Genomic DNA, 117117 nt, shown 5'->3' on the forward strand with positions numbered 1-117117 from the left:
AGCGCTCCAGGTGTGGCCTGACAAGCGCTGAGTAGAGTGGGATGATGACTTCTTTCTCTCTGCTGGCAATGTCCTTTTTGATGCAACCCAGCATCCTGCTGGCCTTCTTGGCCGCAGCAGACACTGTTCGCTCATGTTGCGCTTCCTGCCCACCAGGATCCCCAGGTCCCTTTCCACAGAGCTGCTCTCCAGCCAGGTGGATCCCAGTCTGTGCTGCACTCCCGGATTATGTTTTCCCAGGTGCACGACCTTACAATTCTCCTTGCTGAACTTCGTAAGGTTCTTGATGGCCCACTCCTCCAGCCTATCCAGGTCTCCCTGCAGAGCAGCTCTCCCTTCTGGAGTATCTACTTCCCCACTCAGTTTGGTGCCATGAGCAAACTTCATCAGGCTACACTTGATGCCGTTGTCCAGATCACTTATAAAGATGTTGAATAACACTGGGCCCAATATTGATCCCTGGGGGACTCCACTAGTGACAGGTTGCCAGTTTGAGAAAGAGCTATTTACCACCACCCTTTGGGTGCAGCCTGTCAGCCAGTTCCCCACCCATAATAAATGACAACATTTAATCAGTTGTTATAATTTTTACATAAATTAATGCTTACACTTGCCACCCAGCCCTCAGGCATTCCTGCACTAGGCCCTTCATAACAATTTCACCAGCTGCTTACAAAGAGATGGGCATGCAACAACTCAGGCTGAGCATTCAAAAGGGGGCATAGGAGAAGGTTACAAATTCTTTTACATGGTAATGATTTTTACTTTTCTGAGGCATTACAACTAAATGTCTTCATCCTGATAACATTATCTTAACAAACAACCCATATTTGCTTTTGTCTTCATGATACTGTTCTCTTAAACCTCCCTCATGTGCATACAGACACACACACACCTACAGCAAAACTGATCCTAACCACCTAAAAAAAAAGCACGCGACTCATCAGGCAACATCTGATCCTTCTCCCAAACGTGCCACCCAATGTCACTGTCCAAGTCCCAGAGCAAGCGTTACGAAGCCGCCTCCACCAGAGCTCTAGGGAGAGCAGCGCTCTAGCACAGGCCCCACATCAGCATGGACTCAAGTGCACCAGCTCAAGCGGCCAGACAGACAAAACAAGCCATGAGCTAGCTGGCTGTAAAATATACTGAATTCCTAAGTGTGGTATGGATGCTTCGAGCCTGAGTTACAGACAAGTAACATGGATGGGAAGATCATTAGTCATTCTGACTAGCACACCTAGATGGGTCCTAGGCAAGAAGCTTCAAAGAAAAAAGTGTGCTACAGGTGGGAGATGCTGGGCCTTTTAAGTGCTTGTACTTTGAAATAATATTACTCTTTCTTGCCCAAAGAGAAAATTACTTATTGCAATTTTAGATCTACTACCAGGCAGGCTGCAGTAGGCAGCGCACAGCTGGCCATGCGGTTGATGACTGGGAGTAGGGTGGCAACTTCACAGTCGGGTTGGGCTGTCAGTCTTACCGAGAGTCACGTGGTTTGAGCGCTTACACAAAACCTCTGATGCAATGCTTTGCAGTGCCTGACTGCACAGGAACATAGCCACCGATTATTAGAAAGTTACGTCCTCTGGATGAATAGTATATTGGAGAACAGAGTCAAGCATTTACCAAAAACTGGAAAAGCAATAGATGTTATTAAATTAAATTTGCAAGAGAATGTCTAGATATTTAATTAACATCTGAAAAAAGTGCTTAAGCAAGGAAGTTACAGCTTTTCAAAATATCAGTTTGTATTTTAGTAATAAATTGTTATCTTATTATCTTGCTTTAGTAGTTTTGTTAAACGCCACTTAAGAGGAGATTGGCATCTTTATAACCAGGATAACAGCGGCAGCTCATTTGGAGAAAGAGCAGCCTACATCTACACCCACGTTTAACAGCCAGTCATTTCTTTAGCCGTAGTACACCCGCTGCTGCAACTACAGTCACAACTTACCTTTTTTCAGACTGAATTCTTTAATCCACGAACCTTTCCTCCTCCCGCATACAGAGGCAGAAGATACTACTTAGATGAAATCAGGTTTCAGGTACTTGGATAGTACTTGCTGCTTCTGTGATCCCTAATGTTTCTTGAATTCTCAGTGCAGACAAAGGCAGGACAAGGCGTGCCTGAGAGCTTGGGTTATGCCCTCTGCCTGTAATTACTTTAAGTCTTTAACAGAGTGCTCAGTTAACTGACAGTTGTTAAACTGACTAGCCTAAAGTTGAATACCCTCATCATCATTCCATTAAATACACTTATAGCCTGAGCGCTCTCAGACTAACATGTACAAACATCCGAGGTAGAAAGGTGAGGTAAAAGCTCAAAAGGAAAATTGAGAACTTGAGCCTAAACTCCTCTTTCCTTTGTAATAACTCCCCTTCTAGAGCTTCCAGCATTCTCTTTTTCTGTGTGAATTTCACAGTATTCCTCAATGTTCTCTGGTTTATCAATGAACCCAGAGGTGTACGTACAGTAACTTCAACTCCTACCCGATTTGTGCACAGAGCACGTACAGTTGGATCTCCAGCTATATTTTTCAGGAAACAAACCTGGAGGAAATAAAAGAAAATACGTGCATCTTTGGACATGGATGGGTAAAACCATCTTCAGGGACACATCAACCAGTGTCAGTTTGGTGATACCACAATTCCTTTGTTCCTTTAAAGTGTAGCAAAAGTATAAGCAAGGGAATGAAAATAGACAGTTTCAAAGACATTTGAGGTGGCTTCTTCAGATCACTGCAGATACGGCCATTGCTGTCCCACAGCCTTGAAAAAAGAAATATTTATGGCACTAGTTAAGAATAAGTAGATCTTGGGACGAGATTTTTTAGCTACATCACAAATTCCAGCACAAAAGCGAACTAGACCTTAAAAATTAAGAGCAGTCTAGAATAACTTCGCAGTTCCTAAACTGTGTTTGCTTTCCCTGTTATCGGCGCTGACTGTGTCTTTCTGCTGTATCTCCATTTAACGAGAGGACTGTGGAGGAGGAGGTTAGTTTTGCCTGGGGTGAGGGGTGAGGAGGACTGAGAAAAGTATCAAAAACATCATTTCCTCACTAACAAAGCCACAGGTTTGATTCTCTCTTCACTGCGGTTAGACGTACGGTCTTGCACAATGTGAGAGAGGAGGTGGTGTCATTTACACATTTGCAGAACGTTGCTTTGGAAATTAAAAAGCTGGCAATTCTTTGACTGAAAAACAGACCCAAACGTGAGCACTGAATATAGAATAACATCACTCCCTTGTCTCATTTGCTTCCAACTAAGCGATTTAGTTTAGACTGCAGACATGGTTAGCAGGCATACTAATTATGAAGAGACTGAATGCAACGACACTACCTTGCTGAATGAAAATCCTGAACCAAGAGAAAAGTGCCTCAAGGATGGCAGTGCAGTGAATTTCTTACAGGGCCCAGCAATCAAACAGCAGTAGACAAACCCAACGGCTTGGTGAAGAAAATAAAAACAGAGAAGAGAGAACATATGGAGTGATTAAGATCCACCTGCTAATTACAGCACCCTATTTATTTATCTGCTTTAAGTAGGTTGCCTTTTACTTTCCCTATTTAATTTTTCTTGCAGTACGGAAAAGAAAGAGAAAGATGGAAGAGTGCAAACCGCTGTTTCCAAACCACATGCTTTATCTTCCATACCTTTTCCTTTTTTGCTTTTCTCCTTTGTTCCTTAGGTTCAATCCCCTTCATTCCCTGTATAGCTTTAAACACTCTGCTCTGGTCTGTATCTCCTCTACATCTTTATCTCCTGTATATCCTGCAAGGACTAAGAATCACTATCTGCCAGCTGTGCTAAGTAACTTCTCCGCAGCCTTTACCTTTCTTTGTCCTCAGGCCCATCTAGCACACTGAGAGCCAGACCAACCTCAAGAGCATCCAGGTTTCTTCTAGCTTCAAGAGCTTCCATAGGAATTTGACAAATTGCTCAAGCAGTGTTGGTTTGTCACGAGCTCACTCTCAAGCACCTATGCTCTAACTCATCATAGGGTTGCTAGACACAGCCCTGAAGGACACCTGTCTAGCACCGACACCTATGAAACAGAACCCATGGTCAGTTCGCCTGTTACCAACACCCTGGGCCACATCCTGAGACTCCATTCTCCACACCTAACATATGTGATCCTGCTCCAGGAGAACACACTTCAGTTCTTTGGGAGAAATAGCTATGAGCAGGTAGCCAGAGGAGCTTCACAAAGAACTTCTACTCCTCCATCTTTTATTAAAAAAATATATATATAAAAAGCACCACACATGCCTTTGATGATAACAATTCCTGAATGTAAAGCCCTTTCCTCTGGTCCTCCAAGCCCTTGGCAATTCACAGACCATTTGTATTCAGAAAGACAGGTTTGAAATTCCTCGAGTAGCTCACCTTGAGCTGATGGAAGTCACTGAGAAGTGCGAGGGATTGACCTCCTGCTCCCCCATCATCGCTGCAGCTCTCCCATCACGTGCTGCCCATCCCTCTCCTCACACCGCAGGCCCTGCCGGGTGACCTTGTTGCCAAGGTAACCTCTTCCCCACAGCACAGCTCTCCTCCATAGGAGCTGGGTTTTTGTCACAGATGTTTGTACTAAAATAGAAGGCCATCTGCATTTATTGTCCTCCAGTTATTAGGGCTTTGTTCTCATTTTGTCTCAACACAGAAGTGAACAGGCACTGAAGAAGGTAAAAGGTCACACATCTAAACTAAAGTCAGCAGTTTAGCAGGGTTGGATACAGCTCGTTGGGAAGAATGTGTCAATTCTTCATGCATCAGAGACCTTCACATTGTCAGAGGACCGCTTTGCTAAATGGAAGGGAGCAATAAACCCTTTCCCAAGATATGCCACGCTGTAAACTGATTAAGTGGCATAGAACTAATTACAGCATATTATGCTTCGTAGGACTTTCAGAGAAGGGACATCTAAAGGAGTAACATTCACTAATTAACAATTGTTTCAGGCTACCAGGTTTAAAAGAATCTGGAGCAATATAAAGATAAGGGTCTACAACTGTGTTCTATGGCCATTAGCTTTAAGGTATCCATAACAGCATCTTCCTTCCCTTCCTACGCCACCAGCTCCATACACATCCAGCTATGTTATGGGAATTCCTCTGAGTACAATCATCCCAAAAGGTCTGAGAATTAAGTTGCTCCTGTTTTAGTCCACCTCTGCAGCCAATGAAGAGACAGCAACCCCAGAGAAATGCAACAAACTGCCTCCTAAAGGCATCTATTTCTTTCTGATAAAAGGACACAAAGGCTGCAAGACAGACTTTAACAGGAGACTTCAAAGTTTCAGATGTGAAACTGCAGTGGGATCACACTTCAATCATTAGAAAACAAATTCACACAGCTCCAGGACAGATTTCACCTGGAGGAGAGACGACCATGGGGAAACAAGACAAAAGGTAACTGCCAAGATGAAGGAAGTAAATTGTTTTCACAGACCACCACGCACAGAACAGGAAATATTCCAATGTTGCGAGACACACAGATTAGATATCAAGGCAAAACCATTGTGATCTTAGTGACAGACAAGTCACCAGACAGATTGTCTGGTGACATTACAGCATCCACACCCTTTGAGGGTTTTTTGTATCCGTTGGATATAATGGACCCTACATTGCTGCAGAGGGATATCTTCAGTGAGGCTTCACCTTGCAGCAATTTTATGACAATCTTATTTTTTCCCCCTGAAAACATTGCTCATGTGAATGCGTACACCAAGAGCTTGTTCATATGGGTCAGTGTGCCTAACTGAAGCACAGTATTTGAATGGGCAAGCGACCTTCTGATGATTTGCCGGCCTGAGAATAGATGCTTCGCAAACAAAAGGTGTAATGCCACTCTGCTTTCTGCTGAGCAGAGCTCCGTACGTATTGTTACGAGTAATCCCCGAAAGTCTTTGCTACAATACCTACCTGCCATACAGAAACATGCAGGCCCAAGAGAATGAAGGTGCAATAAACCCTACAGCATTAAAGAAACCAAAATGCCTTTATTAAATTTAATAACTTCTGGGTATTGGCAACTGAAAACCTAACAGAAAAACAGTGTCATTTCAACTGATTGTTGAAACATTTTTTTGTATTGATATTTAAAAATACATACAGCTTGTGGTTTATTAGTATATTTGGTCAGTTGTCATCCGCTGAAATGAAGACATACAGACAGTCCTAAACCACACTACCTTGACCTTTAGAAAATTTTCAAATTGCAGTTGTTGGCCATTCCTTTTATTTCCTCTGCCTGTAACCTTAATACTCTGTGAGCAACAGAGAGAGGGAATGGTTGCCTACTCCAAGCAAATATACTGTAAAGGTTACAGTAGCGTAAAAGATCGCCGCTCTTCTTTTGCTGTCATTTGCAAACTCTACTGGAAGCCGTGACTGCAAGGTGCTGCTCAGGTGAGAATGAGAGCGGGACTAAGGAGTGGCAGAACTTCAATTCCTTTTCATAATAATGAGCTTTACAAACATAAATTGAAGTCTGCTCTCAGGAACCTATTAACACACATGATAGCTTGAGCAGCCCAGTTGATGCTAGTACTGTGCTTTAATAACTTCTAAGACTGTAACAGTACTAAAGTTACTTTACTTAGAAAAAATATTGCTCACAGTATTTCTTTCTTACAATAAATAAGAACAAATGGGATATCGGCTTTAATTTTTCGATCTAAATGGAAAGGACCTATAAACAAAATGTTCCTTTTTCAGTTCAGAAGTACACGACAACAGGGCAGAGTGACCTTTCAAGTACAGACTAGCTATTCCGCATACCTTTGGAAGGGCTGCAAAAGTTAGTCACAAATACTAAGCTTCACTGAGTGCAAGTCAGGAACTACTTTTCTCAGTATGGTGTCACATACCTCTTGTGATTCACTACACTCAGAACCATGCAACAGGCAACGCATCATTTAAGCGGAGCCAAGAACATACAGGTACTTCAATAGCGTTTGGACTACTGGACTGGTAAAATTACAGTCTCATTACAGAAATCTTACTAACCTCATTGCCAGTATGAATATTAAGAATTCTCATTACTAATACAGATAATTTAGTCAAAAAACTTCCTGGCATCTACCCTGCTCTCTGGCACTGCACTCCTCTCTACATCCCCAGGGTTAAAGACTTTACAGCCTCAGGCCTCCACAGGCAGATCTAGCGGGGAACATCTCCTCCTGCTCAGTCTGGGCCACATTTTCATATCTTGCTCTGCTTCCTACGACCCTGCTCTGCCAGGACAACGCAGGGGCAAAAGTCCTGTCGTTTACCCCTTTTTAGTCCTATTGTCAAATGATATTGGCAAAAGTCCTATTCAGTGGATGAAGTTGCAACTTCCCTTCCCCCTCCACAGATCCTCACTTGGTAGATAAGTGTTTACTGACTAAGCCAGAGGAAGGCTGCTTTAATTCATTATTTTATGCAGGTACACAAACTAACTTTAACATAAATATTTAATTTGGCATAATGTCAAGCTCTAGTAATGCACTGTTTACCTCCAAAATTTAAGCTAAACCCAGCAGAAATCCTTCAAAGAATAAATATTCAAGTGGTATAATTTTGCTCAGTGTTGTAGAATTTTTCCTTGATTGAATACATCCTAAGGGTGAATACCTTGACCCCAAAATAACAACTAACAGGGGCTTTCAGGATTGCTTTGTATTGTTAGTAGAATTAACGACACTTGCAGCTAACTGGAACCTACTATGCCCTGTCCCATGCAAAGTATTAAGCAAACTGTTTCCATGACCCTTCAGATAGGCTGGAAAGCTGAGGAGCAGCTGGAAAGTTGATGAGCCTTGAAACTACTACCATATTTTCCCCTGTAGACCTTTCCATCTAAGAAATATACGTAAATTAAGAAAGGCTTGGCTGTAGTTGTTGGCAAACAGAAGATGACTGGGATGAGAAGTAACATGGGGACTTCCTCATGGGTTCAAGCTCATGTGAGAGTTTGGCTCCTAAATCTCTTCTGCAGTTTAAAAATTTTGCCCCTTTTGCAATTTCTAGGCTCCTCTAGATTATTTTGAGCTGTTTCAAGTTGCACTATCAGACAGCCCACCCTGGAAGTCAAGGTGACTGGAAACACCACACAGACTAGAGAAGCTGCTGCTGCTGCAGCTTATATGCTCTATTCGAGTCAACTGCTTCTGCCAGCTGAACTCCCGATAGCTGTCTCATCATGACAGCTCGAACCACAGACTAAGCGTCCAAATATTTTGTCAGGGTCACGCATTCTGTGGAGAACCCTCAGTGCTGTGACTAACTTATTATCAATCTAGTTAAACGAAATGTGACTTAGATATCTATAAAGGAGCTGCGATCACTGTTGTCAGCTGAAGGCAGGAATACCCTGCATGAGTTTTTTCAGCTTTTCCAGCTTAGTTGCATGCATTAAGAGCATTTATTACCGCTAACACCTAGTAAGACTTACATAACTGCCTGAGGGACTTGAAATCATTGCTATCATCTGGAGGTTCAGGCACTAGCAAACATATCCATATCCAAGAAAGTCATGTATTTGCAGCACATACAGCGTTTGTTTGAAAGCTCAGATATATTATACAGTCAGAAACTTAAAACAAGACACACATGCTGAAATTTACCATCAACATTGAATGTCAAATAACATTTGATTACAGCATTTAGTAAAAGTTACTTATTTCCAAAAACTAAATAAGAGTGGAAACCTCTGCCCGTCAGTTGTTCAACCACCTTAATATCACAGAATCGCACTGTGGCCGAGGGTGGAAGGAGCCTCTGGAGGTCATCTGGTCCAGCCACCCTGCCCAAGCAGAGTCACCTACAGCAGGTTGTCCACGACTATGTCCGGACAGCTTTCAAGTATCTCCAAGGACTGAGACTGCAAACTCTTGGGCAGCCTGCTCAAATGCTCAGTCACCCTCACAGTGAAAAGAAGCATTTCCTGACGTTCACATGGAACCTACCATGTTTCAGGTTGTGCCCGCTGCCCCTGGTCCTGTCACTGGGCACCACTGACAAGAGCCTGGCTCCACCTTCTTTACACCCTCCCTTCAGGTATTTATACACATCAGCAACATCCCCCCCGTGCCTTCTCTTCTCTAGGCTCAGTCCCAGCTCTAATCAACCCTTCTTTATATCTGAGGTGCTCCAGTCCCTTAATCATCTTTGCGGCCCTTTGCTGGACTCTACAGTATGTCCTTACCTCTTGTACTGAGCAGCCTGGAGCTGGACACAGTGCTCCAGGTGTGGCCTCACCAGTGCTGAGTAGAGGGGAAGGATCACTTCTGGCCAGCTGGCAAAGCTTTGCCTAACAGCCCAGGATACCATTCACCTTCTTCACAGCAAGCGCACAGTGCTGGCTCATGGTCAGCCTGGCGCCTGCCAGGACCCCGGGTCCTTTTCTGCCAGGCTGCTTCCCAGCGGGGTGGCCCCAGCATGTACAGGTGCCTGGGGTTGTTCCTTCCCACGGGCAGGACTTTGCACTTCTTGTTCAACATCATGAGGTTCCTGTCAGCCCATTCTTCCAGCCTGCATGTATGCACACAGGAGAGGTACCAAATCTCATTCACATCTTTTTCTTAGATACTGATAAAAAAAAGTTGTTTTTATGCTCATCTTTAGTTAGATAAAGCTATGGAACTAGTGAAGGAGGACTGACATGCACTGTCCCAACTTAAAATATAAAGAAAATATAAACAGTAACATAACGAACAGCAGGAGGTCTGCTACTCACTTGGGAGTAGGAACACTGCCACCCCAAAGATTTTCAAATCAAAGGAACATAGAGCATGTACTGAAGTGCACCCAGTAAATCAGAATATGCTTATTTGTTTTCTGCTCTATTTCTTTTAGTTAACAAGCCCAATAGAAATCTTGGCTTCACAAACCAATTTGTACAATTTACTCATACATGAAACGAACAAGAGCTTTCCACTGCAGAAAGCCCTGCTTGGATCCATATTTTGCCACCACGACAGAGCTCTGCCCTCCTCATTTGCAGACCTCACAGGGGACTTTCTAGAACACTATGCAATTACTACACAACGCTCTCACAGCATTGGTGTCAGCTCTCCTACAGTATTTTTTAATTTAGAGTTACAGAGTGAATGTACCAAGATGATGTAGGGAGTAGGAGCACACGACATGGATTGTGCTGCTGTTATCCGCTCAAATACAGTTACAGGATTCACAATCTTTGAGGCAAAATAAAAACATCACTGGAGATCGCTTACAAATAAAGCTAGATTTCACTTCTGAAGCAGTGATTTTCAAGTAAAAAAAAAAATATCAGTGGCTTAGCAACTGTGCTACGCATCTGCGCATCTGCCAGGACCTATTCTGTACTGAGATTTGAGAGGCCAGAAGCAAAACAGCAACCAGAGAGGGTTATTGCACAATGACTATTCACAGAAATGTATTTTGGCCATTCTTTAGGTCTATGGGTAATTCTTGCTAACAAACATCACTCCCCAACTTCCCGTTTCTTTGCAAGACAGTACGTGTTAGCTACCATCAAAGTGAGTTCTCATCTGCTTTTTGAATGAGGAGGTATGACTCTTTTGCTGCTCTCTGACAGTAAATGGTGTGTTTGATAACAACTTACTCCAAAGTGCGTTGCTATGTTGGTGGTGAACTTCTCATGAGGAACAGACGAGCAGAGCATTATTTGAGTATGGCTGATGCTTCCATTTTACTTCCATTCACAGGTTCACATATAGGAACTTGTACATGGGCTGCACAGGTTAGGCATGAACACAGAACACCCCTCAGGTGTCAGACTTGCACAGGTGAAGATAAATCAGCTTCACAGACATTTTGCAGGTGAATACTTCCTGGAAACATACTCACACCTGGAGTGGGCTCTGCACAAAACCAGTAGATCAACATTTCTTGCAAGGGTTATACTGCATGAACAGATGTGTGCACTAAATCAGCACACTCAGTAACGAATGCTTTCCAAGAGGCACTCTTTTCACTGCTGTGTGCTCTGTGTAGAGCTGTTCTGCACATGTACACATAGGTAAAGCAAAACTGAGGTGCCATGGTGCCTACCAGCCCACCTGGGCTTCCTGCTCAAAGCTAGAAGGGGCCTGTTCTGCAAAGGAATCAGACCTTAGTTTAAAGGATCTATCCGTGCAAGGCAAAATCACATTTCAAGGCTGCGGTTCATTTTGTAATTTCCTGTCACAGCAGCTCACTCAAAATTCTTCTGCCAATACTTAAAAACACACAGATATTTTCAACGTTTCAATAGATAGGAAAAGAATAGTTTGTGCGTCTGTCTTTAAATACTCTTATACACTAGCAGTATCTGTTTCACAGCAGGATGTATAAAGTGCTTAAAATCAGACTTGGATTGAAAAGCTAAAAAGGCAGTTCTTTGTTATTACCCTTAGTATTTGTCACCCTGTCTTTCATCCTTTTGTATTCTGATAAGCCAAATCTTTAAATCCTTCAAGAACTCATTTGGGTTTTGGGGTTAAGAAAGATTTGGTTCAACAGAAATGCTAACATTCCTCCCTCAAATCTATGCCTTCATGATTATACATTAAATAAAAAAATTTGAACATATGTTTAATGAATGAACAGTTCAGCATTATGTAAAAATATTTCACAATAAAGCCTGAAAAGACAAGGTAGGACTGTTACTCCTTTGATAACTCTTAGCTTTCATTAGAATCTATTTGAAAGAAAGTTAAACTATATCAAGTTTGTTTCACAAAACAAAAAGGAGAAACATGGAAGAATCACCTCTATTAGAACCTAGAAAATAATTAGGTGATTCATCTGATGAAATAATGCAGTTCAACTACTGGTCGTGGTCCAAAGGGCTGGATATGTTCAAACAGGGTACATACATTGCGAGCAGCCTGGCATTAGTTAAACAAGACAGCTCTGTTGAGTTTTAGCAGAATTTGGTTTAAGTCTGTTTATTTCTTCAGCATTCTGCAATTAAAAAGGAGTTTCTAAAGGCAATAAAAGACTTATGATGGGTAAAAGGGAACAACATTAAAAGGGAGTTAAAATTTATTGTTAGTCATATTATTAAATAAAAAAAACCTCATTGCTTACACAGGTAAAAGTGTTACACAAAGGCATCCTGGTATGTCCACCTGACTCTACAGTCCAATTGCCTCAGGCAGGGAAATACCTCTTCCTGCTCAGTCATGGCCACTGGGGCTTATCTTCACACATTTTCTGATCACACGCTGCTTCCTCCGTCCGGATCCCAGCCAGAGCCAGGCAGGTGCCCACTCGCCTCCTCCAGCCGCAGCCAACACCAGGCTGTGGGCTGTCACGTACCGACCCCCAGGGCTGTGACGCCAGCCCCAAGGAGGCCACAGGAAAACAAGCCCCAACCAGCTCCAACCAACACAAGCCCAGACAGCTCCCAGGGCCTCGCACTACAGGATCACTGTGCCTGGCTTTTTACTGGCAACAGGGAAAACACCTAAAAAACTCCAAATATTTAGCAGCCCATACCACACACTGCTGTGGCAACGTGTCTTCAGTCTCATGTACAGAGCTAGGAATCAGTTTCTCTGAACTTTTAATCCTTGGGCTCTAAGCAGCAGCCGTCAGCAGCAACGCCAAGCAGCCTTCAACTGCAAAAACAAAAAAATTAGAAAAACAGTTATTAACACAGTCTCTACTGCACATAAAGTGCTCTGGTATCACAAGTCTAATTAATCAATACTTTGAAATGAGAAAGCTCAGAAATTGGGAAGATCTGCAGGAAATCTAGCCCAGATACATGTAATTTCAGCTCCTGAATGGACACAGCAGAGTAAAGGGAGCATCTAGGAAGGCTTGTGTTTAATTATGGAAACTTGCTTCACTAAGACACCTGCCAAGAATTTAACTAGCTTCTCCAAAGGCACGCTGGGCACATTGAGACCACTAGTGGTATCTGGGCACTTAGATATCTTTTGTGAATCTGAAAGACCCTGCATAATATTGAAAGCTATAGCATCCTGGTCTCTATGTTCATGCAACAGTCATAACAGTGCTGTGGAGAACTAGTGCAAACCTACTTGTGTATCTGTGCAGCAGCAGACCCCAAAACCCAGCCCTTCGTTTTGGAGTTGTAAGAAGCCTGCAAGATAAACATTTTACAAGAGATCCTCAAAACACCTGGGGAAAAAATTCAAGGCTTCAAAATGAAATTTAATACAGAAGATTGGGTTTGGGTTTTTTTAGTAAAAATAAAAAGTCAATAGCAAAATGACAACAGAGCTATCAGCATGTAGGCAATAACTCTGCTGCTGATTAAAATTGAAACAGGTCAAGAAAGACTAAAGAATAAGTGCAATGAATAAGCCTGACTCATATCTGGATAAAACGAAGTATTACTTAGCACGGCTGGGAATAGATTTTGATGTAAGACTACAAGAAGTGCGAGGAGAGGTTAAAGCTTTCTAAGTCACCCTGCAGTTAGTAGTAAGAGGGTGAAACGAGAGTCATCTACATGGGTTTCTACCCCACTGCAGAACAGGCACTACCAATTCATTATTTCCTTGAAAAGTCATACTTAAACCAATGCAAACTCACATTCTTAATGATAAGGGAATCACAGATTTAAATTCTTCATCTTAATTTTTCAGTTAATTATAAAACAACACATCCCTTTGAGGCAAAACAAGAAAATCCACTTTCTTTTTTTCATCAAGCCAATGAAAAGCAATGCTACTGCATAGCAAAACTCAAAGAGGGCATTATGATGCAACATCACCCTGCAACAGATAGGACACCTCCACTATTTTAAACTCCTGTGCAAAGCAACTGTATCAGGAGGGGATGCCTCTATTTCTTCCAGCCACCACCTAGACGCAGCATAATGCAATTACCATTTCACTACAAGACACCTTCCGGCACAGCATTTGGGAAGCCAACGCCTCCCTAGCATACAAACCTCTTCAGCGCCCAGCTCTAGCTTTTCTGCAGGTGTATTAGGTAAGAGCTGTGCACCTCTCCACTGTCTTTCTCTTATCTGTTTCTGGAGCACAGTAACTTAGTGTCACACCTTAAACTTGACTCTTCCAAAAGCACGGTCACATCCCAGCATGAGCTGGGGCCTATAGCCAATGCACCAGCCTCTTACTTGGAAGGTAAATTGAGGAAGAGCATTACTAACCAGTGAAATACCAAGTTTGATAGAAGTGGCATCTTTCAACTCTTACTATTTTTTAAGATTCACTATGTATCTTTAAATCCTGAAGATAGTAGATGACAGATCAATGATTATGAGTCACAGAGAATATGTCAGAAAATGGTAAAAATTTGTGTCTCACCAAGCATGGCGAATACATGAGCCCAGAGCCTTGATCAAGAGTAACTTCATGTCTCGCTTTTTGCATAATGTCTTTAACTAGCAGCTTTCCAGAAGTGAAGATACCTTCAGTTTGTAGCACCTGGGAGATTTCAAGGTGTGCACATGCTGAACATAAATGATTTCTGCAACTTGAACTCTTTAATTGGCATAATGACAATAATACAGGTGTGTTTGCATGAGTAAGAAGTTGCAACATTTCAGTCAATGTTCACATGCGTGCCCAGCCAGCCACAGCAGATGCCTGGTAACCTGTGTTAGGATTAACTGTTTGTGAAAAGTTCACCTTGTCTGTGGGATTGTCAGAGACACATCACTTAAATTCCGCAACACTGAAACTCATAGCCCTGAATATACTGCTATCATTATAATATGACTTGGAGGAGAGGCGGGGCGAGGTGCAGTGTCCTGTAACAGCTGATCCCAGACTCCACCCCAAAAAGAGGGATCTTTTTACTTTCATACCAACAGAGCAAAATGTTCTAACTCCAAAGCATCACAGTGGCTGCAGATTAGCTACAGATGATCATAGGCATTACTACCAGCCTGATTTCCCAGAACTACCCAGTTAGACTCCCCATGATCCTGGAAATGAAAGTCACTTGACCTATCAGCTTTATTTCCTGCCCCTTTTAGGCCCTTTTATTAGTAATGGCATGTAGCTGCTCACGACACACTGGCTCCCAGAAAACCCAGTCCTGCTTCCTTTGTCACCATGAGTTAAGAACTGAAATTCCCAGGTCCTATAAACACAGTTGGTTTCCGCTTACAATTCCAAGTTCACAGCTCTGTCACAGTAAAGGCAACATTTTATTCCAAAAGCACTAATAAGACACTTTTCTAGGGGATTGTCTAGCAGACTTCAGAGTTTGCCACAGAGACGCATTTATTCTCTCCTGCATTATTGCTGTTACAGAGTAAGCCTCAGTGGAGGATTTAAATTTAAAGATATGTTTTGCTTATTGAAACCTAACTGTACAAAACCTCTTACTGATATGTATTTGAAGGAAAAGATATGGAACAGGATCCAGCTGCAGGATAGACACCGAAGTACCTCTGGGGAGCTGAGACATAGTCAACAAGCATTAGACAGGAACAAGATTAGCCTTGAACTCGGGTATGAAGAGGCCAGGTAGCAACACACTTGGGACTGAAGGGCAAAGGTGCCAAGGAAGGAAAAGCCCTGCTTCTGATGGGAAACTAGTAGAACCTACAAAGGAAAACTTATCCAGAAGGTGTACAAGACATTTCAATGGATCATCATAGCCTGCTAGCATATTACCTACACACAATGGATTCCTGACTGCTTTTTCCTCTCTTTGCTTCCATGAGTCTACAACATATGCCTCCACTCTGTCAAACATCATGCGATATCTTTTAGCTTACACCCACCATCTGATCTTTCCTACTGCCATCTCCTTTCGGCCAGCAGAACAACATGGTTTCATCATGTCTCTTGGAACCCATTAATGCCACTTTCTCATTTCCCAGAGAGTGTTTCTACAGAACGACAGCAAGGTATTCCTCCCCTTCAAATGCTGTGCACATTTGCCTATGGTCTGCTCAAAGCTGCCCGCTTTCTGCACTGCAAATCAGACACCAAATTCAAGAACTGCACACAGTATTTTAGCACAGAGCAGAGAAAAAGCCTAGCCTAAGCATTACCTATGTTGATTTGATTCAGACTGAACCTTGACAGATTTTCAGTCTGGATAAAATTCTGATAAGAAAGTCTGAAAATAGTTAAGGCAGTTTTCTTAAGTACAGTTACACTGGATGCTACAACCCCTCTATTTAAATTTACCAAGTTAAGAATATTCAGCTAATTAAGCAGTCTGATTAGCCAAGAATTAAGTGCTTTATAGCAGCACTGAAGATCAAACTGACAAAGCTGACAGTACCCTGTTGCACCGGATACAGCAGGATGCAAAAATATACTAAATGAAAAGATAAATATATTACACAGAACTATGCTCGGACAGCAGCAAGATTGCAAACTGACTCAAAACTTGGCAAGTACCAGAATCAGGGCTGCCTGTATACCTAGAAAATAGGAAACATGTTTGAGGCAACTTCACAAAAAGCTAATCACAAGCTGTTTGACCTGTATCCTGGGCAAGGGCACTCTAACTGCAAAGGCAGGCTTGGAAGTTAAAGGCAGTCTTAATTTACATTCAGGACTGGCCAGCTATCTAAAGGTTAGCAAGTACAGTGCAGATATATGGACTGATAGGTCTGACAACTGCAGGCTGGTAAGTTGGACGCCAACAGTATTCACGGTTTCTGAAAACATGTTGAAACAATGTGGCATAAGCAAGTCAGTATTACCTTGAACATGCATATCTGGAACTAGTTTGTGACCCAATGTTATCTGAAAGATTCTCCTACCTATGCTATACCACAGCATATTTAGACAGTCTTTAATCTCCTTTGAGAGGACCAAAGTCCTTTAAAGATTTCTGAATTAGCATTGTTTATGAAGTAGAGTGTCATCACCTTTAGATCAATAGAAACATGCCAAGTTACCTTATAGCATCAGTTATTTGAACATTTAATTAGGTTTGTTCTATATTATAGATTGTTACATGGAATTCAGTATCAATGTTATCTTCCACGAAGCATAGCCTGTGAAGTTAAACATTCTGAGACAAGGAAGCAACAGAATTGGCTAAATGAAGACATAGAAGAAAAAACCTCTCACTGAATTTGTGGCATACTTGTAAGTAAAGTTAATTATGTGCAGAAGTGTGGCCATTCTGGACCTTTACGGTTAAACATACAAGTTTATATTCTACCCCTGAACTTGATTTTTTTTCTTTTTAGGCACAATTACCTTCCAGGATGAAGAAATCTGATTTGGCGTACAGAATCTGTAATAAAGTGTTTGTAGTTATGGAGCCACATGGGTATTTTAAAACACTATACCAGTGTTAACTAGTAAGGAACAATAGCAGCTATTTAACAGTCTTGAGATTTGGTCCAACTCCCTTTAAAAACAGCAGCAATACTTCCCCATGTAAGCAGGCCTTTAGCAACAGGCAAGGTTTTTGGTTGAGCAAGAAACTTATTATAAAGTTCTGTATGAATATTCACAAGTCTGCTGTGGACATGCTCATGCTCTGCAACTTCATGCCTTTGTGTCACTGACCTTAAAGGCATGAAGAACAGACGTATTTATGAAATGGGCACACTCACAGAAAAATTTGGTTGCATAGTTGCATTCTCGCAGAGGAAAAAGATGACATTTCTTCCAGAAGCAATTATACTAATGCCATAGTTGCATTCTCACAGAGGAAAAAGATGACATTTCTTCCAGAAGCAAATACATTAATGCTGACTGTTAGAATTATGCCACTCCAAAGAGTAGAAATCCTACCTGAAATACAGCGGCACACACAAAAAAGCCATTCTAACCAAGATTTCATTATGCAAACTTTCACCATCTTTCTGAAACCAAGGCAAAAAGGAATCAACATATAAAAGGTGTCCATCAGCTGCCATTACAGGATTATTGAGGCTTTTAAACATGATGTTGTGGGAAATGCGTCATACATTCAGAAAGGCAGAGGGAAGAGAAGGCAGATAGAGAAGGGCACTGATAACTAAGCCAGCTATTAGCTGGATTATCTGACAGGTTCTTACCCAGCTGGGTGTTATTTAGTCCTGACTCAGTGATCCTGAAATGCTTTAGAGGCACCTCAGGGAGTCAAGCTCCCTGGTGTTAAAGTGACAGTGACTCAGTAAATGGGTTCCTTATGTACATGCCAGCATACTCTGCACTTGCCTGCATGATTACACCACAACTGTCAAAAAAATTAGAAGAGCTCCTATTAGAACAGAAAAGAATCATCTGCAATTCTTACCCCTGAGTTCCTTTATAACTATTGAGGCCCCATCTTAAAAATATTACTTAAATCAAGATCCTTTTATTACAGAGGTGTCAGGCTTAAAAGCTTTTATGTTTATATCCGTATAATAAGTGAAAGATATAAATAATCCAAGTAACCAAAACCACTCATCGCTAATCAGCTTAACCAGTTTCACCAGTGGCCAAAAAGCATGCTGGAATCTTTCACAGTACTAAAAAAAACACAACCCACAGCAACACAATGAAGAATGACGACTGAATGTTATGCAGAAGTCTCTGTGAAAGGTAACAAAGCGCGTAACTCTGATCTATAATGCGATTTTCCAGGTAGATTCAGGGTCTTCACATACTGCACCCATAGCGGGGAGGAGAGCAAATCATAGCTACAGAAATAATATCTGCTTATAATTCAAATTAAAGAACATTACGTAGTTTCAAGGCAATATGACATTACCCTCCTCAATAATAGACAAGTTCACATTTATCACTCCACCTTCAGTCCATATTGAAGGAAACAAACGAAAAAAACTGAGTTCCTCAAAATTATGGCAGACTTAAATCTAAAACTGATGTTGACTTCATGAGTAATTGTTCCCCTTTAATTTCTTATACAATTTAAAGTGATATTTTAAGATATATGCCTCCCACATGAAACTCATGCCAGCAAACATTCCCCATCACTTCCACAAAAAGTAGGTGGGGTGGGGAAGAGCGGGATTAAGAGATTAAGAGACCTCTGATTCCTCTGATGGATGCTGGAACCCAGGCCTACAGCATCCAACGAACAGGCTACCTGGAAGCTTGGCCATTTGGTGTATCACCTCCCTTTGCATACTTCAAACACCTCAGCTAACCCACAGACCAAAGCTGGCATCAGTTTTAATTGTCACAGATTTAATCTCTCAGAGGAAAGAAAAGTATAATATAAATAAAGCCTCACATATTGGCAAAGATACTACAGACATAAGCAAGGCTGTACACTATAGGTTTCATTTACAGAACAAACTGGGGGAAAACACTTGACAAAGCAACACAATTAAGTGGGTCCCTAAGTAACAGCAAATCGGGCAAGAGATCGGAGCAAGTCTCATTGTTTAAGGTATGAATATCAACTATTTTAACAACATGAAAAAATTTTAAATCACATTGTGGTTATAATTAATTTTTTGAAGTTTACCCATTCAGAGAAGTGACGTTTACTTAAGTTATTCTGTTTACCTGAAGATTCACGTGCATGCTGGTCTGTAAAGCCAGGCCAGACTCTGGAGCTATTTAATTTCTAAACAGGGCATCTATTTTTACTGCTTTGCAAATGACTATTAAGCAGGATGCCTGGAAAAGAATTTGTTTTTCATTTTGAGAGCAAGCTTCAGCAAACACATACGTAAAACTGACAGTCAGCTGACGACTTCCTTGACTCTTGTAATTTCTAGGTTTGAGTCCAAGTCAGACTTCGCAGTGAACATAAAAAACTGTAAGAAAATACTAGTAGGGAAAAGTTTAAGTAATCTACATCTGTCTGCAGCAAGCTATCTATCAGAGCCAGCTTTAAGAGATAAACAGTGATGCATAGACAGTATTAAAACTAGTGAAACACAGGATCCTGAAGAAAGTGACTGGTAAAAAAAGGGAAACCCCTCTATTTTTGTATGCTTTAAATTAATTTTCTACACAAAAGTCAGGTAATGTAAAGCGCTACAAAGCTTGTCCACATAAGGAGATTAGAAAGTTTAGAGAGGTCTTTGAAACACGTGGTTCTTAAAGAACAGAACAGTAGAAACAATGTTCTTACAATATTTCAAGGAATATTGCATGGAAGTTTCCCGTGGATGGCTTACTTTCTCCCCGAGACACGGTACTGCAGCATCATTTCTGATTGTACAAATAGAACACAAATACAACAATTAGCCAAATTCTCAGCTGAAGTAAGTTGCTGTACTTCCACTGAAATTAAGAGTTTTAAATATATTTAAAAGAAGTGACTGCTCTTTCATAACCATCAGAATTGCTTTTGCAAGCAATATTTTCACCTTGGCAGCTGTGAAGTTAACTGAGGCCCACCGTAGATTAACACCCAAGAGCAGTAACAAGCAACTAGTCATTAAAGACCGCGGGAACAAAATATAACAGCAGTTCTTACTGTTGTGCAGCAGCGACAAATTCAACAGGGCAGGCGACAGCCTTTAAGTAGCAGACTAGTTAACTAACCAAGAAACGTGGGTCAAATTCCCCTTTACTCGTGCCGGTGCAAATTAGTAGGAATTTCACTGCAGTCGGTGGCGACACACTGACATACTGGCAGGGCTGTCAGTCTTTGGCCAATGCCTGTGTGCAATTACAGTCTACAGCAGGATGCAGTGGCAGTCTACTTGCACTTTCTTCACACCCCTGAATAAAACACAGAATTATCTATCCCATCACAGTTATGTAGCTTAATTCCCAAATTCCACTTTCTTTACATCTTAAACATGCTTGAGTATTATTACAACCTTGAATTGTCTAGTATAATTCAATTGATTAGGACAGGGCAATGTGAGCTATACTACTTCTGTAGAATTGACCTTCGGTCTAGGTAATAAAATTTTTGCTGTCAAAAATTCACTAGCTAACCATTGACCAAGTCAGAGTAACACGGTCTTTGACCTAAAATTAAGAATCCTCAACAATGAAAAAATACTGATAATACAGCACAAGTGGGATTAAAAATCTCACCGTATAATTGTATCTGTCCAGCTTAAGACGCAGCACGAAACAAGGAATGCACAATTAATAAGATGACTGAGGGTAGTCACAAAGCTAGACACAGAGTGGTCTCTAAATACTCCTGCCAGAGGGTAACAAACTAACACAGTGTCACATACATGACTGCAACAAATGATGCAGAATTCCCTGACAGTGATTTCCACATTATTTATTACCATCTCAACTGTTAAGTCACCCACCAGTGATGTGTTTATGTCACTTATTCACAGCATACAAAAGCATTCTTTGTAAAAACACTTCTACAGGCAAAACTTGTCTCTAATGACACACTCCATGAGGATTATCTCTACAGAGTGACATTAGGTTAGTAATGTCCCTGTGTTGACTGACCGCTGGTTGTCACCTAACCAGAAATTATATCAATGTCATCTGTCTTAACAGGAGTCTTTGAAGATATACCACAGAATTTTCCAGTATGAGGAATAACAAAGTATAAGAGAAAATTCCATGGATATTGCGAGATAAATTTAACATTATACTTTTAAAATGTAGTATGCTTTAACAGTATACAATATGGTACTTTTGTGGCCACCGATTTGAAAAGCTACAGTAGTTACTCCTGGGGGTGGGGGTTGCACAGGGAAAGGGGGAAGCAGGAAGAAGAGATCTATCCATTAAAATTTTCCTGCAATAGCATTGGACAGACCTTCTAAATGGCACAGGTTTTCTCTGCAGGAAAGGCAAGAAGAGTTAACCTTGCAGAGCATAAGGCAGCTTAAGATATATATGCACACGCACTTTTGGCTTGGTGTCACACAAACATTTTACCTTGTGTTACTTGCCACTGCTTCTCACTTAATATCCACCGAGAGGAGAATAACCACCCCTAGTGTGTTTAAAAACCAAGAGAAATTGACAGTGAAAACCACTCTTCCATTCCCAAACTAGTCCTCAGCTTAAAAAGGACATTTTGCAAGGAATCTGTATTTTGCCAGTTACATATTTTTGCAAATAATGCTTAAAGTGCCAGGCATATGTTTCAGCCAGTAGACAAATGGGGATCTTGTCCATTGTGCCTGTGAAAAGCCTCACATGGTCAAGGTGTGCTGATTTTGGCTGGGATAGAGAGAATTTCCTCCACACCAGCTAGGATGGGGCTGTGGTTTGGATTTGTGCTGGGAACAGCACTGATAACCCAGGGGTGGTTTCACTCCTGCTGAGCAGGGCTTGCACAGAGCCAAGGCCTTTCCTGCCCCTCACCCCACCAGCGAGGGGCTGGGGGGAACAAGGGGTTGGGGGTACATGGGCAGGACAGTGACCCCCACTGCCCTCAGGGCTCTCCCACACTACATGGCATCACGCTCAGCACATGGAGCTGGGGGAGAAGGAGGAAGGGGGGACGTTGGCAGGGATGCCATTTGCCTTCCCCAGGCACCATTAGGCATGATGGAGCCCTGCTGCCCTGGGGATGGCTGACCACGCCTGCCCGTCGGGGGGAGGGGATGGATTCCTTGGTTTGCTCTGCTTGTGTGCGCAGCTTTTGCGTTCCCTGTTACACTGTCTTTGTCTCAACCCATAAGGTTTCTCACTTTTCCTCTTCTGATTCTCTTCCCCATCCCACCAGGGGGAAGTGAGCAAGTGGCTAGGTGGAGCTTAGCTGCCAGCTGGGGTTAAGCCACAGACGTGTTAGAAGAATTGAATCGTAAAAGAAAATGTGAATATTCTTAGAAAACTCACTCTCTTGGCAGCAATAACACTTCTAATTTGAAATGCTGAGTAAATAAGCAACTTTTGATCATGAGCTGACCCCCCTTTCTCTTACAGACAGCAATCTGAGCTGTTGATTTTCCACTGTAGCACAAATTATGAAAAGCTGACCAAAATAATTATAAAAAACCCGTGCAATATATGGGATGTGGGGGGCACTGGTGAAAGGAGTTTTTGAGGAAAGAGCACCACTGTTTCCAACATGAAAAGGTTTTCTGTGCTGTTGATGACTTCATCTAATTCCAAAGACAAAATAAAGTAATCTACATACCACTGCTGCAGGATGCCTGGCAATGCTGCTCAGTGACCAAAGAGTAATTACTCGAGAAACAGTGCTGCTTCCCCTGGCTGTTAGAATTCTCACATTCTTGAATAATTCTGTCTGACCTACATTTCTGTCCTTGACTAGTTCTGTCACCTGTCCCTAGCCAACGATTTTAGCTGTACTTCCATCCCAGAGAGTACAAAACTGCCATCCGGACCTGTTCTGTCCTAGTACATCTCTCTCCAAGCTTCCCGCATCTCTCAACTCTGCTCCTGCCTTTTGGGTGTTCTTGCTTGTTAGTTATGAGCTTTAATTCCTCACTTGGTCTAATTCTTTGTAACTATGTCAAGTGCTGAAAATACCAGAATTATTGTATTAAGTTATTTTTCTATCTCAATTATTTTCAACCTTCACATCTTAAGACCAACAACGACAAAGTTACTTCATTCTCATGTTTTAGAAATGCCTAACAAGACAGCTAAGACTCCCTGTTTCCAATAAATGCCTATTTGCATTCACTATGATTTTTTTTCCATTTTAAACATGAGCACCCTTTCTAGTGCTGTTGTCTTCCCAGCAGTGATGTTTCTATTATTCATCACATTGAATGATACTTCTGTTAAAAACCTCCACTGTGACATTTTACTATGAACTTTTTCAGCAGCAGAAAACAGAGTGTGGTCCCACACAGTTCACCCCTTATGAGAGGAAGTCTCAGAGTCAGTGGTGAAGTCAGATAAAACTAGAAAGCCAAAGCTCAAGTGTCAGAGTGGTAGAACCAAAGATTTATGTCAGCATAAAAGACTACCAACAGTAGCAATGCTGGCATTTTTACTTCCACGGGCAAAGGCTATGCATCCATGGCCTTCCACATATCCAGTGTGGAATATAGACAGCCCTAGCACAGCAATAACTGCTCCATTATTTGCAGAGCCCAAAGGAAGAAGCTGAGAGTCAAAGCAACTTCTGAAGCCCAGGCACTGAAGATGGATCATAAGCAGCTTCTGCTTGCCTTTTATCAGCAAGCACTAACCTTCTATCAAGAGTATCTTGCCAAAGGAGAAGCTGATGGTGGGTGGGTGGGGGATTTTTTTGGCTGTTTTTTTGTGGGGAGCTGGTTTTGCACGGTTTGTTGCTTTTTTGTTGGCGGTGGGGGCTGTGGTTTGTTGGTTGTGGTGGGTGCTTGGGGTTTGTTTTGGCGGTTGTTTTTTTTTGAGACAAAACGAGTTTGCAAGTATGTTGAAGAGGAGGTAGATTTTACAGGGAAAGCCACTTCCCCAATATGGGGGAGAAGAATCATTTTAAGACCATCAGTGTGCAACCATTCTGGAGACCTAGAATAGGAATTTGGTTAGAAGGAAGATTAAAATTGTCCTCTCAAAGGGCAAGTTCCCCATTATGAGACATTCCTATAACCACAGTGAATTCACATTACAGGTTATACCTCTGTACCACGTATCAGAATCTGTGGTTTAGATTGAAGTAATGCATAACTGTTCCTGAAACCAAAAAAACTGGCATCAACTGTAAAAAAAAAAAAACACAAACAACCACAATTCAATCACTATTGGAGAAAACAGGCCATGAACATTGACTGTCTGAATGCATAGGCTTCTACCAAATTTTTTAAGTGTTTGCCGAAAAGAATGGTAAAGCCTTTTGTAAAAAGTTGAATGGTTACACCAGTAAAAAGGCTCCTTCCCTTAATTTTCATACAGAGTTCATTGTAATCCATAAGGAACAAAGTTCACCATCATACCAAAGAAATATCCATGTATTTAGAGCAATGACACAGGCCAAGAGAGCTGAAATTCTTTAAGCACTAGATGAATACTTTAAACCACACTCTTCATGAAAAAAGGCATCAGTTCTCAAACCAAGAGAATCGATTTTTTGCTGAATTCCACACTAGCACTAAGGCTTTTCTTTAAACTATTGTTTTCATAGATTATGATTAAATCGTGCTTTGTGCCAGGTAAATAAGAGACTAGTCCCTATGAGGTTCTCACCATGAAACATCCTAGATGTGCTCCATTTGCATAGATTCTTAACAGAAACAGAAGCAGGCAAAGAAGGATTTGGGGAGAAGTAAAACATGAACTTAAGTAATGCAAAAGCAAAACTAAGCAACTTCAGTTAAGTAAATAAGTGAAGCAACTTCTTGAGATCCTGCTACTCAGGTATTTAAAAACCACTCTGCAAAATGTATTTAATCTCAAGAGAAGTGTTGGGGAACTAAACCAGCCTCCAATGCTAAGCTAAAGGAACTTCAAGGAGTAAACAATGCTTTATGAACATGTCAGGCAAACTGTCTGAGAAGAAGTATTTCACCTCCAGGAATTTTAGCTTTGCTCTTCTGGAACATCCTTGTAGAAAACTTATTCCTCTGCAGCTCCACATCTGCAGTTATCATTATCTGTCCTCAGGAAGCCCTTGCATTCTGCTAAGAACACACATATTTGAGTGTCCCGATTCCAATCTCTCACAATTGCTTGCTCAGCCTGAAATGGCTGATTGCTGCCTCTTATTATTGCCTTTATGTCTGTAGAACCAATATTGCTCAGAGCTAGCTTCTTGGTGTGTGTGTCTGCACGTGTGAGCTCTAGAATTATTTTTCCTAAATCCCTGTTAATTACATCAATGCTTTTTTGTTAAAGAGAACAGACTGATAAGAAGGGACTGAGACCAGAAGACAACGTAGCTCCACAGTTAACCAGGGACATGATGATTATTGATAATAATTAATAAAAACAAAATAAGATGGATTGACTTTTTTGTGCTGAAGTTACTGTAAATAACCTGGAAGCTACAAACTAAAAATATGCCTTAATTTTAAACTGAGTACATTGTGTGTAGAAGTTACTGAGAATTGGGCAGAGTCAATTTCCAAAGTTCAAGAGCACTTTAAAAAATGTGCATTCAGTCTTAATGAGATTAAAACAAATTTTAGGTTAATCTATACTACCTTTCAGGTTCCGCTTTGCATGCTAGTCTTGTCTTAGGCTAAAATACAGCTCCCAAATTATTATTTTTTGAATATAAATAGCAATAGATATATATACACACACATGCATTACCCAGATTTAAATTTACTTATCTTAAATTACCGGAAAACAAAATTAAATAAAACCCACCAAACCCCAACCATCCATAGTGCAGAAGGGGAGGCTCAGAAGATTAGCCTCTGAAATGTTCGGTCTGGAGCCCAGTTCACCACCAGGGTAATACTAAAGCAAACAGAAAACAGACCAAAGGTCCTCAGAGCTGCATCCTCCACTGTAGTAAACAGGCTGTGCTAAATTACTTCGTTCACGGAGCTGGTCTGTATTGTGGCACATTGCTATCTGTTACCAAACCACTGCACCGAACTTCAGCATGGTGTAACGGACAATAGGCAACAAATAAGAAAAGAATTTAAGAGCTCTTATGAAGAATCTTATATGAGCTAGTTCTTCTCTCACTTTTAAAACCAGTTCACCCATCCTTAGCAAGAGATCTCTCAAATGACAAAAGTCATAGCAAAACCTTGCCAGGCACTAACTAGCTATGTCTTTGATTGCACTGTTTACAAATCCGTAAGAGCATTTCTTCCATCTGTTCTGCAGTTTCCATCTATACGCTGAATTTACAAAATGAAATAAACTGCCTAAAAATTTGTCTTCCAGCATGTTGGCTATTGTGGACAACAGTCTAAACTTTGGACAAAAATATTAAAGTGAAGTAGAGAGTTTGTGTGGGGGAAGAAGAAAAGGCTCTTGAGAAAAACTGATAGGGTTCTCAGGGGAAAATTTTAAAGAAATACGTATCAATTACTACTCAGGCATTGACTGTCTCTCCAACATAACATACGAGTAGTTAGCAGAGCCATTTTGTTTCAAACACCAATGTCAAAAACTAGCCAGTTTTCAAAAGCAAAGTGGAAATTCCGCACATTATCTCCGACAATTCTGTGGTAAAATGATAGACACTTCCTGAAACTAAAGCAAAAAAGTTCCCTGTTACTCTAGGCAGGACACTGCAAAATTGATCTGAGGCCGCCCAGATCCTCCTTTGGAGGAGCTCTGAATTCTCTCTGCTCCACACAGGTGATGAGTCTTGCCTTGCTCAACATCCCCCAGGTGTGAGCAGACGTTGCAATGATAGCCACCAGGAAAAACTTTCATAGCTAAAGCCTGAATTACATGTGAAGAGGTTAGATTTTGTCTCAACAAATGTCTATCACAGAACTACAACTCTCTTTTTCTGATGTAAAAACGTGATATCAATCAAGTTGCTTTAGAAAAAAGCTAACATTGGTACTGAAACAAATGGCATTCCTCACAACAAATAACATTTAATGTTTGCTCACTGGGTGGCTAGTTACGTGTTGCCCTGTTCATTTAGCCAAGCACTCACAATGGCACCAGACTGAAATTATTTTCATGGCAAGTCTTCTACTAAAACTCTTTTTTGTGTTGTGTATGTGCTTCTCTAGTTGTTCGAAAGCTATGTAAAGCAGCCGTAGATTTCATTTCTTTTCTGTTATAATAAACTACTACCTTTGCTGTTATTGTTGTTATTGCTCAAGTGTGCCACTTGTTCCCACAGTTATATCTAAAACACCACCAACTTTGTCATGCGTTACTACTATTACTACTAAGCAAGGGTCTAACACTTCAAAGGGCTCAGTCACTGAGCAAATACTCCAGACGTTGCTGGAATTAAATAACATGGCACTTACGAATATAGCTCATGTTTCCTTCTTCATTTACAAGGCAGAGCGAGCCAGAAAAGTAGCACCCGAGTATGATTCAAAAGAAATGCTTTCTGACAGCCTGCTCTGCAGTGACTAGTGAACATTGAGTCACCACCACCACCCCGGCGCAGCATCATTTCTCCTTGATATTTGCCATTCTATAATTAGAACAAACAACATACTCGGGACACAGCAAAACGTTTTAAGTTAGCTTTCTGCTTAAGCCCATTTCCAGAGTCTTTACTGTTCCTGCCTCAAAAGCTAAGGTACACAATCATGATCTGTGCTGCCTCCATTTTTGAGACAGCCATATTATTATCAAAGTAAATGCCACCCACTTGCTAACTGTGGAGACTAATTAACTCTGCAATTGCTGCTTAGTGAAGAGGGTAAAAATCACACTGCCTGTTCCAGCAGCTATCCTAGAAAATCAAGAGGATTAGATAATACTATGTCTTCACTGCCCCCCCAATCCCTTTCCTTTCCCTTCCTTACCTTTGGTGGTTTCCATTTTCCTTCCCTTCTTTACCTTGGTTGGTTTCCATTTTCCTTCCCTTCTTCTTTACCTTGGTTGGTTTCCATTTTCCTTCCCTTCTTCTTTACCTTGGTTGGTTTCCATTTTCCTTCCCTTCTTCTTTACCTTGGTTGGTTTCCATTTTCCTTCCCTTCTTCTTTACCTTGGTTGGTTTCCATTTTCCTTCCCTTCTTCTTTACCTTGGTTGGTTTCCATTTTCCTTCCCTTCTTCTTTACCTTGGTTGGTTTCCATTTTCCTTCCCTTCTTCTTTACCTTGGTTGGTTTCCATTTTCCTTCCCTTCTTCTTTACCTTGGTTGGTTTTCATTTTCCTTCCCTTCTTCTTTACCTTGGTTGGTTTTCATTTTCTTTCCCTTCTTCTTTACCTTGGTTGGTTTTCATTTTCTTTCCCTTCTTCTTTACCTTGGTTGGTTTTCATTTTCTTTCCCTTCTTCTTTACCTTGGTTGGTTTTCATTTTCTTTCCCTTCTTCTTTACCTTGGTTGGTTTTCATTTTCTTTCCCTTCTTCTTTACCTTTTCCTTCCATTTTCTTTCCCTTCTTCTTTACCTTTTCCTTCCATTTTCTTTCCCTTCTTCTTTACCTTTTCCTTCCATTTTCTTTCCCTTCTTCTTTACCTTTTCCTTCCATTTTCTTTCTCCTCTTCTTTACCTTTTCCTTCCATTTTCTTTCTCCTCTTCTTTACCTTTTCCTTCCATTTTCTTTCTCCTCTTCTTTACCTTTTCCTTCCATTTTCTTTCTCCTCTTCTTTACCTTTTCCTTCCATTTTCTTTCTCCTCTTCTTTACCTTTTCCTTCCATTTTCTTTCTCCTCTTCTTTACCTTTTCCTTCCATTTTCTTTCTCCTCTTCTTTACCTTTTCCTTCCATTTTCTTTCTCCTCTTCTTTACCTTTTCCTTCCATTTTCTTTCTCCTCTTCTTTACCTTTTCCTTCCATTTTCTTTCCCTTCTTCTTTACCTTTTCCTTCCATTTTCTTTCCCTTCTTCTTTACCTTTTCCTTCCATTTTCTTTCCCTTCTTCTTTACCTTTTCCTTCCATTTTCTTTCCCTTCTTCTTTACCTTTTCCTTCCATTTTCTTTCCCTTCTTCTTTACCTTTTCCTTCCATTTTCTTTCCCTTCTTCTTTACCTTTTCCTTCCATTTTCTTTCCCTTCTTCTTTACCTTTTCCTTCCATTTTCTTTCCCTTCTTCTTTACCTTTTCCTTCCATTTTCTTTCCCTTCTTCTTTACCTTTTCCTTCCATTTTCTTTCCCTTCTTCTTTACCTTTTCCTTCCATTTTCTTTCCCTTCTTCTTTACCTTTTCCTTTCATTTTCTTTCCCTTCTTCTTTACCTTTTCCTTTCATTTTCTTTCCCTTCTTCTTTACCTTTTCCTTTCATTTTCTTTCCCTTCTTCTTTACCTTTTCCTTTCATTTTCTTTCCCTTCTTCTTTACCTTTTCCTTTCTTTCATTTTCTTTCCCTTCTTCTTTACCTTTTCCTTTCTTTCATTTTCTTTCCCTTCTTCTTTACCTTTTCCTTTCTTTCATTTTCTTTCCCTTCTTCTTTACCTTTTCCTTTCTTTCATTTTCTTTCCCTTCTTCTTTACCTTTTCCTTTCTTTCATTTTCTTTCCCTTCTTCTTTACCTTTTCCTTTCTTTCATTTTCTTTCCCTTCTTCTTTACCTTTTCCTTTCTTTCATTTTCTTTCCCTTCTTCTTTACCTTTTCCTTTCTTTCATTTTCTTTCCCTTCTTCTTTACCTTTTCCTTTCTTTCATTTTCTTTCCCTTCTTCTTTACCTTTTCCTTTCTTTCATTTTCTTTCCCTTCTTCTTTACCTTTTCCTTTCTTTCATTTTCTTTCCCTTCTTCTTTACCTTTTCCTTTCTTTCATTTTCTTTCCCTTCTTCTTTACCTTTTCCTTTCTTTCATTTTCTTTCCCTTCTTCTTTACCTTTTCCTTTCTTTCATTTTCTTTCCCTTCTTCTTTACCTTTTCCTTTCTTTCATTTTCTTTCCCTTCTTCTTTACCTTTTCCTTTCTTTCATTTTCTTTCCCTTCTTCTTTACCTTTTCCTTTCTTTCATTTTCTTTCCCTTCTTCTTTACCTTTTCCTTTCATTTTCTTTCCCTTCTTCTTTACCTTTTCCTTTCATTTTCTTTCCCTTCTTCTTTACCTTTTCCTTTCATTTTCTTTCCCTTCTTCTTTACCTTTTCCTTTCATTTTCTTTCCCTTCTTCTTTACCTTTTCCTTTCATTTTCTTTCCCTTCTTCTTTACCTTTTCCTTTCATTTTCTTTCCCTTCTTCTTTACCTTTTCCTTTCATTTTCTTTCCCTTCTTCTTTACCTTTTCCTTTCATTTTCTTTCCCTTCTTCTTTACCTTTTCCTTCCTTTCATTTTCTTTCCCTTCTTCTTTACCTTTTCCTTTCATTTTCTTTCCCTTCTTCTTTACCTTTTCCTTTCATTTTCTTTCCCTTCTTCTTTACCTTTTCCTTCCTTTCATTTTCTTTCCCTTCTTCTTTACCTTTTTCTTCCTTTCATTTTCTTTCCCTTCTTCTTTACCTTTTTCTTCCTTTCATTTTCTTTCCCTTCTTCTTTACCTTTTTCTTCCTTTCATTTTCTTTCCCTTCTTCTTTACCTTTTCTTTCATTTTCTTTCATTTTCTTTCTCTTCTTCTTTACCTTTTTCTTTCTTTCATTTTCTTTCTCTTCTTCTTTACCTTTTTCTTTCTTTCATTTTCTTTCTCTTCTTCTTTACCTTTTTCTTTCATTTTCTTTCTCTTCTTCTTTACCTTTTTCTTTCATTTTCTTTCTCTTCTTCTTTACCTTTTTCTTTCATTTTCTTTCTCTTCTTCTTTACCTTTTTCTTTCATTTTCTTTCTCTTCTTCTTTACCTTTTTCTTTCATTTTCTTTCTCTTCTTCTTTACCTTTTTCTTTCATTTTCTTTCTCTTCTTCTTTACCTTTTTCTTTCATTTTCTTTCTCTTCTTCTTTACCTTTTTCTTTCATTTTCTTTCTCTTCTTCTTTACCTTTTTCTTTCATTTTCTTTCTCTTCTTCTTTACCTTTTTCTTTCATTTTCTTTCTCTTCTTCTTTACCTTTTTCTTTCATTTTCTTTCTCTTCTTCTTTACCTTTTTCTTTCATTTTCTTTCTCTTCTTCTTTACCTTTTTCTTTCATTTTCTTTCTCTTCTTCTTTACCTTTTTCTTTCATTTTCTTTCTCTTCTTCTTTACCTTTTTCTTTCATTTTCTTTCTCTTCTTCTTTACCTTTTTCTTTCATTTTCTTTCTCTTCTTCTTTACCTTTTTCTTTCATTTTCTTTCTCTTCTTCTTTACCTTTTTCTTTCATTTTCTTTCTCTTCTTCTTTACCTTTTTCTTTCATTTTCTTTCTCTTCTTCTTTACCTTTTTCTTTCATTTTCTTTCTCTTCTTCTTTACCTTTTTCTTTCATTTTCTTTCTCTTCTTCTTTACCTTTTTCTTTCATTTTCTTTCTCTTCTTCTTTACCTTTTTCTTTCATTTTCTTTCTCTTCTTCTTTACCTTTTTCTTTCATTTTCTTTCTCTTCTTCTTTACCTTTTTCTTTCATTTTCTTTCTCTTCTTCTTTACCTTTTTCTTTCATTTTCTTTCTCTTCTTCTTTACCTTTTTCTTTCATTTTCTTTCTCTTCTTCTTTACCTTTTTCTTTCATTTTCTTTCTCTTCTTCTTTACCTTTTTCTTTCATTTTCTTTCTCTTCTTCTTTACCTTTTTCTTTCATTTTCTTTCTCTTCTTCTTTACCTTTTTCTTTCATTTTCTTTCTCTTCTTCTTTACCTTTTTCTTTCATTTTCTTTCTCTTCTTCTTTACCTTTTTCTTTCATTTTCTTTCTCTTCTTCTTTACCTTTTTCTTTCATTTTCTTTCTCTTCTTCTTTACCTTTTTCTTTCATTTTCTTTCTCTTCTTCTTTACCTTTTTCTTTCATTTTCTTTCTCTTCTTCTTTACCTTTTTCTTTCATTTTCTTTCTCTTCTTCTTTACCTTTTTCTTTCATTTTCTTTCTCTTCTTCTTTACCTTTTTCTTTCATTTTCTTTCTCTTCTTCTTTACCTTTTTCTTTCATTTTCTTTCTCTTCTTCTTTACCTTTTTCTTTCATTTTCTTTCTCTTCTTCTTTACCTTTTTCTTTCATTTTCTTTCTCTTCTTCTTTACCTTTTTCTTTCATTTTCTTTCTCTTCTTCTTTACCTTTTTCTTTCATTTTCTTTCTCTTCTTCTTTACCTTTTCTTTCATTTTCTTTCTCTTCTTCTTTACCTTTTTCTTTCATTTTCTTTCTCTTCTTCTTTACCTTTTTCTTTCATTTTCTTTCTCTTCTTTACCTTTTCTTTCATTTTCTTTCTCTTCTTTACCTTTTCTTTCATTTTCTTTCTCTTCTTTACCTTTTCTTTCATTTTCTTTCTCTTCTTTACCTTTTCTTTCATTTTCTTTCTCTTCTTTACCTTTTTCTTTCATTTTCTTTCTCTTCTTTACCTTTTTCTTTCATTTTCTTTCTCTTCTTTACCTTTTTCTTTCATTTTCTTTCTCTTCTTTACCTTTTTCTTTCATTTTCTTTCTCTTCTTTACCTTTTTTCATTTTCTTTCTCTTCTTTACCTTTTTTTCATTTTCTTTCTCTTCTTCTTTACCTTTTTCTTTCATTTTCTTTCTCTTCTTCTTTACCTTTTTCTTTCATTTTCTTTCTCTTCTTCTTTACCTTTTTCTTTCATTTTCTTTCTCTTCTTTACCTTTTTTTCATTTTCTTTCTCTTCTTTACCTTTTTTTTCATTTTCTTTCTCTTCTTTAACTTTTTTTCATTTTCTTTCTCTTCTTTACCTTTTTCATTTTCTTTCTCTTCTTTACCTTTTTTTTCATTTTCTTTCTCTTTGCCTTTTTTCATTTTCTTTCTCTTCTTTACCTTTTTTTCATTTTCTTTCTCTTCTTTACCTTTTTTTTTCATTTTCTTTCTCTTTACCTTTTTTCATTTTCTTTCTCTTCTTTACCTTTTTTTCATTTTCTTTCTCTTCTTTACCTTTTTCTTTCATTTTCTTTCTCTTCTTTACCTTTTTTCATTTTCTTTCTCTTCTTTACCTTTTTTCATTTTCTTTCTCTTCTTTACCTTTTTTTCATTTTTTTCTCTTCTTTACCTTTTTTTATTTTCTTTCTCTTCTTTAACTTTTTTTCATTTTCTTTCTCTTTAACTTTTTATTTTCTTTCTCTTCTTTAACTTTTTTTTTCATTTTTTTCTCTTCTTTAACTTTTTTTTCATTTTCTTTCTCTTCTTTATCTTTTTTTTCATTTTCTTTCTCTTTAACTTTTTTTTTTCATTTTTAATTTCAGCTTGTTTTGCTTGTAACTTTTATATAAGAACTGCTTTTGTAGAAGCGTAAAAGGTCTCTGTGGTACCTCGGGTCATTAATCCATTTGCTAAAATAATGTTTTTGAAATCCTTTTTGTTCATCATCCAAATCCATTTTTGAAGTTTTGTTTTTTAAAGAGCAAGTTTTTGTAAGCAGGTCAGCTAGTGAGCTGTGATTTCAATAGCCATACTGAAAATTGACAGCTATATAGATTCATTAACCATATGGTACTGACAGGGAATCTCTGCATCACAATTATTTAGGCCCAAATTTTTATTTTTTTTTTTAAAAAAAAAAGCTCAGTGTAACTTGCACTTCACCATCTGTATGTCTAGCTAAATGCAAACATGCTCACAGTGTGAGCAAAAAAATCCCAAAAGGTGTTAAATAAATACACGAGTCATCCCGTGGAATAAGACCAAGAAAAGCAATGGCCAAGGCTCACAACACCAAGATGTGCATACCCAGAGGGGAAAATATTACTTAAAACAGCATCAATAGGAATTCTGCAGGTCAGTTAATTGGCATCAGAATTAAGAGCATAAACAAGATGCAAAAAATATCTAATCTGGTGGGAATTCAGGAATGGTTGGTGGGACTTCTTACTTTACATGTACTACTTTCTGTGTCCAGCAAATACCAGGCAAATTAGCTTCTCTTGATTCTGGTAAACAACCAGCAGCAGGAAGGGCACGAATACTAACATTTTAGAAGTTCAGTTCCTTGAGCACTTTTAGAGAGAACCTCTTTTCTAGGTATCTTACTGACCAATTTTTTCATGTCTAATATTGAAAGCTTTTGAAAAACAGGAAAGGGTTCGGTTCTATACAGGACAGCGTTGCTCAGAAATGGACCCTAGTCACTGCTGGCCTCAGTGACCCAGTGGCACACACTCCCGTTACTGGCTGATCTGGCGGCTGGCTGTAAAGAAATCAAATCTTTTTTGTCGTGGCTGGGGGGTGGTGATGGTGGTGTTGCTGGTGTTCTGTCTCAGCTCTATAATCCATAAAGGAACAGAGATTTTAAGGTGTATCATATTACTGGTTTGATAGGACTTGCATGCTAGAGAAGAGTTGCTCAAGTGACTTGCTACTTTTACAATCTCTTGCTAGAAGGAGCAAGAGGGAACAGGGAAGGGTGTAGAGGAGAACTGGAGCAGCCCAGCTGGTGTGTGCTGCCAGCATCGCCCTCGTACAGCCGTCTCGCCAGCAAAACGCAGGAGGAACAGAGCAGCTTATGGCCACTGCACAAAGCAGCTGCAGCGCAGAAAGGGGAATTTAACTGCGAGGCTGTGAGGCACAGCACGCGTGGTAGCCGAAGCCTCGCGGGAATCACGCGGAGATGTCAAGCTCTCTAAAGGACCCTGAGATATGAACAGGAAGAACTTAGCAATTGTTGACCTGGTATTTCTTAAAACCAGAAGCAGCTGAAGGCTTCCTCTTTATTTGCTTCTAGTCCAGTCGCTGGGCAGAGAGGCCAGACCTTGCAGCAGGGCATACCTGCTGGAGAGAAACTGCTAAAACCACCTCTTGGTTGCTGCTCCCACCAGTCTGTCACGATCCACTGTTGGGCTGAACAATTTGGCAGAGGTTAAACCCCCTTGCTTTCCAACTGACCTCAGGTAGTTCTGGGAGGTTGGGGGCGGCTGGGCTTAACTTCTGACTGACTCCAATGTGTTAGCGTGACCAGTCTCCTTTTACATTCTTGGGAACAGAATTAAGACTCAAAACGGAATCAAAGTGCCAAGTCACTTCATTTGGCCAACAAGAAATACACGAGAGAAAAGCAGAGAAAGAGAGAAAAAAAGAGAGAAAAAAAGAGAGAAAAAAAGAAAGAAAAAGCGAGCAAGCGAGCACGAGAGCGCTGCAATAGCTACCACCACGGACCTGGGGCGGTCCGTCCCTCCGCGCGGTCCGTCCCTCCTGGCGGTCCGTCCCTCCTGGCGGTCCGCCCCCCTGCGCGGTCCGCCCCCCCGCGCGGTCCGCCCGATGTATCTCCAAATCCAGCAGCAGAGGGACATCCCAGAACACTCCTCATGGTCGCCGCTGGTTTCCCCTTTTTACAGCGTTGCCCTCTTGCAGAGTCAGTGACTGGTTCCCCTCCCCCGCCTCCCGCCCGGCGGTGCCGCGCATGCCCAGTACCGCCACCAGAGGGCGCGGGAAAGTTCTAGAGGGTCCGGGCCGCGGTCAGGCGGCGCTGGGCCCGGCGCACGCGCGGAGGGCGCGCACTCCAGAGGCCGCGGGACACGCGTGCTGCCGCTGGGCAGGGCTCGCCGGGCGGCTGCGGGGGCCTGCCCGTCCCGCTTGGTTGCCGCGGTGATTGAGCTGTGGTGGTGAAACTTGTCCTACCGGCCCTCTCGGGACAGGTTTCTAGTCCCTTACACACTCTTTCGCAAACACATGTGAAAGTCCAGCATCTGGCACAGACCGCGCCTGTCCCGTCCTTGCAGGGGCCGCCTCAGTGCATCCGGAGGGTCAGTGCCGCCCAGCTGGAACTAACCGATAAGCCCCACCAGAAAGGTCAACCCACCATGCCGTCCTTTGATACAAAAATCGAAGTGGAATCATACGTGTATGTCCCACAGCGGTAAATCATGTTGCTTATTGGTACATTATTTCATATGGATTATGGGTCTGGGTTTGATGTCCTTCCATGGATTATGTAAATCAGCATATACGTACACAAATGGCAACATTAACCGTAGCGGCATTAAAACATTTGCCTTTCAAGTAGTAAAAGAATTTCTGTTACACAAGATACTAAAAATCAAAAGTATTCCATACTACAGAAGTAAACAAAATTGCAATGGAAAGGAAAACAACAAGAGGTGTGAAACATGGGGCGGGGTCTAGGGAATGAACCACCAAAACAAACCACATGCAACGGCAGCTGCTCACAACCCTTCCCAAGCCGCAACTGCCCCCCTTCATATACTGTTCATGGGTCACATGGTATGGAATGAACATGCCATTGGCCAGTTGGGGTCAGCTGCCCCGGCCGTGGCCCCGCCCCTCCCAGCCCCCCACCACACAGCAGAGCGCCGGAAGCTGGAAAGGTCCCTGACCACCACAGGCACTACAGTGAAAAGAATTAACCCCTACTCAGCCAAAACCAGCACAGTGCATAGTGGCAGAGGAGTGACAAAAAGTGTTTTCCACTGTCTAACCAAAAACACCAAAAAGTCATTGACTAGTACAAGCACTACCCAGCAACAACCAAAACATCAGAGCGTTATCAACATTATTTTCATACTAACTCCAAAGCACAGCACTGCACCAGCTACAGTGAAGAAAATTAACTCTCTCCCAGCTAAAACCATGACGTACCTTTACAACCAGGTTCTCTACCCGGGCAGCAATATCTTGCCACAATGTGGCAGCCCAGATGGGTTTGCCTCTACGCTGCCAGTTGCTTTGCTTCCACTGCTGTAGCCAGCCCCACAGGGCACTTGCCATCATCCAGGAGTCAGTATAAAGATAGAGCACTGGCCACTTTTCCCATTCAGCGATGTCTAAGGCCACCTGGATGGCCTTCACCTCTGCAGACTGGCTTGATTCACCTTCTCCTTCAGCAGTTTCTGCTAATTATCGTGTAGGACTCCATACAGCAGCCTTCCATCTCTGGTGCTCCCCACAAGGCGACAGGACCCATCAGTGAACAGGGCATATTGCTTCTCATCTTCTGGCAGTTTGTTATAGAGTGGGGCTTCTTCAGCACGTGTCACCCCCTCCTCTGGTGATAATCCAAAGTCTTTGCCTTCTGGCCAGTCCATAAACAATTCCAAGATTCCTGGGCCAGTGGGGTTTCCTACTTGAGCCCGCTGCGTGATCAATGCAACCCATTTACTCCATGTAGCATCACTTTGTGCTAATCCCACCTGGCACTGCTTGTGGTTCTCCCGAGTGCGAGGGGCTTTGAAGAGCTCTTGGCGCACAACAGGCACCCAGCCTCTGTTCGCACCATATCCGATCGTCACTCACGGGCTCTTCCCTGAGCCCGTCTGACCGTACGCCAGCAGAGTGGCGTTATAACCTTGCCAGGCGCTCTCCAGCACTCCTGACCATGATCACCAAAGTCCTCTCTCTAACAAATGATCAAGTGCCTCCTCTTCATAAGCGAGCAAGCAAATGCACACACAAGCACTGCTGTCTGGCAGGAGAGCCCTCACTAGCAGTTTAAATTAGCAATCAAGACTTGCAAGCACACTTGACAGTAACATTCAGTTCCAGGAGGACAGAAATGTAGATAAAATCTAGCCAATGCTTCAGACCAGGAAAGTGATAAATGCCGGTCTTTTGCATTACGCTGATCTGAATGTTAATAACAGGAGATAAAGGAACTGACCGGTCTCCAGCTGCGTATTAGTGACAACTGCTTCCAGCTGGTTCTTTGACTCAAGGCTTACCTGGCCCACAGAACTGCTGGATCCTGCGGAGATGAGCATGCCGTTCTCGTCCTTTAGGAAGCTACTGTGAGACCAATAGGCTGGATCAGAAGCAAAGGCTTTGCTGTGCCCTGGATTCCTAGGGTCACACACGCTTGTGCTGTCGATGTTCACAGAAGTCACACACCTGTTTCCTGCATCCTTCTCTCTGTCTATTAACATTACAATTGTAGTATCAAACTACCAGCAATCAGGCTTTCACTAATAATTCATGGTTTACTCTGGGTTTAAACCAAGTTCAAGAGCAAGGCACACCACACCAATGGCTGCTGTGGAATAAGCCTGCTCTTGAACCACACCGGGTGATGCACAGCCCAGAAGTGAGTGACCTGAACCAACAGGCACATCAGGAACCGCCACTTGCATTTTTCCCTCTGCCTCACGTATGGGTCACCCACACAGCACAGTGCATTGGGAAACGCTTTTTATTTGAGGAACAGATGTAATTCAAAAGGAACCGCAGAACATTTCTCTCCGAGCATCTCAAAGGCACTCATTATCTTGACTGCTTTGGTGAAAACAGCATTCCTGCGATTGAAACCTGGAAGTTTTGCACAGAAGACAAAAGTACCAACAAAATAAGAAGCAAATGCAATCTTACTATGTGAAATTCTATTATTTCATAGTATTTTCCAATTGGCCTAGACTGAGAGGTTACAAGCATTGCCTAAAAACTCACAAGAGACTATGGGTTGGCTTCTGCCTGGAGCTTGTTTCTTCCCCACCAGAAGCTAGTTATGGTTGTTTACATGGGAAGGGATGAAATTGCAGCAAATAAACTGAATGCGCTGACAACCCTGAGCGTAATCGTCCATGAGAAGTTCTGATGGGGGATTAAACTTCTTAGTTATCTGTGGCCCTATTTGCACGGTGGGCATGTTCTTGTAATACAATCTGTCCAAGGTCTTGGTCTTCTGTCATAACAAAAGGACAGCAGAGAAGGACAGTAACTGACATTCATTGCCCTCAAGTCCAAATATACCAGAATTGAGGTTGATTTGGCCCTACCGCCTGTAGGAAAATCGTCTGACAACTACTGGCCTCTTTTCTGCTCTCTATCATTCTGCCTGTTTTTAAGTAAAAGAGGCAGAAACATGTCAGCAAGTAGGAAGAGATTATTATTTGATCACACAATCAAGTCTATCAAGATCCGTACACCAATAGCTTGATGGTAATCATTGTTTTAGTTTCAGCTATCTTAAATTCTCTAATCACATTTACCATAATATATGTATTTTGCATAAAAAACATTATCATAACAGAAAAACTCTCTCTCAACTGGGTTTCTGCTCATTTCCTACCCATAACTCTCTAATTTTGGCCAATACACGACTGCTGAAACGTGCCCTTGGATGCACGTTTCCTGCATTAGCTTGTTCTATTACTGTCGAGAATGGCTTTGGTCTTGCATCTGTAAAGCAAGAGGGGAAAAGCAATCAGCCTTGTGTAATGAAAGTGATGGTTAGTTGTGCGTTATATTGCCCTCCTAAAAATTACCTGCTCTTGGTCCGGATGAAGGCAGATGGTAAGGCTTGGCTCTCTCTACAGCCAGCTGCCTCTGACCTCTAGGAAGGGTCTTGCCACGTTGGCCTGAGAGAGAATTTCTGGCAACTGCTCTCTGTCTCCAGTGAGGATCACAATCATTCTGATGAACGAAAAGCGTAAAGCAAGAAGTTAACTAATTACAAGAAGTTCATTGCACGGAACTCTCAGTGCTATTTCAAGTTAGCGAATACGTTTCCTCTACAGGTGCAGTAAAATACACCCCCTGCACAGAACAGCAGCAAGTTCTGCCCATCAACGCACACCAGCTTCACCCGGAATTTTTAGCCAAGTGGATTGAAGACTAGAATAATAACAGAACCTACAACTTTAAGCTAAAACCATGGCAGCACTCTGCAGAACCTCATTCTGACACACTTGTCAGCACCCACAAGTTTCACGTGGCTGACAAAACAGCAGCCTTGCCCTTGTTTTTCCTGAAATGCCACTGTCCCAGGTGACTGAATCTCCAGGGCAACGGCGGGTTACGTTGGACAAAAGGAAGTGAGGATTAAAATGAGGAAGAGAAAGCTACCTACACACCCCTTCCCCCTGGATTAAAGCTTTCAAATGCAGGCCCTAACCTTCCATAACCACCCCATAACTTTGCTTCCCTGGAAAACTATGGTTCTGGAAAACAGCAAATGTATCACAAAACCACAACAGAAGTTCACATAACACAAAATTTGACCTGGCTATTTTGAGATACAGAAGTTAGGTAAGAATTTCTGTCCTAAAAGTGGTAAAATGAAAGTTGTGGAATTGCAGACCTCATGCTATAACTTGAGGAAATAATAAAAAGAACAACCCATGATGCAAATTTTGCCTGTGGATTGGCACCCAGAGCTGCGTGCAAGATACAAGAGATGACATACAACACACTCTTCATTCCACAGTGACCCAAACAACTTCCAATCATCTGAACCCTACGTAACGTATGTCTCTGAATATCTGAATGATAAGAGTGGCTGACAGGAAAGACACTTATTTAATCCTCAGACACAAACAAACTATTTGAAGTGGAGTCAACAACAGCCTGTGACATTGAATTTCCAACTTCAGAGGGTAGCTTTGGAGTAGTGACATCTTTTGTTCAACTTTTAGGTTCAGCTGTAACGTAAGGTATAGAGGCTTATTCCAAGTATTTCAAAGAATGGTGTGATAAAGAAAGCAGGATTCTTACTGAGTACTGTTGAACTGGTTAGTAACACCTGAGAAACTGGCACACTTGGCAGAACTTTTACGCTTACCATGAGATGAACCTTCATCGCCTGGTTCAGCTGTAGTGCTGCCATACAGTTGGCACGCTGCAGATGCTGGACTAAAAGAATTTAATGATTCTGTAAAAATTTCTCCAAACACTTCTAGGAGAAATAACACATTTTAAAACATATATGATGATCCTGCTTCTTCTCTTGGCAAAGAGGGGAATAAGATTTTTTTTCTTGCCCACACTTACTTGTTCGGCATCTGTGAAAGGCAGCTTCAGGAAGTCTTCCACTAGTCCCATCTCCCGACAGATGTCATACATGTCTTTTAATAGCTCTTCCACGTTTATCTTAGTGGTGTGTTGCTGCAGCAGAGCCCAAGCCTCCGTCATGCACCTGTAATTAATTTTTTGAGACGTAAAGGCATATTAATAGTATCACCAAAAAGATGCCCCACAAATATTGTATTCAAATTTTAAAGGAAATTTAGGGGATTGTGATTTCTAGTGTTTGTTCTCCACCTTTCACAGTATTTGAGTACCAAATTGGTGGCAGATATTTCTTTACCTATTGAACAACAGCACAGTGAGGAAAAGCTGCACTTCGCTACAGCTGGAGACTGATAGCTTCATAACCTGTGTTCGCCTATGCTCTCCTTGGCACACGAGGGACTGAAGAATTCGCACGTCTTGCCACGACACAGGTTTGATTGCAGCTGGTTCAACGAGCAGGGCCAGGGAATTCTGCAGAAGTTAGATATCAGGTTTATTAAGATATATAGACACACATGCACACAAAAGTGTCTTCAGTAAGGGTGAATAAACTTAGATGATGACTAATGAAGGATTTTATATAGGACAGGTAAATATAAATTCTGAAGTATCTGCAGAAAAAAAAATCAGTGAGCCATACAGAACAAAGGGAGTCTTTTGAAAGGAGTGATTCACACATGGCCAGGATAACCAAATCTCTGTATGCAAACATCACCTTTTATAAATACAAGTTATTCTCCCAGGCAAACAGGTTATATTGACATTGTGACAGGCAACGAACAACCTTTAGCATCAGAAGGAATATGAATTAGATTGAAAAGTCACTTTTGCGGTCTTCTGTCTCAAATTTTGCTGCCAGGATGGTAGTTTAATATTTAAAGTACCCAAACCACTGCTTTTGAGAAAGTGCTCAACTGCTCTGCTGAAAACAACCTGAACAGATTGCTTTGGCAATTCACATGTCAAGCATTATTAACGCTGACTTCTTGATTGTCTTAATCCATTTCCTGTCAACGTAATTAAAACAAAATTTCAAATCATCACGTATTGCTGAAGGTGCTGCTGAAGCAGTATTATAAAAAAAGCTTCCCATGTTTTATCACCTGTTGTTAGCTAAGCACCAATTTTCTGAAGTCATTTTATAGATCAAAGCATTGTACTGCAAGGTATGCCTAACTAAATTGGAACCTACTTACTTCGTAGTCCTTGTGGTTTAGAAGCCAAAAACCTTGAATAAGCTTAACAAGGCTCCAAGGGATGGCAAAGGCAGCTGTGAAGGAGTCGACTGAAGTTTCTGTTTTATTTGGAAAGGAATGCATGATGTCTAGCAGCAAGTAAATTGTCTGATATCAAGCATCTAATTAAGGCTAATAAATTTTCAAGATGAACAATTTATCACATGAAACAATATTATTACTATTATAATATAATATTAATAAATAATAAAGTGAATTAAGAATATAATAGTGGTAGTGCACAGAAAATACTCATGTATTAGTCTTGCCATTTTATGCTGTTGCAACCTGAAGATAGTCAGGTCCTAACAACAAAATTGCATTCTGAATAAATACCCCGAAAGAAAGACTCTTTGATTTCTCTAAGGCGTTCAGAAAGGTTGCCTTTCAATATTTAAATAGTTCCGTTGGAAACTCAGGCTCCCTCTTTAGTCAGTGGAGCAACCAGTTGGACATTCAAAACATGTGAACAGCCAATGCTTGATTATTAAAGCAAACAAATTCTACAGTTGTTTTTTCCCTCCTTTCCAGCGTATATAAAACAATTGAAATTAGGGTGTCCTTACAGCGTAGCTTAGCTCTGAATGATTAAAACTGGATTTAAACCAGTGTCTGGATCACTCATCGGCAGTGTCACCTTCTCTTTCTGACAGCTGGTTTTGGGGAATGTATGCTAATCAGAGAGCTCCGGGGTGCAACAGCTTTTAAACCCCCTGCTCTCTAGGCTCCCCTCTCGGGTCGGGCAGCAAACAACCAAAGCAACACAGGGTAGTTTGGCAGCTTAAAAATTAAGTTTCTGCCCAATGACTTTTCTCTTCTCTCTGTTTATTATTCTGTGTGCCTGCACTTTTAAGAGAACAAATGCAAGCCCTCTTAGCTGTGCTGCAAAATGGATGATTTCAGCAAAATCAAGTACTGGTAAACCACTATTAGAGATCCTTTTGCTCTGAAGCAGCACATTTTAGTGCATTGCTCTAGGAAGCAGCCATTTGCTACAGGTATGGGTGCTTCAAAAATGAAAACAGTTTACATTTTGAGAAAATCTAAGGGAGCTTTCTACCTTTAACATTGCTTAGTAAACCTGTTTTCTCATATCAGAAAAGACTTTGCAACAAAAACATTTTTTAAATTCCTAAACAATCCACAGTACAAAGAAATAAAACAATGCTTCCTTCTATGACGTCATTCTAAATGAGATGTTTTCACTTGCATTGTGTTTGAAGCATAAATTAGAAAATGTATGGAACACGTAGGTGACAAACATTTCAGAACACTGATGCGCGTATACTGAAGGTGTCATGGAAATAACTCCAAGGGATACAATTGCATGTTTGTAGATTTCTTCAACGCCTTCTAGCAAATAGAGCTCCAGCAGTGCCTGGAATGGAAAGGTTAAAGTTTTTTAAAAACTCCTCTCTTTGAGAAATCATTGGCTTTGGGGGAGGGCTGGGCTGGTGCTCGGGTTTGTTGTGGTGGTTGTTGCCTTCAGTGAACACAACACTCACACATAAACTAGGAGGTGGATATTTCCCAGTTCCTCCTTCCTCTCTCCGCCACCACTCCTCAACTTGGTCTCCTAACTGGGAAACCATCCCATCGACCATCAGGCAGTCAGAATCCCATTTTCCTCTGGAACAAAACGTAGCAAGGATTTGGACAGAGGAAAACACTAATTCCATTCTCTCAGTGTCACAGATTTCCTCCAGCCAAAACAAAACAAAACAAAGGGCTCACAAGTCCAAGAAAGTAACAAACATACAAAGGCATGATCATGACTTGAAGTACACTTGAAATAAATTTTTGAGTCAGATGAAAGGTGTTCATTAGATCATTATGAATTACTAAAGGAGTTCTTGTGCTTGGCGGTTGCCAGATGTAGTTTTTGCGTGTTTTAAGAGACCAGCCTACAGCAAGAATTTGATCTCCTAAAACAGATGTTTTTGTACCTGCTATTACAAATATTATTACCCTTTGTATTAATTACCTGATTTAGCAAGTTTTGGGTGTGGGAATGGCAGTTACAGTTCCATGCTGAAAAAAAACCAACCCTGTTTGTGATTTTTTCATTTGCTTGGCTTCTCTGTGAGGTGTCTTCTTTCCTACTTCTCAGGCATCGAGCAAAATGCCTGGGAAGCGTGGAACATTACGTACACAAGTGTGCCATGTTGGCCATAATTCTTAATATCGTAATATTCTTCTGGGTATTGAATCGTTTTGATGTGCAGGAATTTGCATGCATAACTCCTTACACATGATGTTGATAATATACCTCTAAATTTTAGTGACAGATGGCTCAGATTGATCCAATTTGCATGATGATGATGTGCTAATTTGAATAAAATGACAGGTGTACTTCATGCATGATGCAGAAAGGGTATGTTATATTTGTTGCTAGAGAGGAAACAATCACATGGATGGTATCTCAAATACATTTCTTATACAGGAGTATACTTTGTGAGGTGAAAATCTGCAGGAATGACAACACCTTGGTATGTAAGAGTTGTGTTAATAACCCTTTCACAGTCTTTATGTGTATCTTGGATGGGTAAACCCTTTGCCTCAGTTTCTTTATTTGCAAAAAAAATATCTAATTATTCAGTTAGACTTAATAACATACTGCAAATGCAAACCAACGTTAAATACCTTGCAATTAAACAAAATGCAGCGTATTGGGTTTTGATACCAATAAAATGGATAAATCACGTCATCCAAAGTTTAGTATATTTCTAGCTGAATTTATTTAATTTCTGGATAGATTTTTGGAGCTTCTTGTAACTAGGGAAGCGCACCACTGGCATGAAGATTTACTGCATCGCTTAACTCTTAAATGTCTGGCAGCACAGTAAAGTCCACAGAGGGGAAAGAAGCGTAGCCAGCCCATTGGGAGGAGCTGAGGTGCCCACCCGGTGCGTGGGAGACCCGCGCGCTGTGACTTTTGCCATTCCCCTGAGTCCCCGACGAGCACCCTGCCCACGCCCCACTGATACCCTTGGAGCTCTCCTACGTCCCAGGTTAACCCCAGTCTCCCAGGTGGCACGCGGCTGTCTCAACCACCACTCCATTTTATTTCATTCTAAGGAGAGAAAAGCAAAATCTCCATTCTCTGCACAAGTGGGGAAGGTGCTGCAGGTCCGTACAGAAAATTTGTTGTAACGCTCTGATTCCTTGGACAGGATTAGAGCTGACTCCTTTTGTCATGACTGGTGCTTGTGATCCGGGAACAAAAGCTCTTTTGTACTTAGGCTGTGTTAGAAGTTTGTTGGGCCACAGTTGCAAACATGTAGGTCAGGGAATAAAGCTAACCGTGCAATAGCTGTGCACCCATCAGAAGCGCCTGTTAACAGCACCTGGAACAGTAATGAAGTGTAAAATTGAGGATGTGGATGTTTGTAAATTGAGAGGTCACGGAAGTTTTTGTAGTGACAGCTTTTATTCTCCTGTCCTTCTCTTGCAGGTGACAAGGGAGCAGTAAAATATGTTTAAGCAATAAGAGTGAAGATAAATAAATAATAAACATGAAGTGGAAATAATTTTATAAAAATACTGAAATAGAAATACAAGTAGAAGCTGGGACATGTCTACCTTAGATGACTTATAAGTGGTGATCTAGAAGAAGCAACCTTTTTGAATCCTAACACATTATACAGGCTTAGGTTTCTCCTCTTTTAATTTCAACTAAAGCTTGTTTTAATCTGAAAGATCTTAACATTGTGCTTTAATGTTACATCAAAGATATAGTAACACTGTACATTTCACTAATGTGCCTTCTCAAATAGGAGTTGTATTTTGTCATATGATGTTTTCTGTCAGGAAATAGTAGGTTTCAACAGATGAACAAAATGTTTTAAAATGTTTGCTTAAAAGAAATCCCAACAGAGGTAAAAAAATATACACGTAAGGAGCCCATTTCAAGTTACTGAAATGCAGACAGAAGGGAAAAAAATCCTATGGGAAATCTACTTTTCAGGTGTTCATGAATAGTATCTCAGCTTCTGAAATGGTTGGTACATCAGTTTCCCATTGCAAAGATGTGAATCACAATCCTGTTTCTGTTGACAAACGGAAATTATATGCTGATTTTATCAGCCTTTCTTTCCTTTGCTCAGCCATGGAAATCAGATCTGTCATACCTGCCGGTATGGACAAGAGATTACAGCACAAGTGTGGGATATGGTGTATTTTCTGAGCTGTAGGGAATATTGTGCCACTTCTTACGGTCTAGTGTTTCCTAACTTTGCTGATCACAGGGGAAATATTTGTTCATAGGGGAAAAAAATGAAAAGCCATTCATCTTCAACTGACTTGGCATAGTGAAGTTGGCAGGATCAGACATTTTTGCCTCACCAAGGAAGATGCTTTAGGCTAAACTGGAAAGAGCGAAGGTTAATGGTTGGAAACAAAAGGAAATGCAGCAGCGGATTTGGTTTGATCTTCATTTGTGTAACATGTTTATTTGGTCCTCAGAAGTTGTTCTCTTCAGATTGAGTGATTTTGTGCTGAAATAGAAAGGCTATTTCATACACGGGCTTGACGGGTCCAGAAGGAGGAGAAAGGAGTAATGTTTTCTGAGAGTGTATTTCCCAGTGGAAGAGCACTTCTGGACCTGCTTAAATCCATGAGACTTGACTTGGTGTGGCAGGAATCATGTTCTTGAGTTGTACGGGCTGCCCAGTGCACTTAGTCTGCCTTTCACCACGTTGGAGAGAAGGAGCTCCATTTAGTAATACCTGCAGCAGGCAAAGGTATAATTTTAATTCTGATTTCCTTGAGAATAAACAGCTAATTTCAAAAAATTAATAAGATCCTATGATCATTCTTCCAACCTTTGAAAATCTTGGGACTAAATGAAAGATAGTCCGCATGTTAACATCTGTTTTCTGGAAGCCAGTATTATCACTTACTGAGCAAATTGGTTTGGTCAGGATGTGTAACCTATGTAAAGAGACACAAAATAAGGAAAATAAATATATTTGAACTGGTGATACTCTTAACCTAAATAATTCATGTGTCAGTTTTGAGTAACTGCAGTGGGAAGTGTCAGTAAAACCAAGCATCTCTGTAGAACCCAGCAGATATTCATACCAAACACATGACTTTTCCTAGGATTGTTTTATTTCCCTTTTGTTTAAGTATTAGACCTACTGTTTGGTATGTTGTACAATTAAGATAAAAAGGAAGACAAATATTCAATATTCAGGTAACATATGAACATTGTCCTCTATTCTAGTGAGTAGAGAATGAATTTTATATTAGTAATATGCATGTCTCCATTCTCAGAATCCGGTATGACACTTCTCTAAGTAGCCTGATCTAAACCAGAAAAAACTAGCCTAGCCTACCTCCTGAAGTAATTTCACATTATTCTCAAATTATCCGTAACCTTATAATCCCTGCTTTATCACTGCTGTGCACAATTACTGGTGTAGCTGTGAAGTCTGTTTTCTTCCTTCATTTCAATTCAACAATGAAAAAATTTAAATTGTATGATTAATCAAGATACATTAGTCCTTCTATTTTGTTGTTATGTCCTGCTTTACTGGCAGCTTAACGAGTGTTGTTAAGCATTTGATTAAGTTATCCGATCGGAGCGTCTCTTGTTAGGTTTTCAGCATCATTGCTGTGCCAATATCTGGTCAAGCATTAATGCTTTGCTGTTTGAACTAACAACAGAACTGCAACAGATGTTTATTTTCCTTTAACTGCCAAGTGCATGGAGAAGGGCTGAACTTATTAACTAAATGGCTTAAGTAGAAGTTAACTCACCTACAAAGCGGTTTGGGTTCTTCTCAGGTCTTTCAGATTTGAATGCAAACAGGATTTTCTCTTGCACTTGAAAGGCAGGCTGACGGGTAGATATGGCATGGTCAGATGCCTGAAGGAACAGGAATTATCCCCCTAGTATTGTATTGCGTTGCACAGGCTGTTTTCTATCACGACAGAAGAAAACAAAATCTGTTCTCATTGTATTTTCATCACTACAATTTAAAACGCTCATCTCATGCGCTTCTCCACATAAAACCATCAAGCATTTTAAAATGTTAATCTTTAAAGGGATAATTTGATATAGGCTTTCTGTGGTTTCTTTGAAAATTAACTATTGTTCGGTTCTGTAGATCGCTTGTATTGTTTGCTTTGGCAAGTGCCTTATACCAAGCATACAGCTAATAATACCACTTTATTTCTTCATCCTATTACAAGGAGTTTTTCTGATATTGACCTAAATCTGCATCCTTGCCAGGTGGTGAAAATTGCCTTCTGCTCGCTGTTTGTCTCCCTCACTACAGACCTGAGATTTTGAGTTTGGTAAATTTGCACATTGCTCTTCTATTCCTTTGATATGTGATGGCTTGATCACCTTTTGGATAGAGGAGGAATATGCAAATTCTATGAAAGTATTTGCTATTCTACTAGGTAGGCCCTTACGAACACCCAATCTTCTGTGCTTTCCCCACCAGGGCATGATTCTAAGCAAGCACGTGGGGTACTCTGTCTGTGTTCTCTGTGCTAAAATAGACCTGTGGTTTCTATCAAGGAAAATACTATACATTGATGCTCTTATGTATCTGAACATCAAACTCTCATCGGCTGTCTCTTCTGTTGCAAAATGTTTTTCAAGGAAAGGAGAAAAGATACTGCAAATCGTGCTAAAAAGGGTTTCCATTTTCTTTCTGCTGTTATGTCTCTGTCAGAGTGTTTCTGCTGTCCGCTTTGTATACATGCTTTTGGGCATATCCTGTCACATGAAATGTTAACATTTGGTAGAGTCTTGTAAATTTAATCTGGTTTTCACATGAGATGTGGAAATTAATAGGGAAATATATCTGTGTTTACCTAAAATGTTTTAGCATCAAATAACAAAGGTCTACTGATAGGGGAAATGCAGGGCAAATTCAATAAGAAATGCAGAAGGGTAGCATAAGGATTTGAAAACATTCTCATGTTGCACAATGCTGTGTTAAATCATATTTCATAATGAGAGAGTAATGCAATGATAGCTGTAGTTGATGTCCCACAAGGTAGGCAATTTAGGAGCAAGTACTAGCAAGGCTGTCTTGTCAATTCTATTTCATCCTACTGCCAGTTCTGAGGAGAAAATATAAGCCAGGTCAGGGTGTATGTATGATTGTTATTTGGCAAAAGAATATTTTTCTGGTTTTAACTGGGATAGAGTTAATTTTCTTCCCTGCAGCTGGTGCAGTGCTGTGCTTTGGACTTCGTATGAAAACAATGCTGATAACAGACCGATGTTTTAGTTGTCGCTGGGCAGTGCTTGTACTAGTCAAGGGCTTTTCCAGCTTCCCATGCTCTGCTGGGAGCACCAGCAGCTCGGAGGGGAGGGGCACAGCTAAGAGAGCAGATTCAAACTGGCCAAAGGGATCTTCTAGATCACGTAACGTCATGCCCAGTATGTTACCTGGGAGGATCTGGCCGGGGGAGGGAAGGGACAATCACAGCTCAGGGACCAGCAGCATCGGTCGGCGGGTGGCGAGTGGTTGTGTCGTTCGTGTTTCTGGGTTTTTTTTCCCCTTATTATTATAATTATTATCTTATTTTAATTATTAAACTGTTCTTATCTCAACCCACAAGTTTTTTTCCTTTTTCTTTTGCTCTTCCGATTCTCTCTCCCATCACACAGCGGTGGGGGGAGTGAGCGAGTGGCTGCGTGGTGTTTAGTTGCCGACTGGGGCTGAACTACAACACAGGTATAACTCTTCTTCTGTTACTTGCTGCCAAGCTTACAGTCGTTTCGTTTCTGGATTTGATAGAACTGCTGTAGGAAATAACAGATCGGCTATGATGTTATATTCCAATTTTACGCTTCGTTTTCTCTGTCCATTACAGTGACAGCAGTTGTTGTTTATGGGCATCCTAAGGATGCATAGGTAGGAAAGGTGAAGATACAACAGGGACAAATGAGAACTTAACGCCATCACATGCTGTTTTTCTGATTTAAACAGAAAAATAAAAAAAGAAGTGCAAGCAATATCATTTTAATTACTTCAATTGTTCTTCCCCTGTAAAACATCTTTATCCCTTTTCTTCTCCCAGCCAGTTCCATTTCTTTACTGAGGATCAGATTTGAGCTTTGCGAACGCCTAAATCTTCCTTCTTGAGTCTTCAAATGTTTTCTTGTAGCTGTAAGTGTCTGTTCAGATACACACTCAGGCAGAGAGCGTTATGAAACTGAAACTCCTTCATAAAGTGAAATTAAACTGTTTTGTGAAAATGCTTGGAATTATCATGGTCCACTTGGATCCAAGCTGGGAACAAAACTCCAAATTATTGGCAGTGCTCTCTTGCTCTTTTTATTTGCCTTGTTTGATTTAGTCTTTTGTTCCATTTATTTGTGTTTGGTTATACTGAACTGTGCCATAGAAGAGAAAATGAGTTTCAGTATTGAGCAGCTATGTTTCTAGCAGTCAGTACTACAGCAACAGTAATGAGAAGCTCATATATTATGTAATACCTTTGATTTCACATGTTCCCCCAGTGCTTTTGTAACTTAAACTTTAGAATAGGGTTAGTTCGGCTCCTCCTGGATAAAGCTTCCACTAGGATTGAATAAATAATATCCTTACAGGTTTAAGACAAAAAAGGAAAGCATATCTTATTCAGATGGGAACTTACCAGGGAATTTGGAGAAGAAAGGGAATTTCCTTATTTAAAATTCAAGTAAGATGTTGCTCTCAGCGCACACACTCTGAAAATGCCACAGACAGTTTTTAACGATCATGGAGGCGCACATTTTCATGGGATGTCTTTTCCAACAACTGCGCAGAGCACCCATCCCAGCCGTGGGGCACCCAGCTGCTTGGCACCAGGGAGCAGGGAGGACTGCAGCCTGGCTACCTTGTGCTTCTGTTCAGTCTTTTAAAAAAGTGATAAAAAAACCTAGTTGAGCATCAGCTTCAAAATAGAGCTGTGCACGCTGATACGGGTTGGGCTGAGAAGCATAATAGCCACAAAAAGGCAATGTATTACAGAAAGTGCTAATACTTAAGTATACAGAGGAGATGCCAACCTAAAATTAGGCTGAATTATAAAAGAATATCAAGCCTTTCTAAAGCTTTACATAGATTATTTTTCAATTTCTGACTCTTTCAGACCTGTACAACAGCCAGATCTCCAGCTTGACCTGCTATTATTTCCTTAAGAGCATTCTATTTGAACACAGCATCCTTCAACCATTCAACGGAAGACCTTGAACTCTGCTCCTTCTCATAGCAGGGGTTATGCTGAGAACACTTTTAATAACACCCCTTTTCATCTAGGGATGCTTCTGGAATATATATGCTACTAGTTTCCTTGGAGACTGACATGCAGTCAGCACAATGGCTCTATAGCACCTGTAAATCAAACTTCAAAAGAAGGGACCGTCCTTGTTAGTGGAAATGGCATGCATGGTGGTGAAAGAAGAGTGTTTTGCTTTCTACTTGTCTTCCAGAGGATGAGATGGCAGTGGTCCCATATAGAGGTGGAGGCCTAGGGACTGCGAGATGGCGTCAGATGGTGAAGGCTGGGCAGACTGTCTGTGTATCAGAGTTCAGACTGCCTGGAGATTTTATCAAAACATAGCACAGGGCCTCATTCAATTTGTGGACTACAGGGCCTTGTTTTGCAAATGGTTTTGTGGATGCCGTAGTGTAGGGGAATAGACAGGGATCGGCGACCAGAAGATCACGGGATGTGACGGAAAGATAGACTCCTCCCCATAGGAGTGGCAGGAACAGGAAGTGCAAGAGCTGTATAAGCGTGTGACGCAGTTAAATAAACGGACATTTTGTATCCATCATATTGATGTCTGTGCATCGCTGTCCCCAGGGTGGGTAGAGCCCTGTGTCCCGGAGATATGTGGCCCAAGATAAGTTCTCCCGTAGAAGCGTACAGCTACAAGTGGTGACCCCGACGTGATCGGCGGGGCAGCATGGCAAGTTCGCCGGGGGGAAAAGATAGCTTGAGGCACGCAGGGGCGGGATGGGGAGCCGCAGGTCGGCGGGTGCGCCATGGAATCAGTCGTAAATGTACTGAAGGGATTGGGGAAGGAATATGGAACTTCCATTTCAAAGGCGCCTACCTCAAAGGCCATCCAATGGATGATTATGCAGGGGCTCACACGGAGTCCCGCAGACATATTTAATAAAGATAATTGGGTGAGAATTAAAGAGGAGTTAGCCGAAAGGGCTATGATGGGAAAACCCCAGTACATACAGCTCTGAGGAAAGATACACCGGTTACTATTGAAAGCTCGGGATGATCAGGAGACGTGGCGGCAGGCACGGCTGTGCCTGCACGGTGCTACAGGCGACAGTAGCCCGGAAATAGACCCAGGATGGGCAGTGGGGACGCAGACAGGGGCAAGCATCGCAGGAGATGGGGAAGAAGCGGAGAGTTCGGACGGAGTAGCCTGGCCAGCGACTCAGTCTGAGGCTCCCAAAGAGGTGGATCGGGAAGCAGCGGTGTTCCCTGTTGAGCCAGCAGGACCCTTGGAATGCCCCCCCGCCCCGCATACCCCTGGGATGATTTGGCACAGGTGCGGGTGCCTGCGCGCGGGGAGGGGGGCGTGGCAGCGGACGCAGCGGGAGTGACGGAGCGGAAGGAGAAAGATGACCAGCGCCGGAAGCAGCGCCGGCAGCGGCACCGCCCTCTGCCCGGCCCTCGAGACTGGCTCCCGGGGCAACCCTTGAGATGGGAGTCGGACGAGGAGGGGGATTGGGGTGCCTGGAGGGGAGGACAGGGTGGGTATAGATCAACCTCGAGTAGCAGCGAATCAGAAGTTGGGGGAGAAACCGATGCCCACATGTGGGAAGAGGGGGCAGCTTGCCTGCAGCGCGCAAAAAAGAGGCATAAGGCAGCAGGGACTCGGAGGACCAGTCAGAAGGAGGGAGGAGAGGGACCGCCAAAAGGGGAGGTCCGGAGCGCTGCAGCTCCGGAGGGGTCCGCGGAGGACGTGCTGCGGCAGCTGCAGTAGGTTATGCGCGCACTAGGGGAAGTAACTCGGCGGCAGACAGGACTCTTAACGAAGGGGGCGCCCCAGCGACAGTCAGTCGAGTTACCTAACTGGCGGCTGATAGCCAGAGATTGTAGCCTCGATGGAGTAAGGATAGAGATGCCCGGGATATTCCCTGTCCAGATAGCTCCTGGAGGAGGGGCAGGGAGCTGCAAGCGGTAACGGAGAGTTCCCACAGAGCGTATAGCAAAGTGGGCAGGTATGAAAAAAAAGTGGAACCTTGGCAAAAGATAGAGCAAGGACTAGCAGAGCCATTTACAACGTTTTGTGACAGGCTGCAGAAGGCTATTATAGAATCAGAATTGCCACAAGCAGCCAAGGAGGCAGTCCTTATGGATTGCCTCCGAAATCAAGCAAATCCGCAAACACAAGATGTCCTCCGCACCCTGGTGGTGGGGGCATCATTGGGTCAAACCATCAGGCATGTCTTGCGCCAGGAGGCGTTGAATCAGCATGGCGGTGTGGGAGCGCACATCTGCCAGAACTCTGACTGTGGAAGTGAAGAAAGGGTGATGGTGCAAGCGGCCGGGGTGGGGCCGAGATGTCACTTGTGTGGATGGCAAGGGCACTTTAAAGCTGGGTGCCCGCTAGCGGAAAGGGGAGGACGTAATGGAGGAGGAGCGTGCCCAGTAGGGAGGTGCTGGGTGTGTGGGAAGCCAGGACACCTGGCAAGAGATTGTCCAACCACAAAGCCGGGAAACGGCTAAAGGAGGGCGAAGCGAGGGGGATTCGCACCTCCTGTGAGTCAAATGGCCCCCATCATGGTGCCAGTGCCAGGAGCTTGGCCCACCGTAGCGGGCCAAGGGGGAGTGAAACTTCGGGCAGGGGAGCAGAACCAGCAAGATTTGCAGGTTACGGCCCCCACGTGGCCTTGGTCATAGGCTGTAACGAGAGACCCATGGCGGCGGTGATGATTACCCCGCAAGAGCCGAGTTGCCCGGCACGGATATGCCTGGGAATGTTAGTGGATACCGGGGCAGATGTCACAGTGATGCCACTCGAACGGTGGCCACCAACTTGGCCCCTTGCCATGGGAAAACGTATAATAGGGGTAGGAGGAGAGCAACAGACGAGGACTAGTACTTGCCCTGTGAAACTCGAAGTCATGGACGAGGAGGCAGGGAAGCTCCTCACGGCCGTAGTGACCATACTAGTAGCAGATGGGGTAGCAAGCCCCTTGTTAGGGCGGGACGCCCTTGCCCAGATGGGGATCGGGTTGAAAAATTTAGCATAAGGGCCACTGCCTCAGAGGGGCTTCGTCAGCACAAGTTGGTGTGGAAAACCAAACAGCCCGTCTGGGTGGAGCAGTGGCCCCTGACAACAGAGAAAACAGAGGCTGTAAGAGCTATAGTAAAACGAGAGCACGAAGCAGGACACCTAGAGCCCTCGATGAGCCCGTGGAACACCCCTATATTTGCTATAAAAAAGAAAGATAAAAACCAATGGAGGATGCTGCATGACCTTAGAGCAGTAAATCAGCAAATGGAGGACATGGGGCCTCTCCAACCTGGCCTACCAGATCTGAGTGCTGTCCCGAAAGGATGGCGAGTCATTGTGTTAGATCTCAAAGACTTCTTCAGTATTCCGCTACATCCAGATGATAGAAAGAGATTTGCCTTTACTCTGCCCACGGTGAACCGCGCAGAACCAGGTAGTAGATGGCAGTGGACAGGACTTTCGCAGGGGATGAAAATTTCTCCAGCGATCTGCCAGAGGTATGTGGCTTCTGCATTGCAGCAAGTAAGGCAACAGTATCAGGAGAGAGTCTCCATGATCCACTACATGGATGACGTCCTCATAGCTGCGCCCACCGAGGCGTTGTGTGAACAAGTCTTTTCAGACACCCAAAGGGGCCTTGCGGGACAGGGCCTCAAGGTAGCTGAGGCAAAGGTACAGCGAGGACCAGTGTGTGGATTTCTGGGTGCTAGAATACAAGGGGATTCCATACAAGCTCAGCCTATTAAACTTACACCTAAGGTTAAAAATTTACACGATGTACAGAAGCTGGTAGGAGCACTGCAGTGGTTGAGGACATTCGTGCGTGTCACCAGTGAGGAGATGCAACCTTTCTATGCGTTGCTGAAAGGGACCGACCCGTGGGAGCCCAGGAGTTTAGACGCTGAGGCAGTCCAGCAGTTGCAGATGATAGAACGTCGAATGCAAAAGGAAGGAGTATGGCGGTGGGACCCTCAAGAGGAATTAATTGCAGGTTGGATTCTGACCGCCAGTGGAGGATTAGGATTGCTATATCAAATACGGGCGGGGGAAGAAAAGCCACTGCGATGGGTATATCAGAAGGTTCCCAAGGATGCATTCTCCACAAAAGTCAAGGTAGCCGGGGGAATGATTTGGCGTCTGTGACGGGAAAGCAAGGGAATCTTTGGGAAGGAGCCAGATAAGGTCACAGTGCCGTGGAATGGGGAGAAATGGCAGAAGGTGGTAGAGAGTGAAGAGGATATACAATTGGCAGTATACTCGTACCCAGGGAAAATCGTCACAGGCACGGTACAGAGGTGGGCCGAGACAGCCAAAGTGGTGGATTTGAGTGTGGATAGTAGAGTTTTGGATACCCCTCACCCAGGACCAACATATTTCACAGACGCTTCCTCGAAGACGAACAGAGCGGCGGTAGTGTGGAAAGAAGAGAATAGTTGGATGCACCAGACGTATGAGGAGCAGGGTAAAAGTGTGCAGTGGCTGGAGGCGAAAGCGCTAGAGATGGCCCTGCGAAAGGATATAGATCGGCATATAAATGTGTGCACGGACTCTTTATATGTGTACAAATTAGTCACGTCCATGAAACAAGGAGGGTGCACCACACACGGAAATTGCCTTGATGCTAGAGGTTGCTTTATCGCAGCGAGGAGCAACTGTGACAGTAATTCACATTCGCAGTCATCAGACGGGGCCTGGACCACTGATTGAGGGGAATCGCATGGCTGATGAGGCAGCCGCGGGAGTCTGGACGTTGACGGAGGCAAAGAAACTGCATGAACAACTGCACCTGGGTGCTAAAGCCTTGGCAAAGGAGTGTGGCATCTCAATAAGAGCAGCAAGAGAAGTAGTAGCCACCTGTCCTTACTGTCAGCACTCGCCATTGTGGGAGGCAGGAGTCAACCCTCAAGGACTGGAAGCAAATGCTATCTGGCAGACTGACTTTACTGAATGTCCACAGTTGGCCCCCAGACAGCACCTGGCAATTACAATTGATACATATAGTGGAGTCATCATGGCTACTCAGCATCGGAAGCAGACCGCAACGCACTTGACTGCGCATTGGACCACGGTAATGGCGTGGCTTGGAAAGCCTACCGAGATAAAAACAGATAATGGACCATGCTTTCGGGCTCAAAGTACCGAAGAATGGTGTAAAGCTTGGAATATTGTATTAAAACATGGCATTGCTTACAATAGCACGGGGCAGGCAATAGTTGAACGCGCTCATCGCACCTTGAAAGCAAAAATAATACAGCTTGGGGAGGGGGAGGGGTATAAGGGAGCTATACCCATAGCAGCTCAGCAAACTATTTTAATGCCTGCATTATATTCGCTTAATCATTTTATACGCGGGCAGGAGCAAGTTACAGCAGCGGAGAAGCACTCTGGCAAAGCTCAAGCAGGGGAGCGCTATCCGCAGGTACGAGTAAGGTTCCCAGGCAGTGAGCAATGGGAGAGTGGATGGAAACTGAGATGCCTGGGGAGGGGCTACGCTGCGGCTGAGAACGAAGGGCACACAGAATGGGTGCCTGCAAAGTGTGTGAAAGCAGAACTGTGCAAGGATGTGCAACGAATAATCCCTTTCTGAGTTGTCTCTTTGCAGGGTCTGCTGACATGGATCCTCATGCTAGCCGTACCACTGGGAAAAGAAATGAGCTCCTTGACAAGATCGCAAGCACTATTGCAACGAGAGCGACACTGGGAAAGGGCGGCAAAAGAGAGATATGAACTGGAACTGGATAGTAATAATTGGGGGGATCTTGTTGTGTGTAGTAACCATGGTTACTTGTGGGCTGCCATTGTTATGCTGTGTTATAAGACAAATCAAAGAGCGCCTGCGAGAGTTACATGAATATAGACCTGACCGCAATATGTATCCGCTTACGCAAGTAGCTTTGTAGAATTTTAGTAGCATGGGGAGGGGGAGATGTAGGGGAATAGACAGGGATCGGCGACCGGAAGATCACGGGATGTGACGGAAAGATAGACTTCTCCCCATAGGAGTGGCAGGAACAGGAAGCGCAAGAGCTATATAAGCGTGTGACGCAGCTAAATAAACGGAGATTTTGTATCCATCATATTGATGTCTGTGCATCACTGTCCCCAGGGTGGGTAGAGCCCTGTGTCCCGGAGATATGCGGCCCAAGATAAGTTCTCCCATAGAAGCGTACAGCAACACCGTAGTTACAGAGTAACTACTGTCTAGATATGAAAAGATATTTTAGTAATTCTAATCAGCTCGAGCATCCCTTTAGCAACTTCTTCCATGCTATCACAGATCTTGCAGTCTTCAGATATCCCTTCTATCTAGCCTTCCCGCGTGAAGAGATAAGGCCCATTCACTGTGAGGAGATGAGTTTGGATCTGTTTTCTGCAACCCAAATGCTTTCCAGCATGGTTAAGGGGTATGTCCTGATGGTTTCCTATTCCTTTCCCTTATGTCGATGTTTTAAAATGTTATGAGTTTTGGCAGTTAGAAATTTGGTCAACATTTAGCTTCCCAGATTTGCTCTCACACAGAAACAAAATTAAAGTATATATTTGCTTTTAGATGAGCTACAGATTCCAAGAGGGCTAAAAATAAATAATTGGAGCCTCAACTGGGGAAGAGATGAGGTACTACAGGTGAGGGGAAAAGGCTTCCCATTGGAACAGACACATGGGAATTCAGTCTAACAACACTTGGTCAAATAACAATAATATATATAATCCTTATTATTCCCGCTTTAGAACCAGTGCTGTTCCTGCCAATGACAACGTGCAAATTTCCTGTAACTTCACTCTGACAGACAAGTTCTCTAGAGCAAATCCACAGCTGAAAATTGCCAGCTGTAGATACAACAATTTAACAAACATAGCAAATGCCCTTCACAGTCTGTACAGATTCTGTGACTATGGTACTCAAATGTTTGATTAGGTAGTGCTGGGGCTGCTCGTTGGCTGAGCCTGCTGACCGAGGAGGAGGTCCTTTTGACTGCTTACCCCTTGCTTTGTGAGGGAGGTGGGCAAGGGAACCCACAGTGAGAGCAAATGGTTATTCCGTTTTATCATGGCCTTTCCAAGTGAAAACAGAGGGACGCAGTCACCTACTGTGTGATTTTGTAATCCGTAGCTTCCGAACCTGGTACATTACCACCTACAACAATGAGCAAAGCTACAGTTGGATGAGATTTGATCAGATCTGATGTGTAGCCATAGGGCAGTCCTAATTCTTGTGTTGTTCCCTGCAGCCTTCCATGCTGTTAGGACACAGCCATCTTTTCTGCTCTGCTCTCCTACCTCCATCAGCCACTGCCGAAAGGCTTCTAAGATTTATGCAGAAGGAATTCGTTTCATCCAGTAAGAGGCTTTATCAAGCCTGTGTGATAATCACTCAGGGAGGCTCTTCCAGGAAAGCTGCTGCTCCAATTTCCAGTGAGCAGGTCCCCAGACAGAGGAGCAGAAGTGCTGATTTTATTTCTAAGCATAATAGAGGGACTCTTGATTCACATTTACAGGAAGTGAGTTGTGACTGCCATGATCAGGACTAGAGGGGCCCTGCCTCCAGCCGGGTGGAAGAAAGGGATAACCAGGCTTACTTGTCTGTGTGGATCCAATGGCCTGGCACGTCCGACCCACGGGAGTATACAGCTTTAGTGGACACCGGCGCACAGTGCACCTTAATGCCATCAAACTGTATAGAGGCAGAGCCCATCAGCATTGCTGGAGTGACAGGGGGATCCCAAGAGCTAACTGTATTGGAGGCCGAAGTGAGCCTAACCAGAAATGAGTGGCAAAAGCACCCCATGGTGACTGGCCCAGAGGCTCCATGCGTCCTGGGCATAGACTGCCTCAGCAAAGAGTACTTCAAGGACCCAAAAGGGTACAAGGGGGCTTTTGGTGTAGCTGCCTTGGAGATGGAGAGAATTAAACAGCTGTCTCCCGTGCCTGGCCTCTCGAAGGACCCTTCTGTTGTGGGGTTGCTGAGGGTCAAAGAACAACAGGTGCCCATCGCCACCACAACAGTGCACCGGCGGCAATATCGCACCAACTGAGACTCTCTGATTCCCATCCATGAGCTCATTCACCGACTGAAGAGCCAAGGAGTCATCAGTAAGACCCACTCACCCTTTAACAGTCCCATATGGCCAGTGCAGAAGTCTAATGGAGAGTGGAGGCTAACAGTAGACTTATCGTGGCCTGAATGAAGTCACTCCACCATTGAGTGCTGCTGTGCCAGACATGCTAGAACTTCAATACGAACTGGAGTCAAAGACAGCCAAGTGGTATGCCACAACTGATATCGCTAATGCATTCTTCTCAGTCCCTCTGGCAGCAGAGTGCAGGCCATAGTTTGCTTTCACTTGGAGGGGTGTCCAGTACACCTGGAATAGACTGCCCCGGGGGTGGAAACACAGTCCTACCATTTGCCATGGACTGATTCAGACTGTACTGGAACAGGGAGAAGCTCCAGAACACCTTCAATACATTGATGACATCATCGTGTAGGGCAACACAGTGGAAGAAGCTTTTGAGAAAGGAGAGAAAATAGTCCAAATCCTTCTGAAAGCTGGTTTTGCCATAAAACAAAGTTAAGGGACCCACACAAGAGATCCAGTTCTTAGGAATCAAATGGCAAGATGGTCGTCGTCAGATCCCAATGGATGTGATCAACAAAATAGCAGCCATGTCTCCACCAACTAGCAAAAAGGAAACACAAGCTTTCTTGGGCGTTGTGGGTTTTTGGAGAATGCATATTCCAAATTACAGTATGATCGTAAGCCCTCTCTATCAAGTGACCCGGAAGGAGAATGATTTCAAATGGGGCCCTGAGCAACGACAAGCCTTTGAACAGATTAAACAGGAGCTAGTTCATGCAGTAGCCCTTGGGCCAGTCTGGGCAGGGCAAGATGCAAAGAACATGCTCTACACCGCTGCTGGGGAGAATGACCCTACCTGGAGCCTCTGGCAGAAAGTGCCTGGGGAGACCCGAGGTCGACCCCTAGGGTTTTGGAGTCGGGGATACAGAGGGTCCGAAGCCCACTATACTCCAACTGAAAAAGAGATATTGGCAGCATATGAAGGGGTTCGAGCTGCTTCAGAAGTGGTTGGTACTGAGGCACAGTTGCTCCTGGCACCCCGACTGCCAGTGCTGGGCTGGATGTTCAAAGGAAACATCCCCTCTACACACCATGCAACTGATGCTACATGGAGTAAATGGGTTGCACTGATCACCCAGCGGGCTCGAGTAGGAAACCCCAGTCGCCCAGGAATCTTGGAATTGATTATGGACTGGCCAGAAGGCAAAGATTTTGGATTATCACCAGAGGAGGGGGCGACATGTGCTGAAGAAGCCCCACTCTATAACAAACTGCCAGAAAACGAGAAGCAATACGCCCTGTTCACTGATGGGTCCTGTCGCCTTGTGGGAAAGCACCGGAGATGGAAGGCTGCTGTATGGAGTCCTACACGATAATTAGCAGAAACTGCTGAAGGAGAAGGTGAATCGAGCCAGTTTGCAGAGGTAAAGGCCATCCAGCTGGCCTTAGACATTGCTGAATGGGAAAAGAGAATTGAGTCAGACAACGGGACTCACTTCCAAAATAACCTCATAGGCACCTGGGCCAAAGAGCACGGCATTGAGTGGGTGTATCACATCCCCTATCACGCACCAGCCTCTGGAAAAATCCAGCGGTACGATGGACTGTTAAAAACTACACTGAGAGCAATGGGGGGGGGGGGGTGGAACATTCAAGCACTGGGATGCACATTTAGCAAAGGCCACCTGGTTAGTCAACAGGAGGGGATCTGCCAGGTGAGCTGGCCCTGCCCAGTCAGAAATCCTACATACTGCGGAAGGGGACAGAGTCCCTGTAATGCACATAAAAAGTACACTGGGCAACACAGTCTGGGCTCTTCCTGCCTCAGGCAAAGGCAAAGCCATTCGTGGGGTTGCTTTTGTTCGAGGACCTGTGTGCACTTGGTGGGTGATGCAGGAGGATGGAGAAATCCAATGTGTGCCTCAAGGGGGTTTGATTTTGGGCGAAAACAGCCAATGAACCGAATGGCACAATGCGAACTGCTATACAATATTGTGTGTCACCTATGTGTTGTATCAATGATATCAGAGTACGAGCCTCCCAACCCATGGAAGAGAAACTGTGAAACAAGTGAAGTGCAGCAGTGACGGAACGATGACTGACTCGGTATGCAGCAACCCAACGCCACACACACCACCTCTCCCACCCTGAAAGCCTGATACAGCAGATGGAGCCCAGAGTCATGGACTGGGTGAACTCAATGGACATTTTAATGGACATTTTACAGGGAAGGTCCATGATCTAAGGGAACGATGTCTGTGTATGATGTTAAAGGATGGGAAGGGGAGGGGTGGTGGTTGGTACGGTTGCATTGCATCGTATGGGACCTGGGCATGGTGTAAATGGTATGGAATAAGGGGTGGAGAATGTGCTGGTTTTGGCTGAGAAGGGGTTAATCCTCCTCACCATGGGGGGTCAGCTACCTTTCCAGCTTCCCGCGCTCTGCCGCGTGGCGGGGGGGGGGCTGGGAGGGGCAGGGCCATGGTGGGGGCGGCTGACCCCGACTGGCCAATGGCAGGTTCATTCCATACCATGTGACACCATGACCAGTATATTGAGGGGGGGCAGTGGCAGCGCGGGGGCGGCGCGGCGTCGGGTCGGCGGGCGGCTGCGGCGCGTGCGGTTTGTTTCGGCGGTTCGTTCCCCTCTCCCCTCCCTTCCCCCCCCCAGGGCTTTGCGCCTCTCGTTCTCCTTTACATTGCATTTCTGTTGTTGTTTCTTTTAATTTTAATTATTAAACTGTTCTTATCCCAACCCACGAGCGTTACCCTTCTGATTCTCTCCCCATCTACCGGTGGGGGAGTGAGCGAGCGGCTGTGTGGGGCTGAGCTGCCGGCTAAACCACAACACGTAGGAAGGGAATGGAGTCTGGAAGCATGAAGTCAAGATTCTCTACAGCTCACCACAAACAGTGGAGCTGCACACAGTCATAATGGCCTTTCGATTCTGGTCTACTGCCCCTCTTAATATCATTTCTGACTCCAAATACATAGTGGGCATGGTTCAACGAATAGAAAGAGTTCATCTTAAACATATAACAAAGCAAACCCAGTTTTTTAAATTTAAAGAACTTTTCTTAATTGAACAGCAGAAACACCCCTATTGTATAATTCATATTCGAAGTCACACACAGTTACTGGGTTTTCTTACACGTGGTAATGCCCGTGCTGACATTTTAACTAATGTAACCCTTGCTGCTCCCATATCAAATGTACTGGAGCAAGCACGACTCTCACGATTTTTTCCACCAATCAGCAAAAGCTTTAGTGAAACAATTCTGTATCACCATTGCTGACGTGAAGTTAATCGTGCAAACTTGCCCAGACTGTCAGGCCTGTGTATCTACCCCCCCTTAGCAGTGAACCCTCGAGGTCTACATTCCCTCCACCTGTGGCAAACAGATGTCATTCACATTCCTGAGTTTGGACGACTTAAATATGTTCACGTATCAGTTGATACGGTCTCTCACGCAATATGGGCAACGGCCGCCGCTAGCAAAACTAGCAGACATGTACAAGCCCATTTCCGAGCTGCTTTTGCTGCACTCAGAATCCCAAGTGAAATTAAAACCAACAACGGCCCAGCCTACAGCAGTAGCTGACTTAAAACCCTTTTTCACAAATGGGGTATTTGCCATGTTACTGGCATTCCCCACTCCCCTACCGGTCAAGCTATAATAGAACGAACACACCGCACAGTCAAACAACTGCTCCAAAAACAGAAAGGGGGAGATAGCCAAGAAACCCCGCACAACCGATTAGCAAAAATATTATATGTGATGAACCATTTGTCACTACTATTTGAAAACTATGACACCCCACCTATAGTAAAACACTATAAATCCATGAGCAAGCCCTAACATCAATTGAACATTCAGAACAGCCCTTAGTAACAATAAAAGATCTAAACATGGGCCTGTGGGAAGGCTCTCATCCGCTAATAACTTGGGGGAGAGGGTATGCTTGTGTCTCCACAGGTTGCGGTCCCCGATGGATTCCGGCAAAAGGAGTGAAACCATGGCTTTAGGCCTCATCACCTTCCTTGCCATCATCAGCCTCTGCCATTTGTGCGTCTCCATCCAACCACGAAGAAATGTCTGGGTTACCCTTGCAAGCTTAATGGGACAGGAGTCGATATGCCTGTCCTCAGTCAGTGCGGGTAATCCCTTTACAACACGTCTTGTGGGGACTCATGGTTGACTGGATGGGGAATCACAGGATGGTTCAAGGAAATAGTAAAAACTGCTATAGTATTTTTAATAATATTCCTAATTTTGCTTTTAATTTTGCCATTCTTTAGTCAGTGCTTGCAGCGATTAATAGAGAGAATAGTAAAAAATGTCTGTCTAATACAAAATAAAAACGGGGAGATGTGGGGGATGAATTTGCAAGTAACTTAGCGCTGTTTGACATGTCCTTGAGCTGAAGCAGCGCAGCAGTAAAAAACAGAGACAGGAGCATGGGAATGTCAAGAAAGAATTAAGTAAGCTAAAACAAATGAGGTAACGCAAATAGAACAGCCTATTAGAATGTAAGGCTCGTGCTCAGAGCTAGCTGACAAATAACAAATTGTGCACGTGATCACATGGAGAATGCGTCGAAGAGATATATAAAGCAGTGAAAAGCTGACAATAAAGGTTTTCTGCAGGACATCTGTCAGGAGTCTGTGACATTCATCCCTGCAAATGGTGACCACGACGTGGGAGAGCAACGCTGATGAGCAGCGTCCGCAGGGACCCCAGCCAGACAAATCAAGCTGACGGCGGGACCGCAGCTTTAATGCCAGGACATCACCTTAATATTACAGGTGAGTGGCTGGGGCAGTAAGCACAGGAGCTAATCTCTCTGCCGAAGAAGAGGCAATTGTTACGTTACTGATTCAGTTATCAAGCAAGCAAGGCATTAAATACAATACTTTTAAAATTATTACTGAAATTCCTGCAAAAGCATGGGGCTCCATCAACAGTCTCAGAAGTGTTCAATGTTAAAACATGGGAAGGAGCAGGACAAATGGTGGAGAGATGGTCCAGAGCCCCATCCCAAGAGCGGCGATAATCCCGGTGCAGAGGAAGCGGCGCCGGGGGCTCTAACACCCGCGCCACCCCGTGAGGAACCGGGGCTGGTGCTGGTACCAGGGAGGGGTGGAGCAGAGGCCGCTGTCAGCAGGGCGCCATTCGCAGGCGGCAGATCAGCAACCAGAAACCAACGCCGGAGCCGTGCATCTGCGGCGGCGCCGACCCAGGACCCGCGCCCGCCCGACCCTGCCACCAGCACCCACACCAAGAGAATATGAAACAGGAGCCAAAACAACATCCCGATTTGGAAAGACCTGCCGCCGGAAAGGGGGAAATGGCGGTTCCAAGTTTGAAGAAGTGTTTTCCAACAAATGAACACACCGCACAGTCAAACAACTACTCCAAAAACAAAAAGGGGGAGATAGCCAAGAAACCCCGCACAACCAATTAGCAAAAATACTATACATGATGAACCATTTGTCGCTACCATTCCAAAATGACGATACCCCACCTATAGTAAAACACTATAAAGCCATGGGCAAAGCCATGTTGGAACAGGTTTGCTTCTGGAGGGACTGCAGCCAGCCACGGGCAAGGGGAGGAGTTCATTGCAATGTTAAAACCTATAACCTGGCCCAAAGGGACCAGGGGTGGAGATTGTCATGGATATACCTTTAAGTTGTTGTAACCTGTGATTTGAGTTGCATGTTATAGGAATTACTACAGCAGGAACCACCTGAACCAATGGAGGACAAGCCTTTCAAGGAGCAGTGCGAGTGCAGCAGTGACCCGACCTGAGCTGGCTTTGGTGCCCAGTAACTCCACGCAACACACCACCTCTCCTGCCCTGAGTGACCACAAGAACAGATGGAGACCAAAGCCATGGACTAAACGATATCGGTGTATTTTATCAAAGGATGGGAAGGAGGGGGTGGAGGTTAATGAGGTTGTATTGGATATTGTGGAACCTCAGCATGATGTAAATGGTATGGAATAAGGGGTGGATACTGTCCTGGGTTCAGCTAGGATAGAGTTAAATTTCTTTGTAGTAGCTAGTATGAGATTATGCATTTAACAATATTGGTGGCAAATATTCGATAAGTAGTTTACATCTCTTAGGCTGTCTTTTTGTATGTGAACAGCAATGCATAACTCACCTTCCTAGAACTGCAGAACATTCATTAAATGGAAAAATTAAAATTATTTGGGTGCTTAAAGCTACTGGCTGTTCAAATAGGTGTGAAATTAGGGCTTTTCCTTAAAGCTGATATTTCTGGCTGTGATCTAATACTAGACCAGAATACTAGAATAACCCTATTTACATGTCTTTGGCAAAATAATAAGACACCCCAGAAGTGAGACATGCTTTTATTTTTGATAGAAACTAAATCCCACTTTTTTCTTAATCTTCTGTTGGTGGTGAGTTAGAAGGTTTTTTACTCCTAGACTACTCTGAGGTTTTGAGCAGAGAATTACTTTAAATATACACAGCTGACTATGCAGCAAAGGGTCAATCTAAAATACAAAAATAAATGGGTTTTATATTGATACCCTTCTGGAAGGGAGGAGGAGAGGAGATAGAGCTCTTCCACGTAGCACTGGTGATGTCTATACCATGCATGCCATAAGGCAGCTTTTATTTCAGGGATTGAAATCACTTGAGACATTGATTTGAAAAAAAAAAAGAAATCTTGTCTATGTAGATGGTTGAGAACTGCTGATGGACAGAGTCAAATTTTATCATTGTGATTTCATGGTAATATTTCACAAGTTCTAAGGAATATCTTGCATGCCCCTTTGAAGTGCACCTTGAGTTTACTTCTGAAATAGAATTGTTACAGAATAAACTTCTGAAAGTCTTCAAAATATTTACGTGGCCATAACTAGTAAATTTAGGGAAGAATGTGAAGCAGTTTATAAAGCTGCACAAGCTGTTGCAGGAGGATCACTTCAGACTGAAAGAGCATGATTCCTACCAAACTAATCCTTGTTTAGGTATAAATGATGAAGGAAAGACACAGCCAGGGCAGCTGACCCAAACTGACCAACAGGATATCCCATGAATGTCCGTGACATTCATCCCTGCACACTGCCTCAAAATATCAGGGGGAAAAAAGCCCCCCAAAACATTCAGTCAGCTCTCATTAAATATTTACAACAAATACCTAACTGCTTAAATACACCTAATATATCGTACTCTACATCTGCTTAGCAGTTACAGCTGAAACAACGCAAGTCAGTCTGTAAATCAGACAATGTTAGCTTTTTTTAAGGTTTCATTTATGATAGAAAAAAAATCAGTGAGTGAGGAGATACCCACTATGTTTTTATTTTGGGGGAAAAAAACCCGCAACCAAATCAAATCCCCAGTGTTGCAATACATAAGGCTACCAAAAAGGACCGGCAGATATGCTAATGCGTTTGGCTGTACCGAAGCATGCAAAGGAACAGTATTTTATGGTATCTCGACTGTTACAACAGAGAACGCAGACACTATCCATGCCATCAACATTTGGAATACGTGCTGTGCTTGGATCTCCACAAGGAAGACTGATATTTTTTTTAATCATTTGCAAGTCTTGTGCTGATGAGTTCTACTGACAAAGACATCGTCTCTAAGATGCACTCTGATGGCAAGTTCATAGAACGCAACCTCACTGAATAAGAAATATCTCAATTTTTCAAAATCTCTTTCTAACCAAAGTCACACTGTGGGGCTTTCAGATGGGCCAGATTATGAATCCTTTCACAACAAAAAACACATCAGCTAACCAGGATATTCTTGCAGTTGCCAGGTGCCTCTTCATCATCTTAAAAAAAAAAATCAACAGGGCCAGCAATAAGTATCACACCAGTCAACACACATCTCTTCCAGAACATCACCCTCACCAAAAGGAACATGCAGCGCTCACCTGCTCTGCAGATTCCAACATCACACACCGCTTCTGTCATCGCTTGTGGCACAAAATGTATCAAAACGCAGTAAACTACCATTACGCTAATGAGAAATCACCGCCCCGTGACTTCCTCATTACCACCCAGCTCACTTCAAATGCTCATACGCCGTTCCAAAGGCAGCCCACATGTTACCTACAAAACTGAAGAGCTCAACAATGGACCACAGCATTCTCTGATCTTAGATGCTGGCCACTGCCCCACCTTCTCAGACCTCTCACAGGCATGTGGCAGCACCACTCCGAGCCTGCCAGCGGCACCTGCAAAAAGCCAAGTGAAAAGGCACCTCCTGAGATGCTGCCCGATGCCACAGCCTGCCTGCACCGATCCCCGTCTCGCACTCCTTTCCCTCGACAGCCTCCCACCTGGCCTACGTCACTTCCAGGTGCCGTGTTCAGCTCGCCCGCTGTCCGTAACACCCAAATGGCACGCGTTGCTTGTAACTTCACCAGCAACACAACACCTCAGAAAAGAACTGCTACTTCAGCCCACCAATCACCACTTGCCTTGCTCGACTTGCCTCCGGTGCCCCAATCACGCTTTGCTCATTGCTACACTACTTCAAAACCAAAACAAAAACAAAAGACAAATGCAAGGAGCAACGGAGTCATAGAGCCATCAGTCACATCTTCCCTCTATATACACCATGCACCAACTCACCCGCTTACATCGGTCCCCTCAGTTCCCCTCCGTTGCCCTGCACAACTTATCCCTCAGCATCTCCAAAAACAATATCGAACAGGTCACCTGGTTGCACAGCAATACCTTCACCGTTCCAGTATTCCTACTCCAACATAGGAATACTACCTAAAGACCAACTACAACCTGCCATTAAAACAAACATATGACATCAAACATGAAGCCCTACGCACGTACAAGCTTGAACACCCTGCAGAGGTAATCTGCTCAGCTGAACTCTAGCTGCCTCTCCCAGATAGCTACAGTCACGGCCTCTGAGCCCACAAAACGTCACAGTGATTACGGTCCTCGCCTGCTGAGGAGGGCCACTCAATCTGAGATGACAGTACAACCTTTCCCCCAACAGCCTTAGCATAGCAACAGATGAACCCTAACCTCTCATCGCTGTGCCACCCACCCGACTCTACACGCCCAGCAAGGCAGCTCTGAGCCAAACTCACAAACGCACACACCAACGCTATGAGAAACACTACAAACTGCGCACCTCCGAGACGAGAGAACACTCTTGGCAAACACAGAGACAACTGGACAGAAGAGCTCATCCAGCAACAAGACCTGCAGAACCCTGACAGTGACGCAAGGAGGCCCTAACGCGATCCAAAAAGATTAGAAAAGCATCAGGGCCCGTGACAAGAAGTTCCTCTCAAAACTGAGAGGGAGGGTGCACAAGAAGCCTGGCTACAAGACCTAAGAACATAAGGATGGAGGGAAGAAATGACACTCCTTGAAAACGGACAGAGCAGAGCTGTTCACGCATCTGGGAATGATGCTGCAGGTGACAACTGCCCAGAAACTCCTCAAACACCAGAGCGATCCACACTTTAAACTGTAACACAAAGAAAGAAGCATGCAATGGGTGCCATCCCCACAATTAGAACCTTGCCAGCCCCTAGGGATAGCACTGTGCTTCTGAAAGCAAAGAGAACATCATGACCTGAGAAAGGTCTAAGACACTGAACACAGACTATACAAACTACACAACAACACACACAGCCTGGAGCCGCCCTACCCGGCACAAACTAGCATCACACTGAAGAGGAACTCGCTCCCCTTACCTGCCCAAAGGGGACCGCCTCCTGGACAGCCCTCACCCCTAGGCTATCTTTAAAACCCCTTCCTGCCATGGCCAACCTTGTCCCCACCCTACCCCGACCCCTTCCCCAGCACCCCTGCCTCAACTTAGCTGTCAGGGGGCCAGGAGTCTCAATCCATCCTTGACAAGAATACACACAGTCAGTCCACCAAACAAAACCTGCAGTTGCTAGGTGCCTTTTCATCAGCCAGAATAAAAAAAAACAACCCATACACAACCTAAATCAAGGCTGAAGAGTGCTGTCGGTCAGCATCACATCGCAGCCACTTCCCACAACATTTCCCACCTCACACACACCACAGCATTCCTCTCTGTACTCCACAACAATTCCAGAATTGGCCACCACTCTTGTCGTTGCTTGGGGCGCCTACGTAGGATACCAAGAGACACAGAATGACCATTGCGCATGCAAGAAATAACCACCTCCACACGCCTTCTCTCTGTGACACAGCTCACCACAGAGCACCCGGCGCGTGCCTGGGGGCACAGGCGCTGCAGTCCCACGGCATGCATGCCAAGCACCGGCCGACAGCACGCATGCTGGGGGGCAGCGGCCTTTCCTTACCAGGAAGCAGCAACGAGCACGACGGCATCACCTCGCAGGCACCGCAGCATCGCAGGGCTGTTACCTGCAGAGAGAACAACGCGGATCGCAGGGACACCACCGTGCGTGCGCGGCTCCCGGGCTCAGTACCCAATTCTGGTCGCTGGGCAGCAGCATTATCTGAATTACTCTCCTTGATTAATACCATCCGGAGACCGTAACTTGGCTGCGTGCACAGAGCTTCTATTCCTCTGCACCTTTCCCCCTCGCAGCCCCAGCAGCACCATTCATTGCCTCTGCACCAAACAGCCAAGTGTCTCGAGCATTTCAGTCCTTTCCTCTCGACTGCTTAAAAAAATCTGGTGCTTGCTACTGTCCATGCCACTGCCCCCACCCCCATGCCCTAGGGAGGAGAAGCAGCACAGCAAACCTGGGGAACAAGGTTGGGTTCCCCGCCCCCGCAGAATAAGCCCCAGGAATTGCTGCAGATGTGTGCCATCAGGGTTCTGATATGGCTTTGTTTTGTTTTTGTTTTTTTTTTCCTCCCTTCTTTCCATAATTAATAATTGGGGTTGCTTTTCCAAAATATTGGGTTCTGTGGGGGTTTTTTGTGCTTTTCCCCACAAAAAAGGGTAATTTTCACTTTCGGTTTTGTGCATGAGAATGATTGGTGGGTGGTTTTAGGTTGTTGTTCCCTCCCCGCCGTCCCCCCTCCCCCTTTTTTTTTTCCATTCCAGCTGCACAAATCCAGCTGGAGTTGGCTTTCCCAGAAGCCCCAAATTATTTTCTTTCCACCAGAATTGTTTGGGTTTTTGTTTGGATTTTTTGTCTGTTTGGGGTTTTTCACCCCCCATTGCAGACCCAGAGTCAGGGGGTTTGGGGTATTTTTGTGCCCTGGCAGCAGCTCCCAGGCTCTGTACGCAGCCCCACAGGGCAAAGTCCCCACTTGGGGGAATCGGCCCCAAATGGGAAAATGAAGAAAAGGAGAAAAAACCCTGAATAACCTGAAAAATAACACCTACTCCAGCCCACCAAGCACCAGTCACCTTGCCTGACTCACCTCCAGGGGCCAGATCACACGCGGCTTGTCACTTAGCACCCTCAAGTCAAAAAAAAAAAAAAGTAAATCCCATAATGCAGCCCTATAGCCATCAGTCACATCTTCCCTCCAGGACTACACACAGACTCACCTTCTTACAGCGCTCCCCCGGGCTCTCCTCCGTTGCCCTGCACGACTCATCCATCTGCACCTGGAAAAATAGTGTTACTGAACAAGTCACCTGGAGGCACAGCAACAGCTTAACCATTCCACAGGACTCGTTCCCATGTAGGAATACCACCTACAACCCAACTACAGCCTGCTGTTAAAGGAAATACCTTCAATCAAACGTTAAGCCCTCGCACATACAAGCTTGAACAGCTGTGAGATGCACTCTGCTCAGCTAGCACTCTAGCTGCCTCTCCCAGACAGCTACGGTCATCCCCTCAGCACCCACAAAACACTATGGAAATCACTGTTCTCATCCGCTGCCAACGGCTACTCACTCCAAAGAGGGCTGTACAGGCTTTGCCGAAACAGTCTATGCATATTAACAGTAACCATACGCTCTTATAGCTACTCTTTCCCTAACTCTAGCATTGCTATACCCCCACCTGGAGCACCTCTGACACAGATGTGCACAGACCAACGCTGCAAGCAAACTACAGATCATGTGACCCAGGGTCCTAAGAAAACTCTCACCAAGAAGATTGACCCCTGGAGATGCCATCACACGAGAAGATCGATGGGGCCGCGAAGAAGAATCTACAGCATCCACAGAGAAGTTGCACATAATCACCTGTGAGTAAAGAGCAACTCCAAAACTGGGAAGACAGATGGATGCATGACAAGCCAGGCTTAAAGGTCTAAGAACATTCAGATGCAGGGAAAGGGCTCCAGGTAATCAGACTGCTCTTCTGCAGCAATGCTGAGGCTGCCGTAATCACCACTGCAGAAAAATGACCATCTGTAAACTTCTGATATTAGAGACACACAAGACAGATCTGTGCATTACATAAATAACGTGGGCAAGGAAGCTCTCAGCGTTATGCTGATGAGCCAAGGCTCACAAGACCCTCAAATATTGCTACTGATGTGCCCAACGGACAGATCGAATGATAGAGACATCGAGACCCGAGTAAGGTATAGTAAGGGACACAGAAGACAAACTACAAAACCACATGGTAACACAGACTAAGACTGAGACCACCCTGCCTGGCAGACACTCATGTTTTGCAGAGAGGACCCCACAACCTCTCTCAGCCCTAATGTCTCCAATCTCTGATCAGTCAGATTTCACAACCCCTGCCTGACCCACCTGTGCTTCCCCCAGCTGACTGGCCACCTGCAAAGAGACAGCATCAGCCCCTCAGCTTCCCTTCCAAAATCTGGGGGCTCAAAAGCCATCCTTTAAAAAGGCCACACAGGCTACGTAGGATGGGGCTGCGGTCACACAGCTCCTCTTCTTCATCTCCGAACACACAGTGCCATCACTCAGCATCACACCACTCAATGCTGACCACTTCCACAACAGCCTCCTTGGAAGCACCATGAACTTCTGCTCGCCCACACTCTAATGAGGCTGGATTTCGTGGCCACCTCCACCTACGGTGCCTAGAGAACCAAAGAGACAAGGTGACCCCTACGCCCAACATCCCACCTACTCTCCTGAGAAACGCAAAAGCTCCATACCCAGCCGCAGGCAACGTACTCACCCTAACCCCAACCACAGCATCTCACCAGCAGGCCTATTGAGAGACCAAGTAAACAACTGAAACAGTAAACAGAACAACTAGTTAAAAACCCTAAAGTTCCAGCTTCAGTAGAGCCAGGAATTCCAGCAAAATAAAATGCACTTACAAGGAAAAAAAAACAGCAAAGCAAAAACCAAACCCCAGACAGAACACCATACCACTAAACCGTCTCACCGCCCCCTCAGCGCCCAAAACAGCATCCCGTGAGAAAACAAGCAAAGCAGGCCACAAGGGACCTTTCTAGTACAGATGCCGCCAAAGAGTGCCAAGCTCTGGAATCCTTACCTCAGGCAACGCCTCCGCTTCTCTAAACGCCAGAGCACGCCTGCCCGGGGGGCTGCGACCGCCCGAGGGAACACGGGAGCACCGACGCCAGAGGAGCCCAGGGGCAGCAAGAGCTGCCCGAGCCCCGGCTGGGGCTCTTCGACCCCCGGGCCCCGCCCCCGCCCTTCCCACAGCGCCCCGCGAAAGGGGCGGGCCGAGCCCCCCGGGGGGTGAAGGCCCCGGGAGCCGTACGAGAGCCGCCTGGAGTTCCCGGCACGGGAGGGAGGGGGCAGAGAAAACACCCAAACCGAGCCCCCCGAGCGGAGCAAACACAGGCTCGGGCTGTTGCCGGGGGGCGGGGCCTGTCGCTAAGGGGAGAGAGCCGGCACCGCCCCTCCGGCCGTCGCCTCGGGGCGGGGCCAGTTGCTAAGGTGGGCTACTGGTACACCCCCACCTGGGCCATCACCAGGGGGTGGGGCCTGTCGCTAAGGGGGGCTGCTGGTACCCACCCCTCCCGGGCCGTCGCCAGGGGTTGAGGCCCGTCGCTAAGGGGGAGAGAGCCGGCACCACCCTCCAGGCCGTTGCCAGGGGGCGGGGCCAGTCGCTATGGGGGGCTACTGGCACCGCCCCCCGGGCCGTGTCCAGGGGGCAGGGCCAGGCGGTAAGAGAGTAGATACGGGTGTCAGCACCGCGGTCAGCCGGCTGTCGTGAGCAGGCAGATTCTGAGGCTAAGGGCTGTGCCTTCAATGCCCTGCCTCCTCCCCGATGCCATCAACACATAGCGTGGGGTGTTGCTAAGTGGGGTGCAGAACTGAGCACAGCAAAATGTCGCTACAACCCCAGTGTTGGTGCGTCTGTGCAAGGGCTGCCAAGGGCCGGTGAGGCCCGGCAATAGCTTTTACTTTTGGTACCTTCATTTTTGGAGAAGTTAATGGATCTTTCCAATTACAGCTGTGGGCTCTGAAAACAGTGAGTGTCTTGGGAATTTTAGGTAGCCTCTGAAGTACAGATCAGTAATTACAGTGTGTCTCTGGAAGAGCTGCCAAGTGAAGGTCTGTATAAGAAATAACTTTCAGTCTTTGCACCTTTGATATGGGAGAAATCACTGGATGTTTCCAGTTTCGGAGCCAGGCTTTATATACAGTCAGTGCCTTCTAGACTATGGGCTATGGTGCTCAGACTCCCTCATGTTCAATGACTCTTTTGGGGGTCTCTAGTGATGGAGCTGCTCAGACCAGGATGACAAACTTATGATCCAGGAATTTTTCCAGGCTCAGTAAGATGCTGGGGGCACAGAGATTGTGTGGGTAGTTGGCACAGAAGGAGTGCCAACTCCTTCTGTAAGAGTAAGAAAAGCTCTTACCTGTAACACAGAAAACAGTGTTCAGACCATCCTCTGTGGCTTGCACAGATGGCACTTTTGAATATATAGATATATATTATGTATAAATTTAATTTTCCTCCCCAAAACCACACCTGATGACAGAAGCTCAGATTCACAGATGCCAAAGGATTGACTGGACCATTACCTATCAGACACCCCAGCTTACAGCTGCATCTGTCGCTTTCATAGGGGAAAGCCTTGGGAGATGATCTGAGATGGTGGTGCTGGTGGTGCAGGATTTTGAGTGTGCTGTATTTGATGAATGGACACGCAGCTGTACCAGGCTGCCTTGTGGGCATGGATGTCCTTCCTAACAGAGGGATGGTCCTGGACTTGGCCTCTTCCTTATTAGTCATGCTGATGTCCTGGTCATTGCCAGAAGCCACTGTCATTGAGAGCTGTCCTCAGGCCTTAAGAGCACAAAATCCTCTGTCACTGCAGCATCATGCAAAGTCCCACAGCATCCAGCTGTGTCTCACCCAATCAGCTGCTAATGCTGTTGTCCACAAGTAGCGTCTCAGGCCCAAGGTGCTGCCAGACAGCTCTGCAGAACCACAGACTCCTCTGCAGAGACATGCAAGCTGGTGCTGACATCCTCAGTTTTAACCTAGCTAAAAGTGCTGAATCTCCTTTCTCTGTCCCCCTCTATCTTCTCTTACTACACAGAAACCTTCAACATTTAAATTTCATCAGTGAAGAACACCAATGTTGAGGGATTAAGAGCACACCAAGAACAGTTTACACAAGCCCATCCAGTCAATATTCCCAGACCACCACCTGACTCCATAGAGAAAATATTCAGGGATGACAAGCCATCAGTGGTGTTGGGTGAGGTAGTTTGGACCTGGCTGCAGAGTGACATTTTCCTGCATCCCTTAGGCTGATGCAGGGAGCCATGGCCTAGTACTGCATCCCTCCAGCACAAGCCCCAACAACTGGAAGGCAGTAAAATGCTCCCCTGTGCTGATATAGGCATATGGGGGAGAGGGTCCTTGGGCTTGATGGTTCAGCCCAGGCACCATGCCTGCAGCAGTCACAGAGAAGGCTTGTACTGACTCCAGCCAGGAAGAATTGAACCACTGAAGTCAGGATCCAGTTCCCTAGATCATACTAACAGGCCAGAGGTCCCACCTCACCTCAACAGAAGGGTTCCCACTCCTCCATCAGCTCTCACACCTGACCGGTGGGGGAAGAGGCAGGGAACAGGCTTGAGATGTCCTAAAAGAATATGCTCCGCAAATGGTCAGGATACCAGCCAGTCCCTCTTGCTTTCCATCCTCTTGCCCAGGGTCCCCAGAAGAAAAGCATAATAGCCCCAGTCAATCTGTGCCTGATTCTGGCCACTGCTCATCTCTGGGCTTCTTCTCTATGTCCTGGAAAGCTTTTTGGAAAGTCAGGTTTGCATTTTGTGTTTGAAAACCCTCTTCTGCTCATTAGCGGATCTGGAAAGGGCCAAACCTGAAACCTAGAAATGGCAACATCCCTGGAGCATCTCCAGACACCTCCCTTGCCACAAATAATGACAAGTGAGGCTGGGGAGTCACCAGAGGTGCAGGGCTGGACAGGCTATGGGTTTTGGGGAGAAGACCTGATTTCTGCCATATCAGGGCACCTGGATAAGGGGCTGGAAGCATCTATGATGGTTTGTTGATGCATAGCCATCTGAAAGCGAAAATGGGGCCAAACTAGTCCTCTCAGGTGCCACCCAGGCCAGCCTCCTAGCCAGATGAGGGCTGTTCCAGTGCTACCTTTCTGCATTGTCTGGGACATGGGAAGACCCAACAGTCCAAACCACCCATGGAATTAGTGCCAGCCTCCAAGGGCTGCATAGAGGCTTTTTCCAGGGAGGAACACAGCACTTTGGCCAGGTGCAAGTGCCCAGAGATGTCACAGCTGTAAATCTGAAAACTGATTGACTTCAAGAAACTGGACTTTGGAGGGATAGGTCTTCTTCCTACCTAACACTGATGACTATCATGTAAGGAGCTCAGAGAACTGAGCTTCAGCACTGGTTATGAGTTGTGTTTGGGTATGGCAGACCCAATTGTCCTGGCATAGTGAACATTTTCCTCTGATATTCTGAGGTGTCCTCGTGAAAGGGTTGCATCTGAAGAGTAACTAATGCTATGTATGAGTTAGCATAAAACAAGCTACAGCTGGGGAAGGGAAATAATCTCACTGTGGTTTGGTCCTTTTGGCTTATGAGCTGCTGGGTAGAAAAGATGACTCCAGCACCCTTTGCACTGTGCTTGTGCTGCTGCTGTTGCTCACCCAACTGAAGTGAAGGGGTGACTTAAGACACCAGCTGACTATGCCACAAACTGAGGCCACGGGGGGGCAATGGACTCAAAATACCACTCTCTTATAGGTAATACTCATATGTAAATTACTTTTAACTAAAGGTTTATTATGCCACCTATGCTGATATGGCATGAAGCTGTTCGTTTAGTTGTGTTTGCTGCCTATACTTGGAAACACGGCATTTCAGCAGCACCACTCAGCAGACCCAGGATGATAAAACACAGCAGCCAGGGCTGATGTGGAAAAGAACTGCTAGACTTTATTTCCAAATGGCATTTCTAAGAACAAAGGAAGATACAATGGAGGATGTGGGAATGCATGGCCCGTGGGATCAGCATGGCAGGTCTGTGCTGGCGGCATCAGCGGAACAAGCGCCCACCAGAGGGAAGAGACGCAGAGGACTGTAATGGTTCAGCCTCAGTCGGCAACTAAACACCACGCAGCCGCTTGCTCATTCCCCCCACCCCGTGGGACAGAGAAGAGAATTGGAAGAGCAAAAGAACTTGTGGGTTGAGATAAGCACAGTTTAATAGTTACAATAAAATAATAATTATGATAATATTGATTATGATAATAATAACAATAATGATAATATAATAAAAAGGAAAAGGGAAAAAGGGAAAAAAAAAAACCCAGAAACACAAACAATACAAGCACTCACCACCCACCAACCGATGCTGCCGGTCCCCGAGCCACGATTACTGCCTCCCTCTCCCAGCCAGCTCCTCCCAGGAAACATACTGGGCATGACATTACATGATACAGAAGATCCCTTTGGCCAGTTTGAATCCGCTCTCTTAGCTGTGCCCCTCCCCTCCCGCCTTCTGGTACCCCCGGCAGAGCATGGGAAGCTGGAAAAGCCCTTGACCAGTACAAGCACTACCCAGCAACAACTAAAACATCGGTGGGTTATCTCAACATTGTTTTCATACGAAGTCCAAAGCACAGCACTATGCCAGCTAGAGTGAAGAAAATTAACTCTATCCCAGCTAAAACCATGACAAGGAGGCAGCTCCTGGCCAGGACCAGGAACAGTGAGCCCGGTGTGCCACCCAGACCCTCCACCCACCATTGCAGTTGCTTCAGTTCAGTGCCAGGACTCCAAGACATGAAATGCACCTACTGCCCTGGACTTTGCATCACACTGGTGTGGAGGACTCAGGCCCTGGACTCCCTGCACAGGGGCTCATACCTGGAAGGCATCATGGCAGGTTTCTCATGCTTGCCTCTCCCTCTAGCTCTGGCCAGTGAAGAGAAACTCTTGGTCCACAAGATGCAGCAAATTCCCAGACCACCTCTACTCTCTGCAGACTCTCAACACTGGCTTTTCTAGTCTACATGGTGCCTGCAGACAGTCTCAGTCCCACCTGCCCCTGAAGCAGGCACCAAAGGTCCTTCTAGCAAGGACCTGATATCCTTCAGTACCCTGAGATCCAGTATGTGGCCTCACCATGAGAGTGGATGGAGCACATGGCAAGCCCAGAAGAAACACAGTTCTGATCCACTGCAGCTCAGAGCATGCTGGCTGATGCCTTCCTCATGCTCCGTGCAGAAAATATCTCCCTGCCCCAGATCTATTTAATCCTTGAAAGGCTTCTTAACCCTGAGCAGATAAATAAAACCAAAAAAATCTTCCTTCACTCCCAGCATCACCAAAGTATACACAACTCCATATGACTTTTCTAAAGGGGTGTCCCAGCCCCACAGCTGTTGCTCTGCAGGAACAGAGTCAGGTGTATATCTGGAGGAAGGACCAGCCCAGTCTGTGGTTACAGCAACACCAGTACCAAGCCTTGCTCTCCTGGGAAGTGGGTGGCCAGCATGGGAGCAGCACTGCAGGGAAGTCCCCCTGCAACAAGACACCTTCACCCCATAACAGGCCATTTGGGGGACTGGTATGTTGAAGGATCTTCCTTTAGTCTACTGTTTTGCAGCGGCGACAGAGGAAGAACAGACTCTAGCGTGACAGACCAGGCAGCATGGGGAAAGGCTTTGTGAAAGCAATGCATCTAGCCAGGTGTCGTGGTTCACCCCCAGCTGGCAACTAAATACCATGCACCTGCTCGCTCAATCACCCCACCCCTGTGGGATGGGGGAGAGAAGCAGAAGAGCAAAAGCAATTGAAATACCCTCTCCTGAGTCAGTCTATGCCCAGGATGCATGGAGCCTCTGGGCCAGTCACCATGGGGTGCTTTTGCCACTCATTCCTGGTTAGGCTCACTTTGGCCTCCAATACAGTTAGCTCTTGGGATCCCCCTGTCACTCCAGCAATGCTGATGGGTTCTGCCCCTATATAGTTTGATGGCATTAAGGTGCACTGTGCGCCGGTGTCCACTAAAGCTTTATACTCCCGTGGGTCGGATGTGCCAGGCCATTGGATCCACACAGTCCCGTAAGCCCGGTTATCCCTTTCCTCCACCTGGCTGGAGGCAGGACCCCTCCAGTCCTGATCATAGTATTCGTCACTCACTTCTTGTAAATATGAATCACAGTGTCTCTATTAGGATCAGAAATAAAATCAGCGCTTCTGCTCCTCTGTCTGGGGAATTGCTTGCTGGAACCTGGAACAGCAGCTTTCCTGGAAGAACCCCCCTGAGTGACTGTTTTCCCTTGCAGCTCATGTACCCGTGCCTCTAGGGTCAAGGTAGGTTTTTCCATCCCACTTCTTCATGTCCTCTCCATGGTCACGCAGGTAAAACCATAGGGTGCCTCATGGTGTGTATCCTCTCTCTGGAGCAGAGGGACGCTTACTCCTAATGGCTGAGATACTGGTCCGTACCGCTGGGGAGTAGGACATACCTTCTTTGAGTTCCAGGACCTCCCGGGACAGTTTCTCCACAGCTGAGATGAGGGAGGAAGAGAGAGTTGCTTTGTAATCCCAGAGTCTGTCAATCACCTCTGCCACTGTTGGTGCCTTGCCATCTTTCCAGGACATTACTGCCAATGAGTTCCCATGCGACGATGGTGCGCGCTATACAAACTTCTGACACATGGGTTGTGTGCACTGGGCTTCGTCTGGATCTTTGGATGACTGTTGATCATCCAGGTCACTATAAATCACCTCAAGCACAATTAGTTCCTTCAGATACCGGATACCTTTCTCCATGGTCATCCATTTTCCTAGGCAAAATACAATATCTTCCTTGAAGGGATACCTTTCTCTCACACCGGACAGGAGTTGCCTCCAGAGGCTGAGGGCTTGTGTTCCTTTTCCAATTGCTTTGTCAATGCCCACTTCCCTAGAAAGAGATCCCAGTTGTCTGGCTTCCTTCCCCTCTAATTCCAGACTGCTGGCACCATTATCCCAGCATCGGAGCAGCCAGGTGACAATGTGCTCACCTGAACGATGGCCGAAATCTTTTTGCATATCGTGCAACTCACTCAAGGACAGGGATCGGGTAGTTTCTGTTTCTTGTACAAGTTCTTCCTCTTCCTCCTCCTCTCCTCATGATGGCCTTGCTTCTTCATCATCTCTTTCCAAATGAGTTGACTTTCTCTTCCAGGATTTCTTCTTGTGTATGGGGGCAACTGATACTGGCATGGGTTGATTCTCTACAACGCTTGTCACCGGGGTTGGAGTAGCCACAGCATCTGTCATGGGGGGTTGAGTGGCCGCAGTGCTTGTTGCTTTCCTTGTCTTTCTGTTTTTAGATACAGAGGCCTTCTCTTCCCCTTGGGGGTACTGAACAGTGTTAAACAGGGCTTGATAGGCATGGGCCAGGCCCCAGCCCATTGCAGTGATTTGTATCTCTCTGGGATGGCCAGGGTGACAACACACTTCCTCCAAATATTCTAATTTTTCAGGATTCTGCACTTGTTCAGGAGTGAAGTCCCACGTCACGGGGGGTGCCCACCGTCTTAGGCATTTGCCCACACTATCCCACATACCCTGCCACGCATAGCTATCGAGCCTTGGGGCAGATCTCTGAATGATATTCTTAAATTGCTTATTAACCTTAGACAGAGCTGAAACCGTCTGCCAAAGCAATACCAACAGGTGTATCTTAACTCTCCAAGGATATTCAAGATACTGAAAAGTTGTTGTAATAAAGGAGGAGGCATTATATACAATGGCAGCTAAGGTGCTGTTCTGTATTTCCTCCATAAAAAACCTATCAGAGGAGGAGGTATAATTGCTAATTGTATCCATGAGGTGGTACCTAAAGTACAGTAATGCCTTCCATGGAAGACCCAAATAACAAATAACGGTCAAGGCCAGTGTTTTAATAACAAATCTCCTAGGTAAAACATCTCTAATCACTGCAGAGCACAGCAAACTACAAAAACCAACAGCAATTTTTAATGTATACTTCAAAATCAGCATGGTGTAGATTGGATAAACTATATTGAAAACAGATGACTCAATGCTGTGACCAGCAACTGCTATTATTTCAAACCCTTCATGCCCCACGTTGAGCACCAAAATGGACTGTCGTGGTTCAGCCCCAGTTGGCAACTAAACACCACGCAGCCGCTTGCTCGCTCCCCCCACCTCTGTGGGATGGGTGAGAGAATCAGAAGAGCAAAAGCAAAAAAAAAACTTGTGGGTTGAGATAAGCACAGTTTAATAGTTACAATAAAATAATAATTATGATAATATTGATTATGATAATAATAACAATAATGATAATATAATAAAAAGGAAAAGGGAAAAAGGGAAAAAAAAAAACCCAGAAACACAAACAATACAAGCACTCACCACCCACCAACCGATGCTGCCGGTCCCCGAGCCACGATTACTGCCTCCCTCTCCCAGCCAGCTCCTCCCAGGAAACATACTGGGCATGACATTACATGATATAGAAGATCCCTTTGGCCAGTTTGAATCCGCTCTCTTAGCTGTGCCCCTCCCCTCCCGCCTTCTGGTGCCCCCGGCAGAGCATGGGAAGCTGGAAAAGCCCTTGACTAGTACAAGCACTACCCAGCAACAACTAAAACATCAGTGTGTTATCAGCATTGTTTTCATACAAAGTCCAAAGCACAGCACTATGCCAGCTAGAGTGAAGAAAATTCACTCTATCCCAGCTAAACCCATGACAATGACACCAGGGACAAAGCCAAGGTGGACAGCTAACCTTCATCCATAGTGTCCTTCGGAAAAGACTTTCTATCTTTAATGCTTTGGGTGTTAGCATATACTGTTGGATTACTCATTCTCAAGCCTATTCCTTTATGGAAGAAGAGCCCAGGGGAGCCAGGGAAGCCTTAGGAGGTTGCAGTCTCCTGGTAGCCAAGTATACACCCTATGATGTTCATACAACACATTGCTGTGATGCTGGTGGTGGCTGGCTCTCACTGAGAGACACACACACATATATCCATGCTGTTTGCACTGCTGTTGCAGTCCATTTCTCTCCACTGATCTAAAGTCCCCAAACTGGCACAGGCCAAAAAGTGGCCCCTCTCCCCACTCCAGGTTGAAAAGCTTCCCTTATTTTCAGTCTTCTACTTCATGAGGCTTTGCTTCCCCCGGCTGACAGTGTCCAACTGGGATGAAGGTATTTGCTGAGCAGTTTACTGTTGAGGAGGAGGTTTCATGTGCAAATAAATCAATATCCCACAAAAGCACAATGGAACCTCTGGGGAATGACGAGCTGTAGATGCCCCCTGGAGATGTGGCTGAGCTGGTGACCCTGGTGCCATTCAGTGCATTTCATGCCAGCTCCCAATTCCTTATGATCCCTGGTGAAAATGCACCATGATCCTCCGCTACAACTCTGTCCCAGCATATCACTGGCACTCCCTTGTGCAGACATTATGGCACAGAGACATTGGGCTATATACGGCACCAAATCCAGCTCCAAGAGCTTGAGATGTGGCCTCAGGTAGGTCTACCACTAGGTAGGAGAACAGTCTTCAAGCTGTAGGTTGAAGGCCCACTGGGCTGAACACTGTACAAATACTTTTTGGTGGGCAGATGAATGAGCCTTGCTCCAAGAGCTTACAGTCTACAAGGACAGAGCCACAGGTCCACCACTATACAGACCTTACACCTATTTACACCCACAAACATTTTGGTCCCAGAAGAACATGTCTTTCAGACTAATGGCCCAGCAATCAGCTGATCTGGGGGAGCATCTCAACTGCTCACCTACTTCCCTTAATTTGCAATGCCATACCATTTTTAGCCATTATCCTTTCCACTTCTCGTTTGGATCGGCAGCCCCAGCACCCTCCTCTGGCCAACAGAAGAAAACACGATATCAAAACAAAGTCCTTTCCTGGCTGCCTGAGCCCTGGGGCCCGCAAGGGTGTCCCACATCACCAAGGAAGCAATGTGTGCTAGGCCAGATAGGGAAATGGGTGAGATGCTGGATAATCCTGGACCCAGATCTCCTCCCTTTCGGCCTCACAAGTTGTTGGCACTGTGCTCGTCACCATGTTTGCAGCAAGATGAGAAGCAGTGAGGCAGACCCCTCTGCCTTTAAAACCCAGTCAAGGACGGTGGGGAGAAATCCAGACTGCCATGATGCTGGGACATGTGTTTGACAAAGCTTTTCTAGAGGAGATATTAGTTAGTTAGTTCCCATCTCAATAAGGCACACCCTCCCCATTGCCTCGGCTGGCGCAGGTTGGCACTCTGTGGATGGCCCTGGCTGACTCCAAAACCTTGGCAGATGCCTCCATGCCTGGCTGAGCCCCGAGCATGATGCCAGGATACCCAGCCAGAGACCTTACAGAGCATACCTGTTCCAGCAAGGCTGCTGGACAGGTCCTTTAAGGCTTTGAAATATAAGGTGACCCTGAGGCTCACCAAGCACCCCAAAGCCCCTCTCCTTCACACTGCACAGACCCCAGCCCCCCAAGAGGCGATTCCCCAAGGCCATGGGAATGGAGAAGGGAAAGACCCTGGGTCTGGGGGGCACAGGGAAGCAGGAGAGGACAATGTTTCTGTCAGACACTTGGAAAGCATCCTCAAGGGAATTCAGGTCCCTTCAGTATCATTTGCTTTTAACAAGGAAACAGACAAAGGCAGCTCAGTGTTCTAATTACATCTGGTAAAAACTTAGCTAGGAAAAAACACACCCTTTGTAAGTCCCTTCTCCATTTTTAACCATGTTTTCCATCCAAGAAATTCAAAACCAAGACTATGATTAAATAAATCCAGGGCATCACTTAGCTTTTACCTTCCTCACCTTCTTCACTCCTGACTCCCCCAAACAGTTAATTTACAGTTTAGGTGATTCTCTGCCAAGTCTCACAGGAGGCAGGCAGCTCAGCCTGAAAGATGATTATCCTTTCTAGGCTCCAGGCCCTCCAGAATGTCCTCCAACTCATCCAGGATTTCAGAGAAAGACGGCCTCTTAAATGCATCCACCTGGAATGAGAAGAGAATGCTGAAGAGGACACCCCAGACAGGAGGTGGGTGCTCTGCAGCAGCTCTGCTGGGTCCCCCAAGGTTGGGCAACAGCATCCATCCATTATTAGCACTGGTCTGAGCCACACACCTGCTGGTGGAACCTTCTGGCATCACCACTTGGTGATCCAGACCCAGGCTGCTGCAAATGAGCAGTTGCAGGACAGGTCCCATAGTAGAGTACAGCTGCAGCAAAGGCAGCAAGATGCTGAAAACCAGCCTGATATACCCCTACCTGGATAGTGTGTGGGAACTGCTCATGCCAAAGCCTACCCAAATGGTGCTGGGGCAGGCATTGTATGGGGAAAGGCTGCAGGTAGGTATCAGGAGGGTGATGTACCATTCCCTGAGCTACTTCAAGACAGTCAGGATCTAACTGTCTTGTCTCCCTGATGTAGCTCATCCTCAGTGGACTGTGATCCCCCAGCATTCCCAGTGCCATTGGGGTGTACCCTAAGTGACAGACATGGCCTGGGGCACCCCCCCATCCTGCACCCCCATTGTGCCATCCTGGGGCTGCCCATTGTGCCTGACCCCATGGAGGCAGCCTGGGAAGCTGCACCAGAAACTCCCGAAAATTGCACATCACACGAAGGCAGAGAAGAACAGCCCCAAGGGCCATTTCTGGCAGAAGCCCATTATTATATCAACTTGCATTAGGAAGCTTGTATCAGAGATACAAGATCTGAATGCAGATAAATCTAAGCCAGTTGCTGACATGAACCGCTGAGGGCAAGTTATTCACACATCCTCGGGACCCATGCAAGGATTTACTTCCACTTGCTGCCTTGAGCTCCTAACGATTAGGTGCATTATGATCACCCAGCTTCTCCACTCTACCTGATTACTGCCTTTGTTTTTCTCTTCCTTTCAGATATTAACTTGAATCTTCTTCTCTCTGCTCTGCTTCCTGGGGGCAACATGGGGAGGCCCCAGCTTTCACCATTACCTTTTATGCTAAAGCAAGAAAGGTGAAGATATCATGTTCTGATGATATCTGAAATGCCAGAGCTAGTAAGAGCGAGGCACTGCCCTCCAGAGAGGATCAGCTGGGTGCCTCTGCCTGCAGCCAGGCTTCAGGAGGAATTGGACATCATCACCAAGCTGCTTCCCACTATGGGGTCGACATGTAAGGGAACAGGCAGGATCTTGGGATGTTTTGGGCTGTAATACACAAACTAAACACTTCTCCTAGGGGCACAACTGCACGGTGGATGAAAGCATACTGCTGGCCCAGGAATATCTCATCACATCACAGCTCAAGAGGCAGAGCCCTGTGTGCTAGCACTGAGAGCAGGAGGTTCAAGCTCTCCAGAGTTCACAAGAATGTCTGTCTCTGTCATACAAGTGTGATACAAATCCAATAAAACCAAAGAAAAAAAAAAAGTGCAAGAATCTCACCTGACAGCAGCTAGCAGTGAGGTCCATCACACGCTTGGGACATTTGCTGATCATCCCTTGGAAGGCAGCAACATCCAAGCCATAGTCCTGTAAGGAAGGGGGAAGTGTATGTAGAAAAGACTTCAGCTATAAAGTCAATTAAAAGCTCTTTATCCTTATCAAGGTGTTAAAGTGCAAAATGTTCACGGTTTAAAGCTTTTAGGGTCTCCATCACAGCTATTTTACTGACAGCTATGCAAAGATACCAGGGCACCATCAGCTCTGGCAGGACTGCACAGATGGTAAATCATTAGCAGAGCTGGGAGACTGCAGCATCCTTCTGCTTGCTCTGTGCTATCCCTACAGGGCAGTTTGTGTCCTCCTGGAAAAGCTCAGACTAAGGCAAGAAGGGCCACAAAGGCAGAAACCAGTAGAGGAACCAGCACCAGGTACTGTGCAGTGGCTGCCAAGGACAGGAACTGCAGATAAGCTGGACGTCCAACAGCAAATGGGAGTTGAAGGGTCCAGCCACCTGGTTCCATAACTTTGTCCCTCCAAACTTCAGAGTCTCTGATATGTAATCCTCCTTCATCTTGTGAAAACAGATGGAGCATTATTTCCTGTTCAGTCTCACAGAAACATGGAATAATCGCTGGTCACTGCAGGTTCTTTGCATTGCTCCTTGGAAAGCAGCAATTTCCTGTTTTCCTGCTGGATTTTTCATCCCTGTTCACAGTAAATTTTCCCTTCCCACTTTGTGGAAGGGAATTTTGCAAATGTTAAAACAAAAAAGGCCATGTTTTTGGGGAAGGCCACTGTTTGTAAATGAACTGTGTACTAACTGCAACATATTTGAAAATAAATGTTTGTGATAAAAGTTGTGTTTAACCTGCTATGTCAGTGGAGAAGCTGAAATGTCAAAGTGAAACAGTCCTGGTTAACAGGGGAGGTCCCAGGTGGCTGGAGGCTTGCTGATGTGACGCCCATCTACAAGAAGGGCCGGAAGGAGGATTCAGAGAACTACAGGCCTGTCAGCCTGACCACGGTACCAGGGAAGATTACGGAGTGATACATCTTGAGTGAGCTCACACGGCACATACAGGACAGCCAGGGGATCAGGCCCAGCCAGCATGGCTTCATGAAAGGCAGGTCCTGCCTGACCAACCTGATCTTCTTCTATGACTGGGTGACACGCCTAGTGGATGAGGGAAAGGCTATGGATGTTATTTACCTGCACTTTAGCTGGTAGACACTGTCTCCCACATCATCCTCCTAGAGAAGCTGGCAGCTCATGGCTTGGATGGGTGTAGTCTTTGTTGGGTAGAAACCTGGCTGGATGGCCAAGCCCAGAGAGTTGTGGTGAACAGAGCTAAATCCAGCTGTCGGCCGGTCACAAGCAGGCTTCCCCAGGGCTCAGTACTGGGGCCAGTCTTGTTTAATATCTTTATCAATGATCTGGATAAGGGGATTGAATGCGCCCTCAGTAAGTTTGCGTATGTCACTAAGTTGGGCAGGAGTGTCCATCTGCTCGAGGGTAGGAAGGCTCTACAGGCTGGATTGATGGGCTGAGGTTTAACAAGGCCAAGTGCCGGGTCCTGCCCTTGGGTCACACCAACCCCAGGCAAACGCTGCAGGCCTGGGGCAGAGGGGCTGGGAAGTGCCCGGCGGAGAAGGCCCTGGGGGTGCTGGCTGACAGCCGGCTGGGCATGAGCCAGCAGTGCCCGGGTGGCCAAGGAGGCCACCAGCCCCCGGGCTTGTGTCAGCCCTGGTGTGGCCAGCAGGAGCCGGGCAGGGATGGGGCCCCTGTGCTTGGCCCTGGGGAGGCCCCACCTCGAATGCTGGGCTCAGGTTTGGGCCCCTCGGGACAAGAAGGCCCTTGAGGGGCTGGAGCGTCTCCAGAGAAGGGCAGCGGGGCTGGGGCAGGGTCTGGAGCACAAGTGTGCTGGGGGGCGGCTGGGGGAGCTGGGGGTGTTTAGTCTGGAGAAGAGGAGGCTGAGGGGAGACCTTATTGCTCTCTACAACTACCTGAAAGGAGGGTGTAGTGAGGTGGGGGTTCGTCTCTTTTTGCAAGTAACTAGTGATAGGACGAGACGAAATGGCCTCAGGTTGCATCAGGGGAGGTTTAGACTGGAGATTAGGAAAAATTTCTTCACTGAAAGAGTGGTCAGACATTGGAACGGGCTGCCCAGAGAGGTGGTGGAGTCACCATCCCTGGGGGTGTCCAAAAAACACACAGATGTGGCACTTTGGGACATGGTTTAGGAGGCAAGGTGGTGTTGGGTTGGCAGTTGGACGTGATGATCCTAGAGGTCTTTTCCAACATTTATGATTCTATGAAACAAAGTATTTGGAACTAAGGTCACTAAACAGAAGTACTTAATCTCAAATTGTTGATCTAACAAAAGCTTTGAAACTATAGATGCATTGAACTCTTGTGCACTGAAAATTCTGAGATCAGATTTTTCTCATGGAAAACCTCTAGAGAGAAACCTGAGTGTCAACACATGCACGTGGGTACAGGTCTGTTTGGTCCAGAGAGAAGCCACAATCAAGTACCATGGACAAAACACCATTAGATTTGGCTGCAGGAATCATTACCTGAGTCCTGGGAAGCACTTCTGGGTCAGCTGGGATCCTGCCCAGGATTTCACAGAGGACAATGCCAAAGGAAAATACATCCACCTGCAGGAGGGGTGGGAGAGCGGGAGGTAAGATAGGCATGCACAGAGCAAAGCATGACAAAGGAGAGTACCAATGACAAGGTCCTTCCATTAGTTACGCAAAAACCCATCAAAAAAGCCCATTGGAGATGGAGGCAGCAAACCCCTAAACTTCCTCTGGGCTTCTGAACCCACCAGAAACACCACAGTCCCACTTTGAGTCCAGCCTCATCTTCAGGAAGCCTGGCCCCATCCTCTTGTTCAATGTGTCCAGTGCTCCTACCACAGCTCCCCCCATAGATCCTGCAACAGGCTTATCAGGCTGTAAATCATCAAGTATCTTCCTCAGAGAGGCTTCACTGTGTTTGTCCACAGTAGCAAGCCATTTCCCTAAAAGTTTATCTTAACAAGGCCACATAAGGAACTTCCGAAATGCTAAGCAGTGCAAAGGTCCGGGTAGCAGGGCAATGTTTCCCAGGGAAAGAGGGAAGGGCTTTTCTGCTGTTAGGACACATCACCAGCAAGCAGAGGAGAAAACCCCCATGCTCGCTCAGGAGCTCTGAAGATGAACAAAGAGCTGGGAAGCAGTGCCATACCTTCCGGTCATAGGGCTCTCCCCGCAGCATCTCAGGAGCCATCCAGAAAGCAGAGCCCACCAGAGACAGCTTCCTCTCCACATCCTTCACAGGCAGCTCCACCACCTCCCTGGCCAGCCCAAAGTCAGTCACCAGTGCCTCGCGGCCCCGCGGTGTCACTCGAATGAGGCAGTTCTGAAAGGAGCCCATGGGGCATGGCATGAAACACCTGGCAAGGAAGGGCCTGGACACTTCACTGAGTGGCACCTCAGTGGCTCTCAGCCCCACCTCGCCGTTAAGGCTTTCCCCTCTCCAGAGACCTGCATCCTGGCAGCAGACATGGAGTGTGCAAGGCACAATAGGGATGGACCAATCACATCTGAAGCCAGGAAAACTCCTTTGAAGGTGTTCAACAGACATGATGATCCACATTCTTTTATCTGAAAGAGACCTCAAAATCACAGAATCACAGAATGGCAGGGGTTGGAAGGGCCCTCTAGCAATCATCTTGTCCATTCCCCCCTGCTTGAGCAGGCACCCCCAGAGCAGGGGCACAGGACCGCGTCCAGGCGGGGTGTGAATGTCTCCAGGGAAGGGACCCCACAGCCTCTCTGGGCAGCCTGTGCCCCTGCTCTGGCACCCGCACAAGAAAGAAGTTTTTTCTCATATTTAAGTGGAACTTCCTGTGTTCCAACTTGCACCCACTGCCCTTGGCCTGTCATTGGGCACTATTGAAAAGAGTCTAGTCCCATTGTCCTGACACCCACCCTTTAGATATTTATAGGTATTGATAAGATCCCCCCTCAGCCTTCTCTTCTCCAGGCTGAACAAACCCAGGTCTCTCAGCCTTTCCTCATAAGGGAAATGCTCCAGTCCCCTGATCATCTTGGTAGCTCTCTGCTGGACTTGCTCAAGCAGTTCCCTGCCCTTCTTAAACTGGGGTGCCCAAAACTGAACACAGTACTCCAAATGCAGTCTCACTAGGGCAGAGTAGAGGGGAAGGATAACCTCTCTCAACCTGCTGGCCACACTCCTTTTAATGGACCCCAGGATGCCCTTGGCCTTCTTGGCCCCAAGGGCACATTGCTGGCTCACGGTCAGCTTGTTGTCCACCAGCACTCCCAGGTCCTTCTCAACAGGGCCGCTTTCCAGTAGTTCAGCCCCCAGCCTGTACTGGTGCATGGAGTTGTTCCTCCCCAGGGGCAGGACCTTGCACTTGCTTTCGTTGAATTTCATTAGGTTCCCCTCGGCCCAGCTCTCCAGCCTGTCCAGGTCTCGTTGGATGGCAGCACAGCCTTCTGGTGCATCAGTCACTCCTCCCAGCTCTGTACCATCAGCAAACTTGCTGAGGTTACACTCTATCCCATTGTCCAGGTCATTGATTAATATATTGAACAGGACTGGACCCAGTACAGACCCCTGGGGAACACCACTAGTTATGGGCCTCCAACCAGACTGCCTTGTTGATCATGACCCTCTGAGTTCAGCCTTACTGAAGTCAAGATAGACAACATTGACTGCTCTCCCTTGACTGCTCTCCCTTCATCCACCCAGCCAGTCGCGCCATCATAGAAGGCTATCAGGTTGGTCAAGCATGATCTTCCCTTGGTGAATCCATGTTGAGTACTTCTGACAACATTCTTTTCTTCTACATGCCTAGAGATGACCTCCAGGATGAACTCTTCCATCACCTTTCCAGGGATGGAGGTGAGGCTGACTGGCCTATAGTTTCCCAGGTTCTCTTTCTTGCCCTTTGTGAAGACTGGAGTGATATTTGCTTTCCTCCAGTCTTCAGACACCTCTTCTGTCCTCCATGACCTTTCAAAGATGATGGAGACTGGCTCGGCATCCACAAGCTCCCTCAGCACTCATGGGTGCATCCCATCAGGGCCCATGGATTCATGAGGATCCAGTTTGCCTCTAACCCAGTCCTCCTCAACCAAGGGAAAGTCTTCCTTTCTCCAGACTTTCTCTCTCCCCTCTGGTGGCTGAGATGCCTCAGGGCCAGCCTTAGCAGTAAAGACTGAAGCAAAGCAGGCATTCAGTAACTGCCTCCTCTGCATCCTGCGTCAGCAGGTCCCCCCACCTCATTCAGCAGCAGGCCCACAGTTTCCCCAGTCTTTCTTTTACTACTGATGTATTTAAAGAAGCCCTTCTTGTTCTCCTTGACATCCCTTGCCAGATTTAGTTCCAAGTGGGTCTTGGCCTTCCTTGTTGCATCTCTGCATACCCTGACAAAACTCCTATGTTCTCCCCAAGTGGCCAGTCCCTTTTCCACATACTGTGAACCTCCCTCTTCCATTTGAGTTTCACTAGAAGCTCTTTGGTCACCCATGCAGGTCTCCTGGCTCCTTGGCTTGACTTCTTCCTCACAGGGATGCACCAATCTTGAGCTTGGAAGAAGTGGTCCTTGAATATTGACCAGCTCTCTTGGACCCCCCTGCCTTCTAGACCCCCAACCCATGGGGTTCCTCCAAGCAGGTCTTTGAAGAGGCCAAAGTTGGCCCTCTTGAAGTCCAAGGTTGTAATCCAACTTGTTGCCCTGCTTCTACCATGCAGTATCCTGAACTCGACCATCTCATGGTCACTGCAGCCAAGGCTACCCCCAACTCTCACATCCTCAATCAGCCCTTCCTTGTTCGTTAGTATAAGGTTGAGCAGCACATCTCTCCTTGTTGGGTTCTCCACTGCTTGCATCAAAAAGTTGTCCTCGATGCTCTGCAGGAACCTTCTGGATCGCGCATGGCTCGCCGTGTTGCTTTTCCAGCAAATATTCAGGGTGGTCGAAGTCCCCCACTAGGACCAGGGCCTGCGATTGTGAGGCTACTTCCAGCTGTCTGTAGAAGGCGTCATCAACTACCTCTCTTGATCAGGTGGCCTGTAGCAAACACCCACAACAGTGTCACCCATATTTGCCTGTCTCTTAATTTTTACCCACAAGCTCTCAACTCTTTCTCCTTCCATTCCAAGGCAGAGCTCGATGCATTCCATCTGCTCCCTCACATAAAGAACAAATCCCCCACCTCACCTTGCTAGTCTGTCTTTCCTGAAAAGCCTGTAGCCATCCATGACCACATTCCAGTCACGTGAGCTATCCCACCATGTCTCTGTGACTGCAGTCAGATCATGGCCCTGAGACCACACACAGACATCTAGTTCCTCCTGTTTGTTCCCCATGCTGTGTGCATTGGTGTACAGGCATTTCAGAAAAGTACTTGAGCATACAGGTTTCCCTGGAGGGGTGCACAAGGACCCACTATAGCCATGCACACCCTTCAGGTGGTTGGTCTCCTGGTTTTCATCTCGTGAGGCAGCTAAGGCACCTTTATCAGTGCACTGGTTGACCTGTCTTATTCCCCCATTGTATGTGATGGCATTAGCATTGCCACTTTGGCCCCCACCCACCAAGTCCCTCAGTTTAAAGCCCTCCTCACCAAGTTGGCCAGTCTGCTGCCAAAGATTCCCTTACCCCTTCCAGACAGGTGGATTCCATCCCTACCTAGCAGGCTATGGTTGCTGAAGAATGTCCCATTGTCATAAAAGCCAAAACCCTCAAGTCAATACCAGCCACATAGCCAGGAGTTGATTTGCATTATTTGCCTATTTCTAGTTGCCCATTTTTTTCCAACAGGTAAGATGGAGGAGAAGATAACTTGGACACCAATATTTTTCACTTACTTCCCCAGGGCTTTATAGTCTTCCTTAGTTCTGCCCAGGCTCTGGCTTGCAGAGTCATTTGTGCCCACATGGAAAAGTAGCAGCAGATAGTAATCTGTGCTCTTGACAAGTTGTGGCACCCTCTCAACGATATCTCGGATCTTAGCTCACGGAAGGGAACAAACCTCTTGTGACCCCGTCAGGTCGGCAGATGGGTGCCTCAGTGCCTTTTAAAAAGGAGTCACCCACTATGAGCACTTGTCTCTTCTTTTATGGCATCCGCTCTCTCTGTTGGTGCAACTGCACCTTGCAGACCTTGCTCGTGATTGTCTGCAGCCACTAAAACTTCAAATCTGTTGTTGGTAGTGATGCTGGAGGGTAGGGGTTGAAGCAGAGCCCTGCTTTTGTGGGACACCAGGGTCCAAGGTGCCTTGTTCTCAGTGGCGTCCGCTACAAGAACGTGGTTCTGAAACCGCCTATCTACCTCTGCCTCGGCTCTATTAATATTACACAGCCTTCTAACTGTCTCCTGCAACTCAGCCACGTGGCACAACAGATCATCCACCTGTGCACACCTTGTGCGGGTTCTTACCTTCACACCAGGAGAAGGGTCAGGGCACTCGTTGCAATCTACCTACTGTACTGAGGCCTCCTTCCTTACCAGTTCCGTCTGGGTGGATGCATCTGACACCTCTGGGGCTTTTGCCATGGGAACACTGGTTTTAGCTCTGCAGCAAGTGCTCACCATCCTGGCAGAGACCTAGAGAACTTCCCTGGGCTGTGGGCCTACAAGCTGGATTCAGCCCCCTCCCTGCTCACCCTGCCTGTGCAACCTGCCGCACAAACTGCCCCGTCACGCCCTGGCTGACATGCCACACGCTGTTTGCCTGTCCTGTTTGCTCGCACTCCCTAGGGGCCGTTTAAATCTCCTGCAGTTGCTTGTGGCAATGTCCAAGCCACGTCAGCCTTGCTCACGAGAGGTGCTGGGACCTGGCAGGCTGCGCTGCTCTTCCGCAGGCTTCTCTGGCTTCAGGAACCCCCTTGTCTGCCCCAATCTAGTGCCCAGCCATGGAACTTACCGTTGCCACTGCTGCATTCATCACCAACTGGCCAAAAAGTACATGTCAACCCTCTTCACCATTCAGGCAAAGGCAGTCAGGATCACAGCCACAGCCCTTAACTGCCCTTGGCTACACACCCCTAACACAGCTTGCTGGAGGAATTCCTATAAAATTATCTTAAGGTGTCTCAAAACCCCAGCGGTTTCAGCCTGTTCCCCAGAATTTCCTCCTTGGCTTCTGCTCCCAGGGAACTAGCAGAAACGACAGGCACCTTCTCCAGATGGCTCTCACTAACAACTAGATTTCAAGTGAGCAGATACACAGTTCTCTCCTGTATCTTCATCCATCATCACTGCAGGCTTCCTAGGTTTCCCTGTGGAATGATGACCTTCTTTCAATGTTGAATCACCTCAGCGAGACAAAAGGAACAAGCAGGGGCCTTCGGCACTTTCCACAAGCAGATCTGGAAAGCTCCTGAGCTCATCAGTCACCACCAAATAGGAAATTACATCTCACCTGACTTCAGAGTACACTGGCCAAGAAACCCATGGTCAGAGTGAACCAGGTTCTTGCCCTGTCCTTGCGATTTCGTGGTTAGTAACTGAGCCAAGTAAACAGCCAGAAATTACAAAGGTGAGTTTCATTCCTGTGCTGATGTCTTGAGAGACTGTAATGCTTGACTGGCTTCCCCACTGCCAACCTTCATCAATATTTCAAGTTTCTCTTGAAAAGCTCACAGAGCACCAAAAATATGGCTTGTATGAGATACACCACTACCTATCCAGCATCAACTGCAAGGACTTGCAGGCTCCATTTCCATGAATGACCAAGCCAGCCTCTGGCATCAGCTGACACAGATATGGTCCAGGCTGGTGGCCAACCCCTCAGCTCACCTTCCCTGTGATATCATGGACATGCTGCAGATCCATCTGAGGTTTGGATAGTTTTGGCCAAGAGAGATCAGGTGCTGCCCCACCACATTCCTACTGCCATACCAGTGGCAGAGGAAGAGCCACATCAAAGTCATGGACAAATCTGAGAATGGCAAAGCCCCAGTGCTATTCCTGCCCCCATCAAGCAGCATGAGCCCACGCTGAGGAAAGCAGCCTCTCAGTCAGAGGGCAAATTCAGCAGGGACATGATGTGGCTTCGCGTTACCCCCAAAGCCTCTCTCTAGACACCAGTTTTCACAGCTGGCATGTGCCAGGGTGTGAAACCCATAGAGGGTGACCATCCTAAAATCGGTGACGTGGATCCTCTACAGCAAGGAAGAACAACTTCTCTGACCTTGACTGAGGAGACACTCATCTCCTGAGCTCTCCTGGTGCTCTACAGACAGACACAGACCATACCATACCCGGAGTCCATGACCAGATCCTGTTAGCAACAGCTTCTTCCTTGCTGTGAGAAGGAAAGGAAATCTCTAAATCTGGCAGAGCTTCTCCTGCAACCATAGGCAAAGAAAACCATGTGCAATCCTGCACACATTTTCATCTGGTTTCTTCTCTGACAGAAACAGCACTAGGAGCAATATATTTTTATCTCTATCTGGGTCTCCTGCTTGCCAAGTGATGAATGCAATGCAATGACAGGTTTTACCAAGAAAGCTTCCTTGCCTGCAGAGGGATTAGCATGGATCAGAGGATCAGCATGAAGCCTGAGGCCTCCTGGTTATAGCCCTAAGGGGTCTCTGTATGGTCCCCTAACACAGTTGCATTCAGCAGTCTGGGGGTGCCATCCCCTTTCCAGCTGCATACCTTGGAGTTGAGATCTCGGTGGTAGATGTTCTTGGAGTGCAGGTAGATCATGCCTCTAGTGATATCAGAAGCTAAGTCCACTTTTTCCTTCCATGTCAAAGCAATGTCTTTGCTGGCCAGGAGCTCCTCCAGGCAACCCCCATTCACGTACTGTGAACAGAGACAAAACACAGGTGGCTGTGCAGCCAGGCACAGGTTCCCCTGGAGCTTCCCGGGTGCTGAACCCTCCCTCGCCAACCCAGGACCCATCCTTTGGGATGGAGGTTGGGAATGCCACTGCATGCAGGAGCCCCTGTGCTTGTATGGTGCAAATACCACTCCTGGCACACCAAGTCACTGCCGATCTCCGGGCTCTGCCCCACTGCAGGGATGGCTGTATAAGCCAGCCGTGGTCCTCACTCCCAGACAGTGTACTAGAGGCAAAAAGCCTGGCAGCAGCTCAGTCAACACCTTCTGCCCCCACAGCGTAGGAACAAGGTGAGACCTCCCTGGTACCAGCCCAGGCTTTTCCATTAGGCCACACCACCATTCCAGAGACACCCTGGAGGTCCTGCCACTCCTCATCTACTTTACTTTCTACTCCTACCCTCCATCCCTGGCTCCTCCTCTCCCCACAAGCTGGCCCGTTCTGGCCCTTTGGTGGTACCAAGCCAACCTGAAACACTTTTTGGCTGACCTGCCTGAATCTCATGGCCCTGCAGTGACTGTACCCCACTCCAGCTGTGATCAGTTGTTGGGCAGAAAGGACCAGAAGCCCCTCCAAGGCAATCTTGCTAGTCCAGAGCCATTCACAGGTATAGGAGTCGGAGAGGTGTAGATATGCAGTACAGGATCTCTGCCATCCTCCCTGCCAAAGAACCACAAGGTCCTTGCCTGCCCACAGCACACTTACAAGAAACCTTTACCTCCAGAATGGGGTACAGCTTGTCATCTTTCACGCATATCCCAAGATACCTAAGCAGAAGAACACACCAGGAAAAAAAATAGAAAAGAAGCCATCAAGATTCAGCTCAGTCCCCCACTGCAAAACTGCCTTAGAGACATAAAGCCAGCTCCAGCCCCCATCAGTGCCCACTGCTCAGGGCCAGAGGATGTGCCCACCTGACAATGTTGGGGTGGGACAGCTTCTGCAGCAGGCTGATCTCACGCACAATCACCTCTTGGTCCACATCGTTCTTGTAGATCTTCACCACCATCACTTTACAAGCAGCAGCCTGGGTCACCTGGAGCCAAGGTTGGAGCAGGACATCTCTTAGCTTCCAGAGGTCTGCCTGAATCTCATTTCCTGCTGCCCAGAGCTTTGCACAGTCGTTTGGACAAGTGCAAGGTGCTGTCTCTTCCACATAAGCTCCACTCCAGTGATGCCTGCCTGGGTGGTTGGGGACAGCTACGTCCCAACACATCACAACACTATTTCTCTGCCAAAATTTGTGTGTTCCTTGGGCTGGAGGAGTTTCTCAGCCCATACTGGGTTACCGCAGGGCTGACTTTCTCCCCTCCAATGCCTTACATTCAAAGTCCCTTCCCAACCACAGCCTGCCCCACATCTCCATCCCTTCTTCCTACCTGGGTCTGATCACTGCACAAGGCTGCCGGTCACACTCCTCATGCCCAGTTCCTCCTGCACCCCTGCCCACGGCAATCTCCCTTCCACCCAGGCTCTGCCAGACAGACACAACAAAAAAAGCAAAGAGCCAGCTCGACTCTCTCCTGCATCCCAGGACAGAGGTCCCGTGTCTGCTTCCAAGCCACATGCTGACCTGAATCTCTTGCTATGGATTACCATCAGACATTTAATTCCTAGGGCTTCCCCTGGGCAGGGATACTAGGAGCTAAAGAACAGAAAACAAATGCTCTTCCCCCATCCTACAACACTAAAGAGACTGAGCAGGCATTTTTAGGAGGACATCTGCTGTTCCCTGTGGAGGCACCAGGGTTGGGCAGTACCGACTGCAGGGGTTTCACGCAGGCTGCAGGACATGCAACGGTGCCTTGGCTGTCAGCCCTGACAGGACCATCCAGGGACCCTGCACTACAGCTCATGTTATCTGGGTTGATGATCCGAATAGCAGCTTCCAGACCACATCACAGAGCACTGTGGTACTTTAACATTCCATTCCTCAATTAACATCTGTTTTAAGGAGACTCATGTACTAAATGCAGCCCACGCTAATATCTTGACAGCTTCCCCAGGGCTAGCACAAAATCCAGCCATGAGTTTAATTTTCTCTCATTTTGAGGTTTGTGGGGTTTTGTTTGCTTGTTTTAAGGGAAAAATAGTTTAGACACAGCATGAGCTGGCTTAAGAGCATCACTCTGAGTCCCAAAGCATCACCCATTGCTCTCTGTGATGGTCACTTTATGGATAAGGTTACTAGCCCAGGTGAGGAGAGCAAAGAGCTGCATGTAAGACCTAGCTGGGCTGGAAGGAGAGAAAAGTTCATTATAACCAGGGTCATAAAACAGTCTTGGGAGCAACATGAACTGCTGCTTCCTTTCTAAAGGAACACAACCTGATAGTCAATGTTATCACTGGAATAACTCTGCATTTCCACTCGAGCAGGTCATAAGGAAGCCAGGGCTCTGATACCCTCACCTGATGAGACTTCATAACCACAGACTGTGGGTCACTAATCAGACGTAACTGATTATGAACTGTAATTGAACAGATGTAAATATAAGAGATGCTATCAGTCATCTTTGTACAAAAATTGTGAGTGCCCTTATGTCCAGGACAGAGTACAGGGAGCAGCTGAAATCTGGAAGATCTGAAAAACTTTCAGAAGAGCTAATGCTGAGTTTCAGTGAGACCTATTAGCTCTGCACAAACTCTGGTGGAAACACTGAGCTTCCAGGTGAGGTTGCATGTCCCAGCTGGACACCAGCAGAGTTCACAAAAACTGCCTAGGCCAGTGGAGTCAGTGAGTGCTGGAGGGGTTCCTGTCCAGCCTGGTCTGGAGAAGAAAGGACTGAAAAGCAAGGGTAGGCCCACACCCAAAATAAAGTAGTGAGAGAGATGGGCAAAAGTAATGGGCTCAGAAGGCCTCTTCCAAGACAACAGGCTCTAAGACTTTGTTCTGGACAATCTGGAGTAGCCTGTGGTCTGCTCTGAATCACGTAAAGTCTCCTGCTTTGTCCTGGATTAGTGTGAGAACCAGGGAAGCACAGAGGGTCCTCCAAGGTATTCTTATTTCATGCTAATGAGCAATGAAGGGTGAAGATCTGGTGTCAGCCTTGAGTGGAGAAATAAAGGTAAAAATCTGGCTCTGGAAAGTTGCAGAAAGACAGCATCTGTTGGCAAAGAGCTTCAAAGGACCATCGCCAGTGATGCTTTGCAGCAGGAGTGCTGCTGTTCAGGTCTATGAGTCCACAGGGACTGGCTGACCCAAGAGGACAATGGGTCATCAGAGCACCCGGTTACAGTCATGCTCAAGTCCCCACAAACGACTGTCCTCATCCTTAATCCTCCTCTGCTGTCTTCTGACTATTTGACACATAGCATATCATTCAAACTTTTTTTTTTTTTACATTTCTTTTTTCTGCTTCTATTTCAAGGAATTATTTCATTTTCATTCAAGATGTGTGTCTCCAGCCTGCCTATTGCTGGAATTCCTCCTCCAGGGCAGGAGGAAAATGTCACACACAGAGGAAACAGCAACTGTTACTATGAAAATCTGCTAGCTAAAGGAAAGAGAAAGCGATTGCAGCAGCATGCTGTGTAGGTGGGGAAAACAATTACTAAAGGCAGGATGTGACAGGGAGAAGTATTTGTCATGTATTGCTCCAGTCTGCAAAGAACTGCCATAGAGCTTTGGCTAAAGATTCCCCTTGAACAGCTTTAGTGCACTGTCCCTGGACCTGAAGTTCACCCAAAGGCTTTATCACAACACCAAGCCCAGATACAGTAAAGTAATGTGTGTTTATCTGTCCGACTTGCATATTTTCTACAGTTCCATGGCCAAATCCTGTCAGCCTGGCTCCATTAGTTTCAGCCAGCCACATGTGCTTACAGCAGCCAGGGATCTCACCCAGAATATGTCAGAGTACTTCTCTGGCAGAAGCATCTTGTGCTGAGAAATGTGCAGTCATTATGTTTATCACAGGGCCAGTCAAGCTAAGGAGCTGAAGTCAATGGTGGAGTCAGGCCCAGTTTGTTTCCACTTGGTCTGTGTCACATCCCAACAACCAAAACCAGTGTCAGCAGCCATATTCTGGAGGGCTGCTGGGAGGAGAGATAAGGTGGGCAAACCTGTCCACTCTGCAAAGCAACAAGGCATCTGCTGTCAGAGATGAAGGCTGAGTCTCACTTCCTAATGCGATGCACCTCCTTTCACTTTGCTGTTCACAGAGCAGCGATCACTGAGGGCTGCAGGGAAAGATCCCCAGATCCCATCCACTCCCCCCAAATACGCAGTGGCACTCCCGGGCTGAGGAGCAGCATTGGATGGGGAGAAAAGCTAACAGCACCCCAGATCCTGTGCTTGCTCAGTGTTAAACAAACTCCCACACCAGTGGAGCTTGGTGCAGGGAATGACTCACAACAGCCCCAGTGAGAAAAGCAGTTTTGCTTTGGTGAGACACCATCCACATCATGCACTGGCTTGCAGGGAGCCATGGGTCTCCTGACATGAAGGCAGCAGAGGCAGAAGTGGACAGACCACCAGCCTGTCCCAACCTGACCCTGCCCCAGGTGCCCAGCATCACCGTGATACAGGGCAGCAGCTGGAGAAGGGTGACAGCACTGGTGTCTCCATGGAGTGTGTGTGGCAGGTATTCTGGGAGAAACACACACAATTTACTTTTACATTCTTTTTCTCTATATATTTTGCTACAGTTTTGACAACAAAACCTGCACAGAGCATAAATATCCTCTAATCTCATCCAATACGCAGTTTAGCTCCCTGACAAGCCTGTTGTATGACTAGATGACAGTAACAATGAACACTGATTGATCGAGTCCTCGCATCTCCTTTTTTGCTATGGAAGGGGAGATGTGCATCAAAGGCAATGTTCTAAGTGTGCTGAGGGGGGTGTTCCTTCCTCCCTCACCCCATTCAACCTGCCAGAGTAAGCTGGGAGGGATAAAGATAAGGAAATAAGCTCAGGGACTCAGGGATAGGTTCTTCAGGTGAGGCACCATCTACACAGCCTCAGCAGCTGCTCAGCGGGTTGTGGGCTGCCTGCATGTCAGTTTACCTTGTAGACTTTGGAGAAGAAGCCGCTGTCTATCAGCTCAGCATTGAAGTTTTCCCAGAACTCCAGCTTCCTGACAGCTGCGCGCAGCTTCTGCCAGCGGTCCACATGGTAGTAGGTGTCGGACGACTCACCGTAGTACTGCATGGGGCTGGAGGACTCCGGTGCGGTCAGCCCTGCCTCACATATCACGGAGCAGCAGCTAAAACACAGTGTATTTCACAGTGAACCAACAGTGGTACTTGGACATGAAACAAATACCTGCTCTAGAGACCGGGCCTGGACAAAGCCTCAGGAACAGAGGGAAAGGACACGAGGCACCGAGATGATGCACCCTGCAGCACACGTTGCACTGGGAAGCACCCATGGGCACTGTCTCCTGGATAAGTCGTCCTGGACTTAGGCCTGCCTTACGCAGGTTGTATTTGGACTTCTTTAAACTAGGGCTTAAAAATGTCAAATTAGCATATATTCACTTATACCTTCCAAAGGTTTGCCATAGATAGGATGCATTACCATCAACACATGATAGTGCAGCCCAGGAGAAGTCCCAGGGACTTGGTCTTCCTCAGCTAGATGTTGGGTTAAAAGCCACTGTGTCTAAATTGCGCTTTTAGCATAGGTCATGCACCACATACTAATGCCACATCCATTACCCCAGAGCTCCAGGCAGGGCTTAGCTACTATTGCAGACAGAGGGTCATGGCTTGAGTGTGCTAGCAGGAAACACTCGATCTTAAAAGGGTCCTCTCTTGGCTGGTGCCTACAGTTCATTATAAGACCTAAAGAATCACAGAACAAGGAAATGACCCAGCACCCTCCTGTGTATCCCAAATTTGACTCCAAGCCCCACATGCCTCTGCTAAATTGTTTTCCTTTTCCACTGCTCTGACTCTCACGCTTCCCTCTCCAGTCCCCTCCTTTTCTTCCCCTTTCTGCCTTTTATAGCACCAGGCTCATACTCCTCCAAAGTCATATGCCATCCTTCCTCTTCTCCTGCATCACTTGCCTCTAGTTACTTCCAAAAATGCAGGGGAGGCAAATCCAGTGGAAAATGGCCTCCTGACATCCTAAGCAAGTTGAATAAGGCACCTACTTCTGGGTAATTGTGAACAACTGTTGGTATGCTACAAAGCTGTCTGAGCACCTTCCACTTACAGCATGCACTCAGATTCCTGGCCGCCCCAGCGAGCTGCTTTGCTAGACTGTAACCAGATGAGACAACGGTCAACAAAGGACAATTCTTCAGTGCTTCCATATGAAGCAAAGGTAAGCTCTGCCCTCCATAAGTTTCTGTCCTAGGTCTTGCACAAAACAAGGAGCTGTATCAGCATCCCTTGATTCTGTGGATTATTTCATGGTTACTTTGCTTCTACAGGGTGAGGCAAAATCTGCACTGAGATATGCACAAAGTGTTTACACGGGCCACCTCATCCACCCATAGTCCAGCTAAGATCTAAAGAGAGAGCTGCCAAATGGGAGCAGACAGATGTGGTGGCAGGACTAAGCAGGGCAGGAATTCAGGAAGAGCTGAGGGCTGGGACATGGGGCAGGCAAGCAGACAGTACCGAGCTGGGCAGGGTTCCCTCACCGAAACAGGAGGCAAGACCCAGGCTGAGACTCAGAGAGCTGCAACTCAGGTGAAAAAAACAGCACAAACTTCTGAAAGCAGCCGGACCCCAAAGTTGCCACCATAGGACGGTCCCACACAGACTGCAGGAATCCAGTCCCAGCAAAATCAAAATGACACCTGGGATCCTACCTGACTGCATGGCAAATGCCTGCAGGACCAAAGCCCCAGAACTGCTCCTGAACAGGGCACCTGTGACCCAGGCACAGGCACGACAGGTCCCCTTGGGCAAAGCACGCTGCCTGGGGCTGCCTCTTCTACAGGGAATGGTTTCCTTTTCAGAAGCCTCTCTGTTCAGTGCTTTTCCCATGTACCATCTCCTCTTGCCATGACCTAGTTCGCCAATTGCCTCTTTGTCCAGTGAAGAATCCCTGCAACGTCCCCACCACGCCGGGAACAGCCCCTCGCCACTATGCTGCTGAGTGGGAGCCGACTCTTTATTTTCTTCTTATAAATGCATCTGTTTGTCCCCACATTAGTGCTGACATGTAGGCCGGGGAAGAAAACAGCCTTTCAAAATGCCAAGCTTTATCTGAAGCTTTATTTGAAGGATTCCTAGAAGCTGGGGAGGGAGAGGGAGAAGGAGGGAGAAGGTGGGAGAAGGATGGGGATCAGGGAGGGTGGACTCAGGGGACAGCCCGCAGCCCCAGGCAGCAGGGCAGGGCACATCGTCGTGTCACCAGCAAGGTTTAGAGCACCCAAAGATGTGCTTTTGTCTGAGCAGGGAAAGCACTGGGGCAGCTGCCCATATCCCCAGTGCTCCCAGCTTGAATTCACCCCACGGTGGGGAGACCATACTGGGGCACAGAAGGAGGCTTGTCCCCTGCAGGGAGAGGGGAGACGGAGTGGGAACCATGGTGCCACTGGTTTCCATCACCCTCTGGGGAAACTGCCCATGTCTCCAAGCTTTCAGCTGTGCCCGCAGCAAACAAGGAGCTCCCTCCGTACACAGCACCCAACATGCACCTTCCAGCTCCCCGTGGCAGCAAAGACCACTGAAGAAGCAGCTCACATTTCCTGTGATCAAGCCTGGGGAGCCGGGAAATGTTTGGATGCTGTGAGATGTCACTGCAGGGAACTCACTCCTTGCCAGATTAAAAATATGAAATTAGCTGTCATTTCGAAAAGCAGATCTGAGACACCATCTTCCTCTGGACTTTCCTCATCTGCAGACACCAGAGAAGAACCCACAAGCCCCAGGGAAGGGTTCAGCTCCCCAGCAGAGCTCACTGGGGCTGCTCATGCTTGCTGCCATGCCATGGGCTTGGCAAGGCTCCCGCAGCTGCCAGGGCTGGCAGAGAGGCTTTGCATGCACCCTGTGAAAGCAATTGTGCAGCCAAAAGCATGTTTCCAGCCCCACCACCACAGCTGGCACCAGTCCAGGGAAGGGCCCAGCAGGAGCAGGCAAGCATCGGGGGGTTTATTCCCTCTGTTCAGCAATGCAGCACCCATGGCTCCCAAGTAAGCCACCACCCAGCCGGCAGACCAGCTCTCCCAGACCCATGCACAGCCAGACATGGCCCTGAGCATCTACCCAGGCCCAGGCTCTGCTGTGAGGATGCAAACCCCAGGCTTCAAATCCCTCTTCTAGACAGCAAATTTTCCTGCAAAAAGGGAACAATAGACTCTTCCTCCTCTTACCTGCCAGAGAGCCAATGTGCCACCCCTGCCACTGTTTCCAGGACTTCTCATCATCAGGAAAGCAGCTTCTCCCCAGCCTCCTCTTCCTCCTCTGCAGGAGGCTGGACTGGGCCCAGGGACTTCCCTGGGCCAGGAAGACCAGTGCCTGATGACTACCAGCTCTGTTCTGGGGAGCAGCATGTAAAAGCTTATCTGGTGCTTACTTTTGCCATGCAAAAACCTTCTGTGAGTGGGAGCGTTCTGTAAACAAAATATCTTTGCCAGGACAGTAGGCTTCCAGCACTGGGTGCCAGCACTGAGGTGCACAAATCGGGGCACCCACCCTCCTCGTGGAGGGGGGGGGTGTATGGGTGCATGCGTGCACAGATGTGCAGGATTTGGCCTTGGGCAGGTCAGGTATGGAAGGATGTTTAGAAATCTGTAGGTGCCTATCAACATTTTGTAAGCGGCTAGCACTGGGATTTACCTGTTGTGTTGCTGATAACTATCCTGACGCTTCACTGATGGCCAGTTGTTTACATCTCGTCATTAAATCAGTAAATCTCTTCAGTCCCCAAATGGTTTAAAACTCAGAAGTGGAGTGGTTTTCTCCTGCAGGACATGTGTTGGCTGGTCCCTACAGTCCTCTCCATCCTGCCCTACCTGCACTTGGCTCATGCAGAGGGAGGGATGAGTGCTCATCAGCTCCCAGGTGAAAATGCAAAGCAAATCCAGATAACAATGGTGACATTAGATGAGATCATCTGTCTAAGCCAGATGAAAAAAACACCTCAGAAGAGTTACTCAGCATTTATTTCTGTCAACAGAAATGGACTTTATTCCATTCTGGCTCTTTATAACAGACACCAGCAAACCTTCCTGTAGCATAAGGACAATGTAGTAGGTCAAGCAAAACCAAAATGGATTTGCTGACCCCTAAAAATAGGTCACCAGTATTTTTGAGTTCTTGACCACAAAAAAAAAAAAAAGAAAAAAGTATTTCTTGAATACTACCAGCCTGGGGTGGAGGCTAAAGACAGACCTCCTGCTGCCCAGCGAGAGGCTGGTTTCCCACAGATAAAAGTGACATTCACCAGTGTGAGGATATCGGGAACAGCCCTGCAGCCAATAGTTCCCAGCATCACCAGGGACCAGCTGGCTTTCTCTGGGTGCCATCATTACACAAGTTAGCAATTAGCTTTTCATAGGCATCCTTACACGAGAACATCTAGTCTAAGCTTTGCTGTTTCCCTCAAGTAACCCAAATATATTTGATCTCTCCAGCAAAAAGACAATTTTCTGTTGGGGGGGAATAAAACAGAATCAGGAAGGCAAATTCCTCTCTCACAGGAAGGCAAATGACAGTAAATTACACAGCAGGGATAAAGGGATACTTGCATTTCATTTGAGCATGAACACGTTTTTCATAAAATGCAATAAATAAATACAGCCAGGAAAGTAAGAATTAAAAAGCTCAGGGAAAGTTACTGGCAGGATAAATCGTTTTCACTCTGCAAATTCAAGTGCTTATTATGCTGCTGTCAACAAGGACACCTGCAAGCCACAGACCTGGTGGAAATCCTGCCCTCCTGGGAAGACATTATGCTCATGGGGCTGGGATCACACTCTGGATTGCAATCCCGGCTTTGATATAGCTGCTCTGATTTCAAACCTGTCCCTTGCCAGGTAAGAAACAAACCTTAGGAAAGATCTAAAATCTGGGAAATCTGCTTCCACAGGAGATTTAAACATAAAGGAAAGTAACAAGATGACCGATAGCTAAAGAATCCTTCTGCTGAGGGGAAAATGCCAAGTGACAGGGACAAGGGCATTATAAGATCCAGCAAATGGGAACTCAGATGATCCGAGACGACAGCCGGTCCCTGGCACAGGTAAGAATAGGTCTTTGCTATAACTGGCCAACATATGACATAAATCCCCTTTGAAATCTGAAATAGCTAAAAGACTCCACAGACGTTATGCTGAGGGAGGACCTAAGCATTGGAAACCTGATCGGGACACAGTCTTGATCCCACCTAACTTATAAATGAAATTCACGTTATTCAGAAAGCAACCTAATCAAAAAGCATAAAGTTTCCAGGTGAAGATCTATGGCTGATGCTACCTGGGGGAGACAAGCTTTTAAGATCTTCTGGCCCTAGAAATCAGTATTTCCCCAAGGATTTCAAGGACGAGATTGTCTGTAACTTTAGCTTTAGCAACAAACATTTTTGAAGATAAGTCGAGAGGCAACTCCAACAACCTCAACGACCAAGTCCTCCAGCAACTGACTTGCTACTTCTTCACAAGACAAGACTACAGGGGAATGAAGACACAGCTGGCCCCCTCCTCATCCAAGAAGCCCTGATCTCTAGCTTCTTTGCACCCACACCCAGTGAATGGAGTCCCCCTTGAAATGGCTTTCACAAAACTCATAAAGACTCATCAGGCCAGGATGCATAAAGACATTTAGGCAGCTAAGATGCAATTTGGCCTCTAGCGGGGTTAAGAACAGTCAGGCACCTAAGACTTCCAAGAACTTGGCTGTTCTGCACTAAGTTTTGGGCAAGTTTAATCCAACCACCTGTGAAGGTCTCTGTGCAGAGTCCTCCCTGGTAACACTCTCCATGCACAGGATGTGCCACAGCACTGCCTGCCTGATGGGAAGTTAGTAGGTGTTTTGAAGGAAGAGAGAGAAGATAAGAACAAGTGAAAACACACTCTCTGGAGCAGTCAGCAGAGAAGGCTTCAAGTAGGCTTGCCTTTCAAAATGGATGATGATCGCCAAGGCACCCTGATTCCTTTGAGATGAAAAGGTACAGAAAAACATAGAAAAAAACCCAGCTGTAACAACTCAGCAGTCACAAGCCTAGTCCCACACATTTACTCTCTATCACTGCTCCCTTTGCTGCTCTCCTCGTGCATTTTCTCTGATTTTTATTTTAAATCTGAAGACTCATGGTACAAGACACCTAATGGATGTCATATGGCACTTATTTCACCAGCATATATAAACTTCATTTCCCCCTGATATTTAATTGACTCCATACAAACAAAAAAGCAGAGCAGGGCACATGGATTAAAGGAAGCTCAGTGTGTGGGAACTGTCAAGCATTTTAGCTGGGTACCGAACATCCCCAACACACCCTCTCCATCAAGAAAAATGCATTAGGATGAGAAAAGATATCTTGATCTTACTGCTGAAATGTTTGAGGCATCATCTGATAGCAATTACTGTAACTTGCTTTTTATTACAGCTCAGAGATGAGGGCTGAAGGCTATGTAGGGACCTGGGAAGGAGGTGGGGGCCATACCATCAGGCAGCCCATGAAGGGCTGGGCTCCTTGCAAAGCCAAACGTGCTCCACAGCAGGTGAAAGCCATGCCCTTTATCCTTGGAGTTTCCAACCAAAACCCCAAAAATAAACCTCAAATCTCTGTGTTGTTCCCAGAAGACAAGAGACTATTTTTAGCTCAAGGATTGTTCTCGGTGCAGATGGCCGCAGTCCTAAACTAGAATAAAGTCTCAGGCTGTCTGCCACACTCTGCTGGCAGATGACCCCATAGTGAATGACCCTCTGTGTCCACCTCTCCTCAAATGCCAAAAAGCAGTAACAGCCCTTTGCTGGTTTCTTAAGACATTCTGATATCTCAGCAAGGAAAACCCCATCTGCAACAACCAGCATCGCTTCTCATCAGGTAGAACATGGTTTCCTGCCCCTCGGGTTCTCTCCTGCATGTCTTGTTTGGTGTCCCAAAGCTTTTGCTACCTCCTGTCCCTAAGAACTCATTGGGCTGGAGACGGCCAAGTGCTGTACTGCAGGTGCATGAGCAGCTCACCACAGCAGTAATATCTGGCACTAACAGTGCTTTATACGTTCAATAAACTGCTGGAGTGCTACATGGTCTTCGCCAGCTGTTTCTGAGCAACACAAAAGCTCCCCCACTGAGTTTCACACACAAGCTGTCACCACACCTGTCAAGTAGTTTTCCTCTTAAACCTGGTCTATCTTTTCAAACCACTGGACATCAGTCAGTTCCTGCTAGCTCTTATATTTAATGCATTAAACACCCACAAAAAAAACAATGAATGGAAACAGCACCAAATCCCCTGAAAGCACTTCATTTTGGGGATGCTTAGAGGGCATTAATAGAGCTTTGCACTTGGGGAGCCAGGTGGGAGGAATTTGGCTTTGCACATGGAAAACAATCAGAAAATGGCTCAAAGTCACAGAACTGCCCCAGCACCATTTCGGAGAGGACCCAGTGGACCCGAGACCCATGCTCCAGCCGTATCTCCATCCCTTAGATACAAGGGGATGAGTTGGGTGAAGAAGATAACTAATGGACACCCACCTCCTCTTGACTGCTGTATCTACTCTACTACTGTGGCATCCTCCAACACTGCAGTGCTGTCTGCTGTTGGGGACAGGGGCAGACTGCAGGCACCATGAAACTCTGCTCTTCTGAGGCTGTTCCTAGGAAAACACTAACCATGATAAACTTTTTAAGGTCTTTGAAATCTGCAGGTGGGCAGACACCAGAGTCACCACTGTGACCGTGCTGCTCCACGAGATTATTCATGTACAGCACAGAAAAATCCTGCAGAAGTAGCACAGCGCAGTGAGTAAGGACACCTAGGCTGCAGCCCCAGCCAGCATCTCCTTGGCATCACCCTTCCTCTTCCTTCCTCTTCTTGGCTTTTCTCAGCCATTCAGGATGGGGACCAGCTCTTAACCTGCACAGAGCTTGCAAAATGGGGCAAGTGCTACCAGAGCTAGAGGCTCATGAGGAACAGCTGTCCCAGAGACAACCGTTTCCCACCAGGTTGCTGCCCTGTTTCCACAGGAAAGCCACACTCTGCAGCATCCTGAGGCCAAGATGGGAGGTGGAAAGCCACAGACGTGGTGCAAGGGCATCCATGTCCCCAGGGCTGCACAAGGGGCTTTTGCACCAGGTGCAGCCAGACAGGGATGGAGAATCTGCTGTGCCCCTTCTCTGACTCCAAACAGCCTTTTAGCCCCACATCCACTTACAATACATCCCTTCCCACCACCTCTGGGACGCAGCAACACAGGATGGAAGGTGATACATTTTCCAGAGATCTCAGGGGCTTGATCAGTTTAAAGGAGAGCAAATCGACCCCTGGCTCATCAGACATGAAAAGCACTCATTGATCACCTGCATGTCCTATTCACTACTCTCAGGTGAGCAAAATTTCTCGCTTGAACTCCAGGGCTGCCCAAAGAGCACCACTATCACCATGGGCCCTCTTCTCATGCCGTAGCACCAAACACCAGCACAAGGCACTGCTCAACATTTAAATGGAGCACAAATCGGAACCAGAATAAGCTCTTCAAACTGCTCCATGCCATTCTTTGGCAGGTGCACAAACAGAGCAGAGGTTCCAGTTGAAACTAGAACACAAGAAACTACTGCAGCAGCTGTCCTGAAACAGGGAACCTGAAATAAGCCATGGTCCATTTGGGATCCTGTACATTGGGGCTGCCAGGAGGCTTGAAGTTACCAACTGAAGAGTGAGGCCTCTGTGTGTCAGGGCTTAGAGGTCATTACACTAACTGCAGAGGGGGGATGCTGCTCTGCCCTGCAGGGCTCAGGGGATGCTCAGAAGGGGTTCTTAATGGTGGGAGCACAGCCACGGGCACACCCATGTCTCCAGGGCAGAGGAAGTGAGCTGCATGATATGCTCTGACACTCAGCTGTGGGGACGGTGCCCAGCTGCCCCTGGCACCCACAAGGACCTGGCCAAGGTAGGACACACCCTGTGCAATGCCAGCAGTGCTGAGGACATCACAGGACACCCCAGGAGGTGGGATCAGTCTTTCTCAGGAAGTGCTGGTCTTTCTCCAGAAACTATTAAAACCACCAGGGAGATCCACTTGGACCAGGCACCTCACTTTCAGAGAACTAAACCTGGCAAGAGGTGACCCTGGGCCCCAAATACCCTCGAGGCTTTGGGCCTTAGTTTGCCCTTCTGCTGACAGCAGCCATCTGGGCAGAGAGAAACAGCAGGTGAGAGACACCTGAGGGAAACAACCTGAGAATTAAAACAAAGCAAATGCAGTCTTTAATTTAAGGGCCACTCCCGTTCTGGCAGAGGATGATCCCTTGGCTGAGGGAGGACAGCCTGCTGTCACTTCCCGCAGACTCAGCAGACACACTAGCCATATGCAAGAAGCATCAGCATGCAGGGAAAGCCAGAGAGTGGTGACAATGCCTTTTTAACTCAGGCTCACATCAATGAACAACCCACTGGATCTGGTCACAACAGAGGTATATTAAACAGCCTTGTTGTGTATGCCTCCCTCACTCCACCATGACAGCTAAACACCCTTGTCCTATGGCCCTTCTGTGTTCAGTGATACTTGGGCTCTGCTTTGGTTTTCAAGCTCTTCAAGATCTAAGACAAAAACGAGGCACCATCCTTCCGTTAAGCAGAAATCATTCATTGTACTTCCTTCCTAAAGAGACCACCTTTCCCCTCTCCACATTTGCAGGTCACAGTTCAAGGAAAAAGATAAGGCAAAAATCTGCTGAGAGGATGGAGGAAAGCTGCCCCGAGCCTCCTCATCCACGGGGAGCAGCTGCAGTGGTGAGCACACAAGCAGGCAACCCCCAGCTGACTGAATTTTAAAGCCTGTATAATTCAGCAGTGAATTTGACTCATGCTTCCTAATCCTGCCTCCAGCGCAAGATGCATGTGCCTCCCTGAGGGAATGGCTCCAGTGTAACATTAATTAACTCTTGATCCACCATGAGAGGAAGGGCAAAGCTTCCCCTGGGCTGAGGTATGCCAAAATATCCACATTCCCCAGCCTTTCCAGTTCGGCTGCCTCCAGAGCAAAGGGGCAGTCACTCAGAACAAGGACTTTATAGGCCCCAAACTGCCCTCTGGACGTGCTTCTCTCCCTGCATCATTTACAGAAACATCTGGGGCACTATCCAGCTAATTCACAGCCTAATATTGCATTCCTCATAACCTCTCTGTGCCTCTGGGACAGTGTCTGTGCAGACTGGGAAGTCTGCACAAGGAGAAGATCCCGAGCCCTCACACTGCCACATTCACTCCAGTTCCTTTGCAGATTCACCACCGTGGTCAGAGCCACCCCTGTGCTGGGCAGGGCAGTGCAACGGGGATGAAGTGGTGGCGGGTCCCCAAGCAAGAGGCATCTTCGCAGCAGACCTGAATCCAGCAGAGGACACAGAGAGGCTGGTAAACCTGCTGTGAAACCTTGCTGATTCAGAGGGGTCATCCTGGGAAAAATTCTGCCCCTTGTAAGCTTAAGAAGCCCCCAGAATGTTTCCCTCTGCACATTTTCCACTCTCCAGCCAAAGCAGAACTGTAGTAAATATCCAGCAGATACAGCTGAAATCCAGTTAGAGCATCTCAGACATGACTTTTCCAAGCAGTGGAAAATTAATCACAGCAGTCCCATCAACTCCAGCTGGGTTGTCCCCAGTGCTGGAGTTATGGTCTTCACGAACTAAACAATTGATCTTTCCAGGCAGCTTAAAACAAATTAATGAAAGACAAATAATTTGGAGCAAATGTTCTCAACCTTTTATAGATATGGGGCAGAAACCCCTTATTTTCTGCTTGTTAGTCTTCTTCCTACAAAAAGCTAGAGCAAAATTATTTCAACGCATTTGGCATAGACTGCTGTGCTTTAAAGCTTTCTCAACATTGGAAAAACACATTTTCAGACGTGCTTTCACTGCATTATGCAGCTTGTGCACAGAAACAACCACCCCCTCTCACACTATACAGACAAAGTCAGGAGGTGACAAATCCTCTTAGATTCACCAGTACTGAAGAGGGCTCATTTCAGCCAGCCCATTTCTCAGTCTCTGCCACCCAAATCTTTCCAGGAGCTGGTATGACGGCCAATGCTGGCATGATGGCCAGCTGCACACCTCAGCTACCCTGGCTGCACCAACAGGCATGCAAGGAAAACACACTGGCTTCAAGACTCTGTGTTATATGAAATGTGACTAAGGCTCCAGGTCTCAGCTATGACAGAGGTTTTTGAGTTGCAAATACAGACACGTTACTTCACAATTTTCCCCCCTTCAACAGATTAATTCATGCTTAGAAAAAAAGCTACTTCAAGAAACAGCTGCTGACAGTGGGAGGCCAGCAAGGACCTCATGGGCACTGGGCCTTTCTATCCCATGTGTACACAGGGACTAAAACCACCGTAATCTACTGGCCAGAGGCTGCAGGAGATAAGTAGGCAAGAAATAATTTAAAAGCCCATGCTTTGAGATGGAGGTAACCAGATCCATCTCAGCAGGGCAGCCAAGTGCTTTCTCAGAAGTTCAGCATCTCCGCAGCACTTTTGGGCACAATGTCCCTGTCCTGCACTTGGCCCTCACCCCAGCCCACGCAGCAGGGCTGTGCAGATGCAGGGGAGACGGTACCTGCTCCAACAGCCTCCAGGATACGTCCGGTGAGACACAAGTCCTTCCAAGGGGAGCGAAGGAGGGCAAGCTCCAAATACCACCATGTCAGGGCAGGATTTGTCTGTCTGCCTTGGGGACAGTACCCCAAGCTCCATTTGCCTCAAGCATCCAGGACTGCTCTCCCATAACACCCTGCTCTCCCCCCTCTCCACTATGAGCCTTCCTCTCACCACCACCTGCTGTATCTAATCCACCACTGGCTTATTAAAAACTATATGAATTGTGTGAAGTTGAGCTTCAGCTGGCTGACAAGCTGCCCAGCTCTCCTGCACACCTCAGAAAGTCAGGTTACCCCCACCAGGGAAATCGATCAAGCATTTTCCCCCCATTAAATCAATTTCTCCATGTGATGCTACATAAACAAGCAGTATTTGCACAACAACACGAGTTATAAGAAGCTTCTCAAGGCAAGCAAGCTGTTTCCAAGAGCTCTGCGCACACCATCACAGCCACCTAATGCCAATGACACTGAATGCAGTAAAGTCTCTGTCCAGGGAACAGTTATCACTCAGCAGCTCCCAAAGGGCCAAGGAAAGAGAAATAGATTTGCATCTGAGATGAGCATTTTCTTATCAATATATCACAGCAGACTGAGCCCCTAAGGCAATCCCTAACAGATGGAAAAACTAAAGCTAAAACATAAGAAAAGCAAGTTAAGTGACTTGCCCAAGGCCATGTGATGAGCCAGTGTCAAGGTGAGATGTCAAGTCTGAGCTGTGAGGGGTGAGAAGGGCCCCCTTACCCCTCGGCTCACAGACCCAGCTCTGCTCATTTGCCTTCTGGGCTCCCATTTGCAGCTCAGCACAGAAGGTATACAGTGATTTGTATTGAATATCTCCCAATGCATGTTTTTCTTCTACTAATCCACCCAATAAAGCTTTTGAAACTAATAAATTTTTAGCCCCAGAAAGTACCTTGGCCAGAAGTTGCACAGCTCAGTAGCACACCCACTGCATGGGGAGCAAGAATCAGATCTGCTGAGACTGAACACCAGCCCAGGCTGCACCTCTGTCAGCATTGCCCACCACAGCAGGCTCTTCACATCCCCTAACATCGCTGCCGAGCCTTTAACCCGGCTCTGGCAGGGCAACAGTGTGGCAAGCAAGCCTCCCCAGCTGGCGAGCTCATGCCCATAGTGGGTTTGTACTCTGCTATTTCCTCATTGTCCACTTCCACACCAAGGAGGGAGGGCAGTGGAGAGGAACCCCCAGCAGCAAACAAGCAGTTGAGGAGTAGGACACTGGTGAAGATGCAGTTCATGCAGCTTACCTCTCCCAGGACATCAAGGCCCATTCCCACCCCACTGTAACTCCAGTGACTTCAACAAACTTGCAGCAGTACAGAGCTGACCCACAGTATGCACGCTTTATCTAATTAGAGCTGTCACTGAGGACACGGGAGCACAGCACCAGCCAACCACTTGCTAAATAGCAGCAACACCACACTTCATGTTCAGTGGCAAAAGCCTTAACCTCTAGCCTTAAGCGCTCATGTTGAAGATCAGATGGGGCAGGAGCCAAAGCATTTGCCTTCAATGCTGAAAGTTGAAAGTTGCCTCAGAAACTGTGCTCCAAGTCCTTATGTAAGTCCTCATGGCCTTACTTTATGTAATTCCAGGCTGCTACTTTACATAAAGTTTTCATTTTAAAATCTGCCCTTAGGGGAGAAGATTATGCAAGACTTAATTTGAACAGTAAGACCCTGAAGTGTTTTCTTTAAAGGCCCCAATGTTTTAAACTCTGACTGCAGGAAGCCACTAGGCTTCCAGTCCCCAGCAGAAGAAAACCAGCTTCTGTGTGCACAAGGCAGACATGCAGCAGCTTTCTCCATACAGCAAGAAGCGTGGATGAGGCAGAAAAATCACAACTTCTGCCATAAGTGGGCTTCCTCCTTCATGCCCATGCTCTCCAGATAACTCCTGTGCCACTCCCCACGTGCAGGTACATTTGGCTGCAGCCTGAAGATATCAAACATACTCCTGAAAGCTTTGCCAGTTGGTGTAGAGAGGTGCTTTGGTTACAAGAGGACCTCCAGTTTCAGCCCATGAGCTTACACATTGCTTTGAGATCCTCTGAAACATCACTAGAAAGCACCAAACCTGACGATCACGGGTCTAATAATTTAAAAAGAAAATAACAACAGTGTATGAACAGCAAGCATCAGCAGTGGGGACTGCTGAGGAATTTACTGTGCAAGGAGGACCTTGCCTGGTGGACAAGCACAACAGGCATGCCGGAAACACAGCTGCCTCTCACCCCACACAGCCTCCCTACCGGGTGCAAGTAGCAACATTCCTGCAAAAGCGCCCGTTCCTGGTGGAGTAATATTCAACAGGAAAAGGACAAACAAATACATGCTAGGTACCCTGAGTGACTCAGCGGTGACTCCTGCCCATGGAAGGACCATGGGCCAGTCAAGGATTCTCCAGCGAGGTCCCTGCAGGACCCTGTGGGGCTCTCAGTGCTACCCGGTCCTCCCCACACTGATGGGCCCATCCCACGATGAGCTTATGTACCAGCTTCGCAGCCTGGTACATCCCTCAGCCTCACTGCTTGGGTCCAGCTTGGTTTTATATTCCTTCTCTGTTCAGGGACAGGAGCACTGTAACTCTTTCCTTGTGATTTATAACCATCCACATGCAGGTAGCTCTGCTTTGAACACTTCCGCTCCAGTTGGTGTCTGTTTGACCCCTGGAAGGTTTGTGCCATGCTGTGACTGACCTTGCATGATAACGGTAATCCTTTCACTACTCAGCACTGGCTTTTTACCATTTGTTTACCTCACAGCTTTACATACACTTTACATGCGGGTTTTACATAGCCTCCAACTCAGTTTTCCCTGTTGTCTGAGTGTTGTTTGGTTTGGGTTTTCTTTTTTAAAGAAAAACAAGATACATTTGGGATTGAAGCTGAAGGCAGGATCCTGCAGCTTGAGCATGCTCTCTCCTGGGTACTGTTTCTGCACTGGAATCACTGAACTTGGCAGGGAAATGGAAGAAAGAGCTGCTGGAGCTGCTGCGCTACAGATGTGGGAGAGTCCTGCCTGAGCTGCCCTGAGCTATTCCTTGCTGCTGCAGGGCCCTTGTTCATGGGGCTGCTAAGGGGTAGATCCATGTCTCCAAGCCAGGAACACCATGAAAGGGCAGGGGAAGAGGGACTTTTCTGCAAAGCAGAGACTGGGCTGAAAACACACCTCTCCTTCAGCAAGCCAGTCTGAGCCAGCATGTGCACAGTATGCGCAAGCAGCATCCAGAGCTGCATCAAAGGCAAACTACTTGCTTGGACATAGGGAAGGGTGACACAGAGCAACTGCCTGAGAACTCCACACCAAGCACAAACTATTTTTTCTCCCCCTTGGGATCTACCTTTTTCTTGCAGTCTTCCAAAAAGCCCAGAGCCCTTCTCTGAATTAAGACTAGGGACAGTGCTGGAGACATTGCTCTCTGTGGACCACCAAGCAGGTCCTGGGTGCAGCAGCTGGGAAACCACCTCTGGCCCTGCTCAGGACCAGCCCAGGCTAGGAGAACCGCTCCGTCCGGAAGCTGCTCCTCCTCGCCATCACTCTCAAGAACAGCTCTCCCCCATCCCCTGCCTGCTCAGCCGCTCCCGTCAGGAGGCACAAAGAGCAAAGGAGGCTCTCGGGGCTAGAATCAGCTCGGCCCCATCCCTTCAAGGAGGAGCAGGGCAGCCAGCAGGGCTTAATTAATACAACGGTGTCCCCTTACAGATCGCTCAAGTGCTCTGCGAGCGGCAGGGTCTCAGCGCCGCAGGTACCCGGCACGCCAGAGCTCCGCCGCAGCCAGTGCGGGCCCGGTACGGCGGCTGCGGGCGGTGCCGGCTCCCCACGCCCGGGGCTCCGCTCCCAGGGAAGAGAAGGAGAAGGGTCCGAGGGCGCTCGGGGATCGCGGCGGGGATGCCCCTTTTCCCGCGGGGTGCGGCCCGCCCTCTCCGGAGCTTCCCAGCGGCGACACGGCTTGACACGGCGCGGGGCCGCCCGGGCCTTGGCTCGGCGACCCCCGCCCGGCCCGAGCGCCGACCCACCTGCTCCGGCTCGGCCGCGATGGGTCCGGGTCCTGCAGGGCGCGCTTCCCTCGGCTCGGCTCGGCTCGGCTCGCCGGCGACGCGCCACCACCCGCGCGTGCACCGGCCCCCCTCCACAAGGAGGCATCGCCTCCTCAGAACACCCCCCTCCCACCCTCCGCAGCGCCCCCCGCCCCCGGCGCCGCAGCCACTCCCGGGACAAAGGGCTGCGGCTCCCGGGGCAGCGGCCCTCCCCGTCTGTCCCCGCCCAGCACACGGCATCTGCATCGCTGTGTCCAGCGGGCAGCTCTGCATCGGCTGCCCCACGGCGCTCCCCACGCCCAGCCTCCTCCGTGAAGCACAGCAAAGGCAACCCCAACCATCGGCGCTCCCGTCAGAAACTTACCTCTAGGTCAGGAACTTACTCCGCCGCACAGTGGGACCTCGGTTGGCCCGGTCAGATCCCCCCACCCTGCCCCTGGCAGCTCCCCAGAGCCTGCTGGCTCCTGGAGGATGGATGAGGGCTGCTCAGAGCAAAGGCAGTTCAAATGCCAGACATGCCACACGTGAACGTGCCTGTCTCACAAGGGCATCCAGGCAAGGACACCACCACTAGACCCCAGGCTATTAAATGGTGACAGGCAGTGGGACTTCCCAGTACTTGCGTGAAGACAGAAGAGCTCATACAACCCCATCCTGAGGAAAGAAACACTTTCTATTCCTGTCTCTGACAGTGGGCCATGTCTGCTCACTTCTCGTCCAGCTCTGCCTCCTCTCCCGGCTGCCATCCCATCCCTTCACACCGAGGATAAAGGTGCTCATAGATGGCAGCCACACAGCACCCACGACCATGCACTACAGCTCTCCATGGACCCACGGGGCAGGAGCAGGGCGACCCCCTCTCCCTTGTGGGACAGGCACCACAACATTTCTCCGTTGATAGAAATGCTGCTGTGACGTGGGGTGAGGGGACCCTGTGGGTTACAGCAACCCCACTACGAGAGCACCCAGGACTCATTTTGGTTATTTGATGAGGACAAGACAAACAAAAATCTGGGTCATGCAGGAACAGCAGGCAGCTGGTGACAAGGGAGGCAAGGCAGCCACAGTCAGAAACACCTGTGCTGCACTGGTGACTCTGG

General features: G+C 46.0%; 1 protein-coding gene and 1 long non-coding RNA gene across 3 annotated transcripts; both read right to left on the reverse strand.

Moving 5' to 3' along the window:
* Positions 1-24222: 24222 nt before the first annotated feature.
* LOC142065821 (protein ELYS-like) lies at positions 24223-116089 on the reverse strand. The gene is made up of 16 exons (XM_075112494.1): positions 115997-116089; positions 100227-100425; positions 96132-96253; positions 95936-95984; positions 95031-95180; positions 88876-88995; positions 88577-88750; positions 87919-88002; positions 85342-85428; positions 43554-43610; positions 42194-42340; positions 41293-41468; positions 40977-41121; positions 39473-39620; positions 39277-39386; positions 24223-24261 (listed from the first exon to the last, which is right to left on the reverse strand). The coding sequence occupies exons 2-16, from the start codon at positions 100368-100370 to the stop codon at positions 24238-24240; spliced, it is 1737 nt and encodes a 578-aa protein (XP_074968595.1). The 5' UTR covers positions 100371-100425; positions 115997-116089; the 3' UTR covers positions 24223-24237.
* Positions 43872-73308, reverse strand: LOC142065822 (uncharacterized). Of its 2 annotated transcripts, XR_012663546.1 has the most exons (6): positions 72920-73308; positions 71032-71091; positions 69863-69926; positions 47996-48159; positions 47056-47164; positions 43872-46959 (listed from the first exon to the last, which is right to left on the reverse strand). It is a non-coding gene; the product is annotated as an uncharacterized LOC142065822 (long non-coding RNA). The 2 variants fall into 2 exon arrangements; XR_012663547.1 differs by lacking the exon at positions 69863-69926 and having other exon boundaries at positions 72920-73307.
* Positions 116090-117117: the final 1028 nt, after the last annotated feature.

Source organism: Phalacrocorax aristotelis, chromosome 17 (genome assembly GCF_949628215.1).
Source record: "Phalacrocorax aristotelis chromosome 17, bGulAri2.1, whole genome shotgun sequence".
NCBI lineage: Eukaryota > Metazoa > Chordata > Aves > Suliformes > Phalacrocoracidae > Phalacrocorax > Phalacrocorax aristotelis.

Coding starts and splice junctions, on each gene's coding strand:
- LOC142065821 (XM_075112494.1), bottom strand. CDS start 100,370: ATGCAGTACTACGGTGAGTCGTCCGACACCTACTACCATGTGGACCGC. Junction 88,996..95,030: donor ACCGAGATCTCAACTCCAAG/GTATGCAGCTGG, acceptor GGTCTCTTTCAG/ATAAAAGAATGTGGATCATC. Junction 39,621..40,976: donor CTTTCACAGATGCCGAACAA/GTAAGTGTGGGC, acceptor TTCGTTCATCAG/AATGATTGTGATCCTCACTG.